We start from the raw sequence: 144,179 nt of genomic DNA, 5'->3' as shown, positions 1-144,179 counted from the left end.
GGATTTCTAGGGCCTTGTTTTGTAGTTGTAAAGGAGTAAACATCGAGTTAGAATTCAGACCCATCATTATAATGATTACACAGTTGTAAGTTAAATGTCGTCTCTTGTTAAGTCACGTGATGTTTGATCTTTCTCCTTCAGCGGTTTCTTTTTTTATCTTTCACTTTTTTTTTATTGAATGTCAATCTGATTATAAAACACAGATCCTATTTCATTTCATTTTTTATAGTTCAAAATGTCGTTTTACTTGTCTTTACTACACTAGGATCTGGAAGAGTTGTTATATTACCGACATTTTGGTTGAAGTGGGGGATAAGCCAATGAAACAGTCTGTTACGGCGAGTTAATTGTGGGCCATGCACGGAACTGTAGGTAAACCACTAGAAACGTCAACGCTGATTGATTAATTAAATGTCTGATGTCATAGAGTCAGAAGCCGCTCGTATGACCCCTGACACGACCTTTCAGTACAACTGGTCAGATCTTCATGTAGTGTAGGCCATCGAAAGTATAAAAAAACCGAAACGAAATATAGATCCGTATTTAAATCAGATTGATTGAATGTGTACACATTGGCGTGCACGTAAAAGAACCATGAACAGCTGAAATTCGAAATAAGAGTTGGCCGTAGTGCCTATGTCCTTGCCAAAAATCTCTCACAGTACACTGCATGTTGTATGCCCGTTTTCATTAGCCCAGTTGGAGCAGAACAGTAGTGCCTATGTCCGCGCAAAAAGTCTCTCATGATAGAAAAGTAGGCCATAAAACAGCTGTCCTTGCCAGACCCTCCGTCCTGCACCACTGACAAGGGGAAGTCACGCCGGAATATAGCGAGGAACCTTTTCGACCAACATTATGCACAACCTAACAGCCTACATTAATAACACCATTTCATTATGATTAAGACATTTGTTTTACTTCAGACATCTCCTAAAAGTCCTAAAAGTCCTAAAAAGACCAAAGTGGCTTTTGTTGTAAGATGAATTGTCAGGGCAGTTGACTCCCGACTAAAACATTCAGGATTTGTCACAACCGACCGTCACTTGTCGAGCATACTAAACTTACTGTGTCTGCCTATAATTAGCGCCACTTCAGAACAGACATTAAGCTGGTTGACCGACATTTTGAGTCCTAAATCGACGATTTCGAGAAATGCGACAAGTATATATTCCGCTTTTATTTAATAAAATTGAAAAGGTTTAATTAGTCTTTTTGTGTATAACAGATGTAAACCGTAGTATGACCGTATTACAAAACAGTGTTATTGCCTTCGGATACTGAGAACCCTCACCCATACTAAACTTACGCTGTCTGTCTACAGTTAGCCCCGCTTGAGAACACACTAAGCTACTTGACCGACATTTTAAGTCTAGAATCGACAATTTGAGTCAAAAACACTAAGTATATTTCGAGAAATGCGAGAAGTATATATTCCGTTTTCATTTAATAAAATTGAAAAGGTTTAATTAGCCTTTTTGTGTATAACAGATGTAAACATGAGTAGGACCGCATTACAAAACAGTAAACTAATTGTTGGATATGGCGGCCAGTTAGGACAGAGGTCTATACTCTGTGTGTAGAATGTTGTCGGAGATTGCGTTTGCGGGGTTGAGAAGGGAAAACAAAGTTCACCTGTGTTCAGCTGGAATGTGAAGAAGAGACACGGTCAATTCAATGCCAATCAAAGTGAAAAATATTAATAGATTAGGGACCGAGTAGAGGACCAAAGCTGCATAAACCTTGACGACCTTTCTTAAAACGTTACACCATGAAGGTGTGACAAACTTGCGTAACAAAATGGGATTGTAGGTTGCCATAATGTAATTAAATAACTTTTAATTATTTACTCGTACAAAAAAGTCTCGTCCTAAGGTCCTAAGCTTCAGTTTGAGTAACTTGAGTCTAAATCATACATTGCCTATGACAATCTCAAAAATAGGATATAACTTTGGTCAGAGTCCTCCTAGATATTTGAGGCCCGGAACTCAGTATATGACTTCATGGTAGATCATGGTCAAGAATAACCAGTATTTTATTACCCAATATTTGTGATTTATTTAAACTTATATAAAATGCCATTGTCCCGAAAAAACTGACTAACCACACCATTGCAGGCGATGGAAAATAAATGTCTGCAACACAAAGATTATCAATTAGTATTTATTCAGCAGAGTATTTCATAGAGTATTTATCTTCCAATACACCGCCGGAAATACATTTAAAACTGGAGAACAATTCTCTCTGACTGACTGTTTAGTTTCATCTGATTCACAGAACACTTCAGGCGAGACCCGTACATATATCACGTGATCTACCTGTCGCACCGGAAGCTTCAACTCGCTCGACGTCACGTGCAAGGAAGCCTAGGGGCGAGACAAGGATGCGGACGTTGATAGGGAATCAATGGTGGACTAGATTCTCAAGTTTTTCCCTACTCATCCTCCTATCCACGCATCTTGGAACGCAGGTACGATAACTCCCATCGATATATTCAACAAAAGGCATCCTGCACGAGCCACGAGCTAGCCTCACGTGCCGTCAACTCCCTGGGGATCGATGTTTGGTCTCGAGTGAGGGTAGAATCAATAATCTACTAGGGGAACGGAACGCCATTGTTTTTGTCAACTGAGCGTATAGAAGTACATTATAAATACTGCTTGCTTACTGCCTTTTAATTAAGGGGCCGAGTGAATCGTCAACAAACCAACTGTCCGTGTTTTATTGATTTTAGGGTGTTTTGTATTGGGAGCTTTGTCTCTTCACCTGGTATTCGACAGGTAAAATCATTGTAGCGAGCAGCAATTCCAAGCTTCACGGACCAACATCAATACACGAGCCGGAGGGGCACGTTCTAGCAAGAAAAACGGCGCGTGCGTCGAGATAAAATGCGTGCTCGCAAAATGCCTCAAGCATAATACACAAATTTCAAAAATAATTTTGATTTTTAGATATGCAGATGTGTGCCGATGCTAATTTAATTTTGTGTTATCAGTAGGGTGTTGAAAAAATTCTCGAAACTATTATAATAGTTATATACGACAGTTCTACCCGAACTATTCTACTAACAATGTCTATTCATGCTGTATTTCATTATAAATTAGTTTGGAATTATTCAATGCCATTGCGTTCACTTTGTTTGAAATCAGTCGCTCTGAACTAGCCAGCCTTCTGATCTTCCACGACGGATTTAAATTATTCTGGGTTTCTCATCTCACAATGACGGTGGCGTATTTGGAAATATGCTACGTTGGGCTATGCTTATATATATTTTAAGGCCCAGTGGCTTTTTGTGCAGAATGATGCGACCCCCTTATACTCCAATAATATCAAATTGAAATTGGAGCTCCCCTCTCCCTATCGCAAGGGGGGATGACCGAATAGTTAGCGCGTGTGCGCTGTATCATGAGGTCTGTCATTGAGTCAACTGGTTGTACGTGGCAAGGAGTAGGGTCGCCTGTCAAATCTCGTGGGTTTTCTCCGGGACCGCCCGTTTCCTCCCACTGCTAAAAACCCCTACGCGCAAGCGAATTATTGAAACAAAAATTAAACCATGTTAGTCCCGAAATGACCTAGTTTGTGTCGGGTGGACGTTAAACTTCATTCCTCCCCCTCTCTCTCTCTCTCTCTCTCTCTCTCTCTCTCGGATTTGTGTTTTAATAAGTTTGAGTCCCTTGCACACTACAATATTACGAAGGTTCCCTGTACACCCCGAGGTTCCCTGTACACAACGGGGTTCCCTGTACACACCGAGGTTCCCTGTACACACCGGGGTTCCATGTACATACCGGGGTTCCCTGTACACACCGAGGTTCCTTGTACACGTTGCCGTACACGTAACGAGTAACAGTTAGAAGTCCACGAAGAGTAGGTAGAATTGCCACTGTCCGGACAAAGTTTCCGCCATAGCACATGGCATATCCACTTTCATTGTCCCGGAAGATGCAAAAAAGGTGGACGTTAATCCCCACTCCATTTCAATTCGCTTCTCTTCTTTCAGTTTATATTTTTTGATAATATTTTGTTCAGCCTTTTATAGTGTTATATTTGTTTTTATAAAATCTGTGTTAAGAGAAACGGAGAGGAACGAACAAAAAACCTCGATTCATGTTTACTCCTTCAATCGCCTTTTGTTATTTGAATTGATTTCTCGGTACCGTCCTGGATGTTATGGCAGGAATTGATTTAATTTGTGTATCATAAATTGATTAATTTGTTCATATTAAGCTGGGATAACGATGGGGTCCGTTTTCCCATAACTATCATATTGCCTGTATGGTGTTTGTATACGAGACGCCGGCCACCAAATAAACATGAGTGGGGTTAATCAGATCAAAATGAAAGTAGAAAGACTTGAGATGGTTAATAATGATATTAGTGATAGTATAACTGTATCGGATCCGTCACCACACAGATTTGACCCAATAAATAGAGCCCGGTTTTACTTATGACACCCATTTTCTCCACAATTTTTTTTTAAACCGTATCTAATATATCTACTGAAAATGCAATCTATTCGGTTCACCAATATAATAAAAATAAAATGGGGTTTAACGTCCCACTGTTCAGCTCCGACTTGGCTAATGAAGACGGGCATACGCCATACAGTGTGCTATGAGGGAAATTTTGCCCAGGCAGCGGCGCTATGGCCTACTCTTATATCGAATTCCAACTGCCAAGGGATCTTTTACGTGCACGCCAATTTATACACGGGGTCTCGGTTTTTCGTCCACGTCCGAACGATTAGACAGTTGTCCTTGTCAGGCCCTTCGTCTTGACCACTAACGAGGGAAAACCACGCCGGAAAATCTCGATATTTCTACCTACTACTGTAAGTAGTACGTACTTCATGTTGATCTAATCAACTAAGGCGCACGGATATTGTTTTTTTTCGTCTCATCCTAACGACTATAGACACTGTTCCTTGACATGCCTTCTACCCTGCACCACTGGCAAGGGGAAATCAAGCTGAAGAATCTCGAGCCCAAGAAGTGTGTATAAAGTTATGACGTAGTGTGTTTAGATATGACGTAGTATGTATAAATATATGACCGTACATTGTATGTGTAAAGAAATGATGTAGTACGTATAAAGACATGACGTAGCGTGTGTAAATATATGACATAGTATGTATAAATGCAAACACACATTTCAAATTACATATTTTATTTGAGCGTTACAGACAAACCACTGAACTTGAGACGTGAGAAAAACTATGAAGTTGTTTTACAAGCTACAGTTTACGTTGCCCCAGACAAGAACTCGAGTTAATCTGAATATAATGAATGATTAATCACATTAATATATTACACTAACTATTTAATAATCGATCAATCGATATATTAATCGACTTAATCCGATAATCACAATTTAATGAATCACAAGTCAGGATATGGTCAATGAATATCACCACTCAAGATCTGCATTATTCTTTTATAAAAAAACGTTGGTAGAGATATTATCTGGACTCAGCCGGATTCGAACTCGTGTTATATTATTGACGTTTGGCTTACAATAAAACACACCAAAGGAATAAAAATCTCTTAAAGAATAGATTTATATAAGAAACGCCTCGCCTGGTTTGATAATTATTGAACCGGAAGTAAACATAAGACGAGAAATATCTAGTTTCCTGACAAAACATCTTAGCTGCCACGTGCTCACGTGCTTAAATAATCTCCAAATATTGATTAGTATTATAACTGGATAAAAAGAAAAGATGATTTTTTAATTGTTCGAGTATTTTTATTAATTTTTGTTATCCAGTGAGTTAATATGATGGATAAATTCTTTGTAAAGAAAATGACACCGATGATGATAGTTTATGAATACTCTACACGGGATTAATTACATCTCAACCTATCGATGTATAAAACAAATTTAAAATTATCTTCGTCACAATGTTTCCTTTTTCCTTAATTAATTTAATAGTTTACGTGTGAATAACGTTAGTCAATGTATGGTAAAACAAAATACCGTTCGTCTTAATGAAATGGGGGAGGGTGGATGGCCGAATGGTTAGCAAGCGCTTGCTGTATCATAAGGTCTGTCATTGAGTCAACTGGCGGAGTTTCGATTCCCCTGTTGTTCGTGACAAGGAGTAGGGTCGCCTATCCAACCTCGTGGGTTTTCTCTGGGTCCCCCGGTTTCCTCACACTGCTAAATACCCTTACGCGCAAGGGAATTATTGAAATAAAATTAAACCGTATGTTAGTCCCGAAATGACCTGGACTTTAAACCCCATTTCTCTCTCTCTTTCTGAATGAAATGACAAGGGAGGTTGTAGTCAAATAAAATCAAAATGTATGTGAGGTCTTATTAAGTCAGGGGGATCACGAGGGTAAGTGGGTAAGGCGCTGGCTCGCTAGCCAGGAGGTCGGGTGTTCGATCCCTGCATTGGCCGAGAAAGTTCATCTCGATTTTCCGGCGTGGTTTCCCCTTGTCAGTGATGCAGAACGGAGGGCCTGACAAGGACAGCTGCCTAGTCGTTCGGATGGGACGAAAAACCGAAGTCCCGTGTACACATTGGCGTGCACGTAAAAGATCCCTTGGCAGTTGGAATTCGATATAAGAGTAGGCCGTAGCGCCGCTGCCCGGGCAAAATTTCCCTCATAGCACACTGTATGGCGTATGCCCGTCTTCAATTAGCCCAGGTTAGGTGCAGAAGAGTAGGACGTTAAACCCCATTTCATTTCATTTCATTTCTTATTAAGTCAAAAACAGCGCAACTACATTATTAAATAAAGTAGAACTATCTCTGTTACGTCGTATCACAATCTGGTTAAAATACAGATCTATATTTTGTTTCGTTTTTTTTATACTTTCGATGGCCTACACTACATGAAGATCTGACCGGTTGTAGTGATAGGTCGCGTCAGGTGTCATACGAGCAGCTTTTGACCCTATGACGTCAGACATTTAATTAACCAATCAGCATTGATGTTACTAGTGGATTACCCATAGTTCCGTGCAAAACACACCTAAAGCTCACCGTAACAGACCGTTTCATTGACCAATTCCTCAGCCAATAAACAAAATTCAGAACACGTCAATGATAACAACTCTTCCAGATGCTAGTGTAGTAAAGACAAGTAAAACGAAATTTTGAACTATAAAAACTAAACGGAATAGGATCTGTGTTATAATCAGATTGGTCGTATCAAGAGATGTAAGTAACAACAGTGCGATGTATTTGTCAAATAACTCGACGTCTAAGTCAGATAAAGTCAAAATCTATGTAACGTCTTAGTCAAATAAAGTCAAAATCTGTGTGATGTCGCAGTCAAAATAATTCAAATCTGTGTGACGTCTTAGTCAAATAAAGTCAAAAATGAAATATAAACGAAATACAAGAAACCTAGCCTATCTTATGACTTAATAAAGAAAAATTTAGAATCAAATGTCATGAACGTTACTTTAATGTGTCATAGTGGAAGGTCTTAATGACAAACAAATTTGTGACCATTTCAAAACTGATATCTTTTCCGAATCAACGACAGTAGTACTTGATTTTGGGAGTTAATTTTCACGATATATTATAAGGGGGTTGGGGTGGTTTATTGGTCTGTCATTGAGTCAAGTGGCGGGTTTTCGAGTCCACGCTTGTACGTGACATGGAATAGGGTCGCCTGCCCAGCCCCCTGAGGTTTTCTCCGGGTTCTCCGGTTACCATCTACTTCTAAAGACCATTTTGCTCAAGCGAATTATTGAAATAAAATTGAACCATATGTTAGCCCCGAAATGACCTAGTTTGTTTTGAGCCAACGTTACCTCCGGCCCAATCTCTCCCTCCCTCTCTCTATCTGTATCTCCCCATCTCTCTCTCTCTCTCTCTCTCTCTCATAAATATTCAAGAACAGACCTGACAGATGACTACTTTCATTTTGGAATTCATGTACAACATTAAGCAGGTTAGAAAATGAGTGACAGGTAGTAGTGTATATAATATAGTATATGACATATCTATTAGTATGTCAGTGTCATGTAATACAAGTTTATATACACGAATATAAGTATTATAATACATATAGACATTGGCATGTACAAATACACGTCATAATTAAAACCAGTTGTACTAACAATAAAACAACATCATTAATTAACGACTAGTTACTGACACTCAGACGGTTATTGTCTTATTTCACTATAGAAATCAAACGGGGTGAGAGAGAGAGAGAGAGAGAGAGAGAGAGAGAGGAGAGGGTGATATGGAGGAGAGAGAGAAAGAGAGAGAGAGAGAGGGAGAGAGATGGGGTTTATGGAGGAGAGAAAGGGGAGAGAGGGAGCCGGAGAGACAGATAGGGTTTAACGTCCACTCGACACAAACTAGGTCATTTCGGGACTAAAATATGGTTCAATTTTATTTCAATAATTCGCTTGCGCGTAGGGGTCTTTAGCAGTGGGAGGAAACCGTAGGAAGAGAGAGAGAGAGAGAGAGAGAGAGAGAGAGAGAGAGTTTAACGTCCCCTCGACACAAACTAGGTCATTTCGGGACCAACATATGGTTCATTTTTATTTCTTTAGCAATGGGAGAAAACCGGAGGACCCGGAGAAAACCCACGAGGGTGGACAGGCGACCCTACTCTTTGTCACGTACAACCGGGACTCGAAACCACGCTGTTTTATTCTGCTGTAAAAATTAGGACTACAGGGAAATTCCAAACGAAACGAAGAAATACCTAACTGTACTGATATACGAGAAGGCGTATATTTTAAATGTCATTTAAAGAAATGTCTTCTATACACTTAATTCATTAAATATTCGCTTATATGTGTTAATAATGCTACGCTGATGAAATAATAATTATTATTTACAGCTTTTCGACCCAAATTAGAATTTCTCGATAGTTCTAATTTTTACAGCAGAATAAAAAATACGCGGGAAATAAAGAAATCCTGACCATCAAGTCGCATTGTTCCCATTTTTTTTTTTTGGCGTTCGCCATTCGCCGTTTTAGGAGAATCACAGACACCGCCTGACGAGAAGCGAGGGTCAGGCCTTGTATCCACCCATGTTGTTTTTTATTATCGCCCGTTAACCCATTATTATAGATCGGTTGAAAAATAAAAAATTCTAATTTCCGTTGACTGATAATGTTGATACACGGTGAGCCTGTGTTCGTTATCAGTCAAATATTGAAACTACTTGATTAAAATCATTCGTTATATTTATATTTCATAGAGTTTTAATTTCCCTTGACAATATCGCTTACTACGTCACATGTAAAACATCAAATATTATTTATAACCATGGAGTCGATTATAGTTCCGCACTAAATGAAATACATTGTAGTTCCGCACTGAATATTTTCTCCTAATGAGTTTATTGTTGGTTGCCATGTTTTTATAAAGCGGGACGTGTAATCAACCGTAGATATCACTAATTAATAAATACAGATTGATAATAGGTAGACTCACGAGCTACAGGTAATAACTTGAGAAACAGGGATATTTTTGGGTAATTTCTGATGTTTCTGATGTACCATATACAAATTTTAATTATTACTCTGTTTCCATGATACGTTTAAATGGGGGGGGGGGGGGTCGGTTGATGAAATTGAATGTTATTCTCTAGTCCAGGACCCGGATTCACAAAGCATTCTCAGCCTTAAGTTAAGAATTTACTCAAAGTTGTTTGCCTTATTTTAACTACAATATAGCCCTTTATAAAACTTCTGTTGTTTTAATGTAGCAAATACATCAATAAGAAACTATGTGCAAAGTTTTGTGTTTCTGGATCAAAGATATTTCTTATTAACAGTGATTGAAAGTTGAATAAATTCTTAACTTAAGTCTTAGAATGCTTTGTGAATTCGGGGGCCTGATATCACGCCGTTGACGCCACTATTTTTTAACATTTTCTCCGAGGTGGGGAAGAGACGCCCCCCCCCCCCTCTCCCGGTCTCTCCTATAACCAAATATTCTGAGCCTGTCCCTGGCACGATTTTGACCGACAAGAATTTCTGGTTTCTGTTTGTCAGGGTTTAGTCGTTCGGATGAGACGTAAACAGATGTTCCGCGTATACCATTGTTAGTACGTTAAAGATCCCCGGATCGCTAACCAGGATGTCTCGGGTTTGATCCTGGTGTTGGTCGAGCAATTTCCTAGTGATTTCCCGGCGTGGGTCCCTTTCTCACTGTACGTAAGCGAACGCTTGAAAGCTAGAATTCGAAATAAAAGTATCCGGCAGCGACGCTGTTCGGGACAAAATTGCGCTCACAACACTCTGCATATCAGAATACCCGTCTTTATTAGCCTACTTGATGCAGAAAAGTCGGACGTTAAACCCCATTTCATCTCATTTCCTTTATATGGGTATAACGGCACGTGTATGATATAGAAGGTGTGTATAAAACCCGCCAACTGAACACAGTTATGAATTATTGAATAGTTTTAAGCCGATTATAGATGTGGATTAAAACTATAATACCATTTTTATGAGATGATTCACATAATCTAAAAATATGACATCGATATCCTTGTTATTTGATCGGACGACGATGATATGTTAATAGGTTTTTTTTGTGACGACGATGATATCGATATGCAGGTTGGTTGTTGTACGATGATGATATCGATATTATGCTAATTGGTTGTTTGTGACGACGATAACATCGCCATGTTTATTGTTAGTTTGTGATCCCTAAATAAAATCCCCTGCTCGCCCCTACTGTATCAGTAAGATCCACGCTCACCGGAACTAGACAACTGTCCTTGTCAGGCCCTTCGTCCTGCACCACTGACAAGGGGAAACCACGTCGGAACATCCCGATGAACTTTCTCGACCAATGCAGAGATCGAACACGTGACCTCCGGGCTAGCGAACCAGCGTCCTACCCACTTAGCCACCGCAGTCTTGGAATCAGTTAGTTTGTGATGATGGTTTGTCACTTATCACATATTTTAGCTCACCCCGGTGCCTCAATTACTGTTTCAATACCAATTAAAACACAGACGCTATTTCGTTTCGTTTATTGGTAGTTCAAAATTTCGTTTTACTTGTCTTAACAACACTGGGATCTGGAAAAGTTGTTATATAACCCATGTTCTGGTTGATTGGAGGTATTACCCAATGAAAGTCTGTTACGGCGAGTTCTTGGCGTGCGATGCACGGAACTGTGGGTAAACCACCAGAAACGTCAATGCTAATTGGTTAATCATAGGTCAAAAGCCGCTCGTATGACCCCTGACGCGACCCCCCACTACAATCGGACAGATCTTTACGTAGTGTAGGCCATTGAAAGAAAAAAACCCAAACGAAATATAGATCTGTATTTTAATCAGAATGATAAATTTCATTTCAAACAGTTTCTTTTACGTAAATATGCTACCTTTTTTTTTATTATTATTTAAAATGTTTATTTCCTATTTCTATATAAATATAATCAGTAATTATTTTAATGGCGGTCTCATGTTTAAAGGAAACTTACGATTTATTGAGATGGAAATGATGAAAGCGAAGATGGTCGATGATGATAAAGACTGTCGATGATGATAATGATTATTGTTTCATTTCATAGAGCTTATTCAACAACAATAAGGCTCTTACTTGATTAAAAAAAAATATGGGTTATATGAAATAAACGATATAACTAAAATATCTGATGTCTATAGATGATAGTATACACAATGTCACGTGCATCAATATACCATGGTAATTTATGATTGACGTACGACACGACCTTATATAGAGTGTCGTCTGCTTGTGACGTCTGCCACTAACACAATCAAAAGATTAATTCAGAATGATAAAAAACAGAATTGTGAACATCACTGATTTGTCAAATCGTTTAACAATAAAACCAGTCAATCAAACATATTTTTTTTTAAAAACTTAACGGGAGATATCACATTAGATTGATTTTAGTCTACAAGGTATTTTTTTATTTTTATATTTTTTTTTTGTTTTTTTTACACAACAATTAACAAAAATAAATTCCTGTCAAAATATTTGGGACTGTTTATAAATTTCTTTAACTCGACTGCAAGCCAACCTAAGGGCTGAATTATTTCCATGTACTATTTTATGCCGGTTTTATAGAAATGGTCCTATTATATTAGCATTAGAACGACTATTCGGCGCGGCAATGCGTACATAGAAAACGGGCCTCGGTCAACCTGTTTAAATTCCAAGAATAATTGTAACTAATGGTAACCAAAAATGGCTGATTTAAATAATTTAACAAATTTCTGTCGGGGGTCTTTAACGTGTTGCCAATTTTTTGTTTTATCCGAAGGACTAGACGCCTTTTATTGCCAGGTATCCCATCCCGGAAGAAGCTGGGTTGCAAAACAAAACCCTGAGGAACTTTCTACCGGACACGGGGGATCGAACCCGTGAGAGCCAGCAACATCTCACTGAACCATCGCAACGCCAATAAAAAAAAAACACCTTTAATATGTATCATCACGTGACCCATACTATTATTTGACATATCAGCAGGTATATTGATTTTATTAATCGATAATCGATAATTTAACGAAGCGAATTGAAATCGATCATGACGAATGATGACAAGAGTCAGTATAGGAATCAATTTTTGTTTGGGGTTTGTAATTAATCAATGAGCCGACATTACAAAATAAACAAAATAATGGAATGGTTCGCTGACTGTCTTTTACCATTTTTAAAAATATTTATTCTAATTATAGACTTGTCTTTCATTTACCTGTGTCAAAGGATTCAACTATTGGAAATCGATACATTTTGTTTTTAAAAAAGAAAAAGAATCATTCGAATCACGTCTTTTTCTTTGTGGCATTATTACATCTTAACACGACTTAATCTTTTGGTGATGGAGTCAAATTAAATGCGACAATTTATTGGGGCCATTTTTAGCTTTTTAAAGCGATTAAATAAAAATATTAGAATTAATTCGACAAATTTTACTAATAATCCCTTAAAATGATTAAATGAAAATATTAAATTTAATTCGACAAATTATACTAATATATACCAAGATTCCCTTTTAGACCCCCTAGTTATTTATGTTTAAACATAATTAAATTAAATAAACTCAAAGAAATTTAATCTCTTTAAAATGAAATGAAATACGGTCTAAAATTTCTGTTGCAACCGGGTGGGGTGGGGAGTGATGGCTGAATTGTTAGCGCGTTGTATCATAAGGTCTGTCATTGAGTCAAGACCCCTAAGCGCAAGCGAATTATTGAAATAAAATTGAACCATGTGTTAGTCCCGAAATGACCAAGTTTGTGTCGAGTATGTATTTACCCCCCCCCCTCTCTCTCTCTCTCTCTCTTTTCTGGTGCAACCGGGCAAAGGAAGACGGGTATACGAATGCAATGTGCCACACGGGATCTCTTACCAAATCCCGAGCCCCCCCCCCCTTCCGCCCCCGCCCCATATGGCCTCAATACTGCACCACTGACGCGAAGCTGAAAAATAGCGTTCAAACGGCGCATATTACATTTACATCACTTTTTTGGTTTTTAAGTCGGCGCTAGAAAGTAGAACGTTAAATCTATTTCATTTCGTTTGACTGTATAAAATACAACTTTGCGGCTAGCATCAATAATATTTATTTATTTATATGTTTAGAGTAATTTTAGACGTATGTTTAAAATAGTTTAAGAGAATATATTATTACTGTTGATGGTGAGATGGACAGATCGGGATATCTGTTCTAACAATCTTTATCATCATCCACCATCTTCTTATCAGCTGGTCATTTATAAAACAACTTAATGTCCATGGAGACATGATGGTCCAAATAGACATAAACTATTCAGTTCAGATATAGTTCAGGGTCTGACTAGGTACAGTGTTTAGTCGTTCGGATGGGACGAAAAAGCCGAGGTCCTGTTGGCAAGGATATGGTTCAGGGTCTGACAAGGAAGTCTCTAGTCGTTGGGATGGGACGAAAAACCGAGGTCTACACAAGGATATAGGTCAGGGTCTGGTCATGAACGGTCTCTAGTCGTTCGGATGGGACAGAAAACCGAGGTTCCGTGCACAAGGATATAGTTCATGATCTGGTCAGGAACAGTGGTTAGTCGTTCGGATGGGACAAAAAATCGAGGTACCGTACACAAGGATTTCATTATTTTCACTTTATCAAAGAAAGTTAGGGGTTGGCAACGAACAACTTTTAGTCGTTCGGATGGGACGAAAAGGAAATATTTTGATAATGGTTTATAATTATGTGTTATATAATAACGACTACAATAAGCAAGAGTGGCTTGACAGAATTATGTTGACGTTGTAGAGAACAATTTAGAGAACAAGTATTCTTTCCGATTTGTGAATAACCGATTACTCTAAGGATCCTTTCCGCGCGCGTTTTCCACGTCGAAATGTAATGAGACCGTTTCATTTAACCGAGGGAAACGCGTACATGGAAATCTACTCAGGGGACGGACGAAAAATGAAATTGGGTTTATCGGTAAATGTCGGGATCTAACCCAGAATCTCCCGGTTACCGAGCCAGCGCCTTACACACCCATCCATTCTTTCAGGAATGGCGCAGAGTCGGATTCGTCGACTATACGGACACCGGAGCAACATCTATGGTAGGCCAACAATGTTTGGGTGGCTAAATCTATTTGTTACGTCCGGATCAATTTTCGCTGACATGTAAATAAGGTTAGGGCACGTGATTATTGGTGAGATTGTAGGTTTGGGTAAGCATTAGGGTTAGGTCCAGGGTTAGGGTTAGGTTGGGATTAGTGCTAGTCCTATTTACATATATAGGCCTATATTATAAGCAGGCCACCAGTATATTTATCAATAGACAGGCCTAATAAAGTCTCTCTAAACTTCTGTTCAAACTTCGCTCGAGATTTTCACACGTTCTTTTTCACTGTTTGAACACGGAGATTAATGTCGAGTGGTGTCCTATAGTCCTCAGACGAACAGAGTGTACTTGAGTTTAGTATTAATCCATGGTCAGTATTACACGTTTGTTGTTCTATCTTTATTACGAGGAGTAGATTAACACAGTTCTGATTATACCCGAATTGTTGGCAGGTATTCAACCAGAAAAATGTTATTGTACGATTCGGTGCCTGCAGGCTCATCTCCTACTATTTCCACCTGTATTTTGTCAGGGGCTTAACGTAACAAGTTAATGCCTAGCCTAAGGCCAAGTACATGTACGTTACGTAATCCAATGAAAATATGAACTTAGATAAGTGGCGATCGTATCAACAAAAATTCACCAGCCATCTTCGTTTGGGTTCTGAATATGAAACAGGTGCAGCCATTTTCCTCTACATCTGTATGACGTCACATTAGTGAGAAATGACGTAACAATACATTTAGACTGAAATGGAAAAGAAATTACAATTATTTTTATTGAAAGAAATAAGAAAATAACGAATGGTTGTTCCGCTCCTAATTATATGTCAGCCTTTAACAAAAAAATAAAATATGTTGGGTTGCCATGGTAATAATATTCAAATTCATTAAATACAGCGGGACAAAATGATGTAATAGCACGTGAAACGTATAAAAATAAATGTCGTTCTCATGACAAAGTATGCGTTTCTACGAAGTTCTGGATATGATTTTTATTTTCTTTTTATTGAGGCACGGTGGCGCAGTGAGTTTGGTGCCTGCCCACTAACTGTCGGTTTTGACCCAGGTGTTTGTTCAGAAAGTACCTAAGGCAAATAACTGTCTCGAATCGTTCGGGTGGGATGAAATAAAACGAAATGGAGTTTAACGAACTACTATTCTGCTTCGACTGGGCTAATGAAAACGGGCATACAGTGTGCTATGAGGGAAATTTTGCCCAGGCAGGGGCACTATGGCCTACTCTTATATCGAATTCCAACTGCATAGCTATCCTTTACGTCCCATCCGAACGACTAGACAGCTTTCCTTGTCAGACCCTCCTCCGTCTTGCATCAGTGACAAGGGGAAACCACGTCGGACAATGCTGGCGAACTTTCTCGGCCAATGCAGGGATCGAACGCTCGATCTCCAGGCTAGCGAGCCAGCGTCTTACCCACTTAGCCACCGTGGCCCCGGGGTGGGATAAAAATACGGTGTTTCGTGTACGTACATGAAACTCCGCTGTCCGAGCAAACTTTCTATCATAGCACACTGCCTGGTGTATGTCTGTCTTCAATAGCCCGGTTGGTACAGAAAAGTAGGACGCTAAACCCCATTTTATTCATATACTCAAAACTGTCCCGATAAACAAATTCGCCCAGGGTTCTTGGCGTGAAATCTAGTTAGGAATATGACATGCGTAATGGATACAACTATTATTGGCAGACAACCCTGTTCGACCCTGCCTTGACTTCTAGCTGGCCTTCAGTAACCGACAAATGCTTTTAATGAATTAACTCATGACTATGTTGTTTTTATCTCGACTAACAGAGTTATTAAATGACTTTCTATGTTGTTGTGACTTACCCAGTAGTCTAATATATTACTATCTAACTCGTAAACAAAAAGCACATTATAATTTTATAAAATTATAAGAGCTTGTGGAAACTCTGAACAAAAAAAAAAAAAAAAAACCACATTCAAACGATAAATGACTTATTCATAATACAAATTTACGTGTTTGAATTATTAGTTACTAATTTGATTTTCGGTTCTTCGTGGAATTAAATCAGATGTTTTGTTTAAAATTTTAAAACTTAAACATTTTGAACTAAAGGGGTTTGAACAGCACATCCAAGAGCTTTGGGTTTTTAAATGAGCCCTTTTCCCCGAAGAAATAAGAAGCAACATTTTAACAGGTGTTCATGAAAAACAGAGTGGCATTATTATTAATAAAATATTGGATAAATCGAATGAAAAAAAAATCCATTTCAATATTAGATGATACATACCAGAAATTGTGACCGTCTGTATTTACCAAGGAGCAAGTATTCCAGAAAGTGAAAGCATATCCTTCCGCGTGTACGACACCGTTTACTCACAGGACAAAACCAAAACAACATATTGGATTTAGATTAAAAAAAAAACCAAAACAAAAAAAAACAGGATTAAAACAATCCGGGCATAAAAGGACAATCTGCATTTGTTTAAATTATCAATTCGACAAATAATAATATTTATTTCGTTTCGCCAAATGTTGATAAATTTTCATTTGATCATATGAAATAAAACCATCTATGTTCTTGTTACAGATTCAGTTTTCATATTTTTGTAGTTTACAGTCACTCAAATTTTCATATATTTTAGAAATCTGATTAAAACAAAAACTCTATTTCGTTTCGTTTTTTATAGTTAAAAATCACCGAAATTACAAGCAGAGACTTCAAATTTTCATAGATTTTAGAAATCTGATTAAATCAATAAACTCTGTATTTTTTATATAGTTAAACATTGCGTTTTATGTATCTTCATTGAAAGTATAAAAAACGAAACGAAATATAGATCTTTATTTTAATCAGGTTTGTATTTTAGCTCCATACAGTCATTGTCATATCAAGTGTTTAAGAAAGCGTAGCCACAAATCAATCATGCTTGCTAGTATTAAATCAAATTGAATTCTGCATCGACTGGACTAATGAAAACGAACGTACGTCATACAGTGTTCTATGAGGGAAATATGGCCTTCTCTTATTTCGAATTCCAAGTACCAAGGGATCTTTTATGTGCACACCTCGGTTATTCGTTCCGTCTAAAAGACTAGACCATGCCCTTGCCAGACCCCCTGCCCTGCCCTGCAACAAGGGGAAACAGTTTCGGAAAATCCAGAGGAAGTTTCTCTCTCGGCCAACACCTTGAGCGAACCCGAGAACTCCCGGTATAGCGAGCCAGTGTCTTTACTCAATGCGCCACCGCCGAAGTAAGTTAATTGCCATCACCCACGAATAAATGAAATGAAATGAAATGGGGTTTAACGTCCTACTGTTTTGCTCCGAACTGGGCTAATGAAGGCGGGCATACGCCATACAGTGTGCTATGAGGGAAATTTTGCCCGGACAGCGGCACTACGGCCTACTCTTATATCGAATTCCAACTGTCAAGGGATCTGTTACGTGCACGTCAATGTGTACACGGGACCTCGGTTTTTCGTCTCATCCGAACGACTAGACAGCTGTCCTTGTCAGCCCCTCCGTCCTGCATCACTGACAAGGGAGAACCACGCCGGAAAATCTGGATGAACTTTCTCGGCCAATGCAGGGATCGAACACCCGACCTCCAGACTAGCGAGCCAGCGCCTTACCCACTTAGGCACCGTGATCCCCCCACGCATAAAAGCTATTTGATCGATAAGATGTTCTAAGAGATAGCCAGCCATAAAACAGGAAGTGAGTTGTTGTGACATTCTACAGAATAGTTTCAGGCTTTTCTACAAATTGTTGATAAACGGCGAAAGAAGAGATTTTAGAAAAACTGTAAATATTTGAATAATTGACTTATTCTCTTATTCTCCTTACTTCTGCTCTTGCCGCCATTTTCTTCTTATATTACAACAATAGACACCGCAAGATGTTTGAGCGGGGAAAAAAATCCCGCATTTTTTTTTGTTGACTTTACTTCAGGCAGAAGACAATTTACTTCTACTCTCTCATAAAACGCGGGAAAATCGATCAAGAAACGTTTTTTGTTTGTAAATTGCATTTATATTTTCATTTCATTCAGCTTTTCAAAATTATTTTCGTTTATCTTTTGAAAGTAGTGAGAGCCGGAAAGAAGTTCTTCGCTATTCTTTACTGTTTCTATAGAACTTACATTTTTTTTGTTTCAAGTTTTAAGTCTAAAGTAGCAGGCTAGGAGATTTTAACATAATAAAAATATTATTGTTTTTAAAGAATATGTTTTCAAGAATAATTTCAACACTCGACTAAAAGTGTTGTATAAACGCCATGTTTTTGGAGGCCTATGTTGGTATTTGGTTTGTATATGAAGTATGTTCTCTGTTCTTCAACAGATTCAATATTATGACGTTAATTTGTTTTTCTATGATAGTTAACAGGAACCTCTCTCGCCAACTTCATCTTTCAATTTTACATTAAATCTTTCATTTTTTTTTTAGATTCTCGTCGTTTATTCAAATATTAATTATATATAAATACTACAGATTGAATAAATTTGGATCTGGACGTGACGTCATATCTAGGTTATGATCACGTTCTTGACGTGACGTCACATCCAGGTGATGAACACGTTCCGGATGTGACGTATTTTGACGGAAATTAAAACTTATCCATTAATTAACGAGCTAAAGGAAAGGTGGAAACATTTTGAAACTTCTATCAGGAAAATCTAGAAGTTATCTTCTATTCTTCTAAATTATCAATCCAGTTGATTTTGTGTTGTGTGGTCTATTAAAATCTGATATCAACAAGCCTTGAACATATTGATTAAGAGCCAAAATAATATGTTATATATGGAAAAGATAAATGGAAATTTAATCAACATGTTTCGGAAAAAATATCAATTTTTCAATGCGCGTTGTATCTTAAGGTCTGTCATTGAGTCAACTGGCGTGGTTTCGATTCCCCGGTAGTACGTGACAAGGAGTAGGTCGCCTGTCCAACCTCGTGGGTTTTCTCCGGGTCCGCCGGTTTCCTCCCACTGCTAAAGACCCCTACGCGCAAGCGAATTATTGAAATAAAATTGAACCGTATGTTAGTCCCGAAATAACCTAGTTTGTGTCGAGTGTACGTTAAACTCCATTTCTCTCTCTCTCTCTCTCTCTTTTAGAGATTCAACTTTCACGATATTATAAGGGATTCAAACCCTCACAAATGAAGTTTATAGACTTTTAAGAAATCCCCCCCACCCCGAACATTTATGAAATTAGATCAGGAACCATTGTGCTTTTGTATCCATTGTTAAGGAGGGTTTCACACGGCTAACAATTTTGTTTCTTATACTATAGCTCATAGATTTAACGAAGATTCCCGATTAATTATTGAAATTTGACCGTTATGCGTGGCGGTACGAGGGAGGGAACAGATAGATTTATCAACGAATCCAGATAAATTATTTAATTTTTACTGTTATGCGTGGAGGTACGTGAAAGAGAAAAACGTAATTGATTTGTTCATGAAGCGTTCAATGGAAATTTGGACATGAATAATATATATGTTATGTTCACGCCTGAAGTCTGTCAACTGTATGACATAATTACATAAGTGATAGGCGAGGATGGCTGTCAAACATTGCTCACCATTGCTCACTCGTCGATCAATCTTATTATAATAGACGACAAAGAAAAGCGTTTAACTTAAACCGGTGTTTGTCGAGAAAGCTCTAACGTGGTTCCCCTTTTTAGTAGGTGCAGGAAGGAGGACGCTGATGTACCCCTGTTTTGATTACCCCAGTCGATGCAGGATGTATTGAAAGCAGAGAGAGAGAGAGAGAGAGAGAGAGAGAGAGAGAAATTGGGTTTAACGTCCACTCGACACAAACTCAATGACAGGCCTTATGGTACAGCGCGCACGTTCTAACCATTCGGCCATCTAACCCCTTATTGAAAGCTAGCTAAAGCCCCTAGGGCAGATGGAAATCAAAATACGAGCAGGTCGTAGCGCCACTATCCGGGCAAAATTTACCTCATCACACACTGCATGGCGTATGCCCATTTTCAATAACGCAGTTGGTAGAGAAAACCACATATGATTCATTTAGATAGACCAAGCATTTCCTGTCTCGTGCAAATATAAGAATCGGGTTTTTAACGTGTATCAATTTAGAATAATATCCGGGAACTATCACCGTAGTCACTGCGACACATTCTTTACTTGAACAAAAGAAATATCTCCTAATTTGACCAATAACTCCACAGTGCACTGGTTTGGTGGATGTTTTGTATATGAGTAACTGAGTAACTGGGATATGAGTAACTGAGTAACTGGGATATGAGTAACTGAGCAACTGGGATATGAGTAACTGAGTAACTGGAATGTGAGTAACTGAGCAACTGGGATATGAGTAACTGAGTAACTGGAATGTGAGTAACTGGGATATGAGTAACTGAGTAAATGGAATGTGAGTAACTGGGATATGAGTAGCTGTGTGGCTGGGATATGAGTAACTAGGATACAAAAACACAAATTTATAAGGATTTCATGAGACGCCAATAGTAATTGGTGAATGAGTAACTGAGTAACTGGGATATGATTATCTTGGATATGAGTAACTGGGATATGAGTAACCGGGATATAAGAAATCGGGATGTAATCAATTACAAACTGTGATTTTTGAACTACGCCCGCACCCCGTCCCCTTATTTGTTTTGGCTTTCAATAAACATCAGATTCTTTTTCATTCGATAGGCTTTACATATCTTGAAACACATACTCAAGGGAAAGCCATGCCAGGAATCCGTTGCTTTCTCACCAAATAATGTTTTTTTTTTATAGAATTACAAGTTTTTACAAATAACCTTAATGTGCTAAGCTGACCAGTATAGAACACTGTGACATTTCTCACAGAATGTACATTTAAAATCCGCCCCTGTTCTGTTTCCAAGGAAACTAAATGTTATTGAATATTTTTACGTGAGGATTTCTGTAAGCTGGGATCTAAACGACCAGTCATAAATCATATTTCATATTTATAACACGATAAACTTCTAGTGGATGAATACTACTCCTTTATAGATAATGCCTGGACGTTTATATTGGTGTATAGTCATAAATACAACAAACCGGATTTACATGTATACGCTCTCTTCCAGGTCCGCGTTTAAACATTATTGTATACGAATCAGAAAAACATTACACGATTAAAGATACCGATGGATTATCGTTTGAAATATGCAAAATTATCCCATTATTTACTCTTAATCTGAACAATTTTTATTTTCAATTAATGCTAGTAAATTCGTTCATGCTATTAATTTTGTGTTTTAGACACTCTGTGATATAAAAACTAATTTACTGTCATAAAATCTGCATTTTAATTTTAATTAGATATTCACAGATAATATCCAACACCTGTAGAATATATAAAATATAGTTAGAATTGTTCCTTAAAATATCGGGGGGTTGGATGGCGGGATTTCGATTCGCCTGTCCAACCTCGTGGGTTTTCTCAGTGTCCTCCGATTTCCTCCCACTGCTAAAGACCCCTACGCGCAAGCGAATTATTGAAATAAAATTGAAGCATGTGTTAGTCCCGAAATGACCTAGTTTGTGTCGAGTGTACGGTACCCTCCCCCCCTCCCTCTCCCTTAAAATATCTGCCTTTTTAGGAAGGAGTTAAAATCGAGAATTTAACTCCCATGAAAAGTTTAAATGTCCCAATCCTGCACGTTTTATCTAAGACTTTACTTTAATAAAATAAGGAATATCGTATCCAATACTCGGCTCATTTTAAACGTACAATTTTTTAAAAAGGTTGCAATGAAAATAAGAGACACATTGAGGGATATGTCGGCCTTTTAGATGGTGTTTTTGCTTCGTATGACTGATGTGTTACTTTACGTTAAGCTTCAGTATTCACATGAGACGAATAAATCGACAGTCCATTAGCAGATTAACAAATTATTGATGTATTTTATCGACTGGTTTCGCCTGCTACTGGATAATACACTTATTGAGTTGAGCTGGCTTGTGTCAGCTGAATATTTGGATTCAGAATTTATTTTGTTTTTATCCTTGGTTCTGCTTTCCAGATGCTCTGAGGTAGATTAGTCGACGTGAATCTGATATAACGAAGAAATAGAGAAAAGTTTATCTAAAAAAAAAATATGAAAAATATAATGAGAAAAAGATGGAAATGAAATGAAATGTTTTTTTTTAATCATTATGGCTATTGAAGACAAGGAATAGTTAAAAATATGAAACAATCTAATGAAAAAAGGAATGATGTCGCTTCCTGTTGTATAGAAAAAATGTAGGGTCAGTTTTTCAACGTTGTTTTGTCTTTGAGCTGTTGGTTATAATTCAACCAATGTATTCTGAATAATTTCAGATTCAGTATGTTTCATTTGTGTTAGAATGTATCAAAAACAAGCACCCAAAAACTAAAACCACTCAAAAAATCAAAGTACAATCGCTTGGTCATTGTACTGAATGACATCTACAATGTTTAAAAATTAAAACATTCAAATTAGAAGAAATACAGGGGCGGGGGCAGTGTACAAAGGTTTATAGCGGGGGTTTTCTTTTGAGTATGTGATTAAAATTAACTCGAAGATTTATCTCTTGATGTCCTTGATAAATTTGGTACAATTAATCTACGGTGTATAGAATTACAAAAATATACGACACAAAAATTTCTTGACCATTTGAAGTTTTCCACAAAACAAATGAATAATACAAAGTTAATCTATTTCATAAATTTTCTGGGTTTTTTTTCTGTAAGTCTGTGATCGTTGTTTGAGGGACGGTTGATTCCTTGACCTTTCAATGTATAATATTGTGAACGGTAAATCTCTAAACGGAAGATCAGTCCATTAATAGTTTATAATAATAATAAAAACTATTTAATGAGGCAACTTATTTAGTATATAAAAAAAATAATCTCCCATAAGCCCCTCCAAAGTTATATACATTTAATATCAGGATAAATTCAAAATCATTTGAAATGCAATAGCATTTTAAAGTGGGAAGTTTGGGAAGTCACTCCGAAACTACAAAACATATACATTATGCAAGTTGAATATAGGAAGAACACTATAATTACACACAAAATAAGATAGAATGCAGTTGCAAGTTAAATATACATATGTCATCAGTTGAACATTATGGCTTCTTCAGTGATCAATATAATTGAGTTTTCAGTTTAATCGTAAAATTTGCAATATTTTTACACATCTTTATATCAGTATTTATAAAGATAGGACGAATTAAAAATTCGTCAATATGTCACTTCCTGTGTAAATCAATCAAACACCAAATATACAATATTCACCAAAATATTTGAAAATGCATTTTTTAAAACCCGACTGAATACAATTCTTAAGCCGGAAGATTATCTACAGTTGATAATTTAATTTAGTTTTCTTAATTAACAATTTCTCCGGGTCTTCTGGTCTCCTCCCGCTGCTAAAGACCCCTACGCGCAAGCGAATTATTGAAATAAAATTGAACCATGTGTTAGTCCCGAAATGACCTTGTTTGTGTCGAGTGGACGATAAACCCCATCTCTCTTTCTTAATTAAATTTTAAATAATCAACTTGAATATATTTTAGAATTTTGTCGATCAATGTAAAAAGACGATATGTGACTTTAATTTTAGATTTAATGGTTTTATTATGGGAATTTCCCAGTAAGAGCTCATTTAAAGTTCCCCCATGTCAGTATAGTACAGGACCAAGGGTATAGCAAAGAACAAGGTATAGTCGTTCGGATGGGACGATAAACCGAAGTCCCGTGTACACATTGGCGTGCATGTAAAAGATCTCTTGATATTTGGAATTCGATACAAGAGTAGGCCGTAGTGCCGCTGTGCCGGCAAAATTTCCCTCATAGCACACTATATGGCGTATAATGCACGTCTTCGTTTGCCTATAGTAGGACTTTAAACTCCATTTCATTTTATTTTATATTAGAATAGGGTGGATTAAGTTCTGAGATGTTACAGACAGTTCAACATTTTATGCAAATCGTTTTTTTTATTCTAAGTGTGGGGGGATTGCACCACACACAGTTAACAAAATACGGGCAAGTCACAAACGTACATATCAGATTAAATGAATGGATCCGGGGGGGGGTAGCTGTAAGCGTCCATTGTGCTGTACACAAGACAAAGACAAATCATCAGGAAAAAAATTGAGTAATGATCTGCTATATGCCTCCAGAATGTAAGAATATTGAAGTAAAAAATACCTATACAAGTAACCATATCTGTGAAATGATATAAAAAAAGACAAGTAGTCTAAAACTAAATGTTCTATGTTATAGTGAGAAAAATTTTAAGTGTTCATAAGAATTAAGGTATATTGACTATACAGTTAGGGCGTATATCGTATATACATGTGAAATTCTCTAGAGATCAGTATTATTACGTTAACTCTCTTGGTATCAGGATTATTTTTAATTTTTTGTAAGATATATCCTTTTAACGTAGTTCTAAGGATAATAAACTACTTATCCCTTTTTATGTTTGATTTGGTTAAAAAGAAACAAAAAGGTCTGTATCAATAGCAAGGGATTCCAAAAATATGTTTTCTTGTAGGATGTTGTAGGTTTTGGGAATTTTCTTTCCTGCTAATTTATGACCTGTCAGGATTTTTTGTTCTGAAAATGGAAAATTCTCTTTTTATTTGTTGAAATATCAATTTATTTTTGAAGATTAAATTCTATATTTTTGTCTGTTAGCTTTTAACAGGATGCTAAGTTAGCAAATTCAAAAGATAAAATTTATAAAAAAAGCAAAGGTTTATCTGCTTGGGTTTTTGGTCGAGTTTATTCAGTCAAACTACATGAAATATGAAAATAAAAAAAACAAAACCCAAGTGTTATTTGCATCCACGTATTATTGATCGAGTTTACGTCAGTCAAGCCACATCCGATATTTTTCTGCAATATTTTTTTCTTTTTTTGAGTTGATTAAGGAGATGTTATTTAAGTGGATGTATCAAATTTGTGAAACACATTTCAAGATTATTTCAGATCTTTCTTGGTGGGTAATTATAAAGAAATTTTTTAAAATCCTGAATATCTCTAATATTTTTTTAAAAAAGTGATATTCGTATTTTACTTTAAGATACATTATGTAAGATTTAGATAAAGAACTGACCGTTCTTGCTATAATAGTTCAAAAACAGATAATTCAAAATTAATGTATTGAAAATTTCATTCAAATTAGTTTATTCTGTGCGACGTTATCACCGTTTGAAGTTTGGTCATAGATTGTTTATTATCGTAACAACGTTACTTGTTAATCGAGATTCAGCCTCGCTTCTCCATTTTTAAATGAAATCATTAAATGGCGACCGTATCTCAATCTGTTTACATCTGCGCCATCCAATGGCTTAGAGAGAGTTGATTCTGAGCTTGTCATGTGAATAAATATCTAAATAATAATTCATATAACATTTGAAACCAAAAAAGGCCTGCAATAACCAGATTTAGCTCTTACATAAATGCATCTTGTAATCCATTTTAAACTACAATATTGTGAAAGTATAAAGGATCTAAACCACTAATATTTGACACCTAGAAATTGACACAAATCAGAGAGAGAGAGGGTGAGAGAGAGAGAGAGAGAGAGAGAGAGAGAGAGAGAGAGATGGGTTTAACATCCACTCGACACAAACTAGGTCATTTCGAGACTAACATGGTTCAATTATATTTCAATAATTCGCTAGCGCGTAGGGGTCTTCAGCACTGGGAGGAACCGGAAGACTCACAGAAAACCCACGAGGTTGGACAGGAGACCCTACTCCTTGTCACGTACAACCGGGTATTCGAAACAACACCAGTTGACTCAATGACAGACCTTACGATACAGCGTGCACATGCTAACCATTCGCCCCCCCCCCCCCCCCGACAAAATGGGTCTTAACGTATATAATAATGTAATATGAATGTATATAAACTAATTTACATTGAATCGTTTCTGTTTTTACTCTAATTTCAAATCAGTTATGTTCGTCGAAATACGCCAGGAGTCTCAATGGAATGGCAATCTCTAGCGTCTAGTTATTCCAGTCTACCACGATAGTATTTATTGTGCACGCTCTCCAGATAATAATATGGCGTCACCGTTTGACATGGCTTGTGGAATATGCCTAGCCTCGTTTTTCGAGTCCCTTATTACAAATACCGCTTACAAATCGTACACGATTCGTGTACCAATGGTAAAATGTTGTTTTTTGTCTTAAATATTGGATATCAGAAGCCCATCTTTTCCCGGTAAGATCACAACATCAATGTTGATTTAAGTTGACAAACAATTCGTGTTTTCAATGTCGAAGACTTTGGATGATATTGAGACTTAGATACTTTAATCTCTGAAATGAACATCAGTCGAAAATGGCCCCATTCCCTTCAGTATTTACAAAGATGAGATGAATTAAAACTTTCGGAACATCCAGCATCCTCTTGTTGTTGTTGTTGTTGTTGTTGTTGGTGTTTAACATCCGCTTCCACCGAAGGTGATATCGCAGACAAGTCTTATTTTTCAGTTTTATTATCTCAGCTTCCTCTGAAAGTACCACCAATATATGTTGTGTAAAATTCTTTGATAGGCCTCCTCCTCTTTTCCACCCGATTGAATCCGAGCTAGGATATTATTTTTACTGTTGATATTTGGGTATTGTTTTCTTAATTTAATGTCAAATAATTCATTTCTTCGTGTGGTTGCGATGCATGGGCGTGTTAAGGGGTTCACGGTGGAGACAACATCAAGTTTGGCGTGAGGTCAGGGGGTTTACCCGGGAATCTGATTAAAACACAGATCCTATTTCGTTTCGTTTTTTATAGTTCAAAATTTCGTTTTACTTGTCTTTACTACACTAGGATCTGGAAGACTTGTTATATATCCCGTGTTCTGAATGATGTGAGGGATTAGCCAATGAAACGGTATGTTACGGCAAGTTTTTTGGCGTGAGGTGCACGGAACTGTGGGTAACCCACTAGAAACATCAACGTTGACTGATTAATCAATGTCTGACGTCATAGGGTCAAAAGCCGCTAGTATGACATATGGCGGACCTTCCACTACAACCGGTCAGATCTGCATGTAGTGTAGACCATCGAAAGTATTTAAATAGATCTGTATTTGAATCAGATTGGATAAAATCAGATGCTCTTCTGATGAAGATATTTTAAAAGTTATAATTTTAAACGTTTGGTTACCTATAACCAGGACCGTTGACAAGAGAATCCTACCAGGGATACAGGTGAAGAGTCCAGGTGAAGAACGATCTAAGTCACATTTTTGTCTTTTCGCATAAAAGGCCAAACAGACTTTAGGACGAGAATGCTTGACGCGAACAAAACAACTAGTTGGTTTAATTACAACTTCAAAATGATGTTTAATACAAACAAGAATTACCAGTACAACAACCGACTTCCACTTTTCAGACAAATTAAGGTCAAATAAATACGATGGACTTGTATTTGTCCGGGAGGCCATTTCAGAAAGGTCTTGGTTCGATGCGACTCCGGTCGTTTTTACCTGAAATTTATTGTTCCACAGAAAGCTTATACAATTTTCTACCAGATGGCGCCATTAACTGGCGTTCATTGAAAAAGTGACTTAGATCGTTCTTCCCCGAGTCTCTTCGGGTATTTATTGGGAGATGCTAATAGTAGGCCGGTTGGGGAGGTTCGGTATTTCCGGAGTCCAAAATGAGTATTTTGGGGAATACTAACCCTGACCCTTTAAGAGGGGTAAAAGGTCAATTGGGTCCATGTCCAGTCTTCCAGAAAGGGTTAGGGATACGGTTAATATTCTCCAAAATTCTCATTTATATAAAACGGCCATTTTGAAAGTAGGCCTACTCCTTGTCATGTGCAAACGTGGGACTGAACTAATGACCCTAGATCAATCGGAAACTCCAACTCAGTGGGACAACATATACAGTAGTTGGTGTCGATCCAAGATGGTGTCCCAGAAAGTAACCCGTGATTTTCCTGCGTGGTTTTCACGTGTCAGTTTTGCCGGACAGTGTGTCTGCCAAGGAACAGAGATGAAATGGGGGTTAACATCCTATTGTGCTGCTCCGACTGGGCTAATGAAGGCAGTGGCTGGTCGAAAGAAACGAGTCACAGTGTACACGTTTGCTTGCGCATAAACTAACCCTTGACAGTGGGAATTTCTCGAAGAAAAGGACGAAACGGCGTTGTCCAGACCCCCCCCCCCCCCGTTCCCCACCACCCACATCCCCATAGCACCTGCTTAACTTATGCCCGTCTTCAATAGCATGGTCTGTGCAGAAAAACAGGAAATGAAATAAAATGAAATGAAATTTAACGTCCTACTGTTCTGCTCCTAAACTGGGCTAATGAAGACGGGCATACGCCATACAGTGTGCTATGAGGGAAATTTTGCCCGGGCTACGGCCAACTCTTATCTCGAATTCCAACTGTCGATGGATCTTTTACGTGCACGCCAATGTGTACACGGGACCTCGATTTTCCATCCCACCCGAAGGACTAGACAGGTGTCCTTTTCAGGCCCTCCTGCACCACCGAAGCATAAAACAGGAAGGGAAACCGAATTTCAGTTCAAAAGAGATAACACAATATAACAAAAGATTTAAATTTTTTCGCTTTTATTGCATAAGTTAAATAAAACTTTGTGGTGTAGACAAAATACACGCGTCACGTGACAGAATGGTGAACGCAGATCAACACATAGGAATTTAAAATGGCACAAATTAAAAACAGAACATAGAAGAAATATTATCACAAACAAGCCATGATTTGAGAGACAGGATGTAATTTATCTTTAAAAACAGAAAGGAGAGGCTATAGTCATTTTCCAATAACTGGGAAATCCATCAGGACCTATAGTTGTTTCCATCCGGGCATTCTTCATCTAAAACATCTTTAGACAGAAAAGGATATCAAAAGTTAGCCGAATGCAATCCCCTATATATCGTTCATACTTTGTTTCTGTTTTCTGAATTCAAAGTTAAATAATTAATTTGATATTTTCCGAAAAATGCATTGGACGCACAGAGATTTTGATATATTTGGAGCTTTAGAATAAAGAAACCAAGACATTTTTAATTTCAATTTAAAAAAGAAAACAAAATATTGTTGTCTCTTTGTTCAAACCGACGCTTCCCGGTCGTTTTTTTATAGCCAAGGTAGATAATTTAGTTATTAGAACTTGACAATAAGCGTCGTGATCTTGTCAACGAAATATTCACAATAAATTCACAGCTATTTGTATATATATATAATATATTTATATACAATAATTTATATCTCACACAAAATAGTTTTAATTTCAAATTTTACTATTAACACTATTCACAAACAACACAGCTAAACTACAGCATTCAAAATGGCGTCGGCTTTCGGATTTTCAAATATTTGAATCGAAAAGAGTAAAAAAAAAAAGTCCTTAAATATATATATATATATATGTGTGATGATGAAAGGAAGGAAATAAATATATGATGTAATGACATGCATCTCGTATATTCTCACGAGATGTAGTCAATGTTTATAAGTTTTTAAAGATAAAATGTCACGTGATCAAACAATACGTTTCTTGATCTGTTTCAGAGAAAAATAATGACGTCATATGTACACATACGGTATATAAATAACCTATATATATATTCCACGATAAACATCAATTCATATAACACGTTGGATATTTCTTTACAACAATTCGTCACTCAGCAAAAAAAAAATATCCACATTTTCTTGGCAGTCTTGTTTTATTAATTATTGAAAACTACTGTAAAACCAGCTCCTAGTCAATATGTATTACTCCGCAGTGAATGCCCGCTCCTTCATATCAAGGTGCATGTAAATTATTTGGGCTGGAACGAGATCTTGAAGATTTGACAGATCGTCCGAGTGACTAGCCCTTATTGTCTTATTATATAGAATAGCACTTCCGTTAACAGTCACTCGGCAAACTGAGGTATATTTTGTTGCTTAGCCTTTCACTTGTGTGCATTCGGACTTCATCATTGACTTAAGGGGCTTGACAAATCCGAAGGTGTGCGAGGAAAATCGGAGTTGACCGAACTGGGCATGTCGTCGGTGTGCATATATCCCGGATGTTGTAACATTGGGTCACTTTCAGGTGAGGAACCGTTCATACCGCCCATACAACCTTGATGCATTGGATCGAAAGTGTTCATCTGAAAATAGAAAAAAAAGTTGAATTTTAATAACGAGAATTAACCAACGTAATAATTCTAAAAACATACACTCGGAAGTTTCTTTTAATTTCTGTAGCACCTTGGTTCTGCCCAAAGTCCCAACCACGGTCTAAACATATGGTCGACATATTGCCATGCTAAATTCAAAGAGCGTGACTAGAATTACGCGATTCGCTTAACATAGTTATATTCTTTTTATTTCTCTTCCCTTACAAACCCAGATATCTAAATTTAAAAAAATCAAAAAGAGCAATCGCAAAACAAGAAACAAAAAAATCTCGATCGATTCCTTGTCGATAATCAATCAATTAAATGAACAAAATATCGATAGCATATTATTATTCATGATCAGAAAAAAAAACCGATCGATTTTCTATCATTCATGCTTATTCAGGCTTTAGATTTTGAACAAAGAAAATTCCAGCCGACCGTAATACATGGACATATATTGAATTTATTACAAAGGGAGGAGGATTATACAATCATGATATTGAGATAGTTTTAAATATATTTTTAAATATAATCAAGCTAAATTTATCGTATAATTCCAGATTTAGTTTATTTAGAACTCACGTACGAAGAAACGTTGATATTTTGTTTTCAAAGCGAAACGTTATTTATTGTCCGGTCGTTCGGCGAGACCACAGGTCGTACTTCCGAAAACTTAAACTATGGTATTTTAGGAATGCTGACGTTTCATTGGCTAAAAGCTAAAGTTTGTAGGCCTACTAGGATTTGGACTCTCAACCAATGGAAAGAATGTATCCCTAAATTATTTGAGTTTAAATTTTCGTGAATAAGAACCCATGTCGGTTGGAGAGACCTATTCATCTATCTATAATCCCGAGTGAGGGGTAGGGTTAGGGTTACTTATATCTTCACCAAACCGCTTTCCTTAGCCCTTTTATAGTTTCACTCACTGAGTGGGAATTCTCCAGTCCTCAACCAGGCATTCAAACGTCTATTGTGTACGTCATAAACTATTACGTCATCATAAACATAACGAATGTCTAAAATTTCAACGATTTAATAGATTTTGATGCTAAGACATGGAGATTACTGATTTTATAGATCTAGGGGCACAAGTTTATATGCTGTTCGGCCAAGGAATACAATTCCCTATTTTACCTTATTTATCTATAGACAACAATATTGCATATGGGCATTTCCTAATATATATGAGCTTGATCAATTAAGAGATTTCCAAGATACAGGCGTTTCATTTTATTTAATTGTCTTTCCATTTGAAGAGTTCAAAAGTTTTATAAACTTTTAAAATTCACACTAAATAGCAGCACTAATCCAAAAATAAACATCCAAGAGCGAAAAAAAAACCCCAACTCCTAAACATATATATATAACGACAAAAACAAACAAATTGTCAACTAATCTGGGTATGATAGGTAAATACTAAATTAAAAAAAAAAATTGCCGATAATTCAAAATTAAGATCAAAATAGTGGATAAATCAAATGGCGGATAAATCGAAATTAAAATCAAAATGGTGGATAAATCAAATTCAAAATGGCGTGTACATAACAAATAAAATAGCGGATAAATTAAATTTAAAATGGCGGGTAAATTAAAGTTAAAATGGCGTTTACATAACAAATAAAAACAAATATTATATTTAAAATCAAAATAACAGATAAATGAAAATCAAAATGGCGTGTAAACAAGAAATAAAATGGCGAAGAAAACAACACAAAATATAAAAAGAAGCAGGACTAAACCTAAACCAAGCAAAATGTCCACCCCAGACGGTGTTATGGCGGCAATCTAAGAAAATTAGAATAAAAGGCCAAGCAGGCATACCGTGGGGTGGATAGCCCGGATTTCGACCGAGCCCGATGTGAAGTTGTTTCGGGTCGGACGGCTTAGTCCTGGTACTAGATATAAACAACCGTGTCGTCCTCTTCGTGAGAGCCAAGAAAACTGCTCACCAGTTGTCGAAACGGAGCGTGGTGGGCGTCCATCTCACCCTGCATGGCAAAGTCACTCAGGGCCTTCCAAGGTGTCTGGTAACTCTGGACTTCAACTGGACTCGCCTGGATACCCGGGCCTTCATTTCGAACGGGACTAGTTGCTACCATGGGAACGCCTGACAATGGCCGACCCAATCCATTAGCATGCTGCAAGATAAAATACAACAGATATAAATTATGAGAAATTAAATAATTTTAAAATTTATTTATATATTAAGATCAATAACAGAATTATATTCTCCCGTGCAGAGTCGTGCAATGAGGCCCCTACCAACACAACCACTAATATGAACAAAACTGGTCGAAAAATTTAAACGGATATTTATTGTATTGGTACTGGATGAGCAAAATCAGTGTTTGAACATTAAAAGAAAACATGCCATGCAGCAAAGATTACAACATATATTATAAGCACGACGAACTTATATGTTTACAGGGCCCCCGCCCAATTGTCCCTTGAATAACATGTTATTTAGATATCAACGCTTTTGTTGTCGGGATTGGTTTGAAAAAAGTTGTCTCCGTATGAAAAATAATTTAAAAAGCAGACTCCCCTTTTCTAATTAATTACAATTTATATTAAACACACTATAAATGTATACAAAAGGGTATTAATAGTTTAGAATATAAAATTACAAATATTAAAAGAAACGAAACGCCCCAACACATAACAATAATTCCTTTTCACAAAAATGGTGTGTTTTCAATATTCTTAAAACGAAAATTATCTTGTATTTCGTTTTTAGAAAAAAGAAAACATACTCATTGTTATTCCCTAATAATACCACAATCATATCCGATCTCAAATAGAATATTTCGTTTCGTGCTTTCTTACAGTTCTAAAAATAAACGAGCGGATTTATAAATCGTGAAGAAAAACACGTCCAGATTTATAAACCGCTTAAAAATACCAGTGTGTAATTTGTAAAACACATCTAGTCACAGTGAAAACTTCATTAACAGAAACCGTCAACAGTATTTTTCAAAAAATGGGATTCTATTGGGCTTGAGCAATCACCAGGATACCTTAATATATTGTTGTCCTATTCCAGTTTGTGGTGATTTCTGTTTTTAAATTTTATAAAATGAAATGAAATGGGGTTTAACGTTATCTGTTCTGCTCCGACTGGGCTAATGAAGACGGGCATACGCCATACAGTGTGCAATGAGGGAAATTTTGCCCAGGCAGCGGCACTATGGCCTACTCTTATATCAATTCCAACTGCCAATGGATCTTTTACGTGCATGCCAATGTATACATGGGACGTAGGTTTTTCGTCCCATCCGAACGACTAGACAGTCGTTCTTGTCAGACCCTCCGTCCTGCATCACTGAACAAGGGAATCAACGTCGGAAAAATGTTTATAAGGGTGAATGAATATTTTTAAAACAATATTTATCCACAGAAATCTTATTATAAAATATCACGTGTCTCGTCTTAACTGATAAATAGATTGAAGGTCATGTTTCTACTATAATATCTCAAACAAAAACCGATCAGAATCGATAATATCTCAAATTAAAATCAATCATAATCGATAATATTTCAAATAAAAATCTATCATAATCGATAATATCTCAAATCAAAATTAACCACAATCAGTAAAATCTCAAATAAAAAATTCCAATCGATAATATCCCAAATAAAAATCAATCATAATGGCTAATATCTCCATTAAAATTCAATCACAATAGTACAACGTTATATGAGAACGATTATTGTTGAGTAATAGTTGAACGTTATGAGAGAACTATTATTGTTGAGTAATAGTAGAGCATTATGAGATAAATATCAATGCTGAGCGTTATGAGAGAACTATTAATATTCAGTAATAGTTGAGCGCTATAAGAGAACTATTATTGTTGAGTAATAGTAGAGCGTTATAAGAGAACTATTATTGTTGAGTAATAGTAGAGCGTTATAAGAGAACTATTATTGTTGAGTAATAGCAGAGCGTCATAAGAGAACTATTATTGTTAAGTAATAGTTAAACGTTATAAGAGAACTATTATTGTTAAGTAATAGTTGAGCGTTATGGGAGAACTATTATTGTTGAGTAATAGTAGAGCGTTATTAGAGAACGATTATTGTTCAGTAATAATAGAACGCCGTGAGAGAATTATTTTGTTAATTCAAAACAAGGTATATTTGCACAGACAATTGTGGAAGCCGTGTCTATTTCTGAACTAACTCGATTTATATATCAAATATAAACTTATAAATAAAATAAGTTTATCTTAATTATCGAAGTTTGGATGAATTTTAAGTGAGAGTGTAATGTTTGACAAATTTCGGGTGAATTTATATGGGAAAATTTATGCAGTATAGAACTGCAGGTGGATTTATACAGGAAACAATACTATAGTGAACACAATAATAGTTTATTTACAGAGCGACGGAGTTTCGAGTAGTTTTTATTGTTGGGTCATTTAAAGATATAAATATTACTAATATAGCCATAAACCTCGTTAATCCATTACTTAATACCCCTCCGACATTATTCATTATAATATATATTTCACCATCGTTTCATTCTAACATCAAAATAAATGTTAAGTCTTTTTTTTTTTAATTTCCATATTCGTCTTAAAACTGACCCGTTTTTTTTGCTTATTTTTCATTTAGTTCATTCATTCATTCATATTTTTGAAAGTTAGTATTTCATGAGAAAATTAATTATTGGAAAGATTTGTTTGCAATTGTATAAATTTATAAATGAAATCGTGATGGCCGCCTTTATGGATATGTATTGGTTTGTGGTGAAATGATGTCGACTCCTTATTACGGTATTTTGCCAATATGAATGAATTAATTAATGTAAGATTGTGCTATTTCTGTATTAAGGAAATAGAATTTATCTGAAGCCTACGATACACATGACGCCATATAAAAAAAAATAATTTAAAGTCTTTATTAGAATTTCATTTCGTCTTCTTTCAGTTAAAATTAAAAATATAAATAAATAATTAATAAACATATTAAGACAGTTATACGATAAGTAGGCCTAATTAAGGCCTAATTAATATAAGAAGCTTTTTGTGTATTTCCAGAAATATAATGAATAATTAGAGGTAATTAAGTATGGCTTCCTTGTTTAGTTACTAATTCTGTTCAAACTTCGGTCTAAATCATGTCTTCATTAGCCCAGTCGGAGCAGAACAGTAGGACGTTAAACCCTATTTCATTTCGGACAGAATCATGAAATCTGATATTTGTCCAAATATAAACTAATACTCGAAAAAAATCAATTGTCAATGGACTAAATTTGAATACAATAATTTTGTTGTCAAAACAACTTCGTTAAAGAAATAGGACATATTTGAAGATTAAAATAAAACTACAAAGAACGAGGGAAAGCAAGTTCGAGTCTCTTTTATCAACGTGATTACATGTTTGGTGACGTATCGCCGTGAGCACGTGCCAGCTGTTACGGGGATTTGATAGGCCTGTGTTCTTTAATTAGCTTACTAATTATGGGGGAGGGTGGAACGCCCGCGGGAGGAGAGGCTTCTGGCCGTAAACAAGTACCCTCCGCTACCCTCGTTCATGTTCATACCTGGGTGAATAGACAAATGAAGAAACGTGAACAATAGAGGTTTGATTGTACAAGCTGTTTGTGGCTGACGCTTGTTCGTCTGTCAGTTGTACAACCATATAATTACTTTTCCGGCTTCAATAAATATTTTTTTTTATAAATTACAAAAACTAACCCCGGTTCATTCACGAATGGAAATATATATCTCGAGGCCATACAATTCTTGGAAAAATCACAAAGAGATAAAACCCATCTGGATATAATTTGTATCTAGTATTTTATTTGGGTAAAATATGTCGACCTATTGACGACACGAGATCAAAGATAAATAACTTATTGATTAATTAGTTTATTATTGTTTAGTTTGATTTTACCTGATTGGATTTTTATGATGGGTTAATGATTTTAAAAATGTTGTTGAGGACACACACTATCTACATTAACCTGGTGGTCCAGAACGTAAGGTGCTAAACTACATTTCATTCTATTCCATTTTAAAGGTTCATTCGACACAATCAGGTAATTCCAGGGGAACCAGGAGAATATTAATGATGTAGGTGGTATGGTATGGGAAAAAGAAAGGGAGAGAGAGAGAGAGAGAGCTTGCACGTAGGAGTCTTTAGCATTAGGAGGGAACCGGAGGACCAGAAGAAAACCCACGTCCTTATTCCTAGTTGAGTACAAGCTAGGAATCGAAATATATGGCAAATGAGTATATGTGTATATGGTAAATGAGTATATGGTATATGTGTTTATGGTATATGAGTATATATGTGTGTATGATATATGAGTAATATGGTACATGAGTGTATTTGTGTATGGTATATGGGTATATGTGTGTATGGTATATTGGTATATCTATGTATGGTATATGAGTATACGTGTGAGTTATATAACATGTAAACCACATGCTAGATCAATTAGAAGTAATAAGGTGGGCGGGGTACCGAGAGGAAACACAGGGTGAATATAAGCTGTTTGTTTTTATCACGAGAAACATTAATTCATGGGGTGGAGTAGATTATATAATAGTGGTGACTCCTGGTACAACTTGAGTTCAACGTTTATACGTTACAAACCACCCAGATCTCTTGAACGTCATACGTCACAAATCATCCAGATCTGTTCAACGTCATACGTCACAAATCACCCAGATCAGCAGTTAATCACTCAAATGAGGCGCCAATACAAACTTTGCCGTTAAAATTCTGAAACTATTGTTTTAAATTCTTTAATAAAGAAAACTGTAAATGGTAAAACGTTTTAGCACGCGCAAATGTGTCCTGTCAAAAAAAAAGCCAACCCTTTTTGTTCAATCCTCCTGAAGACCGAAAATGCACCGGCTCCCCTCCCGTTAAGTAAAGATTAGTTAAAGTGCCTGGTTGGGTTTTACGCTTACATCGATAAATTTTCCTATCGCAGGTCAAGCTGATCTCATTTAAAACAAATTACCACTGTAACCACAAATTTCGTGTATACAGCTTTACGATAAAATAATATTAATTATCAATTAATAAGTCTTATATTATATCCAGCTTTGTTTAATTGTATAAACACAAATACAATTCTTTAATAAAAAAACAACTTCACAATCTATATATACACAGCTAGGTAAATATATTATGGCAATGTAAATTGTGTGGCTTATTTTTAGAACAGTGTGTGCAATAGGAGACTGTATGACCCAAACATCGCCATTGTTACGATTCCAACCTTTAGGTCACAGAATAAAATATTTCTGGTCTTAATTTCATGTGAGAAAATATTTTTAATGAATGAATGAATGAAAATGAATGTTGTATTTACAAGTTTGGTATTATGACGATAAACTGATTGATAATATTTAATCCTTGCTACATGTCGGCTTAATTAGCATACGGTCTCATTACTTCACACAGAAAATTCGCAACAAATAAAACAGTCGTTAGGCCATTACAAACATTCAAATGAAATAAGCATTGTCTTCTAAATACCGTAATACCGTATGAATGGCCGACGCCTTCACAATAGTTTGTGGAATGAGCGAGCGAATTGAGTCAAGGCTGGGAGAGAAATTGTCCGTCTTTGTTCGCTCACCAGACTCAGTCGACTAAACCTCCCTCAATACAATACCTAGTGACAACAATTTGCTTTTAATTACAGCGTTAAAAGGCTTAAACCCTAATGCCATTTCTTAATTTCCTGCAATAACGGACACGCTATTCCGCGAATATTGAAAGGTGGGAACCGACCGAGAGGAAATGAAAGACTTGGCTATGGTAATCTCTGCGTGGAGGTTTACCAGGCATATATTTAGCAGTTGGAACTAGTCTTATTAAAGGGAACAGAATCATTTCATACCAATATTCAAAACCAGGAATGGTGTGATAAATTCTAGTACCGCTGGTACTCGGCGTCGATCAAATTCCAAGTCCGTAAAATACATCACAACACAAATTACGTTCTGCACACAGAGGCCTATGTACTATGAGAAAATAAGTCTCTGTTCTAAATGGCGGCCATATTAAAACATAGTATACTATTTTGTAATGTGGTACTACTCCATTGTACATCTTTCATACACAGACAGACTAAGTTTCATTAAATGGAAGAAGAACACACACTTTGGATTAAAATGGTCGATATCAGACAAGCAGCGTAACTTTAGTATTTAGTTTAACAACAGTGCAATGCCTTCTTCAGTGGAATGCGTGTAAACTAGACTCGTGTTGGAGTTTGACGTCATCAACATAAGATGACGTTTATAATATAAATTTTGTAATCGCCGTGCCAATGAGAGTACGGTACCGCATGGCTAGTACACGTTGAAGTTAAGTCAAGTCAATCTGAACACGATTTGAGAAAATGAGTTTTACAATTGATAAACTACAAGACGGATCCGTATCGTGATTATTTCACCAAACGACTTCTGATTTTACAGATCTTCGAATGTTAAAATTACAAATAACAAACCAACGCCAATTTGGCTTTTGATGTTGATGACGTCATTTATATGATGGCGTAGCGAATCATAGTTTAATAATCATCATAACTATCTATGGTGATTGCCGAATATTATCGAAATCATTTTGCATCCAGGAAAATTGTGCAAAGAAATACTGATTGATCTCTAGAAAGCACGCCATTTATTAATTTTATTAAGCAGCATAGTGTTATCGATAACCTTTCGAGATCGCAAATTTGTTATGCAAGTAGAGGAAGCGAATGTGGTCGTTTAGAATAGATCGACCTCAGATTAAACCCAGCAGGAGAACTGGTGTTGTAGATTTTACCAATTAATTTTAATTGTTGCAAAATATCACGTCAAACATTCAGGAAAAACCGTCATAAAATCAGCCTTTTATTAACGTTTACGGGATGATGGTTACGCAACGTTTCATCTCGCGCTGGTGACGACGCGCCAACTCAAAGCGAACGCGGAAGACAAAAACCCGTCTAGAGGAATCAATATGTTATTAAATATTATTTTATTATATACTAATAAATATTTGCTTCGCTGATTTTTACAATTTCCTGCGCTAGGGGCAGATTCATTAGTTGTCGTTTGGTTTTCATCGGAACGTGACCAAGATTAAAATAATAATTAATTACGTTTCCTCTGTTTTTCAATCGGTTTTTCGTGGTTTGTTGAATAATTTGTTTATTCGAACGATGTAACGGTAAATATTGAATCATAGGTCGGTAGACATATTGATCGGCGCGTGCAAAATATTGAAGTTAATTTCAGTACGGTCAGTCCACGAAAGGTCATTTTGTTACGGGTCTTAATAATTCTGGGTTTCCGACAACTGCTAAAAGACCACTCCTCCTACACTCAAGCGAACTATCGAAATAAAACTGAATGATATGTTAGTCCCCAAATTAACTAGTTCGTATCAAGTAGACGGTAAACCCCACCTCTCTCTCTCTCGGGCGTCTTTAACGTACACATGAATGGAGTGTAACGTCCTGCTTTTCTGCAACAACTAAGCTTCGGAGGTTTGTCAAATTTGTTACACCCCCCTCCTCCCCCCAACAGCATGGAATATACTCTTTTTATTTCAATGGCACTGAACAGTAAACTTTTTCTAGTAATTTTATTGGACAAAAACTGGTATAATACATACAACCTGTGAAGATGAGTTTATTTTCGATCTCTGATATAAAATAACACGATTACGGCGGAATAAAAGATGGCGGCGTAATAAAAACCATGAAGATGTTGATGTATGTCAGGATAATATTGATAAAATCTGGTCAAACGTCCAACATGACAAACTCGAGGATGTTTTTTCTTATCTGGTTTATGTTGAACTAAAACCAGAGAAAATGACCTCTTGAAATTGTCGCAAACAGGATGCAAATCTTCGATTTTTCCCTCTTGCTTCTCCATTTAAACATCTTGACCATTGGCTACTTGAGTTAGAAGATTACACATCGTAAATTAGATTGGGGGGAGAGCTGCGTGATAAATTAAAGGTTTTATAAGAGTTTATTAGTTTTAAACGGCTCTCGTGTGGTCCAACAAGATTTGTGGTGATTCCCAATAATTTAATGTTTGGTTGGAGAGTATCAAGCGAATTTCGGCACGCGACACGGAAGCGAGGCCATGAATGTAAACAATAGGGGAGCAGAAATTAAGACGGTTTGTCCCTCCGTGATTCTTTCTCGTCGTCTTTCACTCGGTTATATTACCGCCATTAAATATAATTACACGTGATTATGACTGGCGTTAGAAGATACAATACAACATATTTTTGTCCAGCACGCATCACACGGGCTTATTACAGGCAAGGAGACGGGTAATTTACGCGAATTATCCCCAACTCGGAGGCACGATATGAAACTAGTGATCTTCGAGAGTAGGAAATGAAATAAGAGGAAATTAGCGTTGATTGCTGGTTTGGGATGATGGTGGGCCGTTTGGTCTGCTCGCTGTTATTTTTACCTCCCTGCTATTATGCTCACCCCCTAGTATTAAAAAAGTAAGGTATGATTAAACTGGATCTCCTCATGCTATTGACCTTTAACCCCAAACGTCTTGTAACTAGAGACTCCGAGTCACATGCCTTAATAATCCACTTAAGAGCTTTACTATAATATTGTAATTGTTTGAAATCCCGTCTGAAAACATTCTTTCGTTTCTTGAGTTTAAACTTTTAAAAAAGTAACGCGAAACGTCAGGGACTACGTTTATTTTAAAACTTTAAATTATAAAAAAAAAATGGCACCGTCAAGAGTTTCCAGATATCAAACAAACTAATTACACGTTTTCCTATTTTACAAGAAAGGGTTGAAGCAACGATAGCAATTAGTTATGTTTTGTGTTTAACATTCCAGTTTTAGTGAACTGGGAAATTATCTCGCGTTATACTTGGTCTTGTGTCAATTTGGTGTTGAACAGGTAAAGCTGCCAGGTTTTAAATACTGATTCGAACCCGATCCGTATTGCTTGATATTGGTTACATATACACTAGCATGATTTAAATCTAGATTAGAACCCGAACCGTCCTGGTGTGCAGGCTGCTTGATATTGGTTACATATACACTAAGGTTACATATACACTAACATGATTTAAATACAGATTCGAACCCGGTCCGTATTGCTTGATATTTGTTACATATACACTATAATGATTTAAATCCAGATTCGAACCCGAACCGTCGTGGTGTGCAGGCTGATAGCACATGATCATTCGAAACAAAAATTGAATGGTATATATAGCTTGTTCCACCACTAATCGGATCACCGCCATAAAATACTCTATTCTGATCTAAACCAAAGAGATTTCATTCCTTTAACAAGATTTAGCCTTTGTATTGAAGAAAATATTTAACTAACACCTGCAGGTAGTCGTATTCACCAATTAAAAGAACAAAAAAAAATTAAAAAATTTTTTTTTAGTTTTACAATATTTTGGACATGTTTAGATTTATTTTAATACATCTAAAATCAACACCTGCTTGGCTAATTTTAATCTTATTTACAAAAGAAAAACAACATTATCGAGAAAAATAATAATAATAAAAAAACTAACTCAACCTTCGTGAGCTGATTGTAGCGTTCGTTGGTAGAGGTTTATTTTAAACTCGGCACCACTGACTTGAAAAGTGTTTTATTTCTTTGAGACATGGAATTTATCCTTAACTTGTTTTTTTTATATCATATTAAATAGCATGATATCTCGCTGATTACAGAATGTAGAATATTTCTTTTTACTTTAAACACGATAAAAAAAGGTTGCGATTCACTCCACGATATATCGTTATATATCCGCGGGGTGCGATTCAGGAATGGAGTCGCGTATCTCCAGACTTTTTAAGCAGTACAAATTATCCATTTTTTTTCTTCTTCCGATTTTGTTTTAATTTAATATTTAATCTAGATGTATTTTAAGATTGTAAAAAATATGAGAGAATTAAACTATTTAAATATATCTTATCCTAGCGTACAAATACAAAAACCAATATATTTCTCAAACTGCGTCCTTAATGTTACGCGTCTTCATACTAGTATTTGGTCACGCGTTTAAATGACGTAAACAAAGTATGGTATATATAGTATAATAGTATTGATATTTATAGTCACGTGCTTTAACAGATACAACTTATATCTGGAATGATCTTCAGGATCGTCCAAATCCCATTTGGGAAATAGAACATTCACTGGTTTTAAGTTTCCTCTGAAAGCAAGCTCGTCATATTGCTATCTGTGGTAGAACACTAGGAACTTTTAGTAAAGCGATTAAAAATGAGGTTTGACCTGCGCATTGTAGCTCTATTTAAAACAATCAGCTAAACACAACAAACAAAATCAATGAATGTTTTTCCTCAAATGGAATTTTAATGAATATCGAACAAGATTAGAAAACAGGAAGTCATCTCAATGAAAACATCCTTATATTAAATACAATTATTAACCAATTAGAATCTTGATAACAAACATTCTCATACGGTCCTTAACCGACAACAGTAGACTGAGGAGATCTTGGTACCAAACATTCTCATACGGTCCTTAATCGACAGCAGTAGACTGAGGAGATCTTGGTAAGTTCGTCGTAATTTAGAACAGTGGCATAAAGAATTGTTAGCGAAGGTATCTGCTATGCTAGAAAGGGTCGTTCTACATGGTTCGTACTATTTTATAAAAAAACTAGTTCATTTCCTCGGCGTTAAATTTGCCTAATAGCGCAACAATCATTGATGGTTAATTACGTCATTAAATACTTGATATAATACAAACTAAATAAAAACAGTAAATACGTTATTTTTAAATTTTATCTGGTCAATCTGTGGGCCTCCTGCAACCAACAAACAAACATGCAAACAAGCTTTCTCTTTCCCCCTTTGTCACTGGTGCAGGACGGCGGGACAGACAAGAACGGATGTCTAGTCGTTCGGATGGGACGAAAAACCGAGGTCCCGTGTACAGATTTGCGTGCACGTAAAAGATCTAACAGTTGGAATTCGATATAAGAGTAGGCCGTAGTGCCGCTGTCCGGGCAAAATTTCCCTCTAGTACACTGTATGGCGTATGGCCGTCTTTATTAGCCCAGTCGGAGCAGAACAGTAGGACTACAAAATATTGCTTGTACGAATAGTGACTGGGTAAAGAAGGCTATAGTCTAGGATCTGGAGAATGGAGAGCTGGGAGAAAGTCTGGATGACCACGTACCAATATTAAATGTATCTAAACAAAAGTTGGAATTATTACAAAATACATCGTGTGTATATTATGTCTGGATAAAGAAGACTTTATGATCCGGGAAATGGGGAGGCTGGGAGAAGTTATCGACTGTACAGACAGCGAGAAGAATGTGAGATGTAAAGATAGGGAAACGACAAGAGACCGATACACAGCTGGGTAAAGACAAGATTAGAAACCATGGTATATAGCCAGATATACCACAGATAAAATAAAACTCATTTAAAATTCATCGTTTTACTTGACTTATAAATACACAAACGTATTGACGCGAGGATAAAACGGAGCTGAAAATTATTAAATATTCTCCAAATCTTGTAATAGAAAATATTTCTAGGAAATGAAATGAAATGGAGTTCTGCACCAACCGGGCTCATGAAGATGGGGCGATTTATGGGACGTTTCTTCCGATGAAAGTTTCAAATTTTATCGGTGGGGTAACTTTAACTATTATTATCGAAAAAGAACAGAAATTCATACATAATGAATTATCAAAACCGACGGAAAGCATTTTTAATCAAATATATCGTATACACCATAAATACACGTGTACGTGTGCATTTTTGATTAAAAAACAAAGTTTCCACATCACAGATCGTGACCAATTTTACCATATCAAAATTACTCTCAAGAAGTAATTCATTTCAGAAATATTCCCGAAAGCAGTTTACAATCTTCAGTAATTACTGCCCGAGAAAGAGTTAGAGATCAAAGTTCACAAGCAGCTCCATAGATATTTCATAAAGAAATATTAAATTAAATCAAATTTTAATATTTTAATTTAAAAAGGTCGGTGATATACAGCAGGGGTTTATTATCAGATATACAATGTTCAGTATGTGGTCCTGTTCTTATCTTATTTAATATACGCTTATCATTCTTAACCTAACTCACATGGTTGGGAAAATTTGTTGTCGGCAAAATTTTCAAATATTTTTGAAAACGGATTTATTTTATGATAAAAAAGAAAGAAGGTGTATTTTTAATCTTTTTTAATACAATATTCCCAAAACAAGTCTTTTAATTTCATTAATTCTTTTCTGGTCGAATTTTTGAAATGTTCTTAATTTTTTACACTGTATTAACTGCCTGATGTAGAAATATAGCATTTGTTCAAAATATTACTATGTGATAAACAAAAACGAAACGAAGGTTTTCTTCGCAGAACAAATAATCAAGGTTTTTTTATTTTATTTGTACCAATCCCAAATCTATCTATATTTGTTTGATAAAGACAAGAGAATCCTCATCGAAACGTCGCCAGAAATAATCACACATACAATGGACGAATTCAACCCCGAAACCTTTCTTTTGATTTCAGATACCGAAACCACTTGTTACTAAACTGAATAAATCAAATTACAAAACAGAAACCGTATTGTGGGTTACTCGTGTTTTGATTTCAGATACCGAAGCTACCACTTACTAAACTCAATAAAAAACATTTCAAAAGAGATTGTGGGTTACTCGTGTTTTGATATCAGATAGTGAAACTACCACTTACTAAACTCAATAAAACAAATTTCAAAGGTGAAACCGTATTGTGAGTTACTCGTGTTATTATTGGGTGATAATGTCCACGTCGATTACTGGGAATATAAACATTTGTAAAACTGTGGTGAAGTATATGGTATTGAATATATGTGGGAAATAATAACATCTTATATAGGTAAGTAGTAGAATAACCTACATTAGTCTGTTATTACTATAGTCTCTTGTACTTTTACTAGCAGTCGCCATTTGAACTTTTATTATACGGGTGTGTGATTGGTCAGTATTCTGTACTTTTAGTATGGATGTATCTGATTGGTCAGCATTGTGTACTTTTAGAATGTGTGTGTGTGAGTGGTCAGTATTCTGTACTTTTACTATGGGACTGTTTGATAGGTCAGTATTTTGTACTTTTACTATGAGATGTTACTATGAGATGTCAGTATTCTGTACTTTTACTATGGGACTGTTTGATAGGTCAGTATTTTGTACTTTTACTATGAGATGTTTTGATAGGTCAATATTCTGCACTTTTACTAAGATATGTTTTGATTTGTCAGTATCTACCTAATAAAAACTGGACTTAAAACAAAAGTAGCAAGCTGCCAAATATAAAACCTATCTGGAATCAGATTTCATTCAATTTAACACACATAATTTTTATGTTGTTGAAGACATCTTAAGATGGCGGGGAAACACTTGATGCAATTGTTTAATGGCGTGTATTTTAAACTACCTTTACAGACAATGGTTACGGTATTCTAGCAACAAACGGAAGAGTTCACAGTCGATTTGTAAATATTATCATTATATAAAAAAAAACCTGGCACAGTTTTCAAGATGATTGATTCTAAATTAGACAAGGTTTTTGAAAGACAAAAAATCGACGTCTTTGTTTTCCTAAGTCTACTGAACTTATTTTGAACCTTGGACAAAGAAAATTGAGTCAGAAGACATAAGTTGACCTCGATTTTGGATGTTTACATGGATATATGATCAACCGAAACTAGTTTATTTTTATTGTCAAAAGATGGATTTATATAGAAGAAAATGAGTAAACTAAGAATTTGTGATTTCATGATTTAACCGAAGATTGTTCTCCTGAGCAAGTAACGGGTTTTTGGGGGAAAATGAGAAGCAACAATTTATTTCTTACTTATAAACATGGACATGGAAGGGAATTATAGGATAGAATATCCATAAAAAAGGAGAGATACAGCATCACGGATCCTAAAACGGTATGAAAGTCCCAAGAACATGTTATACAGATTGACCGTGTCGTGTCATAGTACCTGAACTTTCTGAAAATACCAGGCGTTGCCATGACAAAGTAACAATGATAGCACCTTAACTTTCTGAAAGTAACATACCAAAAATAGCACGCGTTGCCATGACAAAGTGACAGTGTTGTGTGATAGCACCTTAACTTTCTGAAAATAACATACCAAAACTAGTATTCGTTGCCAAGACAATGTTGCGTGACAGCATCTGAAATGTTTCTGGGTAACATACCAAAGTATCAGATGTTTCCATGAAAATGTTGGTGATACTACGTGCACTTTTTCGTTTTCGGGGTAACAAACCACAATAATATCAAAAATTATAATTATTTTAAAAAGATCTTACCTTTTCGTGTTGTTGTTGATGTAACTGTTTCATAAAGATGCTTCGTTTTTTGTCTTTGCACCTTTTGTTCTGGAACCAGACACGGATAACTCTTGGACTTAATCCGGTCATCTCCGTCATCTGTTCCTTCATTAGGGCATCCGGTCGTGGATTGGCGTTATAACAAGTTCGTAACGTGTGTAGTTGTTTCTCATTCAGGACAGTTCGTACCCTTGTTGTTTTATGTTCCGCTGATTTGTGAACTTGGGGTCGGGTTTTGGTGCCAGTTTTTTCTGGTCGCCCTAAAATAACAAATTAAACTAAAATAAGTAGGAATCTAATATAATTGTTGCTTTTGTGGTTGCCCTAAGTGCTCGACGATCATGTTAGTATTTGGTAACGACATTTGTTTTAGATTTTTTACAGGGGTCATTGATGTGTTACGTTTAGTTTGTGCTTTTCGCATCCTCGCATCCCCGCAGTCGTTTAACTAATTAATCAACACCAAAGCAAGAAGTTTGACTTAAAGGAAATCTTTATGATCAGAACAGATCTTTTCTGAAATTCGAATATCGTTTTAATTGAACATAAGTGACGTGTTCTGTTTAATTGAACATAAGTGACGTGTTCTGTTTAATTTAACATAAGTGACGTGTTCCGTTTCATTTAACATAAGTGACGTGACGTCAACCTTACTTAACGAACTCACGGCACGGCGGTGTGGCTTTTTTTATAATATCTTTTTTTTTGTGATAAGCAAAAGGCCGTGATTCCAATATCGATTATACGAAATTCAATAAAACGCGGTATATTTTCTGAAAACACAAATTCGCAGATTAGATAAACAAGCTAAATTTTCTGGAATTTCCTCAAAGATATTTAGTGTTATTGAGAATTTCTGATTGTCTTTGTTTTAGCAACATGTCAATTATAATAACAATCTACAATATTATCATTAATTATCAGATTCTCTGTCCGTTATTTAACATAAATATTCACTAATAATAATAACTGTTTACCATTAAATGGGGGAGAGAGAGAGATGGGGTTTAACGTCCACTCGACACATAAATATTCACTAATAATAATAACTGTTTACCATTAAATGGGGGAGAGAGAGAGAGATGGGGTTTAACGTCCACTCGACACATAAATAAAATGGAGGTTGAATGTCTTACTTTTCTGCAACGACTCATGGACTAAATACATTCTACAGTAGATATCGCTTGTGTGATAAATTTTATAATCTACTGCGATACATGAATTTGATTGGTTAGTTAAAAAGGAACTACTTTTTATATTTTCAAACAACATTTCATTTTTCTTTTATTAAAAGTAACTTATTTTTTTTTTTTTATTCAAAATGAACTTTTTTTTATTAAAAATTAACTTTTTTTTTATTAAAATGAACTTTTTTTTTTTATAAAAAATGAACTATTTTTATTTAATTGACCTTGATGGAAACACTAGGTCAATATAAAGGACTTTGCAATGGTTGAATTGTTGTCAAAAAATATTGTATCACTACGCCTTAATATAATCAGGTTCAGTAAAAGTGAAATCTTTAGCAAAGAATTATATTTATTTATTTGTGCGTGTAAGAAAGGATTTGGTGATAAATAAAATCTCCTACTCTTCTTTTTTGATATCAAAAAATATCAACACGTCGATAAAGTAAAAAGAATTGGCAGAGACTCGTTTTTTTTTACTTTATCGACTTGTGTTGATATTTTTTGATATCAAAAAAGACGGGTAGGAGATTCTCTATATATCTATATAAATTCTGATTATGTAAGGACGTTTTGCAAGTTTTTAATAACTCTAGTTTAATCCATTTTATCAAAATTTATTTTTGTTGACTCAATACAAAACGTTTAAACTAAAAACAAAAAACCTATAGAAAGAAAAGAAACGAACTTTAAGAAACTGCTGTAGAGTTACCTAGAGTGTCGTGCTTGATTGAATATGTTGACAATAGTTTTATTAACAGGTGTTCTGGTTTTACCTGGAGACAAACATCAAGTTTCACTCAAGTACCTGTACTTGTTTAAACATAAAATCAAGTTGACAAGATGTAACGTCAACCTGTATGTAATGTGATATATATGTGTATGTAATGTGATATACAGCATATGTAATATGATATATACGTAATGTGATATATATGTAATGTGATCAATATACGTTGATCGTTTGAATTTATCGGGGTCAATTAACTTTCTGTTTTAAATATCCAATTTGTATTTAAGGAGAAGCAGAGATGGGGTGGGGTGGGTGTGGCAGAGATTTTCTTCGTGTTTTAAATACCTAGTTTGTATTAATTCGGGTAGAGAGGGGTGGGGTGGGGGATTTAATCTCCCAATTTGTACTAAGAGCTATGACAATGGCTGTTAATACAATTAACATCATTTAGAACGCAACAAAAACATGGCGCTCTGTACTTGGTTCATGTTAAAAGAATATTTTATTCAAATGTATAACAAGAAACTTATTGTCCGATCCGGTAAACGTGGCGACAATATATGGAGAGAGAGAGAGAGAAATGGGGTTTAACGTCCACTCGAAACAACTAGGTCATTTCGGGACTAACATATGGTTTACTTTTATTTCAATAATTCGCTTGCGCATAGGGGTCTTTAGCAGTGGGAGGAAACCGGAGGACCCGGAGAAAACCCACGAGGTTGGACAGGCGACCCTACTCCTTGTCACGTACAACCGTGGATTCGAAACCACGCCAGTCGACTCAATGACAGACTTTATGATACAGCGCGCGCACGCCAACCATTCAGCCATCCAACCCCCCGACCATATATGGACCATGTCAATTTACTCATTTCGGTACATCGTGAACCCAAAGATGATAGACACGTTATGAATTTCTCTCTGAATGAGACGTCAAATATCTGGCTACATCTCGGTTCCACATAGAATACTACAAAGATTTCTAGCAACAAGACAATCAATGAAACAATTCGATTGACGAGATTAAAGAGCGTGGCCAGATCACGAATTGTTTCAGTTGTTTCTACAGTTCTAACAAAACCAAAATATAACAACTCACGTCTACCGCACGCTTCGCCACTAATTATCACAAAACTATGGCGCTATGGTCCCAGCCGACAAAGACAAAATTATTCGATCTTTGTTTAATAGTACTTGGGGCATTGTTTGTCTGCATGCGCGTTAAAGGTCGACTGGAATCGAACCATTGAACAAAACTCGACACCATACACGACTGCTCTAATTCGTATTTTCCCTTGTGACTAAATTCATTATGCGTTCAGTAAACGCGTACACAAACCTCGCCTGGCTGATATCAGTTAGAGGAGAGTTTGTACAGTAACGCGTTCAAATTAATTTCTAAACTTAAACAAATTTATGTGAGGGTTGAGGAGAATGTCGGTGTGAGTATCGGGTGTCCTCGATTCCTGGTATTAGATCTACAAGAATAGAAATCCACAACCAGACAATCACATCAATCGTATTAATCTTCGAATGCTTTGTCCGAGGCACGTGTTTCGGGAATTATGTTACGATGTTCGGGTAATTCTGTCCAGGCTAATATCATGAAATACGCATCATGAGCCGAACTTCTCGCTCCGTTACAAAGCCTCAAGAACCCCAGAAACGCTTAATTTAATTAGGGCGCTGATTAGCTTCGTCATATGATGTTTAGAGCAAATGTTAATTCAGATTTATAAGATAACAATTTGATTGGAGAAATATTTACTGTTATACGATTACACGCCATCGAGTTGCTGCTGTTGTCGTGAACACAACCCATATCATCGTAAAAACACCATTTGAAATATCATTTAATTTATCTGGAGACGGTAGCGTTTGATGTAGGATATATCTAAAAGACACCGACCATCAGCACTGACCACTTGAGTAGCCGCTCATTAAAACATTAACTCTAATCAACCCCATATCAAATATTGATAATTTCTAGCAAATAATCTCTTTGACGTTTTGACCATTCGTAGATAAAGTTATTAATAATTTGTAAGATGTTGTTTTAATAGTTGAGAATAATCATCCTTCATGTGTTCACAGATTATTGGTTTTATTTATTTTATATATCTTACAATTAAAGTGGTTTTTTATATCAGATTAAATTTATTTTGTTTTAAAATTAAATAGCGGTTTATATACGTTGTTCTTTTTTTTAAGTCATGTCCTTGGGGGAGCAAATTTTATCGTTTCTGTTTACTGTTTGAAGGTTTTGTAAAACTTGTTTGGTTACGAAAACGTTTAACTTTTGTGCATGGATTTTATATAAAGCCTGAAGTGTGATTGGGATTGCAAAGACGTCACTGCTCGGGCAAAATTCTCCTCATTCGTACAAACTGGATATCGTGTTAAATCTTGAAATGTGATATTAAACATATGAGAACAAATTGATTTTCTCAAGGGATTTTATTATTGATTAAAATCAACCGTATGTTTCGTCTAAACGCACACAAAATATTTCTCATACCTGGTGCACTGCTTGACTAAGTTTATGAATCATTAATTAAGTAAATTAGTTAATTAATTTTGTTTATAAAGCCAACAAATGATATACATACTGTTTATAATGAGCGACGTTTCTACTAGATTGCTCGAGTCTTTATCCAACAATTATATCAGAATTAAACGGAAGTGCTGTTTATTACTCTGCGACGTTTCTACTAGATTTCTCTACTCGTTATCCAACAATTGTATCAGAATAAAACGGTAAAATACACTCTCCATACAATTGTTGTGTCGTGTGTGTATCCTTTCAGTTCAATTATAGAATGTCGACATTGTTACAATTCTATGTCGCCATTGTTATAAGGGTAACAATTCTATGTCGCCATTGATTGTTATAAGGGTAACAATTGATGTTGCACTTTTACATGGAAGTCAGAGAAACAATTCGTCTTGATGATCAATATAGCGATATATTTCAGAGGAAGCTGGCTTGAATATCAATTTTTGTTCTTGGGTCAAGTATTCGATATTCTTTCCTATATGATTCATATAAAAGACATACGGGGTCGTGTTTCTAATTCATAAAATGAAACATAAAAATTACTCTAAATTAAAAATCACACGGTACGCGTATAGTCTTCGACTCGTAATGATGACGGTTAATGCAGGAAAGTAGGATGTTAAACCCCATTTCATTTCTTATACACCAGATATAAATTAGTTGTGGTAATTATAGCCTAATATAATCATACATTGATTATTGATCACCAATAAATTATACAGGTATGACCATTTAACATCATCGATTTATATCCAGGAATAATTTGAACAATTACATTTGATTATAGTTTCCTGTATACTTTAATGATTCTAATAAATGACTATATTTATTTCTGATAATTGTAACCCGAGTCAGTTAATTAATTTCGTTCGTTGATTGATATTTTGAAAATAAATTTAATAGAAATAATAAAACTAACCAACCTACATGACTATTGACAATTGAGAGGCGTTTGGGGATTAAAAAGAACCCCGGTCTCTAATGTTAATTGTCGAGATAACGTCATAAAATAATGAGGAAAGTTTAAGGGTTGAAATAACGTAACTAAAATTAATGGTCGTAATAACGCTATAACGTTAAAATATCGGAAAACGTTTAATAAAAATAACGTCACTAAAGTTAACAGTCGCGATAATGTCACAACGTTAAAATATCGACAAACGTTTAATAAAAATAACGTCACTATAATAATGGTCGCGATAACGTTAAAATATCGAGAAACGTTTAATAAAAATAACGTCACCAAAATTAACGGTCACAATAACGCCATAACGTTAAAATATCGACAAACATTTAAGAGTAAAAATAACGTCGATAAAATTAACGACTAGGATAATTTCATAACATTCAATTCTATAAAAATAACGCCATAAAGTTCAAAATAAGGTTTAAAACCAAATTCGACATGGACATAGATCGGTTCTAAATACATATTATAACAGTATTGTTAATTCGTAGTAGAAACATCGTCGTTTTTACATAACGATTTATATCATATCTTTTATTGTTCATAATGAAGACTAGGAGGTCAATAAATATCGTAAAACGACCAGTTTATCACTGCATGGTACAATATAATTGTTTAAGAAAGAGTTTATTGTTAGAAGTATGGCCGACCCGCTGTTTTCTTATGATAATTGTATCTCTTCTATACTACTTCTCCTTATTCCTCAGATTTCTTTATACAAGAACAATAACATTTAAGGACTGGCATTGTTTATTTTATTGATAAGAAGACAATATTCTTCTTTGATAGATCAATATATTTAAGATTGTTTTATTTTAAAGGTCGGGCTACATTAGAAAAAAATACTAAATATCTGTTTTTTCTTTAATGTTTATTATATAGAAATCAAAATGCTATTGCTACATTTTTAATAGGAGTCTATAATTGTTAGATTTAAAAAAAAAAAGACAATCGCGATTTACTTTAAAACAAATGATCGATAATAATAAAGTGGAGCGGCACTTTAAATTAACTGTTCGTTTAGTTCTTTTACGACAAACAAAGAGACGACACACAAGTCTCGGGGATAGAAAAAGGAGATTAATTCCACGTGACAAGGAATAATTAATCTGACCCACATATATTTATATACCTGCACTAATTTTAACAAAAATTCTTTTTGAAATCTAACTTAAACCAAATGAAATGTATTTTGACAAGAAAATAAATAAATAAATAAATAAATAAATAAATAAATAAAGCCACTTACCTGCTAATTGGATATCCACGTGTTCATCCCCGTGTTTGTTTTTATTGAATTTTTTCTCGTTATTATTGTTATTGTTATTATTTACAGAAATGGGCGATTCACATCCGGCCTTTTCCACAACATCGTGGTCATCTTTACAGAATAGTCCGTCTTCACGTAAAGCGAATTCATCGCCAGGTATAAGTTGTCGACTGCACGCGACACATCTAAAACAGTCTATGTGATATACCTGTCCTCGCGCTCTCATTACAAAATCACTCTTACTAAACCCCTGACTGCATTTTGAACATTTTGTACCAAATAATCTGAAAAGAAAAAAATGGGGATTTAATATTATAGTAATCATATATAAAAGAAACAAAGTCCATCTACATTTTCAAAACAAGACTGAAAAATCACCTGTTTATACAACACTATGGTTGAAATGGAACCAAAATGTAGAACTTTGCAAACGAATTTGGAACTCCCAATACGAGTATTTATTGCGCTATATAAATTTAAATTAGCATAAGTAAAGAAAATAAATTTGAAACATACATTTTCTATTTTTGACCTGGTATAACAAAAATCAATCTGTTAGTCGTAAAATGAACTATGAAGAGTTGACGCATGACAAACATTTAACACAGAAATTATATTTAATTAAAATTGGCAAACTGTAAATTGATTAATAATCACAAATTAGAAAACGCGAATAAGAAGAGCTTCTATCTTTAATAAAACGGAATTGAAAAAAAAAAAAAAATTGTCAGTTTCCAAACGACCTCCCGTCTTCATTAGCCCAGTTGACGCTGATGCGTTAAACTCTGTTTGATATCCATGAAAACTTTCTGGTGAATAGAGCAATGGAGTTCTGTAAGTTATAAGTTTATGTAATATAGCGTATATAATACAGCGTATATATAATGTTCTCTCTGGTATGTTGAAGGCGTGTCGACTAAACTATGTTATGGATATTCAAAACATATTTAATAAACAGAGAAAGAAACGGAGTTTAACGTCCACATAACACAAACTATGTCATTTCGAGACTAAGGTATAGTAAAATTGTGCGTAGGGCTCATTAACAGTGGGATGAAACCGGAGAACCCGGGGAAAACCCATGAGGTTAGGCAAGCTAACGAAAATTTGATAGTCTCAAGATGACCTAATGATGAGCAGGGTTAATCGAACATTTATAAGAAAGACGAGTTAGTTTGAATAATACGATATAATTCGTCATTTATTTTTTGTTTGTTGTTAGGAGTGTCCAGTAAATATCATTATGGTCAACATGATTCTCGATTTCTTCTCAAGTAAATATTATATTATTATCTATAAAATTAAATCACCATGAATTGACAATTATGTTTTATAACCCGTGATCTGTATACCAATGGACAATGTGGTCGTCTGAGATAAATGATATGTGCTGTGCACGATGCAGGATATCCTTGTTTTATAACACCTCATACCACTTATTGATATATTATCAATGTTTTAGGGAATACTCTTCGAAACATCGCTTAAATAACAGAGTAGCTGTTTTCCTTGAGTATGTGAGCAAATCACACATAATACACAACGCTTTGGTATATTTTAATTATCAATGAAGAACAGCCTTCGAAACGTCGCCCAGAAATATTAGTACCTGTTTTCCATAAGTATGTGTTATAGATTACGAGATAAATATTGGCAACTAAATAACTTGATCCGACATTTTAATTTAATTTAAATCAGTTTTATATTTCGTTTCGGTATTTATAATTTTATTGGCCTATATTACATGCAATTTTGTAATTGTGAAGGTTCACTGTAAAAATGAAACGAAACGAACGTATGGTCTTTTTATTAATTCCAATGGACATAGCTACATTTTCATTATATATTTTTCGATTTTTGATGTTTAGGTTTCATAATGTAGTTTTGTATGGTGTATTTTATTCTACGACCTTTACTGTATTGTCTATTCTATTTAGGTTCGGTTGTGTAGTTGGAATGAGTATTTAAATTCATACGATTGGTCCTAATATAAAAAAATTCCTCTCTCTTCTGTTGGCTTTACGTTTTTTGGTATGTGTGTACCGACTTCCGTCCATTCGGATTTAACAAAGCGGAATTATAATCTACTGCGATTCCCCGCGAACGCAGGTCGACTTCCGACCACTGCGATTTAACAGTAATTAATGATTTACAGATAATTATAAAACTACTGTTACTACTCCGGGTACATTGACCAAAACATGCACAGAACGAACGCGTTTAGTGTACGAACCCGGTGAATCTCTACTTCCATCTTTGTGTGTTCGAGGCGTCAAAAATAAACCATAATTAAATTACGTCCATCATTGTCCAACTTAAATCAAGTTTCCTCGAATCATTCATAGGAGAAAATTGCCGATTGAAATCAATTTGTTCCGTGTACAATATGTTCACAGGCGGTGATTTGACTTATAAAAGATGAGTGGACCGCCCTGCCGTGTGGTGGTGTATCAGTTTACAGTGGACAGATGGGGTTGGTAGAAAACCACCTTTAATAGAAGGCTTCATCTCGATTTAAAACTCCGTACATCTAGATGTTGTAAAATTCATGAACGTTGCTTCGGGAACATGGTAGTAATATTGGTCGATCACCTTAAAACTCTCAACATACCATGCATTTACTTTACGTCCAGTTCCAAAATCACGACATCGCAATTATTTCCATTCGTTTATAGTTTCGAAACCGCGACATCGCGGATATTTTCATACGTCGAGTTTTAAAAACAAGACATCGTGGACATTTACATACGTCGAGTTTCAAAACCACGACATCGCGGATATTTTTACACGTCCAGTTTAAAAACAACGACATCGCGGATATTTTCATACGTCGAGTTTCAAATCCAAGACATCGAGGACATTTACATACGTCGAGTTTCAAAACCAAGACATCGCGGATATTTTTACACGTCCAGTTTAAAAACAACGACATCGCGGATATTTTCATACGTCGAGTTTCAAAACCACGACATCGAGGACATTTACATACCTCGAGTTTCAAAACCACGACATCGAGGACATTTACATACCTCGAGTTTCAAAACCACGACATCGCGGATATTTAGTAACAGATGTATTTTACGTCCTGTAACAAATCTCTGACCTTGAGTTAAAATTACAGACATGATGCTGATTCTAGTTTTATATCTACACGTTAATGTCCCAACAGACAGGTATTTTCACATATTTTATTTTATCGCCACTATTCTGATATTCTAAAAAGTTGACCAATGTTCAAAGAAAGGCAAATATTATATTTATTGAATGATGAATTATGTTCAACAAGGGCGAGTATATACGCCATGCAGTGTGATGGTGTACTATGAGGGGAAATGGAGTCCGGACTTCCTCTTCACCGAATTATAAATAACTGTCAATGATTCTTATACGTGCATACCAGTATGTACACCACACCTTGCGGTTTCTCGTCTCTTCCGAGCGACTAGACGCTGTTCCTTGACAGACAAGGCTAAATGCCGCTGCCCAGGCAAAATTACCCTGACAGCACACTGCATGGCGTTTGCACGTCTTTATTAGCCACGCCTACGTTAAAAATGTATCAAGTATAACGTCATTGTATGTTGATTCAGTCACCACAATAATCATAATTTAATCCAATATCACAATAAACCGGACTAATCACAAGAAAACAAGATCAGGAAATATCAAAATAAAACAAATATAATCTACTGGTGAAAAATATTACAGAAATATAATTGCGAAACTAATCTTTGTCAATAATAATAAATTAATTTACTATTTAAATAAAAAAAGATTTCTGTGTTGTATTTGATTAAATGAAGGGTTATCAGGTTCAAATTAGTTCCATCTTTAGTTTGGTGGGTTTTATACAATAATAAAAACGATGTTTGAGGAACCGAGGCGATAATTTAAAATATTCACAAATGGATGCAATATTATTTTATCGTGTTTAAAGTCATTAGAAGGATTATACTATATATTTATTCCTACTCTTGATTTTGTTATAATTATCTTTGAAATAATAGCTTTATTTACTCCCCACCCCCACCCCCACAGCTTATTAACAGCCTGACTGTATAATATAAGTATGATCATAATTTCAGACAATCTACATATAAAATGACATTATTATCTCTAAGTATTGTAAATATTCTTCATGAACAATTAGAACTTAAATATAAATATATCTGATCAACTATATGAACTTAAATATATCTCAGACATCTATGATAAAGTTGTATAATTTCCGACGATTAAGAGGTGAGTTTAAGAGAAATCTTTATCATTCGACAACACACGGACATTACTACTTGAAGAAATCAACACTATCCCGTTATAGCCCTTCCTCTCGTGGGTACACAACAATGTCTTAGTTCACAAATATCTTCAATATATTTATGTCAGGTTTTCGTTTTTATAAAAGGGGGGCCCTGCTCCGTCCTGTCCCTTAATCGAACACTTTGATCAACGATATATATACATATATATATACCAAGATAATAGTGGTCGCATATTCTTTTTAATTGAGTTTCTGTATTTTCTACGAATATAACGGTCCAACTGTTTATTTAAAACAAATACTGAATATTAAGTCACTACAGCGAAGACATATTTAAATTATATTTCATCGAGTTGAGGACTTGCTTTGTCGCTGAATGAAACATTGCAATATATTTAATATAATGTATTTACACCAACATTGGGTGATTATTGTCGTATAAATAAATATACATATTCAAGTCTACGTCATGCGTAATATATGTTGAAAATAAAGTGGTATATTAATGTGTAATGCTATGTAAATTATATTATATTAAATTGTATTTGACATTGTATAAACGTAATAAATACGATGCGATACTACTGTATATCTGAATCAAAAACTGTGCATTACAGTCAATATACTTATAAGTTTTAAATGTTATGATATTATATCCAGTCGTATATGACGTATTAAATACTATGCGATATTACAATATATCTGTGCAATATAGTCAATATACGCCTACCATTTAGTAAACTATGTAATGAAATGAGAATATTAACGCTACTATAAAATACATATTTTGTATTTATATTATACACATAGTATATTACATTACGTATTAACCCTCTCGGCGATATCTTTAATAAACATTAATTCATTTGGGCAGGGATGATATATAATAAGTATTCTATTAAAAATTTGAATACATATTTATTCACATTGCGCCAATTTTAAATATTAAGGTATATAAATATCTAAATAGTATATGCTTCAGGAACCATGGTATATTATGTAGTAATTACCATATATGAGTATTGGAATGAAAATATAAATAGAATTACATTATGCACTAACATGGTTGATGAAATGGGGTTTAACGTCCTACTAATATGGTTAATATTGCGATATGTTTAATTCAATGTTCTAATTTGTAACTACAATGGTTTATATTAATGCGATACTTGAATATGTGATGAAGCGTTCTATTAAACGCATTATTTAAATATTACAATTAAAGTTGTTGAAATACGCTAGCTATACTACATATTGGATGTTTGTGTATTTGTTAGCGTTATGGGAAGGTATAGAATTTAACACGGACTATTCGAGACTAACACATACAATAATTAAGCGCGATGGTTCACATGAGACTAACACATACAATAATTAAGCGCAGTGGTTCATATGAGACTAACACATACAATAATTAAGCGCGGTGGTTCAGAACCGCCAAATTTACAATAATAATATCATAATTACAAAAACAAAACATAACATTCACTTGTCTTACCTGACGTAATCTCGTTTACAATATGTCTTTCCGTCACGTACAAAACATGTGCAACTTTCATCCAAATATTGGTTACAATCGGCGCATTTAAGACACGACGCGTGCCACTCTAAGTCCGGAGCCACACGTAAAATAAACTGATCGTGGATATTCGATCCACAGCCGACACACACCGATGTTCTTCTCGGCTTCTCTAAAATAAAAATATACAATAGAAAAATAAACTTTAGACAACACTTGATAATCGACAATAAAAATTTAAAATGTCATGTTTACATTGACCTGTCATTAATGTTATGCCATGTCATTGACAGTGCCATCATACGTCGAAGAAAATTAACCCTAATGACCGTTGTCGAGACAATCGGTAAAAATTAGGTATGTGAAAATTGTAGTACTTACTTGCGGGGGGCTGGGGTTGGGAGTCCGCGGTCATGATTATTCCAGACACGGAATCGTTTCACGGTAAATTGTGAACTGTAACGCACGTGTATAACAGTGGAGAAGAGCTAACGGTTTCTCTTGATCCTACACGCACCACACTTAAAAACTTTTATGAAGCAACTGACATTCAATGCTTCTATAACGACAATATGGGAAAGCGAGGGACGTGATTGGTCGCTTTCTACTGATGGCCGCTTGAGTCTTCATGGGAGGCGTGGCTCAAATTGACAGTAGCCAATCAGAGACGTTAGCTTTTTGTTTGATTGACAGAGTAGAGATTATTCGTTGAAGCATCTGTCAGTTTGGCTGTCTACGAGTGAGTTGTGTCGTCTGCTCGAAACAGGCTCACTCAAGCTTTAAACATGGAGACTGACAGCCTACGCGAGTAACTCATGTTCAGGATTAAAAGACTGATATTAAAGATGGAAGTTATCATGTCTCGAGTTTTGTTTCTTACTGTCAACTTTTCATCACGTCGAGTTTTCACTGTCAGGAAAAATCCTTAAAAAACTCTTTATTTTAATAGATCGAGCCGGTGACGTCATTTGTCGAGAGAAAGCCTTGCCATATCATTAAAATCAATCAACTATTTTCTAAATTAATTTTTTTGTAAAAAGTAGAAATATTTTAAAAATCAATTTCATTGATTTTTTTGACATTGTGAATTACTCTCAAAGAGAAATGATTATAGTTTCAGCTTTACAACTACAGATGCCCAGAGATAATACGACTGCTGTCATTTTAAAGCTCCCGTATGCTAAAATAAATGACAAATATAAAGTTTAAAGCCCCAACATGTCAGGGTAAAGTTAAATATAGAGTTCCCGATCGTACACAATCAAAAGTACATTTATTTTAAGAATTTCGAGTGAAAAATATATTTAAGTTATATCAACATTTATTGTTTATATTCTTTGTTATTTGGTATTCCATGTAAAACCATTGCTAAGATACAAACAAATAAAACAAAAAATCAAAATCCGGCAGTTCAGCTTATAACTGGAGCAGCAAAAACATGGAATGAAATGGGGTTTAACGTTCGACTCTTCTGCACCGACTGGGACAATGAAGACGGAGGAGCATCATATAAAGATCACATGACTCCAATTTTAAGTTATCACCATTACCATGGTTTCTACTGATATTACATGGCCATCTTTATATGTCTGAGATAAATATAGTTATAATAATTCTTGTGGTCTTATTTGCACAAGCAACCCGAGTCTTCGTTAAGATTTATAAAAGAAATACCTTAATTACATATAATAATTGAAATGAAAATAGGGTTTAACGTCCTGCTTTTATGCGCCGATCGAGATAACGAAGTCGGATTTGCATAACAATACGTTTATATAAAAATAGTACATTTTTTTTTGTTTACTTTTGAGAGATATGTCAACAATATGTCTTACTGTGCCCTTGAATTTACATCCTACTTTCAGACCACCCTCAACCTCCTCCCCGAATGTTGTAAAAATTCAATGGTGTATTTGAAATAAAAAATTGAATATAAAACTCGGAAATTATTCCAATAATATTACACAAAACACATCCCTATGGAAAAACAGCTATTTAATTTATTTGTGCGACGTTTCGATGAGTATTCTCTCAACGTTATCAAGCTAATACAGTAATACAAGAATAATGAGATCAATATATACAGAAAAACTATAAGAAATGAAATGAAATGGGGTTTAACGTCCTACTGTTCTGCTCCTATACTGGACTAATAAACAAGTGTGCTATGAGGGAAACTAGAAGAACAATTCACGAAACCATCCGGGACAACAACAAGATCAAAGGTGTTATTGTATTGCTCTATCCAGTTACTAAATGCCTCTGAAAGATTTTTCATATAATATTGTAACAGGTCTACTATTGGATTTATTACGATGTCATGGTATATACGTGCACGTGCAATATTTACACGAGGATACTCTCGTCTTTATCAATCTTAAAGGGACAATAACACTCTTGCTGGCTTGAAAGCTCCAGAAAATAAATAATATCTCTATCTAAGTACTAGATGTTTAAGTGTCCTACCTGTTGTGTAAATTATCCATTACATCCTATTTTACTTGTCCAGAGGGTTCGAAAATATTTTTAAATCGAAGTTTCATTTGAAAAGGTTTACGTTAGACGTTTCAAACCATTATGTTGAATTTTTCAAAATTTTTAAATAAGGTGTGTTAAGATGAAATTTGTATCATCAATTAATTGAAACATTCTAAAATAGTACAATTTGTTGACCAGAATAAAGACTGGGACATATTATTCAGTTACAATAAGAGTGGTATTGAGCCTTTAATGCAGGCTATCTTCATCTAAACCTTGTATATTAGGAAATATCGTCATTATAATTTATGTTAATATATTTAATTACTAAATGTTCAAAGGGGGTGGCTGGCCCAATGGTTAGCGCGTGTGCGTTGTATCATAAGGTCTGTCATTGAGTCAACTGGCGTGGTTTCGATTCCCCGGTGGATTTTCCCCGGGTCCTCCTGTTTTCTCCCACTGCTAAAAACCCCTACGCTCAAGCGAATTATTGAAATAAAATTGAACCATGTGTTAGTCCCGAAATGACCTAGTTTGTGTCGAGTGGACGGACGTTAGCCCTCTCTCTCTCTCTCCCTCTCTCTCTCTCCCTGAATGTCCATCAATGAAACTATTGTGATAGTAGATAGACCGAACGTATTTATATATCGAAAGATGTTTAAACAATATTTATACATTACTACTTACGATTTATTCATCTCCATGTCAGCAAAGGGGGTCGAGGAGGGGGGTGGGGGGTAATGACCACCCGATACAAACTAGGTCAGCTCGGGACTTACTTATATATAGTAAAATTTAATTTCAATAATTCACTTGCGCATAGATAATCGTTGCACAACATTATATTTAACAAGACAAAAGGTCCATAAAAGGCTTAAGGTTTTGCCTAGTGTTTGACATGAACAACCACACAATTATATTATTTCAAATTATATAAGACAATCGCACGGAATTTTCTGAAACAGAATCATTCCAAATAATTTCTAATTTTCAATAATTAGGTTAATGGCGTTTTATTTATATTGTAAATTTACATCAAAGAATAATGGGAAAAGATTCGACCCACAACAGAAAAACTATACAGTGCATTAATACCCAATATATTGTCAAATAAATTCCACGAATAATATAATTCCTAATAACTCAGTCTCCATTATTTACAATAGATCAGATGAAATTATTATTCAAAACTAAATAACCATTGATTTCTGGTAATGGTCACATTTTTATAAAAGGTGTTTAAACAATGTGTTTAAAGTAAGTGTCACAGTATGCTAATAGTCTACCAAGAGAGAAACGAAAAAGAGAGAGAGAGGGAGAGAGAGAGGGAGGGAGGGAGGGAGAGAGAGAGAGAGAGGGAGGGAGGGAGGGAGAGAGAGAGAGAGAGGGAGAGAGAGAGAGAGATGGGGTTTAACGTCCACCCGACACAAACCAGTCTACCAAGAGAGAGAGAGAGAGAGGGAGGGAGGGAGGGAGAGAGAGAGAGAGAGGGAGAGAGAGAGGGAGGGAGAGAGAGATGGGGTTTAACGTCCACCCGACACAAACCAGTCTACCAAGAGAGAGAGAGAGAGAGAGAGAGAGAGAGGAGGGAGGGAGAGAGAGAGAGAGAGAGAGAGGGAGAGAGAGATGGGGTTTAACATCCACTCAACACAAACAATCCATTTCGGGAATAACACATAGTTCAATTTTATTTCAATAATTCTCTTGCGCGTAGGGGGTCTTTAGTAGTGGGAGGAAACCGGAGAAAACCCACGAGGTTTGACAGGCGATCCTGCTGCTTGTCGAAACCACGCCAGTTGACTCAATGACAGACCTTATGATACAACACGCACGCGCTAACCATTCGGAACCACAACCCCCTTGGTATAATGTGTACGGCATGGATTTGTTAGGAGCTAGTCTATAGAAATGAAATGGGTTTTAGCCCCCAACTGTTGTGCACCGACTGGGCTAATGAAGACGGGTATACATCATACAGTGTGCCGTGAGGGAAATTTTGCCCAGACAGCGGCTCTACGGTCTCGGTGTCTATGGAATACTTTTGTTTACCGCTGGTCGGCGTTTCGACTAGTCGTTTATTTGACGTTTTATTTTACAAAGGTCGCCCTCGCTCCTGACGCCCCCCCCCCACTCACAAAAGACCTAACCAAAGCAGTGGTGAGGTTTCAGTCACTCCCTGCGTTAGTGGTTGTCTTGTTTATTGTGTGTAGTGCGGTACAACATTGTTGGGGGGGGTGGATGGCCGAATTGTTAACACGTGAGCTCTATACCATAAGGTCTGTCATTGAGTCACCTGGCGTGGTTTCGATTCCCCGGTTGTACGTGACAAGGAGTAGGGTTGCCTGTTCAGCCTCGTGGGTTTTCCCCGAATCCTCCGGTTTCCTCCCACTGCTAAAGACCCCTACGCGCAAGCGAATTATTGAAATAAAATTGAACCATGTGTTTGTCCCAAAATGATCTAATTTGTGTCGAGTGGACGTTAAACCTCATTTCTCTCTCTCCCTTTCTCTCTCTCTCTCTCTCTCTCTCTCTCTCTCTCACAACATTGTAATATTTCAAAACAAACTGGAAAAGTTTTGACATCTAGTATATAGCCATGGATCATTGCCTTTAAGGTGATATAAAATCCAGGATAATTTGCCTAATCATTGAATAAAAACCTAATTGTTAATTTGTTCAAATTCTTGTCAATTCTGTGAGTGTTTACTCCGAGTAAATCAGAAAGCCGGGTTGCATATAAAGTGAAGTTCAGGTAATACCCATGAATGGAAAATGAACAATGGTCGTATATATCGATTTATCGATGATAAAATAAATCTTTCTTTCACCGAACAGATTTAGTCCAATAAATAAAATATAATATGTTTATTGTCATAATATTTACTGTGTAGCCCCTGCTCGGTTTTCTGTTTTGTAGTTTAGTCAAATAAAATATCGAACGGGTTTTTTTCTTTTAATTCTATGAAACCTGTCATCTTTTATCCCTGAGAGCGAGAGGAGAATAAAATAAAAAAAAGTCGATATATAACGCGATTCTTTTTGTGTCTTTGGGTAATTTCATAAAATCATATTGTGAATGTTAATTGACATTTTAAAAACACGATGTGGCGTTGGTGAAATTCAATATTTTATGAATTAAAAAATAAGAGATCCAATATGGAGTTTAAAGAACGTTATACCACTTTTGGAAATTGATTTAAATAGAAGTCAAAAGACATTTTTGTTTTTAATTTTATGAAAGTGTAATAAGTCTATGTATTGTTTTTAATAGTACATGTTTCTTTGTTAGTGTGTGTGTGTGGGGGGGGGGGCTTAACGCATGCGCTTTAGATCAAAACGTCTGTCATTGAGTTAAGTGGGGTGTCTTCGATCCCGGACATGCTAGTACGGTGGGCTGGAGGGGGGGGGGGGGGGTCGTTTACCTAACCTTGTAGGTCTTCTCCTTTTTCCTTCGATTATCTCTCATTGCAAAAGATCCTTAGGAGCAAGCGAATTATTGTAAATCAAATTGAACAATATCATATATTAGTTCGGAAATAACATAGTTTCTGTTGAGAGTAGACGTTACCCCCCCCCTCTCTCTCTCTCTCTCTCTCTCTCTCTCTCTGTCTCTCTCTCTCTCTCATGTCGTGTATTACTTGTTGCTCCATGTCGTGTATTACCTGTTGCTATATGCTTCACAAAATGTAATGGTACTGTAATGGGAATATAATTCGTGCGTTTATTAATTCTTTCCTTTATTAATTAATTAATTAAATTCATTCATTTACAGGAACGAATGAATAAATGTGCGAATTATATCTCCATTACAATATGTGCATTAATATTGGACTGGTATGATACCAGTAGGAGTATATAATGTATTATAATGCCCAGCGATAGGATTAGTAGGATTAGTAACGTATCTACATGTTAAAGTGTAATAGTTGTATATATGTTACTTGTAGCTACACAGAACATGATGGTGCAACTGAGACAGACACACGTCGATTGGAATTTATTACAGATGTCAAATTATTCATGTTTCTAGATCAAGAGGCGGAATAAAGGTGTGGCTGATTGAATATTGTATTGGATGACCGAATGGTTATCACGTGCGTGTTGTATCATAAGGTCTGTCATTGAGTACACTGGCCTGGTTTCGATTCCTCGGGGCGGGGGGCTGAATGGTTACCGTTTGCGCGCTGTATCATAAAGTCTGTCATTAAGTAAACTGGTACACTGCCGTACACATTATACCAAGGGGGTCGTGTGGCCGAATGGTTAGCGCGTGCGTGTTGTGTCATTAGGTCTGTCATTGCGTCAACTGGCGTGGTTTCGATTCCCCGATTGTACGTGACAAAGAGTAGGGTAGTCTGTCCAACCTCGTGGGTTTTCTCCGGGTCCTCCGGTGTCCTCCCACTGCTAAAGACCCCTACGCGCGAGCGAATTATTGAAATAAAATTCAACCATGTGGTAGTCCCGAAATGACCTAGTGGGTGTTAAACCCAATTTCTTTCTAACTCTCGTTCTATAAGTTCATCATTACAGAATATAAAAGTTTTCATTTTGTTTTGGACTACTGAAAAACATATTACTCATGACGACACATGTTGATTTAATCCAATGGTTGAAGCTGTGAATGTTTTGATTGGTTTGATTGGTTGAACAATAAGATGTTTAATCTACCTAAGCCTGTAGTTGACGCCGTTGATTAGTTAATGTGTTATCAACCTTGATTGCTAGCTAATAAACTGATCGATGGTAGTTTTATCAAGGATTACACAATCTATTATATGATCTTTTACGTGCACGCCAATATGTACACGGGACCTCTGTTTGGTGCAGATTGGTGTTGGCCGAGAAAGTTCATGAGGATTTTTCCGGCGCGGTTTTACCTTTGTCAGAGGTGCAGGCCCTTGCGACGTGCGTGTGGAACAAAAAACGGATGTCCCACGTACACATTGGCGTGCACGTAAAAGAACCCTTGACAGTTGGGATTCGATATAAGAGTAGGCCATAGTGCCGCTGTCTGTCCAGGCAAAATTTCCCTCATAGCACACTGTAGGGCGTATGCCTGTCTTCATTAGCCCAGTCGGAACAGACCCCCATTTCATTTTATTTCATGTTAATGTTTATTTCAATAATTCGTTTGTGGAGAGGTTTTACAGGGGCCCGAACTCCTTATCACAGACAAGCCATTGGGTAGTAGTAACATAACCTTTATTAACCACCTTAAAATCCTGTCGATTATTTTCATACATCACAGTCCTTGATTTTCCTAAAGTTCGCGTTCTTTGTTATCGACTGTATCAACTAATTTAGGTGTTGTTATACGTGTTTTTGTAAGTAAATCAAACTCTATTATATTCTAATTTTCTGTGAATAGTATATTAACTTTGTTTTGGTGGTAGGATTAACAGGCAGACAACAGATGGAAGTCATTCGTTTGTCTCGAGTAGAACATTTAAATTGTCGTTTGATTTGATAAGAAAACAATACATGGGTTTTAGGGATTGAATGACGATTGGTTGGAGGGGTTTGTGATGTAAGGAGCTGCCGTGGTTTAATACCTTAAATAAACTAATTAATAAAGGTGTTAGAAAAAGATGTCCAGATGAGAAGCAGTAAATTAGTGGAGCGAATAAGAAGCAGATTATCCGCAGGACATAATTCTATCAGAATTAATTGTAATAGTATGTGTTTTAACTTATATTTGTAGGACGGAGGACTGAGGTGTCGTGTAAACATTGGCGTGCACGAAAAAGATGCCTTGACAGTTAGAATTCGATTAGAGTAGGCCGTAGTGCGGCTGTCAGGGCGACGTTTCGCTCTCAAAACGGTAGGAAGTTAAACTCCATTTAATTTCATTAGATTATTTTAAACTTATTTTATTGAACTATAGAGAGCTCGAGCAAAGGGCGGGGGGTGAAGGGAGAAGATGCTCCTCCCAATCTTTTCAGTAAATTTTAATGTTTTAAAGTGACAACTTTAAATACAGGAACCTTTTTTTATTGTTTTATGCCTGCTTCATATGTTAATAATTTTAATTAAAATCAAACCCGTCAAGAATAGGGTAAATCATGTACCGGAAGTTGAAATAATAATAGACAACAACGTAAACAACAACATAAATAAGAAAATTAGCGGAACGAACAAGAAGTAGGCCCCGGTTTCACAAAACAATCTCAAACTTAAACATACATTATGACGTCACATTAATAATGACGTCATTGTATTAATCATATTAAACGTACATTATGCAAGAGGTAAATCTGCCTATTGCAGGTCTTTCTTTAGGCCTGAAATGTTATCTAAATTATTAATTAGACATTAATTAACTTATCCAGACCATAATCAACTCTAGATGTCATATTTACTGGATTAGGATCCGATTTGCTGCTCTACTTTTATTCATGATTAAATTATGAAATGGAAAACCGAAACTATGTTTTTTATCGTACCAACTTTAGTATTATGACCGAGGCTAGGCCGCAATGCTCGGTCGACATATCATTGAGTCAATTCTAGTCCCCAGTTGTACGTGACAAGGAATAGGTTCGCCTGTCCAACCTTGTGGGTTTCCCCCGGGTCCCCCAGTTTCCTCCCACTGTTAAAGACCCCTATGCGCAAGCGAATTATTGACATAAAATTGAACCATATCATTTCGTTTTAAATGTGGTCGTATATTGTCGTCCGTCCATTTTTATGACTTGGAACAGCTAAATCCATGATATTAAAAGTTTTGTATACAAAACGTTAGCATGGGGCAAAACTTTATAAAAACCAAACAAATTCTAATGGTTTTCTCAGTTGTTGGTCTTAATCACATTTTATAAATGTTTCATTACCGAAAAAAGTAAAAATATGCCACAACTCTTGTTGACTGCCCGGACGATTTAGCTGCTGTGGGCGTATGTTTCGTTGCCTGGCAACCTATCTTTTTACACTACATGAAGATCTGACCGGTTGTAGTAAAAGCTAGTGTCAGGGGTCGTACGAGCGGCTTTTGACCTTATGAGGCCAGACATTGATTAATCAATCAGCGTTGACGTTTCTAGTGGTTTACCCACAGTTCCAAGCATCGCCCGCCAAGAAGTCGCAGTAACAAACCGTTTCATTGACTAATCCCTCGCGGAATCCGGAACGCCTGTAATATAACAACTCTCCCAGGGCCGTTATTCACGAAAACTTAAACTAAGATACAATCGAAATTTTAAGAAATACTGCAATTCGATTAGCTGACCAGTAAAATCAATTTGCATATATCCAATGAAGTTGCAGTATTTCTTAAAATTTCGGTTGCAACTTAGTTTAAGTTTTCGTGAATAAGGGCCCAGATCCTAGTGTAGTAAAGACAAGTAAAACGAAATTTTGAACTTTAGAAAAAACCGAAACGAAATAGAATCTGCGTTTTAATCAGATTTGTACAAACCGCCATATTTCTCAACTACAATGTTGTGAAACTGTAATTTTTAAATTAGTAGGCTACCAGAATAACGTTTATTTACAGGATGTGGTGTTTTAGAGAGATCAACAATCAAGCACCATTGACGGATATTGCAAGAGCCCAAGTTGAAAACTGCTATAGTGTCTAAATTCACAGCCACAAATTAACATGATTACAACACTGAAATTAATGACCTCAAATTAATCTGGTTTGTGTAAACTAAAAGCGTGAAGTTTGTATATAATTGTTTATTTAAAAACTTATCTTATCATCAATTTCCAACACCATATATTTATAAATATCTAAACTGTTATATTTTAATTGATTAATATTGATGTAATTTACAGTGCTGATTTATTTGTTAAATAATGCGGGGTTGGATGGTTTAACGCTTGTGCATTATAACATAAGGTCCCTCTCTCTCTCTCTCTCTCTCTCTCTCTCTCTCTCTCTCTCCCTCTCTCTCTCTCCCCCTCTCTCTCTCTCTCTCTCTCCCTCTCATTTAAATAAAGATTCTTAGCCAAATAAAAGTAATCGAAGTAAACCTCTGATAGAAGATATAAATAATAATACATTAATATCAAAATGGACTGAACGAAATGGTGTTTAATGTCTCGTCGGGTGAATTTTGCCCAGACAGCGCCAGCACCGTGTGTGCTATCAATCAGAATCTTCGACCTACTTCTAACCAAGAAGATGGATATGCACAAGCTTATAATTGTTGCTATATTAGTGTATGTCTTCTGAAGCACCCCCCACCCCCATCCCATAAAAACAAACAAAGACCCGATAAAACCCAAAAATAAAACAATCCACTGAATTATAATATTTTAATAATCGACGCAAAATCAGAAGATTGTTATCATGAAATCTAAAAATTACAAAAAATGAAACCATTCATACACAAATAAAACAAACCAATATAAAATCCAATGAACTTCACGATATTTCTTTTTGTGTATAGTCGCTAGGATGAGACGAAAAACCGAGGTCCCGCGTACACACAATAACCCTAGTCAGTTGGAATACGAAATAGGGAGAGAGAGAGAGAGAGAAATGGGGTTTAACGTCCACACGACACAAACTAGGTCATTTCGGGACTAACATAGGGTTTAATTTTATTTCAATAGTTCGTTTGCGCGTAGGGGTCTTTACCATTGGGAGGAAACCGGAGGACCCGGAGAAAATCCACGAGGTTGGACAGGCGACCCTATTCCTTGTCACGTACAACCGGGGAATCGAAACCACGCCAGTTGACTCAATGACAGACCTTATGATACAGCGCACACGTGCTAACCATTCGGCCATCCACCCCCACCCCCCATTCGAAATAGGACAAGGTTTTAGCGTGGCTGCCGGGGCACAATTTACCCCATAGCACACTGTATGGCGTATGCCCGTCTTCATTAGCCCAGTCGGTGTAGAACAGTTGTAGTTTAAACCTCATTTTATTTCTTTGTGTGAAAATGTTTTTTGTTTGTTTTAGATGTTAAATAGAGAATTATTGAAACAGATACTTGTATCATGTGGTAGACGTAAACACCATGATTATTGTGTCGAGATTGAAGTAGGACAGATATTGATATGACCGTTGACCAGCTGTCTAGGATTGGAGTTTCAACCAATGGTCAGTAGATAGAACTAGTAAATTGACCTTTATTATCATTTATACGCTGACCTCACCCATTGTTTATGTCCTGACCCCTGACACATTGTTTACAGCTTCCATATCAAGCCAGACCCGATTCTTAACATCCAGTATACCATGCGATTAAAGCAAGGAACCATCGGCCAATCTTAAGAATTACTCAAACTTGTAACTCACGGAATATGGAACACCCTTCCCTATAACCTACACAATAACCCTCCGTTCAATTCATGCAATTGCCAATTTATATCTTTTTAAAAGATTTTTATAACCTATTAGATAAAGTAATCCTCACTAAGCAGCGTCACACAAGAGGGTTGGGTAGAAAACAAAGTTTCATTTTTAATACACTAATATAATGTTTTACAGGGGGGGGGGGGGCGAATGATTAACGCCTGCGCGTTGCATTGAGTCAGTTGGCGTGCTTTCGAATTATTGAAATGACCTAGTTTGTGCCGAGTGGAGGTTAAACGCCACCTCTCCCCCTCTCTCTCTCTCTCTCTCTCTCTCATAATGTTTTACGATCCCGAGAGTTTAAACGTTAAGAATGTTTAAACGTTATATTTAAGAGATGATGAAGACGATGATGAAGACGATGAGGATAAAGGCAACGACGATGAGATCTGGCTCAAACTGTATTTGGTTTTAAATTGCTGTGAGTGTTGTTGAGACGACGATGATGATGATGATGATGATGACGACGATGATGATAAACACGACGAAGAGGATCACGATGATGAAGACCATACTCGAACTGTATTTGTTTGTAACGTATAGTGAGTGTTGTTGAGTATTTATGATGAAGACGACGATGATCGTGATGATAATGATCGTGATGAGTTAACTCGTATTTAATTTGATTGTAAAGTACAGTGAGAGTTAGTTGTTGAGTAATTATTTGTTTTGACATATGGAGATTTTGTCTGATCGAACGATTTATCACGTTGATATAGCTTTTGTACAAATATAACCTACCGCTGTTTTACATGTTTAAAGTCACTCCCTTCAACAACTCCACTTGTTATCATATCGTGTTGGGGTCTGGCTACGACTTCATCTTAAAGAGGCCTGTCTTAAAGAATTTTAGACAGGTCTGTAATAAGAGGTTAAAGAGGGATGTCTCTATAACTCTACATAATAAAATCTATGCTAACCAGAATAATCTGTCGTTAATCACTATTTATTTACACTAATTGTCGAATATATATTAATAAAAATTTAGAAATTCTATTCTTGAACAACACCCCCCTTTTGTATCTCTCTGTAACATCGCCGGTTGTAAACTAATGTGATTTTGGTATCCAACCAAATTAAGAATAACAGTGTTTAAACGTTATATTTAAGGGTGTTTAAACATTATTTTTAAGAGTGTTTAAACGTTATATTTAAGAGTGTTTAAACGTTATATTCAAGAATTAGAGTATTAAAACATTATATTTAAGAATTAGAGTTTAAACGTTATATTTAAGAATTAAAGAGTTTAAACGTTATATTTAAGAGTGTTTAAACATTATATTCAAGAATTAGAGGATTAAAAAGAATTAAAGTGTTTAGACGTCGTATTTAAGAATTAGAGTGTTTAAACGTAATATTTAAGAATTAGAGTGTTTAAAGGTTATATTTAAGAATTAAAGTGTTTAAACGTTATATTTAAGAATTAAAGTGTTTAAACGTCATATTTAAGAATTAGTGTTTAAACGTTATATTTAAGAATTAAAGTGGTTAAACGTTATATTTAAGAATTAAAGTGTTTAAACGTTATATTTAATAAATAACAAGGATAACCTTTTAGACAAGGCTGTAGTCATCTATTGTAGGATGGGGGATGGGATGGTGTCCGGGGGTAGTGACAGACCAAACTTTGCGATACAGACAGAGAAACATAATATAGATTGATTGACTGGAACCTTTTAGGCAGGGTGCTGGATAGCTACAGTAGACTGGAACCATTTAGGCATAGTCCTGCATAGCTACAGTAGACTGGGGGAGGGGAGGGGTGTACAGATTTCATTATGGTATATTGACCGGGGTAGTGACATACAGACAGTAAAACCTTCACAGTGGAACTGTTCGTATAATCACAACACCAGAACGTGATAAAATAAAGGCAGCAATGATAAAGTGATATTGAGTTGATTATTGTTGTTCTGGGTTTCTAGAGAGATAGGTCTTGAAGTTTATATAATTAGTCTACACCAATGTTACTCTATCATGGGTTTAACATTCTCCTCTCCTACAGCAATCTTAATAATGAGGACGGACATGCGCTATGCAGCGTGTCCAGACAGCGTCACTTCCGCCTACTACTCAAACTGCCAAGGGTTCTTTTACGTGCACGCCAATGTGAACCTCATTTCTTCGTTCTGCCGAAACGACAACGTCCCACGTTTCTGCACCAACCGAGTCAATGATGACGAGGAATATCTTGCCCAGGCAGCGACGCTTCGGCCTACTATTCAAATTGGCAAAGGTTCTTTAACGTGCACGCCAATGTGTACACGATACCTCGTTTTTTTGTACCATAAACACAACTATACACTGTTCCTAGCTAGGTCACCCATTCTACAACACTAGGAAACCACGCGGAAATATTGAAAAAGATCGAACCCGCGTCTCACTGGTTAGTGAGCCAGCTCCTACCTCACTGAGCCACCGTGGCTAACAGAGCCCATTTTGACCGACGCCAAACGTTGATATCCCAAATGTATCAACTATTTATATCTTGGTTTTGTTGTATTAACTAAATGTTACATAATAATCCGTGAAAAATTACATTTAGTCCGAAAAATGTGAACGAGAGAGAGTTTAACGTCCACTCGACACAAACCAGGTCATTTCCGGACTAACATATAGCTCAATTTTATTTCAATAAGTCGCTTGCGCGTAGGGGTCGTTAGCAGTGGGAGGAAACCGGAAGACCCGGAGAAAACCCACGAGGTTGGACAGGCAACCGGGAAATCGAAACCACGCCAGTTGACTCAATGACAGACCTTATGATACAACGCGGACAGGCTAACCATCCGGCCACCCCCCACCCCCTGCATCTCAAATCGTATATATAGATTGTCCAATGAAAATAAGACAGCCGATTAGTAGACTTACAACTGGAGTTTGAAATAAATTTTAGTTCCTTCAAGGTAGAAAATAATTTTAAATATCAAAGTTATTCGCCATTGAATCTTGGATGGTCAACAAACACCCTTGAGATGAATTTGGGATACAGGTTAGGGACGCGTCATTGAGAATATTATCTTATAGAAATTCACAGATATTTAGCCATTTTCTTGCAAATAAATTAGTCGATGAGATGGAAAGATGTATATTTCTTCAATAAAAATAAAATGTCCCCCGTCTCAATTAGCCCCATTGATACAGAGCAAAAGGACGCTAAACTCCATTTAATTTCATTTCATTTCACAAATCAAACTGTTGCTTTAAAATAGAACCTTATAAGGGGGTCACTACGACATTTCTGTGAGTAAATTTGAGTCGATGCCAAACTGTGGTGTAGGTATATACATGGCTAATTATTGCAACTTCTCCAAATGGCAAACGTTGCTGAATAGCGATAAAGGAATGCATATTTCTAACATGTGGGCTACGATATGAACCCAAGCGAGCAAACATACCCACGGCTATATAGAACTGAACACCCGGACCTAATTGATGACAACCTGCGGGTGTTCTTCTGGCGGTATCAGGGGAGTTCCGGAAGTAGTTGCATATGGCTTTCTCCATCTCTATTCCTAGAGAGTTGATGCAGTTTATTCAAATATAATACCCGGATGACGCGTAATGGATGTCTTAAAATAGTCAGCGATCTTTAACATTTAACTAAACGTGCTGTAAATTGTACGTTAACTTCGACATATTTCCTATATTTAAAAACTCTCCATTTTCTTTTTGTTTGCTTATATTGGTGTTTTCTTTTATATAGAAGGGGGGTTGTGTGGCCGAATGGTTAGCACGTGCGCGTTGTATCATAAGGTCTGTCATTAAGTCAACTGGCGTGATTTCGATTCCCCGGTTGTACGTGACAAGGAGTAGGGTTGCCTGTCCAAACTTGTGGGTTTCTCCGGATCCTTCGGTGTCTTTCCACTGTTCAAGACCCCTACGCACAAGGGAATTATTGAAAAAAAATTGAACCAACTTTAGTTCTATCTATAGGCAGACTGTCATCTCACAAATCAACATATTAACATCCAATTAAATCAATTATATTATTTTTGACCCAAATAAAAGCGACCATTTTAATATTGATAAACCCAGAGAAACTGATGAGGCATCAAACTATTCCACACTACCTTATGTCAGGTGTACCCAATCGATATAACTCTAGATAAAAAGACAACTGAACGTCGTGAAGCGACTCAATGGCGACAGAGTCAACCTAATAGACTGATTATGATCCGAGATGGGTTTAGACTAATACCCTAGAACCCCCCAACACGACCGTACGACAGGCATTCAGTCCAACACACACTTCACCCATCAAAACCAAATCCCGTTTATCACTGACGAGATGTCAACTAGCGAGAATTAAGATAACAACAAAAATGGCGGTTACACTCGATCACCAGGTCTTTTAGAACCACTGTTCGTGACATAGCATAATATTTAATTGATATACAACATATAATCGGAATGACTAACCAACAGAAGTGACGTAATGCGTTCTGGAATGAGAATGTGTTATCTGGCCCGTGTATGGACGTTGTCAGAATCTCTAAGCTTCAGGGAGCCATGGCTATGCATGTAAAGCATGTAAAACAGCGCGTGGTAGTTTGAATTAGTATCATTCTACTCATTGAGCGGTGTAACATGATAATAAACATCTAGTTATAATATATGTAATGCATAGCAAAATATAAAATACTGACATAGATTCAAATACAATATTAAATTTTAGGTCTCAAATGATATTGTATTACAGCGGGAGCCACAGTGGCTAAGTGAGTAAGACGTTGGCTTGCTAGTCTGGGGGTCCCGTATTCGATCCATGCATTGGCCGAGAAAGTTCACCGGTATCCCCTTGTTGACTCAGCGGAGGACGTTGGGCATGGCAAGGGATGTTTATTTTTGAACCAGGACCTGTTTGAATACACTTAATAACCTTGCTGTTCTTCTTGAGGCAACGCTTTTAAAAACCCACCAAGGCTCCGTCGATTCGAGTTCGATCGACATGACACTTACCATGCGTGGTCTTTGGACAACTGCGGATCGATTAATATAGTACCCCCGTACTTGTTTTACGGGACACCTAGTGCCACTTCCTATTTAAAGAGAGACAACATTGTTTATAGTATGACCAGGTAGATATATTTACAAGTGACACCTGGTTGTCAAGGACTCACGTTCTTACTTTCTCCACGGAGCCCCTATAAATCCTACTTGAGGTTATTGGTATTGACAGAAAGGATTAAAAGCCACGAGGTACTCGAGATGTAGACATGGTATTATAGTAACGAAGGTATTCTCTAGTTTAGGGGATTAATTCAAGGAGTTGGGTGGATCAGACGACCTGATTGTGGGGGAGTAGCGTAGACTCGGGTGACTCTACAATGACGTTAACACCGCTCCCGTTCCTTGATAATCATGGTATATCCGGACCGTGGACATCGTTCCATTACTCGATAACCATGGTATATCTCGACCATGGACATTGTCTCGATCCCCATTAACCTTGGTATATCCCGACCATGGACATTGTCTCGTTCCACATTAACCTTGGTATATCCCGACCATGGACATTGTCTCGTTCCCCATTAACCTTGGTATATCCCGACCGTGGTTCGAGTGACCAGTAACTGGACATCGACAAGAATTGTATCGACTGGATAGCGCGAGACTACCCTTAAAGACTCGCACTTCATGACGGTCAAACACCTGGTCAATTCCATAAATAACTGGTCACCTCTGTGGAAGCGGACGTTAAATAAAGCTATTTCACACACAAAATGGGGGTTAATGTGTCATCATGAGGAACGCGCCACACAACAGTTAACTAGAAAAACCGATGACAAAAACACGGACATTAGAAATGACAAAAGATCTATGAAATGAAATGAAAGGATACGTGGACTGGTCCTTGTATATTAAAGTCGCTGACCTTTATTTCGGGGATTTCAAATCTACAATGTATTGGGAAAGTTGAGTCTCTATAGAAGGAATATCAGACCAAAAATAGTCCAATTCCATTCGGTATTTATAAAAAATATGCTAAATGGAAACACGACACAATAAATTCATACGAGAGAGAGAGAGAGAGAGAGAGGGAGAGAGAGCTGGGGTTTGACGTCCACTCGACACAAACTAGGTCATTTCGGGACTAACACATGGTTCAATTTTATTTCACTAATTCGCTTGCGCGTATTGGTCTTTAGAGGTGGGTGGAAACCCACGAGGTTGGACAGGCGACCCTACTCCTTGCCACGTACAACCGGGCCATTTGACTCAAAGCCAACCAATCGGCCATCCTACCCCCTAACTTCTACGTGCAAAAGTTATTAACAGTCATTCTACCCCCCCACCCCCAACTCCCCTCTTATTCCACGGCGTTTTTCGTTGAATTTTTGTTTTTCTTGAATGATCAAAGAAAAGGGGTTTAATATACATATTCTGCGGGGTTTTGGTATATATTCTTGATTTTAAGGCGGAAGGATAACAGAGTTAAGATGTTGTTCACGTTGAAATATAGGTCGGACAGTTGCATGTTTACTTGTATTCAACTTCCGGTTTGTGCATCTCAAGATTTCACTGGTACCGAACCTCATAATTAACTCATATTAACTGGTTAACTTTAAAATTTTAACGCATTAACCAGTTAAAGGAAATTTGAACTTTCTCTCAGCCCTGACTGTGGTCAAATGAACAGGTATAGAGGAGTGCCAGGAGAACTGACTACAAGAACTGACTAGGTTCCGGGTCAGATTTAAACTCTTGTTTCTCAAGTTTCAAACTCTAGTAATGATTAAACAACAAACCCTGGTCATGTTTTATTCCAGCAGTTCATCAACACCGGGATGGAATTTGCTTTTACTAGATGAATTATAGAAATAAATAACGGTGCCAGATTGACGTCTGGGTCTGCACGAGCAAAAACACGACCATGTTTTCACTTACTGTAACAATAAACTCCATCTGACATACGAGGCAAATAGTACAACTCTATACCATATTGATTGAGACGAACTTGAACTTGTTTTTTTCTTTTAAATACACCATTCAAGATAAGAATTCTAGTTCATTAGTCCAGTCCGAGAAGAACAGTGGGACGTTAAAACCCATTTCATTTCATTTCCTCTGTCAGTAGATATTTAATCTAGTTTATTGCCAGAGATGTTTTGGTGTGCAGCCTCATCGTTAGAAGAAATTCACGCGGCTGATATCCAAGGCACACCCGAACAATGTACTAGTTGATATAAATAACGTTTCCCACACGATGTCACATATTTAGCAAAATTTTATCTAAATTACCCAATGTACATGGGGAAAAATGCCCCCTTCCCGCCCCTCATAAAAAAGTACGCGCAGAAATCGTACAGGAATTGACGGAGCCTTAGACTTTTTTGACGAGCGTCGCCACACGAAGGAGAAGAAGAAGGGTGTCGCTCCAAGAACAAGACAAAGAGCATCGCTCCAAGAAGAATAACGCCATCCCAAGAACAAGATGAAGAGGGTCGCCCCAAGAACAAGAAGAAGAGCGTTGCCCCAAGAACAAGAGCGTTGCCCCAAGAACAAGAGCATCATCCAAGTACAAGAAGAGCATCGCTACAAGAACAAGAGTGTCGCCCCAAGAACAAGAGCGTCGCCACAAGAAAAGCGCCACCCCAGGAGCGAAGACCAAGAATCAGTAGAATATTACCATGTGAATAGAAGCTGAATACAAATATAAACCAGGAAAGAGAACTCGTAATGAAATTATCCCGGTTAATTCTAAGGTTTTAATTCTACCTGATTTTACTATTAACTAGATTCATTGATAAATATAAAAACATGTAGAACCAATTATACACTATCTACTACTAATTCACACCATAATTTAATTACATTCCTGTTATCACATATTCTCTATCTACAAGTCAAGGCACTACTTGTGAGATTAGTTATAAATGAAATGAAATGGAGTTTAACATCCACTCGACACAAACTAGGTCATTTCGGGACTAACACATGGTTCAATTTTATTTCTATAATTCGCTTGTGTGTATGGGTCTTTAGCAGTGGGAGGGGGGGGAGGACCAGGAGAAAAAACACGAGGTTGGACAGGCGACCCTACTCCTTGTCACGTACAACCGGGGAATCGAAACCACGCCAGCCAGTTGAATCAATGACAGACCTTATGATACAGCGCGCACGTGCTAACCATTTGGCCATCCAACCCCCCTTGTGGGTTTGGTAGAAATGAAATGAAATAGGTTTAATGTCCTACTGTTTTGCTCCAACTGGGCTATAGAAGACGGACATACGCTATACAGTTTGAGAAAAAATTGACGGAAGCGACGCTACGGCGTACTCTTATTTCGAATTCCATCTGTCAAGGGTCCTTTTAAGTGCGCGCCAATGTGTACCTCTTTTTCCATCCCACCCGAACGACTAAATGTTGTCCCTTGCCAGGCCCTTCGTCCTTCATCACGGAAAAGGGGGAACTGAGCCGGAATATCGCGATGACCGGGTCGAACACTGAACCTACAGGATAGCGAGTCAACGTCCTACTCACCTAGCCACTGTGGCTCCTTATATATGATCTGTGGAAGCGATAATAAAGTGTCAATTTATACAGTGTAAGAGACTCACCGTGTAGTTTAATAATAAGATTTAACAGGGGAACAAACCGATGACACGGAATTGTCAAATCACGGTAATCAACATAGACGTATTGTCGTGAGATGGCAGGCCACCCTGGTCGGCTTCTAATTACACACCGTTACTCCTACCACGCCAAACATGCCCATAGTTAATGAATCCAATTTATCTAGTTTACCGGGTTGGTAAAGATAGACACGGGCTTGATATTTACTTCGACATTTGATTCAACTTTCATCCATTGCCAGTTCTAGGTTTTTGTTTTCTCTCGTTTCTGAGATTTGATAAAGAGGTGAAAGACATTTCAACAATCGCACATCACCCGTAAAGATCAGGCCCCAATACCTAGAAAACAAAATAAAATGGGTTTGAGCGTCAACGTCATAATGAAATGGGGTTTAACGTCCTATTGTTCTACTCCGAACTGGGCTAATGTAGACGGGCACACGCCATACAGTGTGCTATGAGTGAAATTTTGCCCGGACAGCGGCACTATGGCCTACTCTTATATCGAATTCCAACTGTTAAGGGATCTTTTACGTGCACGCCAATGCGTACATGGGACCTCGGTTTTTCATCCGAACGACTGGACAGCTGTCCTTGTCAGGCCCTCCGTCTTGCATCACTGACAAGGGAGAACCACGCCGGTAAATCTGGATGAACTATCATCCCGGCCAATGCAGGGATCGAACACCCGACCTCCAGGCTAGCGAGCCAGCGTCTTATCCACTTAGCCACCGTGACTCCCCGTCATAATGAAGCCTGGCATACACAATGTGCTACGAGGGAGAGAGAGAGAGAAATGGGGTTTAACGTCCACTCGACACAAACTAGTTCATTTCGGGACTAACACATGGTTTTAATTTTATTTCAATAATTCGCTTGCGCGTAGGGGTCTTTAGCAGTGGGAGGAAACCGGAGGACCCGGAGAAAACCCACGAGGTTGGACAGGCGACCCTACTCCTTGTCACGTACAACCGGGGATTCGAAACCACGCCAGTCGACTCAATGACAGACTTTATGATACAGCGCGCGCACGCTAACCATTCAGCCATCCACCCCCCCACCTGCTACGAGGGAAATCTTCCCAGGACAGTCACGTTTCGATAATTTTGTTTTACTCGAATTTCCGTCAAGGGTTCTGTCCTTTCACACCAACGAATAAGCTGATGGACCCCATCGACAAGAGACCATTCCTTGCCGGGGCCCTTCGTTAAGCACCAATAACAAAGGGAAACAAGCCAGACAAATGGGGTTTTACGTCCACTCGACACAAACCAGGTCATTTCGGGACTAACACATGGTTCAATTTTATTTCAATAAATCACTTGCGCGAAAGGGGTCTTTAGCAGTAGGAGAAAACCCACGGGGTTGGGACAGGCGACCCTACTTCTTGTCACGTACAAAACCTCGCCAGTTGATTCAATGACAGACCGTATGATACAGCGCGCACGTGCTAACCCCCCGGGACGATTCTGGAATCGGAATCTTCACAACAGGCCGCTAAAAGGAGAATGTGTCAGAAATAAAACCCACGATTTTTTATCATCAAAACAAACAGAAATACAACATGTACAGGTAAATCGTGACAAGTAGATTTAATATTAGTTGGCGGATTAAAAGATTAAAAGATTAAAAGATAAATTCAGAAGCAAGAGCCAATTTACAAACAATGTAAATCTGTTCTTTCAACCATCAACAAATATGTCAAAATATAACCGCGTTCGTGATCATCGGAGACAATTTTACAATTTTATTTTTGATTTCACGTTAACGTTGTTCTAATTATTACGGAAGTCACGAAGTTGGCTTGCTAACCCGGAGGTCGCGTAGGTATTTTCCGGCGTGGTTCCCCCCTTGTCAGTGGTGTAGGACAGAGGGCCTGGCAAGGTACAATGTATAGTCGTTCGGATGGGACGAAAAGCCGAGGTCCCGTGTACACGTAAGAGAACCCTTGACAGTTGGAATTAGAAATAAGAGTAGGCCGTAAAATTTCCCCCAGAGAGAGAGAGAGAGGGAGAGAGAGAGAGGACAGCGAAATAGGGTTTAACGTCCACTCGACACAAACTAAGTCATTTCGGGACTAACATATGGTTCAACCTTATTTCTATAATTCGCTTGCGCGTAGGTGTCTTTAGCAGTGGGATCAAACCGGAGGACCTGGAGAAAACCCACGAGGTTGGACAGACGACCCTACTCCTTGTCACGCACATCCGGGGAATAGAAACCACGCCAGCTGACTCAATGACAGAGCTTGCGATACAGCGCGCCATCGCTAACAATTCACCTATCCAACCTCCACCCCCACACCCTCATAGCACGCTGTATGGCATATACTCGTCTTAATTAGTCCAGTCATAGAGGAACAGTAGGACGTTAAACCCCATTTCATTTTCAACTCGTAGAAGCAGGTGATAGTCGATAATATATGAATAAGAGCGTTGTTTATTTGGATATATAATTCCAATCTTGTTGTAGCCGCCATTATGGTTGGGGTTACAGGTCTAACGTTATTTATCAATGTTGTTGGGTGTCTTGTAACTGACAGCTGTCAATCAAGGAATGTAAACACGTGCTTCATCTTACACATCTCGCGTGATTAGATTGGTAAGTACAGGCTGAATACATTACGTCACGATGGTTTGTAAACATTACGTGTATATATAATATAAGGAATAGGAACGCACATGTACGTGCATGTCAGAGTTGATGTAATTAAAGCTAGATAAGTATGTTATTAACTGACATGGAACGGTTGTTAAATATTTATTGTAAGTAACTATACTTACTTCCATCAATATATCTTTTCATCCGAATTCACGCTCCAGAATTATTTTAAACGATGTCAGCAAACATTTTTATATAATCCAGTGAAATAGTGCAAGGTAAAACTTAAAGATACTGACATGGGAGATTAGATAAAGAGCTGGTAGTTCTTACTATAATAGTTAAAAACTAGATAATGTAAAGGGGATTTGCTGAAAATTTCAGTCAAATTGATCCACTATGAACCGAGATTTTAAATTGAATTTTCGGCCTAGCCTCATCATCATTACTAAAGTCGGTAGGATAAAAAAACATAGTCTCGATTATCCATTTCATGATTAAATTATGTATGGAAGTCGAACAGCAAATCGGAACCTAATCCAATAAACATCGCAGGCTAACGATGCCATCGAGAGGTGATTATTGTCTGGATAGGTTAAGTAATGTCTAATGAATAATTTAGATAACATTTAAGGCCTAAAGAAAGGCCTGCAATAGGCGGATTTAGCTCTTGCATAATGTATGTTTAATATGATTATTACAATGACGTCATTATTAATGTGACGTCATAATGTATGTTTATGTAGCGCTATAAATGGGTAGTAAAATAAGTATGAATGTTGTAGAATATTGACAGTGAATAATGAAGTAAGTTCATCAGTGTATACTTCCCCCGTCTTCATGACCCCAGTCATAGTGTAACAGTATTAAACTAAACCCCATTTCATTTCATTTCCATATCCCCGTTCTATTATCCCGGTTGATTTATTAACACCATATCATTTCATCTCTGTTCTGTATTCAATACAAGTCACAGAAGAACTTGATTACTTCATCATTTTTAATTTCTAAATCACATCAACAAATATTGGGTCTAATTTAGATGTAGGCCTATCCAGACAGTGAAGGACAACTGCAACATAAAATATAAACAATACAGATAAGGCCGATAACAGGATAACACCCCTCTCATAAAATAAAGTAGCAGGAGCCTGTTTCACGAAATTTTAACTAAGATAAACTCCAAATTTTTGTAATTTGATTGGATAATATTAGACTGATTTTAGTGGTTAGCCAATGAAAATTGAAGTATCTACTAAAATTTCGAGCAACAGGGCCCTGATTTGTATTATCCTCTCTGTCTCACAGGGGAGTGTAGCGGAAATATACCTCTCAGAGAAGAACTCATATACATGACCCCTACCACGTGGGAATCCAGTGAGAACATTCCTCATTAGTATCAACCCCTCTCATAGAAAACCCCTTTGGGAACACCTCTCTCATACAGGAGCATATTCGTGTCCCCGCTTCCTCTAGGTAGTCCAGTCGAAATATCCCTCTCATAGAAGAACTCATCGGCATCACCACTCTTGTGAAATTGAAATCTCTGAAAGCAAAGGAGGATTGGGTGGCCGAATGGTTAGCGCGTGCGCGTTGTGTCGTAAGGTCTGTCATTGAGTCAGCTGGCGTGGTTTCGATTCCCCGATTGTACATGACAAGGAGTAGGGTCGCCTGTCCAACCTCGTGGGTTTTCTTCGGGTCCTCCGGTTTCCTCCCACTGCTAAAGACCCCTACGCGCAAGTTTGTGTCGAGTTGACGTTGTAAACATTCTGTAGATGCTACAAGCAAGCCAGTGCCACCTACAAATGTTAGCTAAAATCTGTTTAATCCTTTTCATCCAAGGGAAAAGATTATCTACCATTGATACTATTTTTCTTAATTAAATTAATTAATCAGTTCGAGTATATTTTGGGGGATCACGTGGGTAAGACGCTGGCTCGCTAGTCTGGAGGTCGGGTGTTCGATCCCTGCATTGGCCGAGAAAGTTCATCAAGATTTTCCGGCGTGGTTTCCCCTTGTCAGTGAAGCAGGATGGAGGGCCTGGCAAGGACAGCTGTCTAGTCGTTCGGATGGGACGAAAAACCGAGGTCCCGTGTACACATTGGCGTGCACGTAAAAGATCCCTTGGCAGTTGGAATTCGATATAAGAGTAGACCGTAGGGCCGCTGCCCGGGCAAATTTTCCTCAGCACACTGTATGGCGTATGTCCGTCATCATTAGCCCAGGTTAGGAGCAGAACAGTAGGACGTTAAACCCCATTTCATTTCATATCAGTTCGGGTATATTTTAGCGTGGATGAATCTGTGGCAAAATCTGATATTTTCCGAAAAACGCAAATTCTATAACTTATAAAATACACCTCAAACCTGCCAGCGTCTAGTTTTGCTTTTTTTTAAAAATAAATTCTTCACATCTTCAGTGTGCCTAGCTTTGAATATAATATACTGAACAATTCAAATTATCTCCAATTTTATCGATATTCAAATGACAACTTTTCTCTTTAAAGTATTTAAGGGTATCAAGTTCTATTGTACGCCATACAATACGTCATGAAGTGTCCCCCATCCACGTGCCATATGGCGCCAATATGTTTCAGTCATGTTACAAGATTAAACCATGTTAAAATGGAATCTCGTCACGTGATGATATGGTAATAATGACTTTGAGACAGGGACTAGCAATATTCAGTGTTTATTTTGAAATATAAAACTATATTTATTTTTATTGTCGTCTGAATAATTACAGAGTTAGGTTTATAAATTATAAAATAAAACAAAACTAGCCGTTAATTATTCAAACACATGAAATGTTGATGTGTTATAACTGCGCGTCATTACCGTTTCACAATATGCAACATTAATTACGGTACCCGCAAATGGAATAGAAAAAAAGTTTTTGTATGACAGTTGAAGATGAAATGATTGAAAATAAACAATGGTTCTCAGAACGAGTGGAATTTGAATAATATGGACAACCAAACGACTAATAACTATGGTAACACAAACTCGTCAGTTTTAATATTAAAATGATATGGTAAGGTTTAACGACCCATTTGTCGTGGTCCAACTGGGCTAATGAAGACATTTTGCTCGGACAGCGGCGTTTCGGTCTATTCTTGTTTTGAATTTCAATTGTCAAAGCAGGGTTCTTTAACGTGCACGCCAGCATGTACACGACTGCACACCTTTTCTCACAGTCCCTCCGTCCTACACCACTGACACAACCTGGTCCTCCGGTTTACTCCCAATGCTTAAGACCATTACGGCGCAAGCGAATTATTGAAATTAAATTGGACCATATGTTCGTTCCAAAATGGCCTAGTTTTGGTCGAGTGGACGTTAAACCTCATCTCTCTCTCTCTCTCTCTCTTCTCTGTCAACACCGGGATCAAACCTTACTCACTGAGCCAACGCGGCTCACTGCTTTTATATTGAGATCTACGCGAGGTAAAATTCCAACCTCGTTGAGTTTTCTCCTGGTCTCGGCTGTATGAAATTAGCATCGAATGCAAGGTAACGGGTCAAACAGCGACAAATTGATTTAGGCGGGGGTGTGAATCCCTTGTACTCATACCACACTCAATGGCGTATTTTCGATATGATACGCCCGGTTGGTGCAGGAAATTAACCCCACACGCCATACAGCGTGCTATGAGGGAAATTTTTCCCGGGCATTATCACTATGGTCTACTCTTCTATCGAATTCCAACTGCCAAGGGATTTTTTACGTGCACGCCAATGTATACACGGGGCCTAATTTTTTCGTCCCATCAGAACGATTTGTCAGGCCTTCCGTCCTGCACCACTGGCAAGGGGAAACCACGTCTGAAAATCCCGTTGATCGGCCAATGCAGGGTAAAAGTGGAGATATGGTGTGAGATGATGGGTGAGTCGCCGAACTATTCCACCAGAACCACTCACTAAGCACTGAAATGAACTGTCCAAGCAACACAACAAATAAAATAGACCTTTTTCGTCTGCCATATTTGTGGTTATGACTGAATAACGAACAGATCTGAAACATATGGTTATGAATGCGGGTTTAACAATAAACACCATTGTGTGATAATCCCGCTACACTGAAACAATTAAACGCCACGCTTCGCTTCACCTCAGATATAAAGATTAATACAAAAAACTGTAAAAATCATTAACGGCCTGTTTCCGACCCTCTTCATTAAAAAAATTCAGAGAAGAATAACACAAAAATATTATCATATAAAATCTGCCTTTCTTTTAGATCTCCCCGCGCTCGTAAAATCCATATTTATCATAATTAGCTCTTTATCGTTAAAACAGAACCGTGGCTCGCTTACCAGGAGGTCCCGGGTTCGACCCCGGTCTTGACTGAAAAAGTCCCTTCTCAGTGATGCAAGACGGGGAGTTGAAAAACAACAGCGCCCAGTTGTTCGGATGGAACGAAAAGCCGAGGTCTCATCACATTGGTTAATAGACCGCCTGACAGAAAAAAAAATCGATACAAGTTTTAAAACTGTTCACTTGTTTTTTTCGAAATCACCAGACGGTTCCAGGAACAACTATAACACACTCGCTATATTTCTTTATGTGAATACGTGTATCTATATCTGACAGGGAGAAGGGTTTAATGGCTATGCCTGTTCCCCAATCCATAAAAAAAAAAAAAAAAAAAAAAGTAGGCCGTATTGCCGCTATCCCGGCACAATATTCTTCATAACACACTCTATGACGTATGTCCGTCTTCAATAGCCCAGTCGGAGCAGAAAAGTAAGACGTTATGCCCCATTTCATTTTTTTATCGTTGAAACAGGACATTATTGGGTTCTCATACCGAGTTTCAAGACTTCTACAGATTAACCCAAGCAAAGCGGGAAAATTGACATTTATTCTCGTCTGCACCTATACACGTCATGCAATCTCGACCAATCAAATCAAGCCTGAGCAAAAAATGTTCGCCATCGAACTCCGTCACCTAATACATATTTACACAATGGTTGAAATTACTACCTCAGTTCGAAGCAGAGTTGTGCGACAGATCGACAGGTGGACGAATTTCGAAATAATATACGAATATGTAAGCTTATCATACATAGTAGCCTACATGGCATCCCTATATGGTGGTGTTGGTGGTGGTGGGGGTGGTTGGTATTGGTAACCGAATGGTTAACGCGTGAGCATTGGATCATAAGTGGCGTCGTTTTGATTCCCCGATTGTAGGTGACAAAGAATAGGGTCGCTTGTCCGACCTCGTGGGTTTTCCTAAGGTCCTTCAGTTTCCTCCCACTGGCAAAAACCCCTACGCGCAAGAGAATTATTGAAATAAAATGGAACCATATGTTAGTCCCGAAATGACCTAGTTTGTGTTGTTTAGACGTTAAACTCTCTCTCTCTCTTTTATGGAAGCTACAAGATTGTGAAAGTTGAATATCTAACAAAAATGGTTCAATTCCGTTCAATATTTACCAACATATGATGAATTGAAAATTTGTATCATCCCCCATTCTCTCGAGAATTCAAGAATCCCCCCCCCCCCCCTTCATTCTCTATGGAAGATGTATTATTGGATTATGGCCCAAACCAGCAACCGCCACCTTTATTTTTCGCAGAAATATTTCGCTGGGTTTCCTTTTTTAATCCGACAGAATCCGTACTGGAAGATTATCGAGCGTTGCTATTTTAATTTTATTTTCTTCATTAAATGTTAAATAATCAATTTTAGGTACATGGATTATGCCGAATATTAGATATTTTTCCAAAATAAAAAAAAATAGTTTGTAGTTTTTGATAAAATGCGCGGATCTGATCTATATTAAAAATGTATCCAGTTGAGCGTGTCTATAAAATACGAACACACGACTGAAGTGTAACCCAGTAGATTTATTGTGAAATAAACCGGAAGTAGGGTCTGATCTTTGATAAAAGAGAATCGGATACGATGTAACACATGAAACTCGTCGCCATATTTCCAAGAGATGTCGAGGAGTTGAAGTCACGTTATACTCCGATTAATAATCTCTCCAAATCAGCACATGTCCATCTGAAAACATTGAGCATGCGCAGTCAATAATTCAACGCACTCCCAACGACAAGTCAATTCCGTTTCAGCCAGAGAAATAAATCCTACGATTGCGTTTTGCTTTTAGCAAATTGAGATATTTCATCGGGGGTAATGATTTAATTTTCCGATACAAGATACGTGACCGTGTCGAAGGCTCGTCAAGATGAGTCTCACGTGATCTTGTTCTTTGATGAGAGGAAGGTAGATGATACGTCACACGTTTTACAATGGCCTCAAGTCTTGAGCACAGCACGAACATTGCACGCTTCACAGATCTTTTTCTCTCTTATCAAATATTCAACCAGCACCCATTTCGTCTTCACATTTGTGTATCACCAAGATAGCAATCAAAAATCTTATTCAAAAAAATTAAACATTATTTATTTTTTCCCTCTAGATATCTGTCCTAGAAGCCATACAATCCCAGCGAAATTATTTAATTGCGTTTTTGCTAATTCAAGTTTTTGCTAACGGGATGATCAGACCGAGAGAAATATATTATAATTATGTTTTACGTGCGAAACATAAAAATAACTAACAAGAAAAAAAAAAAAAAAAAAAAAAATAACACACAGTTTTTTTTAACGGGATAAAATGTGTGCGAAACATAAAAACAACTAACAAGAAAAAAAAAATATCACACTGTTTTTTAACGGGTTAAAATGTGTGAAACATAAAAATAACTAACAAGAAAAAAAAAATATCACACACACCAAACGAAATTAAAAAAGAAGAGTTTTTGTAACGGGATGAAATGTCAGAAGATATTAAAATGGTAAATAAGATATGAAAGATGGTTTGCATGTTTGCTCCATCTGCCTTTCAGGATATTTGTGCTCGTGGGTTAAAATAAGCCAGAACAATAGACCAGTCATATTATTTTTCATATTTCATAGAGAAACCTGGCTCGCACACAGGACTCGCACCAAACGAGATCTCGTTTAGAAGCGTGACGCGAGAATCCGTGCACGTGCTGCTTGGTAATACAATGCACGCGAGTTGTGCTCGCGGCCTCTTGTATACTGAACAATAAAACCATAATATTAAATTGTTTACATGGTGAATAAATATCATCCTAGTTTATCAAACTTATTAATCATTTTAAATTAAATAATTTAGTTATCTCATTTTTCAATTTACCGCATGGATGGCGAATTGAATGGCTTATATTTTTTTTGAAAGAACGACAGAAAATTGAATTTTCTTTACATTCACAGTATGTTTGAGATAGTGTGCTTGTATACGGCGCAACAAAAACGACAGAATTTTTATTTTTTAAAGACCTACAGAAAATGTATGAAAAGCAGAAGACGATTATTACGTAATTATTTTAAACGTCCCAACCTGTATATGTTAGAATGTTTAAAATCATTTTGTCTGAAAATGTTTCTTTATTGGACAATAATTTCACTATACACGTCTGAAACAAAGTTGACATTTTTCACTCAAGTCAAACGTTCTACATCCTTTTAAATGACGTCATTTAAATTAGAGCTCATCTCTTGTAACGTCATTAAATCTTGAGTTTACATGTTGTGACATAATATTTCACACACACTGGCAAAGGCATGCCCAAATATTAAGATCTAAAATTTAGAATAGTTTTTCCAATAAAATATTTAACGCACAGCTACCATTACAGATACACAATGAATTTTGCATTTCTATTATTTTGAATTAGAATAAGTAGTGTATGTATGTTTTAGAAGACGTCATTCGGTCTTGAGCTCATATGCTGTGACGTAGTTCACATTCACTGCCATTCTACACCGTGATAGTTTTGTACGATTCAATGCAAATCTAAAACTCTTGAATATGCACAGATACACAATGAATTTTAATTCATATTATTTTGAGTTTTAAAAAAAAAGGAGTTTATTATGTGTTTCAATATTATTAATATTATTAAAGTAGTGTGTATGTGTGTATTTAAATTCGAATTAAAATATGTCACAAGTAGAAAATTATTCAGAAAACTAAAATATTAAACAGAGATTTTTTTGGCTTTCAAGAGTGGAATTCCAGTTTCCATCTTTCTTTATTTCCTATCATCTCTCTCATATGTGTCATTAAACGAAGAAATTTTTTTTAAAAACCCGGAAAAGAAAACAATATATTATTCTTGAATAATAATCACTGATTAAAATACTAAAAACCAGAAATTTGTCGATCATAGCAAATTTTTATGTAAAATCCGTGGTTTATGGGAACTATAGAGAAACTTGTGTCAAGTACCGTCCATTAACGGCTCAAACATATTCAAACAAATTCCACAAATATTTATATAAGTTCAACTCGATTTTGATTTCGTCTTTTTAGCAATCTGTTAAAATTTTCACTTACTTTTAAAATACACTTGTAATCTCTTCCTCATTGATTGATATCAAAACAAAAAAAAAACAAGAAAAGTTTTTCTCTGATATTCTCCATTATTTCGTCTTCTAGCACAATACAAATATTCCGCCATAATCTGCGAGTTGTCAAGAAGATCCTTATTAAAATAAAAGTCTGTTCCAAGAAGAAGATAATAGATAAATGGCAAATGATGGCAGGAACTTTTCTATATAAATACAATCTACCGTCAACGGCAAGAAAAGCCTAAATACTGTTTATGTGCCGTAATAATTTGTAAAAGCTTTTAGGTTGAATTTGTCGAGAGAGGAAGGGGATTTAAGACCAAAAACGTCTCCACAAGGGTTCAAAGATTGGCTTAGATTGGTGGATACAGATTTCATATCCATTAAGGTAAATTAGAGCGGGAATAAGAATGGCGGACGTCGTAGAGAGCATATGATTTAGCGTGGATGGTTTGGTATTTGTATTATTAATGTGCAGATTGAATCGTGTGTGTCTAATACCCATATTATATCCACAGATAACCTGATGGTCATATTCTCTCCATGTCAGCACGAACTGAAACATAACGTGTAAAATTCCGCGAGCGCCAAGACAAGAAGATATTTGTTAATGGACGAAGTAGTGAGAGAGTTGCCAGGGTTCCCTGTCAAACATTATCTGTCTGTTGAAGTCCATTAGAGTTTTTAGTCTCCCATTATACAAAGCTTTTAGCTGGAACGAAAATTAAGTTCGATTCATAGCTCTCGCCGAGTGCTTTCTACGCGCGCTTTTTGTGTCGTGCCAGCAGACGTCATTTTGTATTAGTAAAAACTTCCATCACGCAAACAGAGTAATAGCCGTGGAACACCACCATTCCTACATCTAAAAGTTCCAAGATGTTTCAGAGAAAAGGCTATCTCCAATTTTCTTTGATGCTTTCATTTCGCCTGTCATATATAATTCATATTGTCGGCTGTTGCTTGTCATTGTGTTCCCGCCATTTTCGTCCATCAAAATTTCTACCATTTTTCTAACAGATTTTTAACGGTTTACAGGAATAGAAAACAGGAAATGTAATATTTCAAATTTTTACGAAATTAAACAAATTATAAGAAAACTACTTTCAGTAGAAAGGCTTTTGATGTATACAATGTATACAAATCCTACCATTTTGCTTATTGGTAGGTTTGGCTTTTGATGTGTTTCTAGAAATTTTCAGAGATGGAGAGAAAGAGAGAGAGAGAGATATTGGTAGGTTTGGCTTTTGGTGTGTTTTTAGAAATTTTCAGAGAGAGAGAGAGAGAGAGAGATAGAATTGAACGGTTTTCACGTAACCGATCGGCGACAACGCGTACATGGAAACGGCCAATACCGGACTCGACCACGTGACCTTCTGGTTAGCGAGCCAGTGGATTACTGACAGAGTCACCGTGGCTCCAGAGTTCAACGCAACGAATTGGTATACAACTTCAGGGAAATGACATCGGGTGTTCCGAAAATCCCGCTTGGAAACAAATCCGTGTATAGCAATGCAAGAACTCATCAAAACAATCAATTTAGAACAAAGAATTATAACTTCCAAGTTTGGTCTAAAAATAACAGAAAGTTTCTTTATTTGGATGATCAGAACTTGGTTGATAGATCGACACGTTTGGAGCTGAAAGGAGCTAAATCGCTAATATTTGTGACCTAGATGTTGACACAAAAGGGCCGCAACGCATATAATAATGTAATATGAATGTATATGAACTTATTTACATACAATCGTTTCCAGTTTTTCTGCAATTTCTAATCAGTCATGTTCGGCGATATACGCCAGAAGTTTCAATCAAATGGCAATCTCTAGCGTCTGGTTATTCCAGTTTACACCGATAGTATTTATTGCGCATGCTCTCCAGATAAAAATATGGCGTCATCGTTTAACATGACTTGTGGAGTGTCTAGCCTCGTTCTTCGAGTCCCCTATTACAAATGGCGCTGAAACGCATTATGGTACACGATTCGTGTACCAATGGTAAAATGTTTATGTTGTCTTAAATATTGGATATCAGAAGCCCATCTTTTCCCGGTAAGATCACAACATCACTGTTGATTTAAATTGACAAATAATTCTTGTTATCAATGTCTAAGACTTTTGATGATATTGAGTTAGAGACTTAGCTACTTTAATTACGTTTCAAAATGTCCAAGGCGTGAACATCACATCCGCTTACCAATTTTGAAAGTCATACAACTATATAAAAACATTGTTATTATTTTTTTTAGAAATTCTTTATTGGTGGTATTCTTTTTTTATTTGAGTATATAGCCTATTAAGGCCCTATTGTTCGTGTAATGAAATTTGAATGACATTTAGGTTAAATTTCACACATTTTCACATCGTTCTAAAGGTTTGTTATTTCCGCAGTGTTAAACTAGATTACCCGGACGATAGAGACTTCGCCATTTATAGACAGAACGACCCGGATCCGCAGATGGCAACACAACCCCGGTTCTTTAACCAATATGGCGCGAGAATATGTCACATAGCGCTTGATCTCAGCAAACATACGTCACATGAAAAAAAGCGGGAAATAACACGAACATCACGTTCTATAGAGAACGGAATTCATTTGGCGTAAAGAATCACAAGTCACTATCGTCCAGATCGGAAGCGGTATTGTTTTCTTTAATGGAAACCAATTGGTAGGACTGAAATGACCGAGACTAGATCCTAATCTACAAAATGAACCTAATACATGTAACAATATCGTGCCAGTGTGACGTTCCTCTTCGTTCCCTGTTTTAATTAAAAGCGCAAATTGACGAAACCCTGGATTTTCCCAGTGCGATAAACAATCTAGTTGGATGAATATTAATTCAATAAAACAGAGCATGTGGTATGAGACATCACGTTATTCCAATCCCTGGGTCGACGATACATTATCTAGATTAGTCCAAGCAAGCACCAAGAGTTTTTTCAATTTCAACTTGAGCACGGAATTTTCACGCCTTGGGTTTATTTTTGGATATTTCTATGTTTCATGTTGGTATTGGAATCTACTAGTCGGCCATCTTGAGCTGAATAATGAATTCCATGGTGAATATAGGATCATACGTCTGTAATTGTCATACCGAAACTTGTGCAACCGTAACCATGGCTACGTATATAACTTAAGCCACACTAATTTGAAATTCTGTTCTTCCAGAACACTTATTCAAATTTCAGCCTCAAATTTCGTAAGGAAAAAAAATAGTAATAATTTAAAAAAAAAACGCACTCAGTTACTCTTCTCTTAAACAAAATGTCGGACACAAGAATTGAGTGGATTATTTTTTGGCCGAGACCCTGATAAACTAAAATTTAAATTGAATTGGCCTGATATAAATAAGAGCCTTGGCGATCTTCGGTTATAAATTTTTTTTTTTTGACGACTAGTGGTCGGAACTAAAAACCGAACGCGGATGGTCCGGTCCATCATTTTTTCAAAGATAGCTGCCACCTCCCCCCATGGACACAATTCTTTGTAATTTGACTTAACTTTTTGCATAGCACAAATATTGAATAATTCGTAATTTTTAGACTTACAAAGATTCAGACATTCAGATTCAGTTAGTTCGATCAGTCAAGAAATCACGTTAACCGAAGGTCGCCCTGGCAGTGAACCGTGTCTAGTAAGGTTCAAGATGTTATTGCACACTCAGCAAGTATTATTTAAAATTAAGGGGGTGGGGGGAGAATGGTTAGCGCGTGTGCGTTGTATCATAAGGTATGTCGTTGAGTCAACCGGCGTGGTTTCGATTTCCCGGTTGTACGTGACAAGGGGTAGGGTCACCTCGTGGGTTTTCTCCGGTTCCTTCGGTTTCCTCCCAATGCTAAAGGCCCCTACGCGCAAGCGAATTATTGAAACAAAACTGAACCTTATGTTAGTCCCAAAATGACCTAGTCTGTGTCTAGTGGACATTAACCCCCCCTCTCTCTCTCTATCTCTCTCTCTCTGTGTTTAAAATTAAATTTAAAAATCATACCGACACCAATTAAATTTATAGAGAGAGAGAGAGAGAGAGAGAGAGAGATGGGGTTTAACGTCCACTCGACACAAACTAGGTCATTTCGGGACTAACATATGGTTTAATTTTATTTACATAATTCGCTTGCGCGTAGGGGTCTTTAGCAGTTGGAGGAAACCGGAGGACCCGGAGAAAACACACGAGGTTGGACCAATTAAATTTATAAATTAATGTTGAATTTGGTTCAGTGAATGTCATTTTAGGACATTAAGGAATCTCTTACAAGCTGTAAAAGCTGAATTTATAAAATGAATACCAGTCCAAAAATTGGTTGTATTCCGTTCCCAAGAAAAGAAAAGGGTCTTACTAAAGAGTCTTTTGTCTATGATGTCCAATGTATTGTCATGGACGACTGATCAGGAAATAAACATCATATCCGAAATTTAAATGATTTCATAACACATATAGAAATGAAATGAAATGGGGTTTAACGTACGTAAAAGATCCATTGACAGTTGGAATTCGATATAAGAGTAGGCCGTAGCGCAGCTGCCCGGGCAAAAGTTCCCTCATAGCACACTGTATGGCGTATGCCTTCATTAGCGCAGTTTAGGAGCAGAACAGTAGGACGTTAAACCCCATTTCATTTCATTTCATTTCTACCTTTCTTCTCCGACTTGCCTAATGAAGAAATAGAGGATATAAACGTTTTCTTGCTTAGAGATGAAATAAAATATGTTATTCACGACAAAACAACAAATGTTCTATTTATTTTATGATTTTACAATTATTTTAGGTAAAAAAACAACTAGCCAGTGGAATAACACTTTTATTTCACTGATAAAACGCGGTATTCCACTACTGATCATAAAATAAAGAAGAATATACAGCTTTTTACATGGGACACAAGTCAATTCTTTATCAAATACACAGATTAATTCTATAGAATACAAATACTGTTTATTACTGAGCTACAGGCTTCTCCGGTCATTATCAAGTAATGATACAATATCATAAACAAACATCACTCTCATTGGTCATCATTAAATGAAATGAAATGGGGTTTAACGTCCTACTGTTCTACTCCGAACTCGGCCAATGAAGACGGGCATACGCCATACAGAGTGCTATGATGGAAATTTCGCCCGGACTGCCAAGGGATCTTTTACGTGCATTCTAATGTATACACGGGACCTCGGTTTTTCGTCTCATCCGAAGGACTAGACAGCTGTCCTTGCCAGGCCCTCCGTTCTGCACCACTGACAAGGGGAAACCACGTTGGAAAATCAGGATGAACTTTCTCGGCCAATACAGGGATCGAACACCCGACCTTCAGGCTAGCGAGCCAGCGTCTTTTCCACCTAGCCACCGTGGTTCCCATACGCCATACAGACAATCTGGTTAAAACGCAGATCCTATTTCGTTTCGTTTTTATAGTTCAAAATTTCGTTTTACTTGTCTTTACTACACTTGGTAGTGTAGGCTATCGAAAGTATAAAAAAACGAAACGAAATATAGATCTGTATTATAATCGGATTGCCATACAGTGTGTTATGAGGGAAATTTTGCCTGGAAATCGGCACTACGGTTAACTCTTATATCGAATTCCAACTATCAAGGGATCTTTTACGTGCACGCCAATGTGCTCACGGGACATCGTTTATTTGTTCCACTCCCACGACTCTACCTTGTCCGTCGCAAGTGCCTGCTCCTCTGACCAAGGTAAAACCCCGCCGGAAAAAGGGCCTGGTTTCACAAAACATTCTCAGACTTTAAGTTAAGAATTTACTGAAAATATTTTGCCTTATTTTAAATAAAATGTAGCCCTTTATAAAACTTGTGTTGTTTTAATGTATCAAATACATCAATAAGAAACTATGTGCAAAGTTTTGTGTTTCTGGATCAAAGATATTTCTCATAAACAGTGATTGAAAGTTGAGTAAATTCTTAACTTAAGTCTGGGAATACTCTGTGAAATCGGGGCCAAGATCGAAGGCGGGACCTCAACGTCTCACTGAGCCACCGCGTCTCTCTAACTGTTGATATATTGTTGTTTATGTGATATCGTGGACATTAAGATTATAAACCGACTCGTCTTAGAAGAAATAAAAACATCCGTCCGACCGTTTATCACTCATCTTATCCATTTATTCCTTAAATATATTTTATATTTACGATTTCTTGTAAAACGATCTTAATGGATATAAAATATATATAATTCATAATCTGTAGGTTCTAATATATAATCGGGGTTTGGACTAAGTAACATATAGAAACACCATCTGTACGTTGAAATAAATAATCCGAGATCATAGAAAAACAATGGCTTCTGTCAAAATCTTATTCATAAATTAAATACTCTGCGGATGTATTAAATTTCTTGTTATAAACAACGATCTTTTTATTGGAATGTCTTAATGGTGGCAATAATGTATATAGGTATAAGCCTAATCCGTGAATTAACGTGAATAAAGATAAATTATGGGAGATTAGATAAAGAGCTGGTAGTTCCCACTATAATAGTTAAAAACTAGATAATGTGAAGGATTTATTCTGAACAGTTCAGTCAAATTGCTCCACTCGGAACCGAGATATTACCGTTTGAATTTTAGGCCTAGCCTCGATCATCATTACTAAAGTCGGTACGATAAAAAAAACATAGTCTCGATTATCCGTTTTTTGATTTAAATCATCAGTAAGCGTTGAGCAGCAAATCGGATTCTAATCCAGTGAAAATCCGACACATAAGGTGGCATCGAGAGTTGATTATGGTCTTGTCATATTAATAAATGTCTAATTAATAGTTTATATAATATTTCAGGCCCAGACAAAGACCCGAAATAGGCATATTTAGCACTTTATTGGTCAGTATTTTACCATTTACAGCTACTTTCATTTTGTTTCTCTCGGGTGGGTTGCTTGGGAGTCACCGTGACTCAGTTTGTAGGACCTCGAGGTCCAGTGTTCAATTCCGGTGTTGGCCGAGAAAATCCGAGGCCCCGTGTTCACATTGGCGTGCACGTAAAAGTACCCCTGACAGTTGGAATTCGAAATAAGAGTAGACCGTAGCACCGCTATCAAGGCCAATTACTCTCATAGCACGTACACTGTATGACGTATGCCCGTCTTCATTAGCCCAGCCGGGGCAGAACAGTCGGAGCAGAACAGTCGGACATTAAACCCCATTTCATTTTATTTCTCTTTCTCTCTGGTGGTCGAGTTCTCATAGATACGCTTTATACCATAAGGTCTGTAACTGACTCAAGTGGAGGGGGTTTAATCCAACACTTAGTGGTATCGACAAGGAATAGGAGAGAGAGAGAGAGAGAGAGAGAGAGAGAGAGAGAGAGTTTAACGTCCACTCGACACAAACTAGGTCATTTCTAGACTAACACACGGTTCGGTTTTTATTTCAATAATTCGCGTGCGCGTAGGGGTCTTTGGGTCTTTAGCAGTGGGAGAAAACCGGAGGACCCGGAGAAAACCCACTAAGTCGGACAGGCGACCCTACTCCTTGTCACGTACAGAGATTCGAAACCACACCTGTTGACTCAATGACAGACCTTATGATACAGCGCGCACGTGCTAACCATTCGGCCATCGAACCCCCCTCGCCATGGAATAGTTGGACCGCCAGCTCAACCTCATGGCCTCTCCCTCTCTCTCTCCCTCAAATGAATATACGAATATAAATAAACCCGGTAGTCTTTATTTTAATCCTTTAATCTTTTAATCCCTCGTCATTTACAAACATTTGTGTCTCTAATTATACAGATATATAATCGATAATTTCAAAACTGGTCTTTAAAAAAATCTCTAAATAGATGCTGTTATTCCGCATTAATTCCATATTGAACACTAATCGGCTTTTAATTGGAAAACTTCAGATGTTTTATGAAATAAATAAATCAACTTCTTATTATCCCGTTATTTAATAACATATATAATGACCTTAAACGATATTCTCGTCAACACTTTATTTAATCCCCAATATTATTTTGGAATACTTCCGTGATAGTACATGTGCGGGCAAACAGATAAGTTGGAATTCTAAAAATCTTCAGGAAAATTCTATTCCTTTCCCCGGCTTTGTGTACTTCTAAAAACCAGGTGGCTAAATGGGTAAGACGCTGGCTTGCTAGCCTGGAGGTCGGGTGTTCGATCCCTGCATTGGCCAAGAAAGTTCATCCAGATTTTCCGGCGTGTTTCCCCTTGTCAGTGATGCAGAAAGGAGGTCCCGACAAGACAGCTGTCTAGTCGTTCGGATGGGACGAAAAACCGAGGTCTCGTGTACACATTGGCGTGCACGTAAAAGATCCCTTGACAGTTGAAATTCGATATAAGAGTAGGCGGTAGTGCCGCTGTCCGGGCAGTTGGAATTCGATATAAGAGTAGGCCGTAGCGCCGCTGTCCGGGCAAAATTTCCCTCATAGCACACTGTATGGTGTATGCCCGTCTTCATTAGCCCAGTTCGGAGCAGAACAGTAGGACGTTAAACCCCATTTTCATTTCATTTCACTTCTAAAAACCATAAAAATAAAAACAAAGCAATGACTCTTACGTTTAAACTGGGGTCGATGCAGGTATGTCCTGGTAGAATGAACCACCGTGGCTCCCTCCCTCAATATCACCTGAAATGGGCAGTTAAGACTTTTGTTCTGTCCACCCAAACTTGGTTTTGGGATTGTTCCAAACCAAATTGCAATTGTTCATTAATTCTTTTTTCTTTATATTTTACAGATATCTTTTGGGGATGTGCAATATAATTTCACAGGTGGTATTAAACTAGCATTCGTAACCATGGTAGCAAAGTGCCACGCCACAACTGAAATTGGGTGGGGGGGGGGGGGCGCGGGCCTCAACAACAGTTTTCATTCCTATAGTAAGATATCTATGTATCGTTGGTGAAGTGTCAAAAGGGTGTATCTCGGGAAATTAGTCAAATACACTTTTTTGCATTTTTAAAATCTCCCAATTAATATGCACATTTCTGCCTAAGCTGTGTATCTCTACGCCAATTGGACCTGTTCTGGGTATCATGTGTCCAAATGTTTTATCTTGATTTGTGGAAATTTTAAAATGCAAAAGGTTCTGTTTCTTAATAGTTAGAAATTCTTAGATACACCCTTTTAACACTTCACCAACGATATGCGCTTTATGGCACAGACCAATAAAACTAACATGGACAAAACTCTAATAACTGCAATTGAAGGAATTATGATGTAAAAGTGTCAACCAGGCATCCACAGCTATATCTATCACTCTATGAACAAAGTATTAATTTCAAATAGTGTACCTATTGTAACAGTGCATATTGACGAAATATGCACAAATATTTTATTTTAGATATTTTATTTTTATGTATTTTAAAGAATGTATATTTTATAGATTCTATACCTTTAGATAAACAATCAATACAGGGCCCTCTATTAAAGCTCTTCGATATAAGTATACAATTATATATTTAAAATACATAAAAATAAAATATCTAAAATAAAATATTTGTGCATATTTCGTTAATATGCACCGTTACACTATGTTTTTATTCTTTTCCCAAATTCATTTAAAATAACTATAAAATTTGATTAATTCATATGACAATATACGTAATCTGTCTGCTATAGTGTTTGCGGAATTTACAAATAGTATTCATGAATAATTTATTGACGTAAACATCACTTCTTGAGAAGCGATAAAATTACAGAGAGAGAGAGAGAGAGAGAGGGAAAGAGAGAGAGAGAGTTTAACGTCCACTCGACACAAATTAGGTCATTTCGGGACTATAAAGGTAAATAATGATACGTTAATGACTTTATGACAATTATCCACAGATTAGGTAACATTTAGCATTTACTTACAAAACCTGGCACTTCTTTCAGAATTTAGATAATTCATATATGGAGCGTCGTAAAATTGAACAAAACAACTGATATGTCAAACAGTAAAGCCAGCTAATTTGATCGGTGGAGAGATTCTAAAATCTAACAAATTTTTTTTCATAACAGAAGACCGTCTTATTTTTCATGAGAAAACTTCTTACTCGTGCCAAGCAATAAAAATCGACGGCAGTCGTCGGACGAGAATATATGATTAAACGAGGCTGTCGTCATAGCTGCCATGTAATTAGCCCGATCTAGACATTATATTAGCTTGCTACAATTTCATCTCGACACATAATTATCGTTCTCTTTCCATCCTAAACTCAATGTTGCATAAACAAGGCTACACAGTTCATTGTCTCGTTATCACGTGACCTGAGACGAGATGTTGTCTTTATCAGTAATTTCAACTATAACCATATGACACCGTGTCTCAATTCATATCAATAACTAGACATCACAACTTAGGCATGATTGACATGCAATTGCGTCTCCGTCTTCCGCTTATTTCCCTTAGGTCGCCTGAGAAATAATTCCCCAATTAATCGTGCGATGCATGGCTTCATTTTGTTTTAAACGCACGCCTTTCACGGAGTCGGCTTTACCTGTTCATTGATGCAGAACGCGAGAGAGTATTGTTTATCGCCAAACCATATGTACAAGATAATTGTTATTCTTGGCTTTTTGTCACCCAAAGAAAAAAAAAGAGTCGGAATATGATTAAGGTCTGCATTTAATTAATTATAATAAACATTTAAACCGGGTGGTAAATAGGACTAGATGTTAATGTTTATCAGGTGGCCCAGTAAAACAATAGTAATAATAACCGGATCATGTATAATAAATATGGCCAATAACACCCAGTTAATATACAGATTTTACCGCTATGATTTCTCATCAAACATTTAAACCCAGTCCATTATCGGCACCTTTGATCCTTGGTTTACCTGTATAGCGGTGATGAACAGAAAGACAGCGGTTTAATCACGATCGGTAAAGATCAATCGGAAACCACGCCTTTTAAATATGACTAAAAGAATATTCGATGAGATTTGGTGATTTTTTAACGGGGGTTTTTGTTCTTGGTGCCCCGGTGACGAGTAATGAAACATTACAATGGAGATGGTGCTCGTTGCCGTCCCATCGCACAACAATAATATACTTAGTTTCCTCGTTATTGTGAAAAGTTTTTATTGTATGAGGGAAAAATTAAGATTCCGTAACAGATTAGATTTCACTTTAGATTTCCAACATCATCGAATTGTGCAAATTGACGTATTTTTGTCGGAAGTCAGCAATTATTCGTGAAGGTGATTGACTTTGTTCCTAAAGGTATGTCTCATGGGGTTGACCAATGATTCCGCTATCCATAACAAACAGGTGCTAACAGGTGCTAAAAGCAATGGACTTATTGTTTTTACTTGATAAACAAGTACAACCGTACTATGAACCAGAAACTCACCATGTTGTGGGATGAAAGTCAAAAATCTAATTCACCAACCCGATGCAGAATTGTTCAAAATGAAATTGATCAGGAAATAAAGTGAAATGGGGTTTAACGTCCTACTGCTTTGCTCCGAACTGTGTGCTATGAGGGAAATTTTGCCTACTTTTATATCGAATTTCACCTGCCAAGGGATCTTTTACATGCACGCCAATGTGTACTCGGGGCCTCGGTTTTTCGTCCCATCCGAACGACTAGACAGTTGTCCTTGTCAGGCCCTAGGTCCTGCATCACTAACAAGGGAGAACCACGCCGGAAAATCTGGATGAACTTTCTCGGCCAATGCAAGGATCGAACACCCGACCTCCAGGCTAGCGAGCCAGCGTCTTACCCACTTAGCCACCTTGGTCCCCCTATGGACCAGGAACTGACCATGTTGTTGGATGAAATTCAAAAATCTAATTCGCCAAACCGATGCAGAATTGTTCAAAGACCAAGCATGAAAATTGTCATGTCGATCGGACTTGAATTGACGGAGCATTTGGGCTTCTTCAAAGAGCGTCACCCCAAGAACAAGACGAACATGATGGTCCAAAAACAGTCGAAGCCTAGTCTCTCAGCAATAAACACTCATTTATGGTTAGATTGGTCAAAGCGCTAATCCTAACCCTAATAATTAATCTAATATATTAAACAAAAATACCAGAATACCAGAAGTACCATCCAAGGAAGACCATCAGCGCCACCAACAACACCAAAAAACAGTTAAATCACTTTTGTAAATTAATCTAATATATTGTATGTATTTTTAAATAAAACTAGGAAATATCGCGAACTAACTTTTCATCATCCTAGGTCAGTGCTTATGTGGAGACTTAACCTCTCTCCCAAATTCTTAAACCTAATTCTGGATCTAGCAATAACACTTACCCTAACCTACAATCTCCACAACAATCACATTCTTAACTTTATGTACATCTCAGCGACCTTGACGAAAACTGAGTTGGCCTTAACACATAGATATAGCTCTCATTTATTGTGCGTGAAAACTATACCAGAATACCTGTCGAAACGTCGTGCTATATGTATGATAAACTAGTTTAACTGTATTCCATTGCGCTTTTTATATTGTATTTTAGTTTTCAATGTGCCTTTTTATATCAGCACTTAAAAAAAAGAGTTTTGTCGTTTCCAAGACAAGAATAATCAAGTCAACCCGTAAAATCCTAGCTGCGGTTGAGGTAATAATCCAAATAATTTAATGATTTTACTGGAAATGAAAATGTTTGTAAAATATTATTTTAGAGAAAATAAAATAATTTGATAATTAGTGAAGACACTTACGTTAATTGGATGTTTTCATACTCTCTCAAACTTTTTGCCATCAGACATGACAGGTTGCTACATTACATTGAATCAACGGTCATTCGTCGTCATAATTGATGGATGGTCTTACGTTCGAGGTCCTGCCCCAGAATCAACTTGATAGCATCTGAAACGGACTCCCGCAATTTACTAAAAGATTGAAGAAGCGAACTGGAAAAAGCGTGTAAAGGTTTAATTAGGTAGAATGATCGAGATGAAGTCATATATCAAACTGTAAATGGCGGCAATAAGCGCGTGTTATAACGACTAAAAGGATTGCTAAATTTCATCTCATTTCAGCGTTTATTATGAGCACTGCTAACTTTACAACAACAACAAGGGCCTGTTGGTCGAACATTCACTCAAGTTTGTTAAAACGTTTTCCTTGTTAACTGTGCTTGAAGTGTTTCGTTTGTAAAGTGACACTCCGTTATGGCCAATGATCGGATTGATCGACATGGAACGACTATAGGAACTACTGTAGAACCAGGCTTGGTAGTATTACGCCAGACAATTTATTATCGTTTCATCAGTGTTAATAAAAACGACTTACGTTAAACACTTATTTTATTGAACTAAAAGTCGTCTTGAACAGGCTATTTGGTTGGTCTATTGATTTCACCATGCATGTTGATTGAGTGCATTCTATAATTATTTACACCCCCCATGTACGATCATTACATGTTTCTTGTTGGTATATCAACAGTTTACTAGAATAGTAGATTTGCTGACTCATCGCCATTGAGAGAGAAATGGGGTTTAACGTCCACTCGACTCAAACTAGGTAATTTCGGGACTAACATATGGTTTAATTTTATTTCAATAATTCATTTGCACGTAGGAGTCTTTAGCAGTGGGAGGAAACTGGATGACCCTGAGAAAACCCACGAGGTTGGACAGGCGACCCTACTCCTTGTCACGTACAACCGGGGATTCGAGGTAATGTCATGCTCACGGATCCACCGTGGTCCCAGAAAGTCAAGCAGCATTTTAGATAATTTTACTAGCTGGAAACATGCTTTTAACTTATAGGCTAAACGTTTTATTTCACCTATTATTGACTCAGCCTGTAGTCCCGGGGAGGGGACAAGAATACCTTCCAGCGTGGGCCGTGCGTGCCACCTCCCCCGAGGGTTGGATTAGGGTTACCTCCCCCTACCTACTCCCACCATTTGGTTACTGGCCTACATCAGTTTCTGATCTCTGAGCTCTGTTTCATGGCCAATAATTTAAACCGTACTATTTAACCTGTTAGACTCGAGTTTCTTTATTTTTAAAAACTGTTTCTCATCGTCTTGTTATTTTGGGTGATAAATGGCAAAATAAGAAACCTAGTCCATTTCTCTTCCATGTTGTAAAAATAAATGTATTTAACAATTACATCCCAGTGCGACATGTGTCAAGGAAATGTGTTTCCGGTTCCGTTAAATCTCGTGTTTACGTCGTTATGGCGCCACGCGCGGCCTATACCAGACAACAAAACATAATAATGATGCAAATAAAACTAATTTTTCTCTTCTAACACAAAGTAAATCCAAGGTAACAATTTTAATGATCTTTAGTTGATGAATGTCACTTCAGATTTTACTATTCTAGAAATGAAATGGAGTTTAAGGTCCTACTGTTCTGCTTCGCCGTGACAGTTGGAATTCGATACAAGAGTAGGCCGTAGTGCCGCTGTCCGGGCAAAATTTCCCCCATAGCCTACGTTTCTTGAAATTCCATGGTTTTGTTTTACATGCACCTGAGTGTGGAACTACCGATTATAATCACTGTACACCATACTAAACTTCCACTGTCTACAGCTAGCTCCACTTGCGAACAGTCACTATGCTAGTTGAGCGACATTTTAAGTATACTTCGCGAATTTTGAGAAGTATTTATTTCGCTTCCATTTAAACCATACCAGATTAGTCACAAAATGACCAAATTTAACAGTTCAAGGTTTACCTACAGATTAGGTGTGGGGGGGGGGGGCTAGATCTATTTGATAAGGCCCACTGCAGATTTGGTCAAAGGTCACGAGATGTAAACAGGACTAACTCTAACTCTAACCCTAACCTACAATCTCGTCAACAATCACGTGCCCAAACTCTGTTTACAACTCGCGACCTTGACAAAATCTGCAGTTGGCTTTAATTTTTAGACTTTACCTAGACTGGGGCCTCGAAATCTGGGGAGGCTTCCGGCCAGGGTGTATAATATTTTTGACTTTGTCAAAAGCATTTCTTACACACACAGTATCATCCTCGGCTTTGCTGAATATTGAGTTTAAAACACACCTTCACCCGCCTCTAGACGCGAGGGTGGGAGGTTGGGAGGAGTCTCAGAAGATAAATACCCCAGGGGCTTCTGGGGGGGGGGGGATGGCCGAATGGTTGGCACGTGCGCGCTGTATTATAAGGCCTGTCTCTCCCACCCCCCTCTCTTTCCATGAGCTTCTCTTCATCTAAACCCGACACTGTTCTTGAAGGTAATTTCTTAATGGATTGAATTTTAGCCTGTGCAGCTTGTATTTTTTCCACGATTAATAATTATCATATTACAGTATGAGAACGGTAAGGTTAAAAGTTACCGTGATAAAAATTAATTATGGGGATATCAATTTAAGGTTTTAGAAACAACTAACGAGGGACAAACATTAAACTTCTAATTAATTACATTAATAAATCAAAGAGTGGGAAAAGAGAGAAAAAGAGACATTTGGTATTTTGAATGGTTAATTATAATAAGAGGATATATTAATAACGTGGTATGTTGCCCGATCAAAAATGGCTGCGCTTTTTGACCTTTTGTCGCAGTGACCAGTGGCACTGAATGGCGGGAAAACGTACCAAAAACACTAATATCCCACGCCTTGTTTGCTGATAAACCGAACAGATAGAAAAACACATGCGCGTCAAACAATATAGATTTTTTCTGCACGTGCCCCTCTTCCCTGTAAAAAACAAAAGCCTTTTGGTCGGACTAATTATGTCCTTGGAAGCACGTGACGCCATCATCAGATCGCCCAGTTTTCGTCTCGTGCGCGCGTGCGAGATGACAACACACGCGACAGGGTGCCTCATTGAATAGAATCAAGATTCTACAAAATATCTCCTTCTGGGTCTGAAAATGTTTCTTGTAAACAGCAGGAGATGCGACAGGGAAGCATTTAAACCAATTTTCGTCTTAAGATGACGTTGATGGACTATTTATTAAACAAAGGGGAGTCATTATTATAAAAATTACTCAAGGTTGTCTTGAACAACAGGCCCTAGGACCCTTGATTACTCTGCCCCTGTTATCGGCAAGTTGTTTAACAAAAAATAAGAAAGACGAAAAAATATCCTCACGTTCCATCTTTGAAAAATGGATGCTTCCAATGCTTGAATTATTATTGTTTAATCCTTTGCTATCCGAGGGAGGGGGGGGGGGTGGATGGCCGGATGGTTTGCGCCTGTATCATAAGGTCTGTCGTTGAGTCAACAGGTGTGGTTTCGATTTAACCGGTTGTACGTGACAAGGAGTAGGGTCGCCTGTCCAACCTCGTGGGTTTTCTCCGGGTCCTCGCACTGTTAAAGAACCCTACGCGGAAGCGAATTATTGAAATAAGGTTGAACCATGTGTTAGTCTCGAAATGACCTAGTTTGTGTCGAGTGTTCAATCCAGTTCAGTTTATTGAATAAAATATTGTTTAAACAAAAAAAAAACATCAGCGGTAGATATTCACCTGGCTTACAATCAGTTGGAATAAAATAGCAATATGATTAAAATACAGATCTATATTTCGTTTCGATTTTTTATACTTTCAGTGGCCTCCACTACATGAAGATCTGACCAGTTGTAATGGGAGGTCATACGAGATCAAGGGTCATACGAGCGACTTTTGACCCTATGACGCCAGACTTTTGATTAACTAATCAGCTTTGATGTTTCTATTGGGATACCCACAGTTCCGTTTACCGCATGCCAAGAACCCCCCGTAACACAGACCATTTCATTGGCTTATCCTTCACATCGACCAGAATGCGGGTTATATAACGTCTCTTCTTGATCCTAGTCTAGTAAAGACAAGTAAAACGAAATTTTGAACTATAAAAAATCGAAACGAAATAGGATCTGTGTTTTAATCAGTATCAATCAGATGGAGGCTCGTCAAAATTCTGAACTAAGGTGGCACTGACTTTTGACGATATCCCGTTTCAGTTGTTTGTTATGCATTTAGAGGATGCTGAAAGTTGAGAAATGTTTCAATTCTTTATAACTTTGTAAATTCTGAACTTGTTGTTCTTAGTGTTTAACGTCCGCTTCCACCGACGGTGATATCGCAAACAAGTCTTGTTTTTTTATTTCCATTATCTTAGCGCACGCAACAGGGGTCTTTCCTGTGGGAGGAAACCGGAGTACCTGGAGTAAATCCACGAGGTTGAGAAGGCGCCCCTATCTTAGAGCCACATACGCTCACACCATGGCTTGAAACCACAACCGCAAGCATGAGGAGACCGGCCAGATAGAGGTCGAAGCGTGACACTCTAGACCACCAGGCCATCCAAACCCCCTTAATTCCTGTTCCGGTATATTAAAGAATTGAAGAATCATTCGAAGTCTGTTATATCCAAAGAGAGAATTTACACCTCTAAAATATCTTGGAAGCGCTAACAAGGGCTGATCATATTTCTCTCGCTAACGATGTTTCGAGTTCGGATTAGTCACATTTTTTCACGACCTAAATACATTTACGAAGGCGTTTTCAGAAATTGTTTTATTTTTCACATGTTCCAATAATATCTGGTAAAGAATATATTTTTTGTTGTAAAATAAATCAACTTTCACAGCATTGTACGAGACCACTCCGTATCTATAAAGGAAATAATAGTAGCCATAAATAGGGAATAATAGCACTCAAAATATTTAATTGACCGTGAAACGATATCAAAGAACTAAACAAGGTTCGTAGAAAATATCGGCGATATCCCCTAATATTATAGAACCGTTACGCGCCCAGATGTTATCGATGAATGTTAAAACTGATTGAATGGATATAATCGGTGATGTTCAGTGATCCAGACAAGATTTAAATTCTTTCCTTCACTGTGTCTACATTGAGATTTCTTGTAGCGCATAACCGATCAAATATACGCCCACTCGTATGATACGTTTGGGAAATATTTCCTCTTTCTTGAGCGGGGTAAGACACTGGCCCGCTAGCCTGGAGGTCGGGTATTCGATCCCTGCATTGGACGAGAAAGTTCATCCAGATTTTCCGGCGTGGTTCACCCTTGTCAGTAATGCAGGATGGAGGGCCTGACACGGACAGCTGTCTAGTCGTTCGAATGGGACGAAAAACCAAGGTCCCGTGTACACATTGGCGTGCACGTAAAAGATCCCCTGACAGTTGGAATTCGATATAGGGGTAGGCCGTAGTGCCGCTGTCCGGGAAAAAATGTCCCTCATAGCACACTGTATGGCATGTGCCCGCCTTCATTAGCTCAGTCGGAGCAGAACAGTAGGACGTTAAACCCCATTTAATTTCATTTCAAATCAGATGGTCGAATGGTTAGTCCAGAAATGACCTGGTTTGTGTCGAGTGGACGTTTCCCCCCCCCCCCCTCTCTCTTTTTGAGTTGATTCCCTTATTGTTAGTTTGTTTTTCATTGTTGGTGAAGCCCATATTATTTTTGGTGAAATCTGTATCACTACGGGCCTGGGACTGTACAACCCAGTGGAAGCTTACGGCTATACCTCGGATCCATTTACTTGAACAGATATGTACGGTTTTTGGTTTGTTATTTCTGTAAATTGTGTCCTGTCCGTTTGTCTTATGTAATTGATTGTGTGGAGTGGTCCCCCTATAACAGGTCCCAAATTCACAAAGCATTCTCAGACTTAAGTTAAAAATTTACTCAAAATTGTTCACCTTATTTTAACTAAAATATAGCCCTTTATAAAACTTTGTTTTTATGTTTCAAATACATCAATAAGAAATTATGTGTAAAGTTTTGTGTTTCTGGATCATAGATATTTCTCATAAACAGTGATTGAAAGTTGAGTAAATTCTTAACTTAAATCTGAGAATGCTTTGTGAACTCGGGGACTAATCTATAAATTCTTACCGATACATGCTGTAAATTCTTGCATATCCATGCCTCTTCCCGGAAAATGTCGAAAACTGAAAGCCCGGAAACGCCATTTACAGCGACCTGTCCCCCCCCCCCCGATTCATTCAATTGATCTGATATTTATTGTTTATTTCTTGTACTGTCTGTGTAGGCTGTATTATCCGTTTTGTTTTGCGTGCAGTGCGATTCTCGCCCCACTTACTATTTAAAAGAGCTTTTTGTTTTTAAAATAGACGAGTGTTTTATGGTCTGGTGTTACCCCCTCCCCCCTCGTGCCTTCTTAAATACGCCACTCCGACAATTGGAAGGCCAAAGGATAGATATGTATATTTACTGAAGTCAAACGATTAATTTTCACGTTTCTAAATAACGCCAAATAATTTCCAATCTGATTTAAACACAGATCCTATTTCGTTTCGTTTTTTATAGTTCAGTATTTCGTTTTACTTGTCTTTACTGTAGGCCATCGAAAGTATAAAAAAACGAAACGATATATAGACCTGTATTTTAATTACACCAAATAATTTCTATAGCGTTCTAAAATCAATTTTTTTAATTTTTTGGTAAATAATATCACCAATCTTCATTAAATACCAAATGTGAATAGTCCAACTGTCGTGATGCGAATAAAACTTTCTAGCTTTTTACACGTTTTTGATCCCGAGCGATGAATAAGCAAATTACCAGGCAGAGTTAATTGCCCTTGTCGTGTACTGCATCAGTGATCAAAACAAAATTAGACGCAAATTAAGTCGTAAAATAAAATCTATGAAATTAGAATATTTTTTTTTGTCTGTGTGTGTATTATTAATTCAAGAGCAAGGATTTTACGATAAAAGTATAAAACATATTTATAGCATGTTTACAAAATTATCATTTTTGTACCAGAAACTGACTTCATATACTTGGCAATTGTCTTCTTCATGTTCTTCGTCTTCTTTTTCTTGTTTTTCTTTTTCTTTTTCTTGATGTTCGTGTTGTTTTTCTTGTTCTTCGTGTTCATTTTGTTGTTCTTCGTGTTTCTTTTATTGTTCTTCGTGTTCCCTTTGTTGTTCGTCGTGTTCTTTTTATCGGTCTTCGTGTTCCTTTCATTGTTCTCCGTGTTCCTTATGTTGTTCTTCTTGTTCCTTATGTTGTTCTTCTTGTTCCTTTTGTTGTTCTTCGAGTTCTTTTTATTGTTCTTCGGTTCTTTTTGTTGTTCTTGTTGTTGTTGTTCCTTCCCTTTCTTGTCCTTCTTAGGTCGATGCGTTCAAGGCACTGTCAATTCGAGTATGATCAACATCGACGAGGTGAACACGGCGTGAAAAATTCTGAGATACCTGCTCGGCCATCACCAGGGCGAGATCGAACTCCGGATATCCATTAATGGAAATCATGAGGTGTTTATATTCGTATAATTGTTACATGTTAATGATTTCATTTTGGAAACAGTCTGAACAGGAATTACAGAACAGGTAGAGCCACTGTGATGTGAACCAACCTTTCCCAGAACTCTCCACGTATCCCATTCTCCACGCCAGTCTCGCTATCCAGCAGTGGAAAGGCAACTCTGTTTTGGAGAATGCACGTCTGCTACACTCTCCCATGTTTTCATCTGAGAGAGAGAGAGAGAGAGGGAGGGACGAAACGGCCTGGTGAAAACCAATGAGGTTGGATAGGTGACCCTATTCCTTTTCACATACAAGCTGGGAATCGAAACCAGTCTAGTACACTCAAATGATAGTCCTTATGATCTAAAACGCACGCGTAAGGCCATTCAGTAACACCCCACCCCTCACGTTTCCACCTGAAACACTGACAAAAGAGACCCAACAGTCAGATACTTTAAATACACAATAAATTCGATATTTGAACTTTCTCCATTTTTAAAAAAGAAAAACAAACTGATGTAAGGAGGATATTTTATCGGCGTGAGATCGAACATTCTTTAAACCAATGAAACGAATCGTGACATCCGAGGTAGAGTAGATTTAAAGATGGCGGTTCTCGTGTACGCGGGTTGTAATCCGGGCTGACAAGAATTATCAGATGTACCTCGGGGCGATCGATATAAATAGTAAATTGGGCGGATTTGTTATCTAGCAGTTATCAGTCACAAACATCCAACAACAATTAATTTCTATAGTAATTGCTTTATATTGGTGCAGGCGAGATAAAAGGATGTTTCGTACCGGTCATACACGGGGCTTACCACTTCGTTATAAGATCAGCCCCGGGGGCGAATAAAGACCTTACAATAGATCATAAAGGTTGGGTTGGTTATTATTGTGAATTCAATCTTTTATTTGCATATTTCAAATCCCTTTTTTTTTACTGAAGTAGAAATCAGGTGATGTTATATAATTGATATGACCTCATCCGACCCCTAAAAAGCGAGAGAGAGAGAGAGAGCGAGAGAGAGAGAGAGAGGGAGAGAGAGAGCGAGAGAGAGATAGAGAGAGAGAGAGAGAGAGAGAGATGGGGTTTAACGTCCACTCGACACAAAGAAGGTCAGTTGGGAACAAACATATGGTTCAATTTTATTTCAATAATTCGTTTGCACGTAAGGGTCTTTAGTAGTGGGGGGAAACCGGAGAACTCGAAGAAAACCCACAAGGTTGGACAGGCTGGCAGAAAAGTACATCATACACCATGCTTACATCAAACGACCCACGTTTTTTAAATATTAATAAAATATCTACAAATGACATCTAACGAAACAAATAATCTGTGTTCGCGCCAATTTAATTACGGAAAATTCATCCATTTATACATTCCATCGAGACTTAAAACATCGTTTCAAATCAATCATATCAAAAAACATTTTTATCGTATTTTTTAATAAAAACTTATATTTGAGCCTAGTCTAAAACTTATCGCACTCTAATCAACAGTATTATTTTGACTATTCTATTTCGAATAGATTTGATAAATAATTCCTTTACTACCCTCCCTAAATTACTCCGATTCGAAATTAACTCATTCGGACCCTTTCAGGAACTTTATCTACATTTCCCGGTGTCAAAATTCTGAACAATGGCACCATAAACTGATTACCCCGGTGGCTCCGTCTATTATACGATAATAGCTCGGCCTGATGAATAATTCTGATCATAATTTCACGAATTGTTTACAGCCCATGTTTTTAACTATGATCATCAGATTAATCACCGTATTAAAAAAATATAATCAACTCTGAAAACAGTTATCTTCTCATTGCTATCGTCCCTCAACGTTTGAGCTGAAGTTCAACGAGTACTTGCATCGCGTTCTCGTCATTTAGTATGCATGACTTCATGCACATACGACAGAACTTCTATTCATACCATCTACCATGATACGTCACACAAAGAATTGAAAAATTCCTGCTATGTCCAAACAGCTGATTAATTTGATTGCCAATCCAAAACAAACGTTCGATTATTATCTATCAGTAATAATGAATACACGCAAATAAAACTCGTTTATTTCGCCATTCTGTTAGAAACTTGTGTCACAAACTTTGTATCTAAATTATTCCAATGTCGCACGCGTCATCGTCAAGCTTGTTCGCTTTAGACGTCAGGAAAGCGTGAGGCGGGAAATTGGTCCAAGTCACGTATATTTGCGTGCCAGCGTTGACTTGCGAGATGAGAGAGCAAGCGTATAGATATCGTATCAGGCGCTATATTTAGAATTTGACAAATAAACTAAACAAAGTTTCTAAGTACAACTTGATTAAATGATCGGCCACAAATTGATGTAATTAAATCGCAATAGCTGCTTTATCACACGGCACGAGAGAATTAAATTGATTTGGCTATTTGGACAAAAAATATTAAATTAGGGATTGTCGATTGAAAGTGCCATCCGAACGACAAGACTTTTGGTCTTTGCCAGACCCTCCGTTACCACTGACAAGGGGGGGGGGGGGGCACGGGGGAAAATCACGTTCAACACCGCGATCGAACTTGGGACCGCTTGGCTAGTGAGCAAGCGCCTTACTCAATGAACCACTGCTACCCCGAGTCCCGTCTAGAAACCATAAAACCTATATGTTTATGACCATTGGTTAGCACGTGCATAACATAAAGAAGTGACAAGGAGTAGGGTCGCCTGTCCAAGCTCCTGGGTTTTCTCTGCGTCCTCCGGTTTTCTCCCACTGCTAAAGACCCCTACGCGCAAGCGAATTATTGAAATAAAATTGAACCATAATATGTTAGTCCATATTTGACATTAAACGCATCCCTCTCTCTCGCTCTCTACCCCTCTCCCTCTCTCCTTTTAAGGCCAATGACGTAACATATACAAAGTGTGTGACCTGACACAAACAAAATATATTATGACCTTTGTCCTGCACGTACATGAAACAGGGATAATACCCTTGCCGATTACGTCATTTAAATCAATAATCAGTTTATGAATGAATAATATTTGATGCAGTCTCGGGTAAATCATCTGGAAGAGAGTTTGATTCAATAGTCCATACCCTCGATAGACTCAAACCAAAAGCTTTTACGATTATTTTATTGTCCAAAAATCGTTATTTCCCAGCGGAAACATTTTGTCAGAGAATTTCCAGTTGAGTAATTTTTACATGTTGTAATTCACTTCTGAAGAAGCAGACGAGCCGTTTAGAAATATCATACTGATTAAAGTTCACAGATCACGTGACCCCCACCATCAGTTATCTTTGAACTTGTCTCGTGCGTGTGAGAACAGATGACGGTTTATGTGTCGTCATCAAATATGACATCACTTTTGGAACCAGTCGCACGTGGCGCATCAGAACATGTAGCAAATTTGTTTGCTGTTTGTTTACTTCTTGCACGTGACACGAACGTTCGATTGGTGGGACGGAATGGCTGGACAAACAAGAAGAAGGTTCGTCTGCTGTAAAGTAAACTTTATTTGGAGTAATTTCATTTTACAGGGGGAGACCACACCAGTTCCACACTAATTTGTTCTTCTGTCGTTAGACGTCGCTTTGTTCGACACGAGGCAGTCACGCTTCGATACACGCGCGTTCTGTATTGTATCGCCGACATTCCCGGACTGCTTTAATGAAATAATGGAGGGATACAGATTTTTACTTTTTTCAAAGAAAACAATAAACACAGCCTTTTGCTCAATCGTTTTTTTCATTTTTCATGTAGTAATTTTCAAACAAACCTTTATACGCGCTGTGTGAAAAAAAAAGAAAATATTATTTCGAGAAAGAGGGGTAATATTTGTGCGTTTGATGTGCGAAAGGTTGAAGGTTGCTGGAGGGTAGGAATATTCTCTGTTTCACAATTTTACATGATAACATTCATTGATAGAAGACAATCTCCTATTGATAATCGTCTAATGTATACACCATATTCTATAAGGTTATTAAACTCCTATTTTACTATGTTTATCATCGCTAGAGGCGGCGTATCGAACGCTTCAGATTTCTCGTCTATTTTCAATAGAGAGACTTTCACATCGTCAATGTTCCCACTCACAGAACAGATCAGGTGGAAATATTCAAATGAAAATATAATTAAATAACGTGTGTTTTGATTATTTAATGGGTTTTCATAAATCTGGTTTGTTTACATCGGGTAAATATCATGCATTCCATAGTAACACGGAATTGTTCTCGGAACAAAAAACGACATGGCGTCTATATCTAACAAACGGTCTTATGTGTGACTCAAATAAACTCAGGCCAGATTTCTATTTTATTTGGGCGAATTATCCGACGGGCTATTATTATTATTTAGAACCTAGATTACTATTAACTTACTAGACTGATGCAGCCAATTTATTTAGATGCATGCGTTTTGAAATGTAGTTAGTAGTAGCGAACTTGAAAAGAAATGAAATGGGGGTTTAACGTCCTACTGTTCTGCTCCTATACTGGGCTAATGAAGACGGCCATACGCCATACAGTGTGCTATGAGGGAAATTTTGCCCTGACAGCGGCACTATGGCCTACCCTTATATCGAATTCTAACTGCCAAGGGATCTTTTACGTACACGCCAATGTATACATGGGACCGACTTTTCGTACCATCCGAAGGACTAGACAGCTGTCCTTGTCAGGCCCCCCGTTCTGCACCACTGACAAGGGGAAACCACGTCGGAACATCCCGATGAACTTTCTCGGCCAATGCGACTACCGTGGCTCCCAGTGGCGGAGAGAGAGAGAGAGAGAGAGAGAGAGAGGGAGGGGAATGGGGTTTAACGTCCACTCGACACAAACTAGGTCATTTCGGGACTAACATATGGTTTAATCTTATTTCGATAATTTGCTTGCGCGTAGGGGTCTTTAGCAGTGGGGGGAAACCGGAGGACCGGGAGAAAACCCACGAGGTTGGACAGGCGACCCTACTCCTTGTCACGTACAAGCGGGGATTCTCCCAGTGGCGGACTTGGTGGCTCTGCGCCCCTGGCCCTCTGAGCAACTGGTCTTCTTGGGCCCCCAATGTGGTGAAGAATTTTTGGAGAATAAAAATGAAACTAGCTTGATTCATCTTCTCGGATTCCACTGATTGATCATTTTTCCGGATTTAGGACATTATATTTTACAGTCATGTCATTTTTTTTCCAATTGGGACATTTAGGGTTAGATTTATTTGATAAGGCCAACTTCAAGTTTGGTCAAAGGTCACGAGATATAAACAGGGGTCACGAGATGTAAATACGAACCCTAAACCTAACCCTAGACCTAACCCTAGACCTAATGCACGTAAAATAACATTAGTGCCACTGTTAATGCAAAATTTATCTCATAATACACTGTATATATGGCGTTTGACGGTCTTCATTAGCCCAGCTGGAGCAGAAAAGTAGGACGTTAAACCTCATTTCATTTCATTTCATTTTATAAGCCGTCATGAACTCACGACACATGCGATGCGGGCAAGGTCTGAAGCGTTGAGCAGCGGCTCTTAAATCTGTCAACCATCGTGGTTTCCATCGTTACAAAAAGTAAAATAGTCTGTCCATAACCCCAATTCTTCTCACGAGTTTCCGGTTTCCATTCGTGGTAAAAGACTCCCGCGAATGGGCTAATTAGTCACACAAAGAATTTGTCATATCTTTTAAAAAGTCCCGAAATGACCTAATTGTATCGAGTGGACGTTAAGACCCACTTCCTTCCGCCCTTCTTATTAAGGTAAACCGGGAACTACTTGCATCCACTTACTTATGTTCTATTTGATCTTGGACGGACGCACTTAAAAAAAAACAACCTAAAGCCCCGCCTATTTCAATACCATTCACATGAAACTTGGACAATTGTGCGGATATTGCATCACAATGACTAGGAAGAGTGTCTAGTCGTTCGGATGGGACAAAAAAAACGAGGTCTTGTGTGGACATTGGCGCTCATACAAGAACCATTCAGAGTGGAATTCGAGAGAGATAAGAGTAGGTCGTAGTGCCGCTGTCGGGGTAAAAGTTTCCTCATAGCACACTGTATGGCGTTTGCCCGTTGAATTATCCAAGACGGAGCAGAAAAGTAGGACGTTAAACCCCATTTCATTTTTCATTTGATGTCACAATAATATTACGTAAATACTAGAATATTAAATCGAATAACGGTGTTAGCTTCTTCAACTGAGAGGGGTTCACTAGTTCGCGGGAAAAACCTAATCCGACAGAACCCTAATAATAGATATCGGTAGACTAATAAAACCGCGGCCTTTTGCACCTTTACCCTAACCCAACCCCTAATAATACATAGATATCGTTGGACTAATGAACCCGCTGACTAGTGCATGCACTCTAACCCTAACCCCTGTAATATCGGTGAACTAATGAATCCGCGGACTAGTGAGCATCCCCCCTTCAACCTACCACAAGACTGTGTCCCCGTTGTTGTTGTTCGTGGTGTTTAACGTCCGCTTCTTAACGCACGCGCATGGGTCCGAGTAAACCCACGAGAAGGTGCCTCTATAAGTCACACACACAGGGATCGAAACCACGTCCACAAGCAAGAGGTGACAGATAGCGCATCCCCGGATTTAGTGTATGTTATACCCCTGTCAGACCGGGATGGCGTCCTTACTGCGCTGCTACGCGACGAAAAATGGTCTCAGAGCACTAAGATCGCAACCAGATATCGTATATGGTCTCCATGGGCGCTAATAATCGCCGAGTCACAAAGTATACTTTGGACATGTTCTAAACAAACACAAAGGTTCTACGATCTGACCCGGAAAGCTGTGAGAACGCGGCTTTTTCAAGTTTGTAATTTTTTGGGACTTTTTCTCGCGTTGTGTTCAGGTTTGCCGGCGACCTTGTGCATTTTCTGGTCGCCGTACAGTCTCAGCAGCAGTGGCGGCGCCAGCCGTCGGTGATTGGAGGGGCACAGCTGGGGCAAAGTCCAAGGTTAAGGGGGCAAAGGCACGAGCTTCAACTAGGGGTAGGGGGGCCTCCCCCAGAAAATTTTGAAAAACAGGTTGCCGGAAATGCAGCCTGGCAGTATTTTAGGCACTGATCGATGAGGTAAAGTGTCAAACGAACGGACTTGCGAATCACGACGAAGCCCACTCACGAGCGTCAAAGTAGGGAGCCCTCCCTCAGAAAATTTTGAAAAATAGACTGCCGGAAATGCTGTCTTACAGTATTCTGTCAGGCACCGATCGTCGAGATAAATAGATCTGCCCAGATACCGTTCGTCGCCTGATCACTAGTTTATCCGACTAGAGAACAAAATGGCAAACGAACGGACTTGCGAACCTCAACGAATTCCCTTTGTGAGCGCCAAAGTAGCGAGTCCATTGGGGACCTCGCCAAGAAAATTTTGAAAAATAGAGTGTCGGAAATGCTCTACAACATGCAAGTTTATGACTGAGTGGGGATGTGGGATTTATTCACCGTAGAAGGTATTGATTACCGAAACGTATCACAAATACTTTTTTTTATTTTCTAAAATTATTGGGGGGGGGGGGGGCAAACAGAGGGCCGCCACTGCTCAGCAGCGCAGCAAGGACGCCACCCCGGTCTGACGGGGATATTATATCCAGTACTTGGGTCTACGTGTTGCTGAAAACACCTAGTTTCACCATAACCTCCCACTGAAACCGGATAAGTAGGCTATAACTTGTGTTAATAAATAGCACAGGTAATCAGCATTAACAACTTGTGTTAATAAATAGCAACGTTAATTAGGGTTAAAAACTTACGTGACAAACGTCGAACATTCGCCAAAAGATGCCCACTCACATCTCTCGTAAACAACATCAAATATGTGTTAACAGTTTTAGGTTCTAATTAAACTCTTTAAAAATAGTAGGGGATATTCAGAAAAAATACAAAACTGCTGAAATGCAATGCTATTTTTTTTTTAGAGGTAACCAGTGTATGTTAATAACAGGCGAATTGCCTACACATGAACATAAACAGTTCATATGGGCGACTTATCTGACGGTCCTATTTCACTCGCAAAGAGATACACGGTCAAAAGTGAAAATGGACGTTTTTTTTTATTTTTTTACGAGTAATTTCTCCAGCAATCCTCAGACATTCAGCAATTCGTCGTGGCATGCTCCTAATCAACCGTCCAATTACGATTTGGGGCAATCTGACCCACTCCTCTTGCAGTGCCACGGCCAATTATTGCAGTGTTGTCAGTTGACGATGACGTCGACGAACACGTCTCCCGATCAAATTAAACGTAACACACTAAAGGAAAGATACGCTCAACAGTAAATCTTATGCAAGAACCGATAGGAATGCTAACATGGATAGATAAACCAGCATGTGTCAGTTTTCATCAACCCTTCCTTGAAGTGTCAAATTTGACAATGAACCCCTCGCATGTGCAGATCAGTGGTTCTGTTGGGAAGATAAGTTCTCCATCTGTGAACATACTCTCAAAGCATGTCAAGTGTCCATGACTATTTATCATATCACAACCTGCATAGGCATTTGTATTTCAATATCCCCTACTTTATTATATCTCGAGGTTATCCGAATAGAACACAAACTCTAATAATCGGGCTAAATCTATTTGGTAAGACCAGCTCAATTTTTGTCAAGGTCGCTGAGATGTAAATAAGGTTAGGGCACGTGATTGTTGGCGAGATTGTAAGTTAGAGTAAACATTGGGGCTAGGTCCAGGGTTAGGGTTGGGATTAGTGCTAGCCCTGTTTACATCTCGTGACCTATGACGAAACATTGAGCTGGCCATATCATTTAACACCAACCCTAATAACCGTATAGCTACCATCCCAGTGTTCCAATCCGGCAAAGAATTGGTAGCCACTCACCTTAGATCGGACGATGAAATCTTTTGAATAAAGTGCTAGAATTTGATTAATTAGGTTTATATATTATGCTAGGACTAAATGCTAGTCTAGAATATACCAGGCCCTGACTTCACAAAGCATTCTCAGGCTTCAATCACAGTTTATGTGAAATATCTTTGATCCAGAAACACAAAACTTTACATATAGTTTCTTATTGATGTATTTGATACATTAAAACAACAAAAGCTTTGTAAAGGGCTATATTTTAGTTAAAATAAGGCGTACAATTTTTGTAAATTCTTAACTTAAGTCTGAGGGGTCTTTAGCAATGGGAGGAAACCGGAGGACCCGGAGAAAAACCCACGAGGTCGGACAGGCGACACAGTAAATAGGCCTACAATCTTCATTTTAATGGCGAGCAATCTTCACCAACATTAGGTAATTCCACTCTTCCAGATAGCATCATGGTAAGTTTGTCACACTGGGAAAGATCGCCATAGTAGGTTACAATCCGTGTAGCATTCACACAGAACCAACATTACAGATATTTAAACAAGAAATGAAATGAAATTATATGGGGTTTAACGTCCTACTGTTATGCAAATATTTGGCTAATAACGACGGACATGTGGGAAGACTCAATCATCAATATTCGGCATCCCTGTAAGTCAAATTTGTTTTGTGGAGAGACAAATCCATCCGACAAATTTCTAATTAGCAAAGGCACAACCACTATAATAGGTTGATATCTGGAACCAAGGCATTTTTAAGGCATCTGATGCAAATGGGGATTCGATGTGGTCGTCTTCCCTTGCGGTTTGCATTTCGGCAAACTTTATTGGAGTTTTGGGATGTAAGACCCTGTACTTTGTGATACAAGTGTGATGTTTACCCAAAAATTCTACTTAAGACCATCTGTCAAAATACTAAAACTCGTGATTTTAACTTGACATCTTCATTATTGCCCCATTGCTTTTGTTATTTTTTAAAAAGCAGTAGAGCAATTTTCTTCAGCAGTGGGGGTAATTCTCTTCAGCATTGGAGCAATTCTCTTCAGCAGGGGAGTTAGGCCTAATTCTCTTCAGCAGTGGGGTTATTCTCTTCAGCAGTGCGGGGTAATTTCTTTCTTTAATTTATTCCACTACTTACTGCACGGTAGGACTAAAAAGACGCCCTGTCTTAAAGGTTTATGAGAAGTCGACTACCGGCACCGTAGGCCTCAGAACGAGACGGAAAGACTAAGGGGGTATATTACTGAATGGCTTTTTGATTTGCATAGGTACCGGTGATCGCGGTACAATTATAAATTTTGATTTTATACCCAAGTGTGTATTTATTATAACCAGTGTGCATCTACATTATTTTAAATTTTGGAACCTACGGGGCCAGATATGATTAAAGGGAGACAACCACTTTTACGCGACGGCAATTGCTGGGCTCTTTCTACAACTAAAGAAACAATATTTGTTCGAAAGTAAATAAATATTTTAGATTTTAAACATTTAAATAATTTCATTTATCCAAACAGGGCTAATTTCATTGAATTATTCGAACAGATAAGTACTATATTGCATTTCTGTATTTTATCGGACCATTTCGCCCTTTTTCTCTGAAATCGTTCGAAGGGATGTAACTCTCATTTAGCAATGGCGTCGAAAATAATTCTTTGCAAGACGTCGAGTTCAACTTGGTGCTGTAGACGCCTCTTATACAAAACATTCGGTGTAAAGTTTTACAGCAGAGCTAGCAATGAATGTAATTTGTATTTTCTAAGAAAAATAAGTCCATTTGGCAGGGCCAACAACTTACAAAAATTGACAACAATCAGCTTTTCTCCACACAGAAGAAATCTCAGCTCTGCGACACACGATCTGAATCAAGATGTAGCAAATAAAACTGATGACAGGAAAAAGAGTAAGATTTTTGTTTATTTAAAACAAAGAGGTTGTTCACATAATAGTAATCTCACCAATAAAAATAAATTCAGAATGTTCATCATCATCTTCGGAAAAAAATTGTCTTTTCAGACGATACTGGAATTTCACAAAATACAAATCCAGTGCTCTATCGTCTATAGAGATTAGAATTTATTTTAAATCTTAAACATGCATTATGCAAGAGCTAAATCTGCCTATTTCAGGTCTGAAATGTTATCTAAATTATTAATTAGACATTAATTAACCTATCCAGGCCATAATCAACTCTAGATGGCAGCGCTACCCTGCGATCATTAGTGGATTGTAAGCCGATTTACTGCATAACTTTCCTTCTCGATTAAACAATTAAATGGATAATCGAGACTATGCTGTTTATCGTACTGACTTTAGTAATGATGACCGAGGCTTATGGGAATTTCAGTCGCTTAGTTCTCGGTTCATAGTGGATCAATTTGAATGAAATTTTCACCAAATTGCCTTTACATTATCTAGTTTTTAACTATTATAGTGAGAACTGCCAACTCGTTACCGAATCTCCCATAATGTATCTTTAATAATGACTAAGGATGACTGCCTTTACACTCATGTACAGGAATCATGTTTACTTTGCACTATCTAAATTAGGTATTTAAACATATGCAAGAGCTAACTCTGCCTGTTGTTGGTCTTTATTTAGCTTTTTAGGCCTGAAATGTTATCTGAATTATTAATTAGATGTTAATTAACTTATCCAGATCATAGACAATCCTCGATGACATCGCTAGGCTGCAATATTTAGCGGATTTGAATACATTTTTTGAAATTTTCAGGATATTTTATTTACATTATCTAGAACTGTCAACCCTTTATCTAATTTCCCATAATGCCACTTTAATTGGCTGTTGGACTGATTTTGTGGAGCCACTTTGGCTTCTGACTTGAAATGATAAAATGGCCTGTCTGTAACTTAGCAACAGTAACCAGGATGTTTGTCTGTAAAATAGTTTTATCATGTCGTACGCAATCTGACGGTAAGTTGACAAACTGGTTCAGTTATTTTTTATTTGTAAACATTATATTTTCAGATGATTTTCCAGCTGCCTATGATCCGAAATATGTGGAGAGTCGATGGTACGATTGGTGGGTTCGTCAGGGTTTCTTTCAACCCGAATATCAACAGGTACGATTGAATCTTCTTTGTATGTGGTTCAGTAACTAAAGTGCTGGCTCACTAACTAGGATGTCTGGGGTTCAATCCCGGCTTTGGCCAAGAAAGATTTTCCATTGGCTTGCACATAAAAGAACCCTTGACAGTTGAAATTCGATAATAGAGTAGACCGTAGTGCTGCTGTCCAGGCAAAATTTTCCACATAGCGGACTGTATGGCATATGCCCGTCTTCATTAGCTCAGTTGGTGCAGAATAAAAGGGTGTTAAACCCCATTTCCAAATAAAAAAGTTGCATTTTTGTTTTATCTTCCGAGCATACACCGTGTCAGGTGGACATCCAGGATTCTTCAAGTCTGGCCTTTACTTGTCGGCTTTGATGCCTTTTTGTTCAGACGGGACAAACAACCTGAGGTCCCGTGAACACATTGTTGCAGTTCTTCACGTTTAAGGGGAGCTTTTGTTCCTGCTCCTCTCGACGCACGTCGGCTTTCCTTCAAAGGAGTCATTAAAGATTCCTGCAAATTAACTAAATCGCTCTCCTAAATATGGAGATTAATAAACTACTTTCAGAGTTTTTGTTTACTTTTAAACTACATATATTCAAGGTATCAGGAGCTTTTTATGGCTCCCGCACAATTTTATAAACATGAAGGACTGTTGTTGTGCATAATAACTCAATAATTAAGACTCTTTGTCTTGTCAACACATTTTAATGAAATGACCTTTCCATTACAAAAACAAAGTCGAGCTCCACACAGAACCTTACCCAGGAAAACAACTCCACATAATAAAGATAACTCTTGACATGTTCTAACACAATCAGACCACTAATGAATTGTAGTAACACACAAAACTAGATGTTATTAAGCCGAAGTGACGGTGGCTCGGTGAATAAGACGTTGGCTCGCTTGCCTAGAGGTCCTGTGTTCGATCCCGACATTGACGGAGAAAGTTCATCAGGATTTTTCGACATGGTTCCTCCTTATCAGTGGTGCAAGATGGAGGGCCTGGCAAGGGAAATGTATAGTCATTCAGATTGGACAAAAAACAAAGGTCCCGTGTACACATTGGCTTGCACGTATAAGATCCCTTGGCAGTTTGAATTCGATATAGCGAACTATATGCGTATGCCGTTCTTCATTAACCCAGTCGGAGCAGCACAGTAGAACGTTAAACCCCATTTCATATTCATTTCTCATTGAGCCACCATGGCTCCCAGACGTTGAATAAATGAAGCCGTTTTGACTAGGTATCAATATAATTTGGCTGTACAAAATTTTTCAATGTTGTTAATTTAGATAGAAATTATTTCAGAAAAATGGAATAAATAATGATGGAAAAGAGCAAGAAATATTCTCAATGGTTTTACCTCCACCTAATGTCACTGGTTCTCTTCATCTTGGTCACGCTTTAACAAACTCGGTACAAGATGCCTTAATAAGATGGTGAGTTTTACATTTTATCCTACAAGATGCCTTAATAAGATGGTGAGTTTTACATTTTATCCTACAAGATAGTTTAGTAAGATGGTGAGTTTTATGTTTTATCCTACAAGATGGTTTAATAAGATGGTATGTTTTATCAATTTGTCCTACAAGTTCTTAAAATATGATAATGACAAGTTTTTTCAAAAGTATTGGTGGGTGTGGGGTACATAATGGTCAAGCAGTCAGAGATATGGTCTCTCGAAAACAATGTCCTGGCTTCAAATCCTGTCAGCGGGGTGTGTGGAGTGGGTGGGGGTGTGAGGCCGAATGGTTAGCGCATGCGTGTTGTATCATAAGGTCAACTGGCGTGGTCTCAATTCCCCAGTTGTACTTGACAAGGAGTAGGGTCGCCTGTCCAAACCTCATGGGTTTTCTCTCCGGGTCCTCCGGTTTCCTCCCACTACTAAAGATCCCTCCACGGAAGCAAATTATTGAGTGGATGTTAAACCCTCTCTCTCGACAACAATGTTCTGGCTTCCAATCCTGGTCCGCTCATGTACACAGACGCTATAGTTGGAATTTGATGAACAGCAGGTAGAAACACAGCAGTCCCTGTATACTTGTCTTCATTAGCCCAAACTTCAGTTCAAAGAATGCTGATTTAATCATGTTTTATTTTTGTACTTTAGGCATCGAATGTCTGGCAAGAAAGTTGTATGGGTGCCAGGATGTGATCACGCTGGAATCGCGACACAGGTTGTTGTGGAGAAAAAACTATGGAAAGAAAAGAAATTAACACGTCATGACATTGGCCGAGATAAATTCTTAGATGAAGTATGGAACTGGAAGAATGAGTAAGTCTTGTTTTCAATACAAACATTTATCTTTTTGTTTAAGGAGTATATTTAGCTTAAACAGTATTTGTATAATTTAAAATGAAAAGAAATGGGGTTTAACGTCCTACTGTTCTGCTTCGACTGGGCTAATGAAGACGGGCATACATCATACAGTGTGCTATGAGGGAAATCGTGGCACTGTGGCCTACTCTTATATTGAATTCCAACTGCCAAGGGCTCTTTTACATGCACACCAATGTATACACAAGACCTCGGTTTTTCGTTTCTTGCGAATGACTAGACAGCTGTCCTTGGCAGTCCATCCATCCTGCACAACCGACGAGGGGCAACCACGTCGAATGTATAATTTAAAGGGATTATGCCAAACCAATTTGATTCTTTGTTCTTCGGGAACGCTTGTAAAAATTGTCCTTCTTATTTCTTCGTGAAAAAGAATTATTTAAAAACCAAAAATACTTGATTCGTTTGTTCAAAAGCTTTTAGTTTCCAATTTTTAAGTTTTTTTTAATTTTAAACAAAACACCTTTCACATGATTCAAGTGGCACTTTATTAATCAACATCCTGAAGAAAAAGAGAAATGGGGTTTAACGCCCACTTGGCGACCCTACTCCTTGTCATGTACAACCGGGGAATCGAAACCACATCACTTGATTCAATGACAGACCTTATGATACATCGTGCACGTGTTAACCATTCAGCCATCCCTGCCCCCCCCCCTCGATTTACAATTGATTTGACATTTTAATTCTGCTGCGTGTTTCATGCTAGTCAGTCTATTCTGGTATATGTTATCAAATTTAATATTGATATCAATTATTTGTTTAATAAATAATGGCAGTGGTGTGTCCAGGAATTTGAGCCACAGGCAGATCCAATTTGAGAGACAATGTCAAGTTTGGCGCGATGTATGGGGGCAAATTTTTGAAATCAGTAGCTTTGACTCAATATTTCTGCTCATTAAGGTACATACATGTATAGGATTAGAGGGGAGTGAGTTCAAAATGGTGTCAATGTTTCATAGGTTATTTCGGTGAATATAGGAGAAAAAAAAATGCTCTGTGTAAACAGGAAAGAGACCGGACCCCTGGACTGGTGCCCCCTCTGGACCGGTAGTTACCCCCGCCCCTGGAAACTCATCCATATACTCAGCCTACTGTGAGTTTGTCCCCCCCCCCCCTCCGACCCCCTACACACTCGTCCATATACTCAGCCTACTGTGAGTTTGGACCCCCCCTCCCGACCCCCTACACACTCATCCATATGCTCAGCCTACTGTGAGTAAGTGACCCCCCCCCCCCCCCTGGACACTCGCCCATGGACACTCGCCCATATGCTCATCCTACTGTGAATAAGTTGTAATATGATTTTGTTTACTAGTAAAGGTGGTGTTATAGTGGATCAGATGAAGAAGTTAGGTTCATCGTTAGACTGGAGTCGAGAATGTTTTACAATGGATCAGGTGGGTTTTATTTTATACCTGTTGGTTTTCACAATACCGAATCATTGCTTCTAATTGAGGTAGAATGTTCAAACTTGAAGTAGGTGATTATTCGGTGTATGCTTTAGGTCAGTGATGAGCGTTATCTGCCAAAGCTGAACCGAGAGATCAGGCCCGTAACTAGGGGGGGGGGGGGGCGCACTTTACAATTATAGATTTCGGATATATGCCCGGTAATGTTTTTTAAACAGAAATACATGTAAGCTACATTTGAAGGAACCAGTTGATACCTTTGATGTAGATTTTTCCAGAGTCTCTCTCTCTCTCTCTCTCTCTCTCTCTCTCTCTGATGATGATGATGTGTTTTTTCTTGTAGAAACTAACCAAGGCAGTGGTAGAAGCATTCATCAGACTCCATGACGATGGTTTAATTTATAGAAGTAACAGGCTTATTAATTGGTCGTGTTCCTTACAGTCAGCTATTTCAGATATCGAGGTGAGAATGTTGCTAGGGTTGCACTACATATATATTATAGGGGGGTTATATAGCCAAATGGTTAGCACGTGCACGCTGTATCATAAGGTCTGTCATTGAGTCAACTGGTGTGGTTTCAATTCCCTGGCTGTATGTGACAAGGAGTAGGGTCTCCTGTCCAACCTCTAGGGTTTTCTCTAGGCCCTCAGGTTTCCTCCCACAGCAAAAGAATTACTGATTTAAAATTGAACCATATGTTAGTACCGAAATGATTTAGTTTGTGTCGAGTAGAAGTTAAACCCCATCTCTCTGTCTATATTTACAGGTGGAATCGTTACCTGTTGAAGGTAAAACCAAATTAAGAATACCTGGTTATGATAAACAGGTTCCCTTCGGAGTTTTAACTTCTTTCTCTTATCCTGTAGAAAACTCAGGTAAGATTTAAAGTCTTGTGTACGTGTTCTAGACAAAAGAAAATTGGGATATAATTTGCAATTTCTTTTTTTGAAAAAACCCCAAACCCATTTCAATGTATGGTCTGGCAAGGGGCAGTGTGTACACAAAAAAAGATTGTTCTTAAAATAGTCTTTGGCAGTTGGAATTCGTCAAAGAGTAGACATGAATGCAGTGGTCCGGTCTCAATAATAATATGGTTTATGTTCCACTGCAAGGCGTAGGATGCTAAACCCCATTTCATAAATAAACGTCACCCATATTTTTTATGACATTATTTTTTTTTATCGACCATATATTTCATATTTTTGTTTTAAAATTTAGATGAAAATTTAACAGTAGCAACTACAAGACCAGAGACCATGTTAGGTGATGTTGCCATAGCGATACATCCTGATGATAAAAGATATATACATCTCCATGGTAACCATGTTATACATCCAATAGATGGACGGAAATTACCGATTATAGTTGATGATTTCGTGGACATTAATTTTGGAACCGGTAAGTGTGGTATGGAACATGATAACAGATAACTAGTGCTGTCAACTAAATATATCCATACAGCTTTATTCAAATCACCCAATTCGCAATATATTGCATTACGTAGAGTCTACATACGTCGTAGACAGAACTCTCATGAACCATTGAATAACCCGAGCGGTGTTTAATGGTCATTGAGTTCTGTTTTTATTCTATAACTACATGCAAAATTCATTGACTGTATTCAATGGCTGTATTCAATGATATTTGCTTGTATTTGCATGTAGTTATAGAATACAATTTTTGACCGCAATACACAGCCCTACACAGATGATAAATATTTTTTGATTGGATGCTGAAACATTGTGCTTCTTATTTCCAAAGCAATGGAAATGAGTTTATGGGCATTGCGTAAGGGATTTAACGTCCTACTTTTCTGTACCGACTGGGCTTTTGAAGACGGGCAAATGACATACAGTGTTCTGTGATGGAAATTTGCAAAAACAGAAGTGTATCCATTAATCTTTATCCTATTCATACTGTTAGAGGTTTTGTTGTGTGGCTGGATAATATTAAACTGATTTTTAAACAGGCACATCTGGCATTTTCATCCCATTCGTATGACAAGGTGCCTTTTCCTTGCCAAGCCTGCCATCCTGCGCCATTTACAATTGGGAAAACCCTGAGGTACACCAGAATTTATCCCAAGGCCTCCTGGTTAGTGAGCGAGCGGGAGCCACAATGGCTGATTTAGACGCTGACTTGCTAACCTGGAGGTTGCTGGTTTGATCCTGGTGTTGGCGGATAAGGTTCATTAGGATTTTCCAGAGTGGTTTCTCCTTGTCGGTGGTGCAGAAAGGAGGGCCTGACAGAGGAAAACAGTAGGATGTTAAACTTTATTTCATTTCAGTCAGCTGTGCCTTACTCACTGAGCCACAGTTTCAGGTGAAAGAACTTTTAGACAATGTCTACCCCTCTCTGGAGTTTTAACTGATATCAGAGAGATCACAGGTCATTTCCTTCCATTCAAAAATTCCCCAAGAAATCAAAGTAAATTTAATTAAGGGATCATTTTAGGTGCTGTAAAGATAACTCCAGGCCACGATTATACTGATTACGAAGTGGGCGTGAGACACGACCTTCCGACCTTGACTGTCATTGATGCTGATGGTAAAATGATTAATACAACGCTGGAATTTAACGGACAGAAACGTTTTGATGTACGATGGATGGTTGTTAAAGCGTTAAAAGAGAAGGGTCTGTTTGTAAAGGAAGAACTACACAATATGAATATACCTCTGTGTAGGTGAGTAGCAGGTGTAGATTAATTAGCAGATAGTCCTGGTTTAAATCTAGATTGGATGTTATATTGCATGAGTCAGGCGCTGAGATCATTAGAATGAAAGTTGTGTCAGTGATGGGGTAAGGTCTGTACAAATATTAATACGTTGAATTGGTTTGATATGGTGTATTGTTAGGTGAGAGAGAGAAAGAGAGAGAAATGGGGTTTAACATCCACTCGACACAAACTAGGTAATTTCGGGACTAATATATGATTCAATTTTATTTCAATAATTGTCTTGCGCATAGGAGTCTTTAGCAGTGGAAGTAAACCACGAGAAAACCCACGAGGTTAGACAGGCGTCCCTACTTCTTGTCACGTACAACCAGGGATTCGAAACCACGCCATTTGTCTCAATGACAGACCTTATGATGCAACGCACATGCTCTGACCAATCGGCCATCCAACCTCCCCTGTGTTGTTATGTGATAAACACTTTCTGTTTTGAATCTAATGAGGCGTTATTGTCAAGTATTGTGTTGCTGAGATATTAAACTCAAATATATGTCGGGTATGGTTTGTGTGAGACAATCAATTAAATATCAAGTATTGTTCCTGTGAGACATTCCAATATATCTCAAGTATTGTTCTGGTGAGAAATTCCAAAATATGTTATATATTGTTCCAGTGAAACATTCCAATATAGGTCAAGTACTGTTCTGGTGAGACATTCCATTATAGGTCAAGTATTGTTCCTGTGAGACATTCCAATATAGGTCAAGTATTGTTTGGGTGAGAAATTAAATTTCATTTCATACCAGTATAATGTCAAGTATTATTTTTTTTGTTATTTTCAGTCGTTCAGGTGATGTTGTTGAACCTATGTTAAAGAAACAGTGGTTTGTTAATTGTAAACAAATGGCCGAGCAAGCTACACAAGTTAGTTTTAATCTGTTTTTTTATTAACTACAAACATTGTGTGACCCATGAAAGCAAGACCAGTCGGAAGTCTCAAGTCATTGATCTCAATAATAATATATGAACGAAAATTGCGAAATAGGCTAAAAATATAAAACAAATTCCCTTGCTTTATTTGTCAATATCGTTTGTTTTTTATCATTAAAAGGATATTTTTAGCCTATATTTGCGATTTCCGACTCACAGGACAAGTTTTCTGTCATCTATAATTTTCAAGATATTTTACTGAAAACTGTCTTTGGAATGGGCATTTCACAAAATTAAATCAAGGCATTATCTAAACAAAGAACAGCTTATTAGCTCCTTAAAATCTGCAGGGGTCTTACAGATTCTTTTTGCTTTGAAATTTCTACGTGGCTTTTTATGTGTACTGTAGTTTTTAAAATGGTTCAATTTTATTTCAATAATTCGCTTGCGTGTCGGGGTCTTTAGCAGTGGGAGGAAACCAGAGGACCCGGAGAAAACCCACGAGGTTGGACAGGCGACCCTACTCCTTGTCGCATACAACCGGCTAATCGAAACCACGCCAGTTGACTCAATGATAGACCTTATGATACAGCATGCACATGCTAACCATTCGACCATCCAACCCCCCAGCTTATGTAGAAAAAATATGTATGTGTAGTTTTAAATAATCCAGTGCATTTTTTTTTTCCAGGCAGTGAAGACTGGGGAATTAAGGATTACACCGAGCAACTATGAGAAGGTTTGGTTTGATTGGTTACATGAGGCATGTGATTGGTGTATTTCACGACAACTCTGGTGGGGACATCGTATACCAGCATATAGAGTAATCTCCCCTTTACAGGTAAATAGAGTAATCTCCCCTTTACAGGTAAATAGAGTAAGCTAGACTGGAGGTCCCGTTTTCGATTTGAGTGAGAAAATACTCTGGGTTTTTCACCTGTGGTTTCCCACTTATCAGTGGTGCAGGACGGGGAGGGTCTGGCAAGTGACAATGTATAGTTGTTAGGATGGAATGAAAAACCGAGGTCCCTAGTACATATTGGGGTCAATGTAAAAAAACCCATGACAATTGGAATTCCATATAAGACTAGGCCGTAGTGCCGCTATTCGGGCCAAATTTCTCTCATAGCACACTGTATGGCGTCTACCTGTCTCCATTAGCCCCATCGGAGCAGAACAATAGGACCTGAAACACCATTTCATTTCATGTTTTTCTAGGAAGAGGAAGTGTGGGTAAGTGGAAGATCCGAATCAGAAGCAAGAGAAAAGGCTGGGAGAAAATTTGGTATACCTACGAATGAGGTGACTTTAGAACAAGGTGAGCCTAGACTGTAATTGTATAAATAAACTTAGATTAATTAGGGTGAAGACAGATACCTGTGTTGTGCACTCATTGAACCCTATTTTATGGAGCCAACAACATTTTCCCAGGTTCTGTAAATCGGTCTTTTGCAGACAAGTTAAATACTCAAATTTCAGTACAGTGGACTCTGTCACATCCGACATCATATGGGATCGTTCAAATATACCGGATTAGATAGTATCACAGAATACTTAATAATGTAGTAATCTAAAGCCGGATGTGACAGAGTCCACTGTATTTACAGCAGTCTGAATCTGCGTTATTTTCCAGAACGTTAGTCAGTAATTAAAACAAAAAAAATGTTGGGGAATAGATGAGTATCAAAGTCAGTAAAAATAACCTTTGCAGGGGCAGATCCAGGGTTTTGAAGCTTCATTTCAATTCATGGTCTACTGCATGGGGTTGCTTGGATGATTTTATCTTTTATTCTAAGATATAACCATGTGTAACTAAATATTTTTTTATATTTTGGTAGATGAAGATGTTTTAGACACATGGTTTTCCTCTGCTTTGTTTCCGTTTGCTGTTCATGGTTGGCCAAATCAGGTAAAATGTAAAGTCAATGATCATCATTGTGATAGATGAATCTCTAAATGGTTCACTTCTGTTCAGTATTCAGCATCTGTGGATCTAACATTTGAAATGTTATGCATACCAAGGGGTTGGATGGTCGAATAGTTAGCACGTGTGTGCGTTGTATTATAAGGTCTGTTATTGATATTCAACTGGCCTGGTTTCGATTCCCAAGTTGTACATGGCAACCTCGTGGGTTTTATCCAGGTCCTCTGGTTTCCTCCCACTGCTAAAGACCCCTACACGCCTCACACCAAGAACTCGCCACAACAGACAATTTCACTGGCTAATCCCTCAGATCAACCAGAACGCCGGTAATATAACAAGTCTTCCAGATCCTAGTGTAGTAAAGACAAGTAAAACGAAATAGGATCTGTGTTTTAATCAGATTGTAGGCATATTCACTTCAAGATTAATCAATCCATCTTAGTCATAGCTAGGTCTATTAATTTGAGTATATAATAAACATATGTTAGTATCAAACAGACTTGTTATAAGACAGTATTATTTTACAGGCAGATGATCTGTATGATTTTTATCCAATAAGTTTACTGGAGACAGGAAATGACATCTTGTTTTTCTGGGTGGCACGGATGGTGATGTTTGGTCAGAGATTAACAGGAAAACTTCCCTTCAAACAGGTGATTAAATTGGAGCCACAAGTAGTGGTGTTAAATTTTATTTTGATCGTATTGTGATTTCTTCATATCCAAGTTTGTATTCTTAAAACCCTGGCTCACTAAAGTTTGATCCCAGTGTTGGCAGGATAAAGTAACTTGGGACTTTGCGGCGTTGTTTGCTCTTGTCAGTGCTGCAGTTAGGGATCTTTTACGTGCATGTTAATGTGTACACGCGACCTTTCGTCCCATCCAAATGACTCGACAGCTGTCATTGTCAGTCGCTCCATCCTGCGCAACTGCCAAGGGGAAAACACGCTGGAAAATCCAAATGAACTTTCTAGGCCAACACAGGAGCGAACACGCGACCTCCAGGCTAGTGACAGAACAGTAGAAGGTTAAACACCATTTAATTTCATTTTATTCAAAATGTCGACTTTATTTTGAACAATGAAACAATAAACAAACATGAAGCCAATATTTTGCCTGGCAACTTGCCTGAACCGCCATTTTTATTTGATCTCAAATACTATTGGATTAGGCCAAACCAATATAGTCATCCTCCTGAGTATCGTTAGCCATGTTTTGTTTAATATTTCATAACTTAAAAATATAGAACCAAAATCTTTTGATATTGAAAAGAGCATTCAAGTACTTTTTTGTTTAAAATAGGAAGCAACACAAATTTTACTGCTATAACTTGCCAATTATGAAGTCCAACATACATATGGGAATAGAGCATTTATGTACAGTGCATCGAAGGCTTGGAATGAATTACCTGCTACATTTAGAAATATTGAAAACTACGAGTCTATTAAATCATCGTTAAAAACGTTTTTGTTTAAAGAGTATTACAATCACTTTTTAAATGTTTAGCAATGTTGAAATAATTAACTTCTACCCATAACATTGTATATTGTAATGCGCCTTATCAGAAGAATGAATTATTATTATTTCAGGATTTATTACATGGTCTGTTGGCTTGTTATTTTAGGTTGTATTACATGGTCTGTTGCCTTGTTATTTTAGATTTTATTACATGGTCTGTTGTCTTGTTATTTTAGATATTACTACATGGTCTGTTGGCTTGTTATTTTAGATTTTATTACATGGTCTGTTGAAAGATTCTGTGGGACGTAAAATGAGTAAATCACTAGGTAACGTGGTCGACCCTATAGATGTTATTCAAGGCTTACCACTACAGGTAAATATATCATTATATTGTGTTGACCAGGTGTTAAACCTCATTACAGGGGGTTGGATGACCGAGTGGTTAGCGCGTGTTGCTATATCATAATGTCTGTCCTTTAGTCAACTGCTAAAGACCCGTACGTGCAAGCAAATGATTGAAATAAAATTGAACAATATTTTAGTCCCAAAATTACCTAGTTTGTGTTGAGTGGATGTTAAACCCCATTTCTCTCTCTCTCTTTAAACCCAATTCTTTAAACTTTCGCGCTTAGGAAAATAATTTTATCCCAATTTTCTTTTGTCAATTTTCGTAATACATTGAATTAAATAATTATGAAAACTTTATGGAAATAGTGGCTTTGTTAAATTGATTTTATTCATATTTTTTGTATTAAACATACATTATGCAAGAGCTAAATCTGTCTATTGCAGGTCTTTCTTTAGGCCTGAAATTTTATCTAAATTATTAAGTAGACATTAATTAACCTATCCAGACCAATATCAACTCTAGAAGGCATCGCTAGCCTTCGATCATTAGTGGATTATTTACTGCATAACTTTCCTTCACGATTTAACGATTAAATGAATAATCGAGACTATGCTGTTTATTGTACTGACTTTAGTAATGATGATCAAGGCTAGCCGGAAATTTCAACCACTTAGTTCTCGGTTCATAGTGGATCAATTTGAATGAAATTTTCAGCAAATTGCCTTTACATTATCTAGTTTTTAACTATTATAATGAGAACTGCCAACTCGTTATCGGATCTCCTATAATGTATCTTTAAATAATTGATTGTGTTAAATTGTTTGTATTAAATGAATAGGAAATGCAGACACAACTTAAACAAAGTAATTTAGATGAAAAAGAAATAAAAAAGGCGTTGGAATCACAGAGAAGAGAATTTCCACAAGGTTTACCTGAATGTGGGGCTGATGCCTTGAGATTTACTCTCTGTTCTTATGATTTTAAAGGTAAAACATGTTTAACATAGGTAGGGGGTAGTATAGAAGGTGTGAATGTGTCTGTATTAGGCTATTTCAGTCGTTTATCAGTCTTACCTGACTGATAGCGAAATTGAATGTCGGGTAAAAGATTGATATTCCTTGTACACACCAGCGTGCACGTAAAAGAACCCTTGACTGTTGGCAGAAACGCTGCTGTCTGTACAAAATTCCCCTCATTGCACTCTTCATTAGCCCAGTTGGTGTATAAAAGTAGTCTGTTAAACTCCATTTCATTTGATTTCATTTCTTATCCGATTTTTGTTGTGTCATTTGGGGGGGTTGGTCTGGTTGGATGGCCGAATGGTTAGCACATGCACGTTGTATCATTATGTCTGTCATTGAGTCAACTGGCGTGGTTTCGATTCCCCATTTGTACATGACAAGGAGTAGGGTCGCCTGTCCAACCTCATGGGTTTTCTCCAGGTCCCCCGGTTTCCTCCTACTGCTAAAGACCCCTGTATGCTAGCGAATTATTGAAATAAAATTGAACCATATATTAGTCCCTAAATGACCTAGTTTGTGTCGAGTAGACGTTAAACCCCATTTTACTCTCTCTTTGTTTCTCAATTATTTGACCCATATTTAAAATTTATTTATTTCTAGCTGGAGAGATAAGTCTGGATGTCGCTCATGTTAAAAGTTATCGTCATTTCTGTAATAAAATCTGGCAGGGATTCCGATTCGTTGCAGATAAATTGGGAAATGATTTTAAACCCGAGAAATTACAGGTATTTATTTAACGAAATAGTTTAACTTGTGACATGTAATATTCTACAGGTATTTATTTAACGATTTAATAGTTTAACTTGTAGCATGTAATATTTTATTCATAAATAATTATTGACATTCTCTATTATAAGGTAGGGAGGGAGGGAGGGACAGTGAGAAAGGGTGCTACCAATTAAGGGCAGTTAAGAGAGGGAGAGAGAGAGATGGTGAGAGAGAGAGAGAGACAGTGAAAGAGGGAAAACGAGAGAGGGCAATTGAGAGAGGGAGGGAGAGACCGTGAGAGAGAGGGCAGGTGAGAGAGGGAGGGAGAGACCGTGAGAGAGAGAGGGCAGGTGAGAGAGGGAGGGAGAGGCCGTGGGTGAGAGGGCAGGTGAGAGAGGGTTACCGAGAGTGGGCAACCAAGAGAGTGAGGAACTGACTGTGAGAGAAGGGCAACCAAAAGATGGCGGTCAAGAGAGGGAGAGACAGTGAGAGAGAGAGAAGGGCAACCAAAAGATGGCAGTCAGGATAGGGAGGGACAAGTGAGTGAGAGAGAGGGCAACCAAGGGATGGTGGTCAGGAGAGGGAGGGACAGAGAGGGTTAGGGTTAGGGTTAGGTATGGCGGTCAGAAGAGGGAGAGACAGTGAGAGAGAGAGCAATCAAGGGACGGCTGTTAGGAGAGGGAGAGACAGTAAGAGGGTTGGGGAAGCTGAGAGCGGGTGGTCAAGAGAGGGAGAGACAGTGAGAGGGTGAGCAAGCAAGGGATGGCGGTCAGGGGAGGGAGGGACAGTGAGAGAGGGGGGAAGCTGAGAGCGGGTGGTCAAGAGAGGGAGGCAAATAGAGTCAGTTTAACGTCAAACTCAAAACTTTTCTGGACAATGGGAAGAGACCTGTGGGACCCGAAGAAAACCCACAAAGTTGAGCAGGCGACACTTCACCATGTCAAGTACAAGTATGGGGTCGAAACCAAGCCACTTGACTCAATGACAGACCCTATGATCTAAAATGCATGTGTTAGACCATCCAACCTCCCGACCCCAAATGATACATAAACATTTGTAAGAAGCATTGACACAGTTTTTATCTTCTAAAATCTACAATTTACCGTTTTTATTTTTTTAAACAGAATTTTGACAACAGATCATACAATGCTGTAGATTTTTGGATATTAAGTCGATTGAGTCACATGATACAGTCATGTGACGACCATTTTAGGTCGTATGATTTACACCATGCTACCCGATGTTTACATACATTCTGGCAATCTGAATTCTGTGATGTTTATTTGGTAAGTTTATTACATTTCAATTGTTTTATTTTACTAGGATCGAGACATCAGTATGTAATAAATTTTGTAAAAATGTATGTTTATGCCCTGGGGGTTGGGTGGGGATGTGGTGGACTCATAGTAGTTGAGAGGTTCTAGACTCTTCGACACGAGGTCCCCCTGTTTAAATTACAGCATAAGCCAAGAAAAAGCTCACGATTTTTAAAATAAGGAGCGAGAAAGAGTCCTAGAGAAAACCCACGCGGTTGTACAGGTGACCCTACTCCTTGAACCATGTGTTAGTCCCAAAATGACCATGTCTGCGTCCAGTGGATGTTAAACTCCATTTCTCACTCTCTGTGCCTAGTTATAAATATTAATTTATTTATTTTAAGGAAAATGTGAAATCAGTATTTATTGAAGGCAGTGAAGATGACAGGTTGTTGAAACGACAAATTTTATTTACATGCGTGGAAACATTTCTACGAGCTTTGAGTCCTTTTATGCCTTTTATAACAGAAGAGCTTTATCAAAGATTACCAGAGAAGGGAGATAAATCCGTCAGTGTCTGTATAGCTCCGTATCCACAACCACATCAGGTAACGAACAAAATGATATGAATTGGAGTTTAAAAAAATTAAAGGAGCTAAATCACTAAAATTTGGGACCAAGAAATGAACACAAATGGGTCGCAATGCATATAATAATGTACATATTATGAATGTATAAAAACGGATTTACATTCAATCGTTTCCGTTTTTACTCAAATTTCAAATGGTTTATTGGCGGTTGGAATTTGACACAAGAGTAGGCCATAGTACTGCTGCCCGGGCAAAATTTCTCTCATTAGCCCAGTTGGAGCAGAACAGTAGACCCCATTTCATTTCATTTCATAACATTTTTGAGAGAATTATTCATGTGACCAGCTGGGTGAACACACGTCTTGAATATAAGTTGTTTTTTTTTTAAGTAATTGATCAATAATTTCAGTATAAATGGAGAGATGAAGATATTGAAGATGAAATGAAAAATGTACAGGTTGTTATAAATAAAGTTTTATCGCTGAGAAGATTTTTTAATTTAACAAAAACTAAAGCTGACAGTAAGAACATTTTGTTTATATCATTTTTATTGTTGTCTGTTTTAGATATTGTTCTATTTTACTACAAGTTCAAATCTGATTGAAACACAGATCCTATTTCGTTTCGTTTTATTTTTTATAGTTCAAAATTTCGTTTTACTTGTCTTTACAACACTAGGGTCTGGAAGAGTTGTTATATAACCCGTGTTCTGGTTAATGTGAGGGATTATTAGCTAATGAAACTGTCTGTTATGACGAGTTCTTGGCATGCGATGCACGGAACTGTGGGTAAACCACTAAAAACATCAACGCTGGTTGATTAATCAATGTCTAACATCATAGGGTCAAAAGCTGCTCGTACAACCCCTGACACGACCTTCTACTACAACCAGTCAGATCTTCATGTAGTGTAGGCCACAGAAAGTATAAAAACGAAACAAGATATAGATCTGGGCCCTGTTTCTGGAACTCTTAACTAAAGATAAAATCCAATTTTAGTAGATACTTCAATTTTGATTGGCTAAGCACTAAAATCAATCTAATATTATCCAATCAAATTACTAAAATTTGGATTTTATCTTAGTTAAAATTTCGTGAAACAGGCCCCTGTATTTGAATCAGATGGTACAAATCCTCACTTTTTTTTTGTCCCATCCTACACCACCGACAACGGCTAACCAGGAACTTTCTCAGCCAACAGCAGAATGAAACCTGGGACCCTCCAGGTCAGTGCACCATATTACTAAACTGCTTATAGGTGGTATCAAGTGTTCTATGATACTAGGTTTGTCACTAATAGTCCCTCCAATCTCTGCCACTAACACGGTAAACCATGCTGAAATATCCCAGGGTAACTTCTTGGTCAGTGCACCATACTCGCTAAACTACTGATAAGTGGTAGCAGGTGTTCTATGATACCAAATCTGTCACCCATAGCTAGAGATATCCTTATTATTGGTATTTAAATATCTTAGAATTCGAAATAAAATTAGGTGTTGTGCTGATGTCCAGGTGACATTTCCCTCAGAGCACACTGTATGGCGTATGCCTGTCTTCATTAGCCAAGGTAAGGAGCCGAACAGTAGGAGTTAAACCCCATTTCATTTCATTTCATTTCTTCTTTTTCAGCATATTTAAGAATTAAAGACAGCGAAATGGATGTGTGGAATAAATATAGTTCGATATTAAAAACATTATCTCGTGCCGGAACATTTCATATAATCAGTGATGAAAGTGACTTACCTGATACCTGTTGCCATAGTTACATAAACAATAATATACATATATATCTTAACCTACAGGTAGGTATATCTCTTATTTTATCTCTTTTGTTGGTTTGGAAGCCGCAGTGAGTCAGTTATTAAGATACTCCCGGGGTTGGCTGAGAAAGTTCTACATGATTTTCCAGAGTGGTCGTTCAGATGGTACAAAAATCTGAGGTCGCATGTTCACATTGGCATAGAACTGCTGTCTGGGCAAAATTTCCCTTGTAGGGCACCTTCTATAACTTAGTTCGTACATAATATATTAGTAAGCACAGGGGGTGGGTGTGGGGGATTGGATGGCCGAATGGTTAGCATGTGCGTGCTGTATCATAAGGTCTGTCAGAGGGCGTGGTTTGGTTTTGATTCCCCGCTTGTATGTGACAAGGAGTGGGGGCATCTGTGTAACCTCATGGGTTTTCTCTGGGTCCTGCGGTTTCCTAACACTGCTAAAGACCCCTACATGCAAGCTAATTCCCGAAATGACCTAGTTTGTGTCGAGTGGACATTAAACCCCATTACTCTCTCTCTCTCTCTAGTAAGCACAGGGGAACTGCACTACACACAAACATAAGCGGAGAGACAAACCTGTGGACAAGAGAAATACTACACTGACATTGCAAGTAATAAACATCTAATCAAGTCTACTGTTACCTTTGTTATTGTAGGGTGTAGTAAAGTCTATTATCTTTGTTATTGTAGGATGTAGTAAAGTCTATTTTCTTTGTTATTGTAGGGTGTATTATCTTTGTTATTGTAGGGTGTATTATCTTTGTTATTGTAGGATGTAGTAAAGTCTACTGTTATCTTTGTAATTGTAGGATGTAGTAAAGTCTACTATTATCTTTGTTATTGTGGGGTGTAGTAAAGTCTATTATCTTTGTTATTGTAGGGTGTAGTAAAGTCTACTGTAGAATATCAGAGATTAAATCAACTCAAAGATAAATTAAAAATTGAGTTACAGAATATCAACCAAACAATAGAAACAGATGATGGAGAATCAAAAGAAATCCTGAAAAAGTTTACACAACAAGTAAATATAAGTTTTCTTACCTTTTGTTATTGGTGCCTGATCTACCTTTAGGCTTGGCAGGAGGAAGCCTAGGGCCTCAAGATCTCGGATCTCCAGATCTAGGGGGTCAAGTTCTAGGTTCTAAAGATCTAGGGGGTCAAGTTCTAGGGCTTCAAGTTCGGGGGGGGGGGGGCTGAACAGGTGCGTGCTGTATCTTATGGTCTGTCATTGAGTCAACTGCCGTTGTTTCCTTCGATTCCCCACTTGTACGTAACAGGGAGTAGGGATCGCCTGCCCAATCTCATGGGTTTTCTCCGGGTCCTCTGGTTTCATCCCACTGCTAAAGATCCCTACGCGGAAGCGAATTATTGAAATAAAATTAAACCATATGTTAGTCCCGAAATGACCTAGTTTGTGTCGAGTGGACGTTAAACCCCATAAAAAATGTTAGTCCCAAAATGACAAGTAGATGTTAAGCCCCATTTCTCACCCCCTCTCTCTCTCTCTCTATAACCAATTTTTTAGCATTCATTTTTGAAATAAATAGCAAGCATAAGTTAATTATTATTTTCATTTTTTTTTTTGTTTGTAGAGATATGATAAAGGTGTGGAAGTAGAATTTATAAACAATGTGTTGAAAGTATTAAATAATTTAAAATAAAATATTGTCCAAACAGTGTTATTGTATTTTAATAGGTGTTCTGCACTGACTGGGCTAATGAAGACGGGCATAAGCCGTACAGTGTGCTATGAGGGAAATTTTGCCCGGGCAACAGCACTATGGCCTAATCTTATATCGCTTTCCAACTGCCAAGGGATCTTTTACATGCCTGCCAATGTATACACAGGACCAAGGTTGTGGATATATGGGAAATAAACCAGGTGTGGAGGGGGAAAATAGGCCTGGTGTGCTGTCAAATAACAGAACTTGTGAAGGGGGAAAATAGGCCTGGTATAGTGGCGTACAGGCAAATAGCTGTGCATGTGAAGGGGGAAATAGGCCTGGTATGGTGGCCAATAAACTAAGTTTATGGAGGCGGTAAAATAGGCCTGGTATTAAGATGAGTAACCCGAGCTTATCGGAGGGGGGGGGGGCGGGCGGTGAATAACTATAACTATGGTATCTTCTTTTATTTATGAATATTTTATAAAATTTAATGGGATCTACATTTAGTTGATATTTAATTGATATTCTCTGACTTAATTTGTGATTAAAATCTTGTAAAATAGCTAATAGAATTCCTTTCATTGTGACAACTGAATCTAAAAAAAGGAATTTCTGTTCAATAACAGATTAATTCCCTTCACCTTCAGTATTCACCAAGATATGATGACTTGAAAATATCGCAACAGTCGGTGTCCACTGCCGATGATATAAAACCGGCACCACCACCACCACCTATAACTGTTGGGCACAATTGTTCAGTGGGCTGAATCCAAGCCAGGGATTATCTCCCTTTGACATTTTGATTTTGTAATTGAATATTTAATAATCAAATTAAGTTTATTACAGCGTGAATTACGCCGTGCAATATCAGATATATTATCCGATGTGAATGAGAATCCGGGGTTTTAATTGAGAATATACATTTATGTAAAATTAAAACACTTATATGGATGTACTACTTCTGAATTTTAATAACATAATACGTTTCAATATGTATATTTGCTTGATAACGATACCTGTATGTGTATTGAAACGTGGCATGTTAATAAAATTCAAAAGTAGTATATCTATATAAGTGTTTTAATTTAAGTGATATCTATTTCTATATGTCTTATAACGGTTATATATTAATGTATTTATAATACATAAAAGTTTGATATTAATATATTGGCAACTAAAACTAAAATTAGGATATTCATGATTCGTACTAAAAAAATATAATATAATATTATTATACAATATAAGGAAACAAATCTAAATATATATATGGCTATAAAATATGGATTTATTCACAGGGGCTTGTGTGTTAAGATAACAATTCTACAAGCCCCTGTGTTCACAAAATATAGTATTTACAAACACGATCTGATTTAAATACAGATTTTATTTTCCTTTCGTTTTTTTTAAAAGACTGATAGTTAAACATACATTATGCAAGAGTTAAATCTCTCTATTGTAGGTCTTTCTTTAGGCCTGAAATGTAATCTAAATTATTAATTAGACATTAATTAACTTATCCAGACCATAATCAACTCTCAATGTCATCGCTAGAATGCGATATTTAATGGATTTGAATCGGATCTGCTGCTCAATGCTCTTTCATGATTAAATTTGAAAAGAAAATTGGATAATCGAGACTATGTTTTTTTTATCGTACCGACTTTAGTAATGATGATTGAGGCTAGGCCTAAAATTTAATCGCTAAATTCTCGGTTCAGAGTGGATCAATTTGACTGAAATTTTCAGCGAATTCCCTTTACATTATCTTGTTTTTAACTATTATAATGAGAACTGCCAACTCTTTATCTAATCTCCCATAACGTATCTTTAACGAGGGCGTTCACCTTAGGGATCACATAGGTGAACTTTGACCTAATGACCTGGACTATTTAATTTGTTCTTTGTTTTGTTTTCGACTACTCTATATATGTCTCCGAAATGCCACGCACACCTCACGGAAATCTCGAAAAACAAACCATTCTATTGGCTATCAATTACCTACATAAAACTGAATCTTCCAGATTCCACTGTGGTGAAGACAAATAAAATGAAATTTGAACTATATAAAATGAAACGGAATAGAATCTGTGTTTGTATCAGATGTTAAAAACATGTGTTCTTGTTGATTTAGTAAATTATATTTATATCAACTAGAACACAGTTTTATGACATTTCAATTCTTTTTCATTCTCGTCTTTACAAATCAACCCTTTTCTGACTTTTAAACAATGCCCCGTTAATTTGATCAATTTGAACAACGGTAAATCTGGTGTAAGACTTAATAATAATTCCACTAGTTGAATCTCTAAAGATGCATCATGTAAGAGGCTAAATATGGCTATTACAGGCCTTTACTATAGGCCTTTATTACAGGCCTTTATTTTGGCTTCAGATGTTATATAAACTATTATTTGGAGATTTATTTACATGCGAACCCCATAATCAACTCTCTAGACTATCGGATGACACCGATTTTAAGTAGATTCGAAAACCGAACCCATTTAAAAGTTTAAGGATAAAATAGATAATGGAAACAAGCCAAGTACCATTGCTACGATTATAAGTAGTCTAGGCTACATTTTGTCAAAACACACATAATTTCGCATAGAATAGAGTAATTTGGCTGAAAATTTCAATATATTTATTTTTCATTATCTATTTTTGGCCTATTTTTTACAGAATGCATCTTTAAGATTTTATATATTATTTTATTACGCAGGTGCCGGTTCGTCGTAATAATCTCCATAATCTATTTCACCATTCGGTGCATCCGCATCTTCACTCAATAATCCCCGGGGTATAAATTCTACAAATACAAAAAAAAGACATGAAATGAAATGGAGTTAAACGTCCAACTGTTCTGCTCCGACTGGTCTAATTAAGACGGGCATACGCCATACAGTGTGCTATGAGGGAAATTTTCCCCGGGCAGCTGCACTTTAACCTACTCTTATATCGAATTCCAACTGCCAGGGGATCTTTTACGTGCACGTAAATGTGTCCACGGGACCTCGGTTTTTCGTACCATCCGAACGACTAGACAGCTAAAAAAAACCCATAAATTATTCGCAGTGACAACTAGGAATTTCGAGCTGTCAAGGGTCTTTTCACGCGCACGCCAATGGGTACACGGGACCTCGGGTTTTCGTCTCAACCGA

The 144,179-nt window shown here is 37.4% G+C and overlaps 2 protein-coding genes across 5 annotated transcripts; one reads left to right on the top strand and one right to left on the bottom strand.

Annotated features, from left to right (window-relative positions):
• Positions 1–29,104: 29,104 nt before the first annotated feature.
• Positions 29,105–103,697, bottom strand: LOC126817266 (insulin gene enhancer protein ISL-1). 4 transcript variants are annotated; one of them, XM_050544083.2, is made up of 6 exons: positions 103,520–103,650; positions 59,502–59,694; positions 53,722–54,026; positions 47,008–47,288; positions 32,629–32,817; positions 29,105–30,664 (listed from the first exon to the last, which is right to left on the bottom strand). In XM_050544083.2, the coding sequence occupies exons 3-6, from the start codon at positions 53,966–53,968 to the stop codon at positions 30,488–30,490; spliced, it is 894 nt and encodes a 297-aa protein (XP_050400040.1). In that variant the 5' UTR covers positions 53,969–54,026; positions 59,502–59,694; positions 103,520–103,650; the 3' UTR covers positions 29,105–30,487. The 4 variants fall into 4 exon arrangements, 3 of the variants coding, with proteins under 3 accessions (XP_050400040.1, XP_050400038.1, XP_055956086.1); XM_050544081.2 differs by lacking the exon at positions 103,520–103,650 and adding an exon at positions 59,904–60,044; XR_007678955.2 differs by lacking the exon at positions 103,520–103,650 and adding an exon at positions 59,904–60,044 and having other exon boundaries at positions 30,528–30,664; positions 32,501–32,817.
• Positions 103,698–130,244: 26,547 nt separating this feature from the next.
• Positions 130,245–141,032, top strand: LOC126817244 (valine--tRNA ligase). Its single transcript, XM_056100504.1, has 14 exons — positions 130,245–130,265; positions 131,113–131,139; positions 131,490–131,589; positions 132,110–132,180; positions 132,723–132,848; positions 133,924–134,028; positions 134,843–134,990; positions 135,627–135,751; positions 136,859–137,020; positions 137,395–137,598; positions 137,990–138,101; positions 139,209–139,381; positions 140,235–140,375; positions 140,947–141,032. Exons 1-14 carry the CDS (start codon positions 130,245–130,247, stop codon positions 141,013–141,015), a joined length of 1,584 nt encoding a protein of 527 aa, XP_055956479.1. The 3' UTR covers positions 141,016–141,032.
• The last annotated feature ends 3,147 nt before the right edge of the window (positions 141,033–144,179 follow it).

This window comes from Patella vulgata, chromosome 4, assembly GCF_932274485.2.
Source record: "Patella vulgata chromosome 4, xgPatVulg1.2, whole genome shotgun sequence".
NCBI classification, from domain to species: Eukaryota; Metazoa; Mollusca; class Gastropoda; family Patellidae; genus Patella; species Patella vulgata.
This window is presented reverse-complemented; position numbering and strand designations above follow the sequence as displayed.

Excerpts from the sequence above, each read along its gene's own strand:
- LOC126817244 (XM_056100504.1), top strand. The coding sequence starts at position 130,245 with ATGGCCGAGCAAGCTACACAA. Across the intron at positions 135,752-136,858 it reads TTAAACCCGAGAAATTACAG|AATTTTGACAACAGATCATA; the intron begins GTATTTATTTAA and ends TTTTTTAAACAG. Across the intron at positions 138,102-139,208 it reads AACAAAAACTAAAGCTGACA|CATATTTAAGAATTAAAGAC; the intron begins GTAAGAACATTT and ends CTTCTTTTTCAG.
- LOC126817266 (XM_050544081.2), bottom strand. The coding sequence starts at position 59,937 with ATGACCGCGGACTCCCAACCCCAGCCCCCCGCAA. Across the intron at positions 59,695-59,903 it reads CCAACCCCAGCCCCCCGCAA|AGAAGCCGAGAAGAACATCG; the intron begins GTAAGTACTACA and ends TTTTTATTTTAG. Across the intron at positions 54,027-59,501 it reads TGTAAACGAGATTACGTCAG|ATTATTTGGTACAAAATGTT; the intron begins GTAAGACAAGTG and ends TTTTCTTTTCAG.